The sequence below is a fragment of the Phalacrocorax carbo genome, chromosome 14 (genome assembly GCF_963921805.1).
Source record: "Phalacrocorax carbo chromosome 14, bPhaCar2.1, whole genome shotgun sequence".
Lineage (NCBI taxonomy): Eukaryota > Metazoa > Chordata > Aves > Suliformes > Phalacrocoracidae > Phalacrocorax > Phalacrocorax carbo.
Genome location: NC_087526.1, coordinates 8,448,903 through 8,581,696, shown reverse-complemented (window position 1 = coordinate 8,581,696; position 132,794 = coordinate 8,448,903). Strand labels below are relative to the sequence as shown.

The 132,794-nt window shown below is 46.2% G+C and overlaps 6 protein-coding genes and 1 long non-coding RNA gene across 22 annotated transcripts; 4 read left to right on the top strand and 3 right to left on the bottom strand.

The window, feature by feature from the left end:
* Positions 1-3,516: 3,516 nt before the first annotated feature.
* LOC135315712 (uncharacterized) lies at positions 3,517-7,598 on the bottom strand. Its single transcript, XR_010375211.1, has 2 exons — positions 7,469-7,598; positions 3,517-3,967 (listed from the first exon to the last, which is right to left on the bottom strand). It is a non-coding gene; the product is annotated as an uncharacterized LOC135315712 (long non-coding RNA).
* Positions 7,503-15,211, top strand: TNFRSF6B (TNF receptor superfamily member 6b). Of its 3 annotated transcripts, none has more exons than XM_064465467.1 (6): positions 7,503-7,521; positions 8,421-8,497; positions 9,056-9,434; positions 11,701-11,898; positions 14,294-14,544; positions 15,048-15,211. In XM_064465467.1, the coding sequence occupies exons 2-6, from the start codon at positions 8,456-8,458 to the stop codon at positions 15,123-15,125; spliced, it is 948 nt and encodes a 315-aa protein (XP_064321537.1). In that variant the 5' UTR covers positions 7,503-7,521; positions 8,421-8,455; the 3' UTR covers positions 15,126-15,211. The 3 variants fall into 3 exon arrangements, with proteins under 3 accessions (XP_064321537.1, XP_064321536.1, XP_009501315.2); XM_064465466.1 differs by lacking the exon at positions 7,503-7,521 and adding an exon at positions 7,768-7,786; XM_009503020.2 differs by lacking the exon at positions 7,503-7,521 and having other exon boundaries at positions 8,227-8,497; positions 14,294-15,211.
* A 12,748-nt stretch (positions 15,212-27,959) lies between these two features.
* Positions 27,960-40,656, bottom strand: ARFRP1 (ADP ribosylation factor related protein 1). 5 transcript variants are annotated; one of them, XM_064465468.1, is made up of 8 exons: positions 40,524-40,655; positions 39,165-39,264; positions 38,687-38,774; positions 38,139-38,221; positions 37,564-37,645; positions 37,014-37,084; positions 30,413-30,513; positions 27,960-28,861 (listed from the first exon to the last, which is right to left on the bottom strand). In XM_064465468.1, the coding sequence occupies exons 2-8, from the start codon at positions 39,255-39,257 to the stop codon at positions 28,774-28,776; spliced, it is 606 nt and encodes a 201-aa protein (XP_064321538.1). In that variant the 5' UTR covers positions 39,258-39,264; positions 40,524-40,655; the 3' UTR covers positions 27,960-28,773. The 5 variants fall into 5 exon arrangements, with proteins under 5 accessions (XP_064321538.1, XP_064321539.1, XP_064321540.1 ...); XM_064465469.1 differs by having other exon boundaries at positions 40,517-40,618; XM_064465470.1 differs by lacking the exon at positions 40,524-40,655 and adding an exon at positions 40,332-40,353.
* Positions 40,657-41,627: 971 nt separating this feature from the next.
* On the top strand, positions 41,628-48,768 carry ZGPAT (zinc finger CCCH-type and G-patch domain containing). Its single transcript, XM_009506020.2, has 6 exons — positions 41,628-42,663; positions 43,439-43,572; positions 44,346-44,504; positions 45,552-45,683; positions 46,480-46,897; positions 47,361-48,768. Exons 1-6 carry the CDS (start codon positions 42,023-42,025, stop codon positions 47,497-47,499), a joined length of 1,623 nt encoding a protein of 540 aa, XP_009504315.2. The 5' UTR covers positions 41,628-42,022; the 3' UTR covers positions 47,500-48,768.
* Positions 48,769-54,593: 5,825 nt separating this feature from the next.
* Positions 54,594-57,555, top strand: LIME1 (Lck interacting transmembrane adaptor 1). Its single transcript, XM_064465136.1, has 5 exons — positions 54,594-54,733; positions 55,300-55,351; positions 55,449-55,536; positions 55,679-56,100; positions 56,466-57,555. The coding sequence occupies exons 1-5, from the start codon at positions 54,618-54,620 to the stop codon at positions 56,868-56,870; spliced, it is 1,083 nt and encodes a 360-aa protein (XP_064321206.1). The 5' UTR covers positions 54,594-54,617; the 3' UTR covers positions 56,871-57,555.
* A 2,657-nt stretch (positions 57,556-60,212) lies between these two features.
* On the top strand, positions 60,213-67,866 carry SLC2A4RG (SLC2A4 regulator). Of its 3 annotated transcripts, none has more exons than XM_064465456.1 (8): positions 60,213-60,311; positions 64,064-64,245; positions 65,186-65,295; positions 65,378-65,622; positions 65,829-65,929; positions 66,044-66,308; positions 66,400-66,479; positions 66,567-67,866. In XM_064465456.1, the coding sequence occupies exons 2-8, from the start codon at positions 64,169-64,171 to the stop codon at positions 66,676-66,678; spliced, it is 990 nt and encodes a 329-aa protein (XP_064321526.1). In that variant the 5' UTR covers positions 60,213-60,311; positions 64,064-64,168; the 3' UTR covers positions 66,679-67,866. The 3 variants fall into 3 exon arrangements, with proteins under 3 accessions (XP_064321526.1, XP_064321524.1, XP_064321525.1); XM_064465454.1 differs by lacking the exon at positions 60,213-60,311 and adding an exon at positions 61,969-62,165; XM_064465455.1 differs by lacking the exon at positions 60,213-60,311 and adding an exon at positions 62,245-62,380.
* A 508-nt stretch (positions 67,867-68,374) lies between these two features.
* On the bottom strand, positions 68,375-129,111 carry ZBTB46 (zinc finger and BTB domain containing 46). Of its 8 annotated transcripts, none has more exons than XM_064465447.1 (11): positions 129,007-129,111; positions 128,352-128,532; positions 121,895-122,022; positions 119,953-120,092; positions 111,479-112,448; positions 93,846-94,127; positions 87,786-87,958; positions 86,537-86,588; positions 86,134-86,445; positions 79,529-79,704; positions 68,375-73,623 (listed from the first exon to the last, which is right to left on the bottom strand). In XM_064465447.1, the coding sequence occupies exons 4-11, from the start codon at positions 120,004-120,006 to the stop codon at positions 73,237-73,239; spliced, it is 2,406 nt and encodes an 801-aa protein (XP_064321517.1). In that variant the 5' UTR covers positions 120,007-120,092; positions 121,895-122,022; positions 128,352-128,532; positions 129,007-129,111; the 3' UTR covers positions 68,375-73,236. The 8 variants fall into 8 exon arrangements, with proteins under 8 accessions (XP_064321517.1, XP_064321516.1, XP_064321515.1 ...); XM_064465446.1 differs by lacking the exon at positions 129,007-129,111 and adding an exon at positions 128,666-128,998 and having other exon boundaries at positions 128,352-128,561; XM_064465445.1 differs by lacking the exon at positions 129,007-129,111 and adding an exon at positions 128,666-128,998.
* Between the last annotated feature and the right edge of the window lie 3,683 nt (positions 129,112-132,794).

The window sequence follows — 132,794 nt, the reverse complement described above, 5'->3', positions numbered from 1 at the left end:
CTCACTTGCTAACTAGTTCTGGGGTTCCTGTGATGACAGAGACACTTCATATAGCATATGTTTTCAGAATTTTCTGGGAGAATATATTCTTAAATAATTTTAGGGGTGTGTTTTTCACTCAGCCTGTAGGTGAATTTCATCCCAATATAATTTTGGAAAGTTTTGTGTTAATAGTTGATAACTCAAAATTGAAAGGTGAGCTGCATTTCAACAAAAAGTTAAAAGGTTCTTATTTCCCCTGGTTATAGAATACAAAACCGGTGTCACTTCAAATCTCATAGTTGCTGGGATATTGGTCCTCATTGAGAAATGTCTCTTTCAGGTGGGAATCCACTTTATAAAGAAACGACCTGGTAGCCTGTGTGATACTGTGCTTCTCGTGTATTAAAATGTCGAATAACATGCTTGTATTCAAGTCGGGGTTCACTGCGGTCAGACTATCTGAAGAACAAGAAATTGCTCTTCTTAAATGGCAGTGAAACAGGAGCTTTCTGTACTTTATTAACCAATAATTAGAAATAATGAGGATTTACATAGGAATTAAGGTAATTTGGAGCTTGCATACATTCTGACATGTTTAAATCTGTGAATGAGTTTTGCCTTCTATCTGTTCATCTATTCAGTGGTTTAGATTCTGAAAACAAGAATAAATAATGCAGAGAAAGCCCTACATATTTGAAATGTAAGTGGGAAAAATTACAGGAAAATGTAAGTATGTATGTATATATGATGTAAAAATGAACAGAAGAAGATTTGGAGTGATGGTGTCTAGGAGGCAGTAGCATTAAACTCTTGTCCTTCAAAAGGACTCTGAGTTTTGTAGCATGGTGACTGCATTGTATTTAGTGATGGAAAAGTGACATTTTGCTGGATGGAAATCATACCAGAACCATGGAAGACAGCTTTGTTTCCTAAAAACAAAGCAACTCCGTACCTGAAATATACTGGATTTTATTTGTTGGGCAAGGATTTTTTGTTGAGGTTGCACCTTCTCAAGTTGTACCATGAGTGTTCTCTATCATTTGTTCTCTTTTGCTTTTCTTAGCAAGTATAGCAATAACTATTGCATTATGGATGTTTAAAAAAGAAAAACAAAAAAGATTATGCTCTCAGAGGAAAGCAGATCAAGCCAATGCTGATGTTTTGCAGTCAGCCTCTTTGGGGCAATCTGAATCTCCATGTGGGGCAAGGCTTGCAGCTGCTTCCAAGCAGGTCCCTGCAACTTGTTTTGGATGCTTTGAGTTCTTGGTGCGTTCTCTCAGCCTGGGCAAACAGTGGAAAGGGAAGGCTAAGAGCTGAGTGAAGGCTGGGAGCTGTGAACAGTAAAATGCTATTCAGCGATAAGACAGTTCAGTGCCTTGTCTACCCTGTGAAGGCCTCTCTGGGGCAAACTGCAGCTTACTCCTTATGCCACTGGAGGGAAACCACAGCACAGCACAGGAGCTTTGAACATCTTCAGAGGGCAAGTGAAATGATGGCTTTGTTCAGGTTTGCCTGATGGAAATAATCTGCTATAGACTGCAAAAATGCTCTAAGATCCAGCAGGGCTGAATGAAACAAACGGTATGTGTGATTTGCTGGGGCAAACGTTATTACACTTCCCCCCCTCCCCCAACTAGAACAGTTTTCTAGCCGTGCTTTTTCCTTGCAGTTCAAGTTGTTTTACTTCTGGAGACTGTTCCTACTTGGGAATGCTCCGTTGTTACTGAGGCAGGGCAGGGGGACTAAAATTATCTAAAATCTTGGTATCTTGGTGCCTTCAAGAGATTCACATGTTCCTTCTGTTACTCTTCAGCAGTTAGATCATCTTGCTGAAGAGATTTACTGTTACGTGCCTTCACTAGCTGAACCCACCCTGACAAGCTCTGAAACACTTCAATGTCCTGCTCAGTGAATCTGCTGTTTGCAGATGGCATCAATTTGGAATCGGTCTGGTTTGTTGCTGCTTTCTGGTGTAGTGGGGATTGGTTCCCCGCCATCAGCATCTCTCGGGCAGGACAGATGGATGCTAATGTGTACTGGTAATGGGAGAGCACCCAGCCTGCAGGAGGTTGTCCTGTCTGCGGCTTATCTGCTCATCACTTAGTTTTAGTTTTAATTACAAACAGAAGTTAACGATTCTGTCATTCCTGACCTATCTTGGAGAGGTTTGCTGAAAGTTATGCCCATCGATTAGAAAAAACAAAAGCAAAAGAAGAAAACCCAAGCTGCTGCACACCTGACCGGTGATGAGCAATCAGACTTTTATGTGGTGTTGTCCTTCACCAGGTTTTACTGTAAACGCAAAGGAACTCTTCCTGTGGGAGAACACAATTCTGAACTTGACGGTAGGTCTCAGGGCCTCTACCCTTGCAGATCACTTGGCGTCACTAAACAGCAGCCCCGTTACCTGTTAGGAGAGTGTTTATGCTGGGGCTTCCAAGGAACCTTTCCCTGGCTTATGGCAGATGCCCAGCAGCAATGTCATCTGGTCTGCGATCAGACCTCTGGCCCTTCCCATTCCCAGCTCTCCAACATCTGCCCAGTAGCTCAGCGCTGTGTGGACCACACAGTTCCCTGTGGCAGGTTGCTCAAGAATCACTTCTCACAAAGGACTGTGCGCATGCATTTCCATGCCCCATCTTCCAAAGTTCAGAGGCCTGCGTGTCACTGAGCCTTTTGTGACGTCAGTGTGGTCCTCCTAAATGTGTTTAGAGTGCTGCTTCCTCCCTCCCCTGCCCCAGGAACAAAACTGCTTCCAATGAAACCTTGAAGAAGAGGTTCTCCAGGAACCAGCTGTCAGGATGTGCTGCAGATAGTGATCTCTTGTCATCTTGAAACTAGTTGAATTTACAAGAAGGAGAGACAGATATAATACATGTTTTATGAAGACCAGAAAGTGAAAACAAGAATTGTTTCAGAAAAATCTATGTTGTTGTAAGAGGTTAAAGGAACTGATCTAAACTACTGAGTGTTCAGGAGAAGGAAATCAATCATGGACACTCCTTGCTGATTTTGGGAAGCAAATGACACATGAGTTGCAGACCGTGAAGGAAGTTGATATCAATCTCTCTTTATTGCCCCTGCCTTGCAGTGCTATGTCTATACCTGGAACACTGTCTCAGTTTTTAGTGGTGTGTCATTGAAAAACTTTTCCCACTGTTTTTCCCAAATAAAGCTGAAAGGACTTGGGAAAGAGACCAGAAATAACAAAGCAACTGTTTCATCAGGAAAGAAATGAATTGTGGCTTTGCTTAGAGAAGTAGCTGCTGACAGAGAGTGAGGAATTTCTTTGCTTTTCATATTTTTCTCTGAATATTAGTGAGAAACCTGATTTTGCAAGAGTAGTTTCGAAAAGCATTGCTGGTGGACACCCTGGAGCTCTCAGAAGTGTGACATGATGCCCTGTGTGGGGAAGTGAAATCAGAACCATGAGAATATGATGCTGAATTCTTTTTCTAAGCTACCTCCACAGACCAGAAAGTCAGTCGTGAGTTGAGATGTTGCTTTCCAGCAATCAGGCAGTCACCCCATAAACCCATTCTGGGAGGTTTATTGGGCAAGTAAAAGAACAGACAGAAAAGGGTTAATCGAAGGTTGTTGTTCTACCAGCCTCTTATCTCCCTAAAAGGTAGAGGTTGCCTGGGGAAGCCCTTTCTGTCCCATTGACGTGGTATTTCACTCTCTAAATATTAATCCGACAAAGTTTTGTTATAATTCAGAACAAAATTGATGATACCACATTGCGCGGCATGGCGAGGACCTGCGTACTTGGAGTTCCTTGGTGGATCGCATCCGTCCCAGCAGTTATCGTGAGTCGGAAACAGGGACTGTCATGAGGTGCCATCCAGGACGTGCCACCTACGTTGGCTTCGTACATCTTGTGGGTTCCCCCATCCGTTAACAGTGTACGCAGGTGTCCTTAGCAGCCAGCATGGGAGCAGGTGTTAATGTGGTTTCGTGGTTTTCTTTCAACTGAAGCAGAATGCTGAGGGAGACAGGGAAGAAGTGAAGCCGTTCAGATTACTTTGAGTAATCCTTTTACAAATGTCACAGTATGACTGTTCATCACTTCAACCGACGCACAAGTTTGCAAAAGGCTAGATGACCTGATTTCTGTTGCAGCTTCTTGGAAAAGTCTGGATGTGTCAGCAAGAGACCTCATAACAGGCTAAAGAAACATGTGAAATCCATGGATCAGCTTTCTGCCTACCAGCAAATGAAATGTGCTGGTGTCACACTCGGGCTGCTCTGAAATGCCAGGCTGTCCTCGGATGGCGTGAGCCTCGGGCAAAAGGGGTCTTGCTTAAACTCTCCAGCCAGGTAAGCTGTGGTGCAGGGCTTTGTGCATGATTCAAATGAGTGGCAAGTTTTGCCCAAAATAAATATCTGCAAAAGGATGTGCCAAAGTCCCAGGGGAGTGTTGGAGAGTAACTGATACGTTTAATCACTGAGATGATGCATACTGACAAAGCAAAGCCCCGGTAGTTGGCTAAGGGATTACGTCAAAAGGTGTTACAAATCATCAGGATTACTTTGAGGAGCTACAAGTGATTGAGATAAACCAGCAGTAGAATTACAATCCATTTTAGAGTGGCCTGTGAAAATCAGCCCATCACCTGTTCTGTGCAGACCACAAATAAACGCAGCCCAGGCTGTGCCCTGCACTTATTCAGCAGCGCTCTCGGACCAAAACGTGGAGCCCCTTTGATTCCAGCTAGAGTCAGAGTTTTTTCTTTTACTATGATGGGTAGAAACTGATCCTACTGGAAGGGGCTTTGGATTCCTTTTGATCATCAGGGATGACTTCTCCTTCTGGGTAGCAGAATATTGGGTTTGATTTTCTTTGTTTGTAAATTGTGTATTTATCTCTTTGTAGGTCTGATCTTTAACAGCATTAAGAATAAGGCCCAAGAGATTCCCCTTCTTGAGATCCAGCGGCTGAAAGCTGGAGGGGAGAGGCTCGTTCTGGTGTTGCAGAAGGCAAATGCTCAAATGTTAATTCTCTGTAATGATATGCAAAATTATTTGGCTGCTGGCTCCAGAGGGAAAAAACCTCCACATCATCTCACCTCCTCACTACGGCTCCTTTCTATTTCCAGAGACTTTGCATTTGCTTTTTGAGTGCATGATCTGGTTTTGACTATTCACGAATGCCTGTTCATAGAGTCTCTTTGAGAATGAGGTGCTGCCACCCCCTTGGGGGTTGCTGGAGGATGAGGGGAGGCTGTTAGGGACAAGCTCTCCGTTCTCCCTTCCCCAACCACAAGTGCCCATGCTCTAGCTATAGCACACATTACTTTTCAAGATACCTCGTAGATAGTGTCTGGGTATAAACAAGGTGTTCGTGCCTGGGCTGTGTAGGTGGAATAATACCAACACAATAGATGTGACTATGCATGTGTGAACAAGTGTGAAAAGAATATTTGGGAACGCTGAGCATTGAGAGACGAGGACTTAAGGAGCCCAGTTCTTGCAAAGGAGAAAGGTACTACTATATAGGATTGCAGTTCAGACCCGCAGCTCAGCCATATGTGTAACAACTCTAAAAAACATAAAGAACACCACTCGTTGGGCCGTTGGGCCACCTAAGGCAAATCAGAGTACAAAATTTTCTAAACTGAATTCTTCTGCGATTCTATATTTGGTGTTTGACACTCAGTGGCCAGAGCTACCCGATAGAGCAGAGGACATACATGGGAATGGGAGATGCTTAACTGAAATACAAATTGTGACAGCTGCCAGAAAAGCCTCTTTAGAGGATGTCGGGCTGGCTTATAAAAACAGCCCGTATTGTCTTCGTCATAAGTCTTCAGAGCAGACAGAAAAGCCTGACCTGAGAGCAGCGAGGCTGTAAACATCAATTCCACAGAAAATGACTTGTGGGAGGATATTCTAGGCCCTTCAGTGTCTCTACATGGCAATGCTTGAGAATTTGTACATACCAAGCAAGTCTGTTTACGGACTGGCTACTGTTTCAGACTGGTGTCTTACCCATGTCTGTTATGAGCAAGCAAGGCTTTGCCGGCTGGTGGCTGCTATTCCCGTTTTACCTTGAGAGATGGGGCGGGTGGCGTTGCTCTACCAAAAAACAACTGTTTTCCTTCCTAGTTGCAAGCCTGCTGTTCAACATGCCAAGCCAGGGATGGCAGAGCCCTGCCTGAGGCAAGGTGGGGGCTGGGGTCCCGGGAGCCATGGGCTCTGCTGGTAGGAGAGGCTCTGAGGAGTTTGTGACCAGGAACCAGTAGGGTTTGTGTGACAGACAGCGGCAGCAGCCCAGCGTGCAGATCACAGGGCTCCCTTGCCCTTTTCACAGATTAGCAGGGGTGACATTAACAGGTGTAGTACAAAACCCATCAGATTTCTCAGCAGAGTGCTCTGTGCATTAGGATGTGACTTGTGTGTAGGTGTGTTTTCTTCTCTTCCATTGACAAGAAAGTTTAAAAACAGGAAAAAAAGCTAAACTTTTTGCTCAGCTAGCTATTTGGAATGAGTTGCACCTTCCCCCTTCTCTGTCTTGTGGCACCATTCCTGATAGGACAGCCGGTGTCTGGGAGGAAATGAAAAGGCAGGTTTTCAGGTACAAAGTATACGGTGCTCTTCACAGGCTTGGTAAGAGCTCTCCTGCTTTTACACCAAAAAGTAGGTAAATTCTGTGCTTTTCCTCCTCCCACCTACGCTTGGGGTACAGCAGCACCAGAGCAGGTGCAGCTGGAGTGTGGGGATGGAGAACTCTCCAGCATGTGCCTTCCTAGCACACAAAGCGCTTGGCAGGCATGCCCTGGGGTTTTCTTGCCTTCAGCGGGAATCTGAGATGGGGTGGGAGGCCAAAGTACGAGTCTGATGTATTTAAGCAGGGGCAGCACAGAGCGAGCAGGCACCGGCAAAAGCACTCCTGCGTGGCTCTGCCAAGCGCTGCACCCGTAAGGGTCAGCGCAGTTTCCACTGAGATCCTTGGTATCCAACACTTATGGCGAAGTGTCACCTAGTTTAGATGCCAACCTCCTCAGCTGCTGGATGTTGTTATCCCACAAAAACGTACTCGAAGTGTTTTAGTGTTACAGTTGGAGTCAGAGTGTCAACCTCAGCGCTCCCGAAGGGAGAAAGTTGAAGCTCTGAGCCAGCCTCCAGAATACATTGCCTAACCACCGAAACGCTGCTAGAACAGCGCAGGGTTAGTGCCCTCCTGGTGCGCGAGAGGTGGGACGGGGTCTCCCGCTGGGGTCCCTGGGCAGAGCGGGGGGCTGCTCGCATTCTCAGCTGGAACAGCCCCACGGGGCTGGTGGGGCTGCTTACAGCCACCGCGTGCGACAGCACATCTGGGCTGTCTTTGCGGGTTAAACTGTGCCCCCAACAGCCAGAGACAAATGCTGTTACTGGAAAGTTATTTAGCATTTACATCCAGGAACAGCGTGTCCTCAGGGGAATTTCCCTGCCTTTCCCCAGCGAAAAATAATAACTAAAAAAAACACTAAAATCCTCAACATACCTCTGTAATACCTGCGGCTGTGTGAGTCCCGCCTGCCTCCTTGATCCGCGCAGGTAAATACACTCTATAGCCCTGAGAGCTCCACTTCTCGTACGCAAAAGCGAAACGGGAGCGAAAGCGGCGTTCAGGCAACAGGGAGCGCCGGGCTGCGGGGACGGACCGGGAAGCGGAGCCGGTGCCCGCCGCGGCAGGAGCCCGGGAGGGGCGAGGGGCCGGGCGGGCCGGGATGCCGCCGGCCGCTTGCGCAAGAGGGGTCTTTCCCATGGGCTGGGGCTATAAAGGTGCTGCCCGCCGAGGGGAGCGGCGCGGCGCGGCGCGGTAAGGGCCGGGGAATGCGGGGCGGGAGCGCAGCCGAGCCGCTCCGGGGCACGGCACGACATGGGAGGGCACGGCACGACATGGGAGGGCACGGCACGACATGGGAGGGCACGGCACGACATGGGAGGGCACGGCATGGGATGGCATGGCATGGGATGGGAGGGCAGCCGGTCCCAGGGGATGGGGAGGGGAGCAGAGCGGAGGGAAGCCTCGGCTGCTCCTCTGCCACCTCACCTCCTTCTGCTCCCTCCTTGGCCACAGCCGCTGCCGTGGCTCCCACCTGCTCCTGGGCTGGAGGTGACTTTCCTCCTCTGAGTGCTTATGCATGTCAGGGTGATGAGCATGTCAGGAGCACAGCCGCAGCCTTCCACCAGTGAGCGGGTTCCCTGCTGCATCATAAGACTCTGCTTCTCGTCCTGGGCTGGGGAGAGCTGGCATCTTCCTTGGAGGAAGGGCTGTTAGAAAAGCAGACAAGAAAACTCAGCCTTTCACAACAGTCCTTACTGACCTCTCTCGTTTTCTGCTTTAAAGCTGGATGTCTAGATTGGCGCTGCTGCTACAGAGAGGAGCTCCAACACAGCTGCTGTCCTCAGAGTCAGCCCCAGCCTCTAAGGAACCCTCTATGTCTCCCCAGGTTTCTGATCACAGCACTCGGAGGCCCTTGGTGCTATGCTATCCTGCCACATGCCGAATTTAAGGTGTCCATCCAAGGTAACGTACCATCTGCTCTTAAGGTTGGGCATGCATGCTTTGAGAAGGAGAGGGGAGATAAACAAGACTCTGAGATTCTCCAGTCCTGTACTGGGTATCTGGGTTTCCAAAAAAGTTTCGAGTCCCTGTGGAGCACGCTTGTATTTGCTAGTTTAGAAAACTTCCCTTCTGCTTCTTGATCTGCAAAGGTCTTACCCCAAATGCTGGGGAACCGATGGGGTAAAAAGGGAAGGAGAATGTGCTGGAGCTGCTTTTTGTTCTGAAAGAGGGAAACGGGATTGTGAAGGCACCACAAAATGGGTTTCAGCAACATTGTTTGGGAAGGATGCTTTGTCACCTGGGATGGCAAGCACAGGGTGGTAGGACAGCACATGGCAGGCAGTGGCTGGTCCCCTGTACCATCCTTGCTTTGCTGCTGGGGCTGGGGAGAGCAGGAGGTGGGAGAATAATTTCTTGCATATACAACAGCAACGAATTCTGTAAGGCAGCAGCCACGTTTGCTGCTTCTGCCTCTGTGAGAGGATGAGTGAAGGGCTCTTTGCACTCTCTTTGCTGTAGTGGCTCTTTGCCCCCCTCCTCCTTTTCGTGGCTGAGCTCGGCTGCAGTGCCCCACCCACTTACCAATGGAAAGATGCTGTGACGAACAAGAAGCTTACCTGCCAGCAGTGCCCGCCAGGGACCTTCGTGGCACAGCACTGCACCAGCGACAGACAGACAGTGTGCGCACCCTGCCCAGATTTGCACTACACACAGTACTGGAACTACCTGGAGAAGTGCCGCTACTGTAATGTCATCTGCGAGGAGAAGCAGGTGGAGGTGCAGCAGTGCAATTCCACCCACAACCGCGTCTGCCAGTGCCAGGAGGGCTACTACTCGGAGATGGAGTTCTGCATCAAGCACTCCGAGTGTCCGCCAGGCTCTGGTGTAGAGAAACTAGGTAAGTTCCCTAGCCAGGCAGCTGTGGCAGTGGTGTGCGTGTTTGCATGGCTCTTGTCATCCTGAAATATCTGCTGGAGCTAAAAATCAAGGAGAAATACAGCGACTGATGCTTGCCTGTAGCCTGACCTCCTCCCTTTTTGCTCACCAGTGCAGTGCTGTCCTTGCTGGTGTATGAAAATGCTCTTTGCCCCTTTTCCAAGGAGTTGTTTGTTTGGTTTTTTTCCCCCACTTTCACTTTGAAAACCTTTGAAATCCCCCAGCACCACGCTTAGATGGGACGTGGCAATCGTGGTTGCCTGCTTCGCCTGCTGCGACAGGCAGAGCCGGGCTGTGATTCCCCTGTCCCTGGAGCAGCAGCTCGTCCTGACAGGGCTCTTGGCAGGTGCAAAGGTACAAGTGGCTCCTGCTCCTCTGTCAGCTCCCTCCTCCTTGCAGGCAGGTAGCCAGGGAATGGGGGGAATGCTAATTATCTGGACTGCAAAGGACTGCTAATGATGCAAGGGCTGGGCTGGTGATGGATTGTAGCTCTGGGGCTGGGTTTTGCGGTTTGTATTGAGTAATTTGGAGAGGGTGTATTCAAAACATGAAATGGATACATGGACAGGATCCAAAATAATAAAATCAGCCTTGTTCTGATTCACATCTGGGGGAGATTCACAAGTCTGAGACTCTGTCCCCTGGCGAGATGCAAGTCACAAGAGATTTTAGAGGGTTTATTTTTCCATTGTTTCCCCAGCAAAAATTGCCTGGTCCCTTAGTTGCCCCCATTTGTATGTGTGCTTACTTTCTAAAAATACAAGTTTCCTATGAATGGATTTCCCTCTCACTCTCCCCTGAATCACCAAGGACAGGGCCCTGTCTGGAAACCACAGCTGGGTATAATAAAGCATTGTGGGCAGCATCAGCAAAACCAGCGTTATCTTGCTTCATGCTTTGAAGTGTGGAGGCTTTTGAAGTCCTCCCATGTGCAGCACAGAAGAGCACCAGGCTCCCAGGCCAGAGGAGAAAGAGCTGTTTTCTTCAGCTGATGCTTATGGTTCAGGCTTGGGGTTTAATTTTTCTATAGGACATGACTGTTAGAAAATGCAGTAATGCAACAAAAGGCAAACTATGTCTCCAAGCAATGCAGGGAAGGCTTTTGAAATTAAACAACAAATTTGGCTGGAGCGTTGGTGGTAGGTCTGAGGAGCCATGGGAGCAAGCATTTGAGGAGAAGCTAACTTTTTGTTATTATTATCTACTTTTTACAAATGGCTTGTTGTGTGGAGAATGATAGCACCCCAGCCCAGACACCTGAACGTCACAGCAAGGACTGAGCACCCAGCGTGGGTGGGCAGAGCCTTGGGGCTGTGAGTGCTTGTGTCTGGACGGGGATGATGCGGACCCTGTGACTGTGGAGCGGTGGCTGCGGGGCTGTGAGCAGACCTCGCTGGCTTTCGGGTTGGATGGGCACTGGGATCTGTGTGCGGTTCCTCTGGCGACACTGGGTGTTTTTGGATTTCCCATTTGCAAATACTGGCTCAGGTGTTGGGGTCATCAGCTGGGCCTGCTAGGATTTATTCTGGTAAAGCCAAAGTGATGGACTCAAATGGGTTGCAACAAGGTAGAAACCTTGTTCTTAAGCAGATGTATGAAGAGGAGATAAAAGGGGGGGTGAAATTTTCTCCTGTCAGGTCCATTCCCTCCTCTCCCAAGGAACGTGCGAGGCACCCTGGTGCAATCGCACCTGTGTGGCGCCATCCCCGTGAAACAGAGGTGGGTCTGGCCCAGAGCCCGGGTGGGAAACTGCAGCACTGCAGAAGCGAGCAGAGCTTTTACCTTGTCAGCAACTTTTACTTTCGCTTGGCCAGGAGCCTCCTGACTCTGCTGTGAATCAAAGGGCTGGTTTGGCATTCAGCTTAGCCATCATCCCAGCTGGTGTCACCTACCCAGGATGTAGCCCTTTTCAGTAGCAGATGGGACCTCCTGTTGTGTCTGGAGGCTGGTGACAACTTATCAGAATGTTCAAAATGTTTTTGACTGGGAGATGACTGGGCAAAGCGTTGCTGTTTGCCCTACAAGTGGATGCATGCTTCCCAGGGGAGCTGCAGGCAGTGATCATTTCCAAAATGTCACCCTTGTGCACAAACAGTGTCTGGCACTCTTTGCTCTGCCAGCATTGGCCTCAGCTCCTGCCCCTGCTCCCTTGCCGGCTCGTCACTGCAAGGAGCGTGGCTGGGGAGGAGAAGGCTGATGGTGCCCTTGCCTCCCCTCCCTGTGCGCAGGTACCCCCTTCGAGAACACCCAGTGCCGCCCCTGCCCCCCCGGCTTCTTCTCTTCCTCCAACTCCAGCACCAAGCGGTGCCAGCCGCACCAGGACTGCAAGCAGCAGGGGAAGGTGACCAACGTGAAGGGCAACCAGTACCACGACACCCTCTGCACCTCCTGCACACCTGGGAGAAGCAACAGCACGCAGGGACCAGGTAAGCCACCGCTCTGTGGGCGGAGAGGGGGATGCCGGGACCACAATGCTGCCAGGGCAAGAGCAAACTTTCTGGTGACTTTTTTTCCTACTTAGATGCAAAATTAGGTGAAACAGCTTGTACAAGTGTGGAGTGATCCATAACTAATAATAATTATGGATAAAATATAGACTGTGTGCCTTCTTCCCCTTCAAAGTTCAGTCATGTAGGGCAGGGACAGGGTACAGAGCTAAAGCTCTTACCAGGGACTGGGATAACAGGGGATGCCAGGACAGAGGACAATTTCAGCAGCCATTTGGCTGTAACTAAAACTTGCAGTGACAACCAATGGTTGGCGGTCATGTAAACAGACGCGGTGTGAAGTGCTGTGCCACCCTGGCATGCCTCCTGCTCTCATTTCTCCTGGCCTTTCAGCTTGTTTTCCAGGAAGCTTTTATTGCAGCCACAACTTGGTCTCATGCAGGTTGAATGGAGCAGAGTCCAAGGTACATTAGAGCCGAGCATAGGGTGGATTTTGACCTGTTAGGTCAAAATAGAGACATGGTGTGAACTGTGTACCATGATAGTGCAAACATACTGCTGAGCCTCAGTGGAGGCTGAAGGTTGGGCAGGAGCTGAGAGTGAGCACAGATCATAGAATCATAGAATGCCAGGTTGGAAAGGACCTCCAGGACCATCTGGCCCACCTTTCCTGGCAAAAGCACAGGGCAAAGGAGCAGGGGAGAGTGATGGGCTGGCTCCAGGGGTGCTTTGTAACATGCACCCCAACAAGTTATGGGATGAGAATGGGCCTGAAAACCATCTCAAGAGCCTGATGTCAGTTTTGGTGAGGCAGGCAGCTGTTTCTAACCACCCTCTCTACCCTGAGCATCCAGCCAAGATACACGGGGACAAATTCAGTGTAATTGATCTGGGTGCTAGTGAACCTGCACCCTTGGACTTCACATCCTGAAAACTTCCAGTGCTGGGGACTCAGCTGCATCCCTGGGGAGGTTGTCCCAGTGATTGACTCTTCTCACTGTCAAAAAAAATTAATTTCTTCCATCAAGATGAAGTTTGAGCTTCAATACGAGCTTCTCCTCCATGGTGATGCAGCAAGGAGGCTGTTCCCCCCAGCAGCATGTGAGAGGAGCTCTTGCCTTTCCAGCCTCTCCTGGCACAGCCAACAAAGGGCACTTCTCCTTATGAAGCCTGACTCACACCATGAGCTCCTTGCCAGCAGTGTGATTCCACCAGAGAGAGGAGATAGAAAGCTCTGTCATCAGCAGAATGCTGTCCCGGGGAGGGGGGGGCAGTCAGGTGAGAGCAGCATCACCAGCACGTGTGTTGCCACTCGTTAGTCAACGGCACCCACAGCCAGACCAGCCATTCAGCTATTTTTAGAGCGAGAGGAGGCCTGTCAGCAATGGGAGCCGAGGGATATTTTTAACTCTGGTTCATGGTGATTTCACTCGGGAGGCGCACAGGCACCTGCCTTCCTCCCTGCTGCAGTAGCAATTCCAGGAACAAGTCAGTATAAACCCCAAATTTGCAGGCGAGGCAGAATCTGGGCAAGGGAGCCTGACCCACCCCGCTATAACCAGTGAAACCATTCCCAGCTTACAAACAAGCACAAAACTGGGCTTGATTGAGTAATTGTTTGGCCTTGATCTCTTGAAAAGTCTTTGTGATTTAATTCCTTGTGCTGGATGCGCTCCTGCAGTGCTTTAACCAGCTGGAGCAGGGTCTGTCCAAAAGCTCTGATCTGGGCTGTGCTTGGGGCTTGTCCTCTCCTGAGATGTAGAATCTGCATGATAAAACAGAAACTCACAGAAAAAATAGTGTGTGAAAACAGTTACTGCGATTACTTCTGTTTTTCTGTAGTTTCCCTCTTCCCCTACTTCCCAGCAGGGAGGAGCATGGAAAAGGTACATTTACTTTTTTTTAAATTACAGGAACTTTTAGGTGTTGTTTTCTAACTGCCCTGTTAAGGACGGGCTGCTGCTGAGAAATCCAGGCTGCAGTAATGGCTGGACCCAGCCCTCCAGGGCAGTTAGCTGGCCGAGATCAGCCTTGGCCAGTTAATGATGCTGTATTTGGTGCTTTCCTCCATGTTCTTCCTTCCAATCTCACTTTTCCCACTTGAAAAATGCTTACTCTGACCTGCTGGTTCCACTGCACACCTGCCGGCAGCACGAGCCGGCTGCCCTCCCTCTTCCCGCTTGATTTAGGCGAAGGATGAGCCCACTGCAAGCTCAGAGCCCCATCCAGCCTGACCTTGAACATTTCCAGGGGTGGGGCATCTGCCACCTCTCTGGGCAGATGTCCCATGGAGAGGCTCAGTGGGGCTGTGACTTGCCCTCCTGGTGTCCCATGTTACCCTCCCTTTAACCTCCGGGCGGTCTTGTCTCACCAGCTCCAGGAGACGATGACTGTGAGCAAGCCGTGATAGACTTTGTGGCATACCAGAACATCCCTATCAAAAAGGTGAAGCGCCTGCAGCAAATCCTGGAGCGCTCGCCTAGGAAGCCAGCGCTGGCCACCAAGGCACTCATCCAGGAGAAGTTCAGGGCTTTCCTCACCCACCTGAAAGAGGTGCGCTCCGAGGTCACCAAGGACCTGCTGAACGCGCTGCAAGATGCGAAGCTGCACTCTGTCAAGGAGAAGGTCCGCAAGCGTTTCCTCCTGTACTGAGAACACGAACTGAACTTTTTGGGTGGTTTTGGGGGGTTTTTGTGGTTTGTTTTTTTTTTTTCTTCTGTGGCTTCATTAATTTATTAAGCATTCCAAACCTAACTTGAAGTACAGTGTATTGACGAATGATGGGTCAGGGTTGAAGCATGCAGTGGCAGCTGCCATGGGTCTTCCTCTGCATGTGGCTGCATTGTTGCCTCCGGGATGGGATGCTGTGAGCAACAGCATCCCTGTGCCAGCAGCTGGTGCAGCTCCTGGCTGATTTTCCAGCCCTCAGCAAGGGACAATATTTTATCAGAAGAGAAACATGCAGCCAGGGTAATTTTTTCTGGGGAAGAACCCCGCTCCCCCTTTTAGGCAACTGTCTGGCTTTGTTTTAAACTGTGTGATTCTGTTTCAGTTGGTTTTATTTTGTTGTTGTTATTTAACAGTATTTCCCACAGAGGATTCACTTGCATTTATTTGTCATGCTTTAGTTCGGAGAAAGGCGTTTACTGCTGAGACAGACACTGGGTGAGGGATGTCCCTGGAGTCACTGGTACAGCCACCTTTAAATTAATTTCTAAACTACCTGTTTTTATACCATATGTGAGAAATGTTTTCTAAAGAAAGAAATCAAAGAAGTTATTTTGTTATATGATTCTCTGTCACCAGAGTCCTTTCCTAGTCTCATTTGGAGGAGGGAGGTGGTGTTGCGAGTCCCAGACCATCAGCTTCTGACTCCGCTTACCCTTGCCCACTTGTTACACGTGCTTCACCCCGTAATCACACGACATCAGCCATCCGCGCGACACGACAGCCCACCGAAACCAGCCCCCATGAGTCACGGCAAGGCTGAATGGGAGCAGGATGTAGCTTCTCTGCATTGGGATTTGTTGTGGGTGTGCAGCCAGGGTGAGGGTCACCTCTCTTGGGTCAACCCAACCGTGTCCCCCTGAGCTCCAGGTCTGTCCCCAGACCTGACCAGATGGTACAGCAAATGAAGAGGCACTTAGCCAAGAGCCATGCCTTGGGGCACTTGTGCTGACTGAAGGCGGGGGTTTTTCAAGCCTTGCAGATGTCACTTAGGGAAGTCAAGAAGGGTGACCCTCTCAGGCATTTTCCAGCCTGTGGCAATGATGACAGAGCCTACATTTTTTTCTGCCTTGAATGAGTTTGGCCTTTTAATAGCTCTTTTTTAGCTGAGTCGTTGCCAGGAATAGTTTGTGGTTCAAAAGAGGAATATTTTCCCTCAGCTGTTTAAAGCACTCTGAAACATGTGCTATGTGGAAGTGCCCCCACACTTCCCCCGTGCGAGGAAGGCTGACATAACTGAGAACAAGAGGGGATTTTAACCTCCCCTTGCTGCCCACATACACGTCCCAGGCTCTTCCTGCTGCAGTGACAAGTTGTTCATCCATGCCAGGCTGGATGAATGGGGCTGATCCTGGGGGCAGCACTTGCCTTTTCGCTGCTCCAGAGCTCCAGAGTCCCTGGACGTCTGCTTGCCTGGCTGTGCAGACTGGCAGCTGGGGATCCCAGGCTTGCAATTATCTCACGCTGTTTTTGGGCTCTGGGGATGAAGCAGTTCAGTGAACCTGACATTGCCTTGGGTCAGTTCAGCCAGGGACAAAGAGAAGCAGATGGCGGAAAAGCAGCAGAGGGGACCCCTCACTCACACCTCTGCACTGAGCCAGGGCTGATCCTGGCAATCCCCTCACAGCTTTGTCAAGCCTGGCCTTGAAATCTTACAATAATAAACAGATAACCACAGACTGGGCAGTGATCCCCTGCTTCTCCCAGCACACGTCCTCTCAGCTGGGCTTGCCCTGGCCTGGAGAAGAGCCCAGGAAACATCTCTTCTGCTGAATGTCAGTGCAGATGAGGGGTCGTTTGGTTTTTTTGTGTTGTTTTGCTGTTTTTATTTGACATCACCTGTGCTCTGTCCTGGACGTCAGTCTGCACAGATCCTTTGTCCATTCAGATAAAGCAAATGCAGTAGCTGCTTTTATAGGCTTGCTCCCACCAGGGGTTTGCAGGAGTTTATGTCCCATGCCCATGTGTAGGTGCGAGGGTGAGGAGAGCCACCTGGCTTCTTCCCATCCCCCTGTGAAGTGACGCCTTGCTGAGCCCCTGTGGCCCTCCAAGCATGGGCTGACCATGTCTGACCCGTCCTTGGAGGGGAGACGATGGCTGTCTGCCACCCGTGTGCCATGCCAGACTGCAGTGGGGGCCACAGACCTCAGCTCGCTGGAACAGGAGAGGATGGTTAAATACCTGGGGATCGCCCAGCCTGTGTCGGATGAGCTCTGCACTGCCAGGCTCCCCCAGCTGTCGGCCAGCACAACCAGGACAGAGGGTCAGGGGAAGGCAGGTGATGCCCTCTGTCATCTGGCAGCTTCCCAGCTCGGTGCCACCAGTGTGACTTGATCTTCCAGGATGTCTCGTGAGCACCCACGTGTTGTTATCTTGCTCTGCCGAGGTGGTTTTCACCTGACGGTGGCTTGGTGTGTGTTTAGGTGCTGGTGTCTTACAATCCAGCGCAGGCAGGTTGGAGCATCCCTTCGGGAGCTTTCCAGGCAGGTGAGGTTTTGGGCACCTGTGCCTTTTGCAGGCTGTTTATAGGCAGTGCTAGACCCCCAGGTTTCCTTGCTGCTGTAGTCTGCAGCCTCCCCCCGACCAGGGTCCCCTCATGCTCAGTTAGTTGGAATTTGTGCAGAGCAAAGTTACTCCTTACATGGGCTCACAGATAATGTGACAGCAGGGGATCTTTCTGGTAAATATTGACCTTTAGAACAGCATCCAAACACCCCAGCACATGAGTCCTGCTTGGTTTCCAGGAAATGCACTTTGCTGGAAAAGCCTGCATGAGCACTGTGCGGTGCTGGCCCCAGCTCTCCCCGGCAGCCTCCCTGGCTCCACTCCCACTCCCTCGCAGCCAGACCATGGCAGGCAGTCACAGACCAACCTCAGACTTATCATAAATTTAACTGGTTGAAAAGGTGAAATAACATGAGAGAATTAAAAACCCCTTCTGGTTTCCACTGAAGTTTCCAAAGCCCAGAGAGAGAAGAGGAACAGTTGGCAGTGTGAGCTTCTTCCCAATAATTTATGTGACTGCTTGCCTTATAAGCCCTGGCTAAGGACAAGTACATGGTAACATTTACATGTGGATGCCCCTCTCTCCTGGGAATGACTCAGGTATTTTGTACACAGAAGGAATTTTCCCAAATGCTATGGCCCAAAGGCCAAGGCCAGGCTATTCTCTGAGTCGGGCTTCCCTATCACCCTATGCTGTTAAACAGTTAAAGGAGGAAACCCCCGCCACAAAACCACTAGTTTATTTAAACTGCTGAGGTACGGCCGTGTGTTAGATCTGTGCCATGGGCAGACTCCGACAGCTCTCACTGCAGCCAGGTGTGGCAATGACTCAGGGCAGCAGCAGCTCCTCAAACCCATGAAACTGCCGTTGGCAGGAGCCGACTTCCTCAGCGCGAGAGCGGTTCGGACATGTTACACTTCAACGTAACGAGAATACCGTGTGTGCTGGCTCAGTGCCGGAGGGTGTGAAACAAGTTAGGTAACCCTAGGTAAGGTTTACCCCTAGGTAAGGAGTCAGTGGGAGTTTTTCTCGTGAGGTCATGTGTAGCTGGTTCATGCCTCAATGTCACAAACAAGAAGAGCCGGGATTGCTAGAGGAAACCAAGGGGGGGATTTTTCAAGGTGTGCAGAGGGACGCAGCGGGGACACGGCAGCACAGACTCATAATCCTGCTTATCAAAAGAGACTCCAGCCACCCCTGCCCCTGGGTTTACAACCTAGTCACAAGACAGGTGAATGCACCATTCTGCCTGCAGGTTTCCCCACATTTTTGTTTTGCCAGAGGTGCTTCTTTGCCCCCGCCCCTGCCCTCTCATGGCAGCCGGCAGTAAGGGGTGGGCTGAGCCCTCCAGGCACTGGTGGGAGAGGACCTGGGGAGTGCTAACACACAACAAACTTGTTTGAATTCACCCATCACTATTCCAAAGAGGTGCCCATTTTGTCTTCTTTTGAAGCATGCATCTTTTTTTCTCCTGATTGTAGGTTTTTTTCTTCTGATTGTAATCCCCTGTGTTGCATGCCCAGGCTTTCCCTGCTGAGACTCATCCCTTGCTGCTGCATGTTATTTCTGCAGCGACCCAGTGATGAGACCAAGCTCCTTCGGTGCCAGTGCTGCCAGTGGAGCGTGCTGGCCGTGCCAGGGAAGCAGAAGCGAGACTGAGGAAGTCGGTCGTGTCCAAGAGCAGGAGGAGAGAGAGAGCTGAAGCGCGCAGAGCAAACCAACCGTGCGCAGTTCAGGGTTGCCTGAACTGGGGTGCCAAAGGATGTGACCTGAGAGAGGACCCTTGACACAGGCGGGGAAACGGGTGACGGAAATGCTCAGGACAAAGCCTTTGCCATGAAGCCCACCTGGTATCGCAGCACTGGTTTTCATTTACACCTCTATTATTTTCCAGTCCTCCTTTGCTGCAGGTCTTTGTATGTGTTTCTGTGGAGACTCTATCTAAGCTGCCCATGGCTTTCAGGAGGTGAAGTCTCAAAACAAGCAGGAGAAGGAGAAGCTGCATTCCTGTTTCTTACAGAAAATGGTTGCTGAGGTGCAACTGACCTGCTCCACATCACCGGCGAGTGTGCTGGCTGCACCAGGGCATCGAGCTCGGCCTACTCTGCCTGTGGCATGTCTCCTCTCGCAGCGCCCGGAGGCCCATGCCTGGGCTCAGGTGCCACCAGCCTCAGACACACACACTTGTGGGACAAGGGAGGTGCTTTTCCCCCATGGGGTCTCACCCCTCATTCCCCTACCCCCATTTCCTCCCCTCCTCAGTTTGTAATTTCTGTTTCCCTTCTGTGATCAAGGAGCTTCCTGAGAGTGGGATGTTTCAAAGAGAAAACAAGAGGATGCACAGCTGACATGACCCGTTCCCAACCTGGGCTGGTCGGACACAGGGGAACCGAAAGGTCAGGACCGTGGCGGGCTGCCGTCGGCTCGGCACACCAGGTGAGGAGATGGACCAAGTGCTCTTGGGCTAAGCGTGGCTCATAGCCATTGATCTCCACCTGGCCAGAGCTGGATGAAACTCTGCCTCCTAATCACTCTTCCTCATATTTCTTTTAATGAAATGAGAATTTTTTCCTTGTGTCAACAAAAACCAGAATTTGACTGATAAATCCTTTCAATGAAAATGTAAAGACCTTAATGAAAGACATTAGTGAAAAGAAAACAGTTTGGTTTGCTGGTATCACACCTATTAGAGAAGCTCAAACACTTTGGCAGCCTGATGACCCTACAAGTGTTGCTGAAGGGTCCCCACTTCAGAGCCATGTCTGCCCTTGGGGCGCAGTGAGGGATGGGGACTCGCTCCCCCCGCCCCTTCCCCCGCTGCCCAGCTACCCACGTTGGTCCCCAAAGGCCTTTTAAAGGCTTCTTGTAAAATGCAATGAGCTCTCTAGGTTCCACATTTCTAAGGTCTTCAGAGGTCTTTGCATTAAGCATGTTCCAAAAAAAAAAGCATGTTCCAAAAAAAGGCAAATTACTGCTGCCTGCCACTGAGTAAGGCGAGAAGAGGTGACAGGAGCTTTCATCCATGATCTCCCTAAGTAGATGCAGTTATTCAGGAGAATTTAGTACCCAGCAGACTTGTTCAGACAGTGCTGTAGCACTGACTCAATAGTTAAAGCAGGAGAAAAAGAAACACTAGGATAAAATCGTCGCTTTTAACAAAACCTTGGATCTGGTTTCTTGTGGTGGTTACAGAGTGCAGCACTGTAGTTTTCACTTATTTCCAGAGTTTGCTTCCAAGCAAGTGTTGGGAGGACAGTTGTCCTTTACAGAAAAGCTTGCTTTTGCCCTGAGAGGCTTAAAAGTTCACTAACAGGAATTTGTCCAGCAAACAGAGTCACATCTGAAGCACATTTCTTCCACTTGTTCAGCCATTGTTTGGCTACCCTGAATTTGCTCCCAAAGTACTTAGGTTATAATGCTCAGGTCTGGGCACTGCCTGCTCATAGCTTGAATAAAAATAGATTACTAAAACTTCTGATGCCCTTTAGCTTACATTAGTTTTCTGGGAAACATGGTCAGGAGACTTGGAATGACTACAGCTATAATATCCTTACACAACACCCTCACTGTTTAGAACTGCAAGTACTTCATGTATTATTATCTAGGTCGACATAAAATAGGAGTCTTCCTAAAAAAACTGTTTGCTTACCCTTGAAAAACAATGGCATCTTCCATCTTACACAATGTTTAGGGAGAGGACTAGAACATCCTGCTGTGCCTCAGTGACTAAGCAGTATTGGAAATCAGAGCCCTCCTAGTATCATACGTACGTGGGGGAGAATCAAGGCCCTGGTTGTTGCGTGGGATGTCCCTTATCACTGCTCACCCAGCAGGAGCACCAGGCATCCAACGCACCAGGTGCCAGCAGTGTCCCGTGCTCAGTCTCGGGCTTTCCCAGCTGCTCTCAACTCCAGCTGTGCTGCCACTTAGTTCTAACACAGGGGAGTGGAGCCAGGAGACTTGATCATTTTCCAATGGAAGTGCAGGGAATGATGATTTCCCAGCTACTGCTATGAGGACATGAGCCCAGCGAGGTTGTGCATTGGTGGTCTGGGTGCTGCTGCCAAGTCTCAGGCACATGGACTTAAGGGTGTTTTCGACTACGAAGTGTAAGGGACTAGATAAAGGTTTGGAGATGTCAGATCAGCTTCAGGGACACGCTCCAGTGTGCTTGTTCAGCCTCAGTCTGATCATACAGATTCCCCCATGCTGGTTTCTGTCTCTGTACTTCCTTCTGTGATACTGGAGCTTGGTAGGTGATTTATTTGAATTCTCTTGGTCTTCCCAGAAGTTAAGTCAAGGACTCTTTAGTTGGGAAACTTGGAAGGTAAGAACAGGAGTGTACATTCCCCATTTCATGACTCTGAACCTGAAAGAACAAATCAGCTCTGACAAGATAAAAACCAAGTTCTTCTTTCACCCAGTTTCGTGTTGTGCACTGACATGATGTCACGCAGGAACAACCTAGCTGGTGATTCAGCACCTCTTGTTTACAGAGATCCCCTGCCCTTTGCTACAACAGCTGTACTCATGGGGCATTTACTAGGTCTTTCAGAGTCTGTGGCATAGACTATCCTGTGATCCTGCCTCTTCTCATGGCACGGAGATGAGCTGTCAAAATTTCCACCACACTGAGGATGTGGGTGCAGGCTTGGAAGAGCTTAATCCTTGCAGAGGACGGAGCTGTGTGGGAACAGTTGCTTTCAATTTAGTAGCTGTCCTTCCCTCTTCCACAGGTGGCCAGCTGCCTTTGCTCCCACAGCTTTCATCTCCAGGGCAATGACCTTCTGTTGAAAGCATGGTGGTCAATATATGCGGGTATTATGCATAATCTCAAATGTCAAAATAAGCCTTGTTTGTGTCAGAGGAGCAAAATTTTTCAACGTGGCAGGATAACCCTTGGTATCTCACGGGTCATCTTGTTCCCCTGATAGATAAGCACAGCTGAATAAGCAGTGGGCTTCGGTGACAAAACAGGGACACCCAGCAAAATCTCAGTGAAATACAGGGGCTGTCTGTGTATTCATTCAACTGTTACTGTTTAAAGGAGTAGGCAGTGACGAGGTGCTATTTGCAATACCAGTTTCTGGGAACAATGAATCCCTTATTCCTCTTTATGATTGTCTTATAGAACCACCCCTCCCACCCCCCCCTTTTTTTTTTTTGTTTTGGTTGGTTGGGTTTTTGGTTTTGGTTTTTTTGTTTGGTTTTCTTTTTTTTGTGGGAGTGTGACTCAAAAAAAATTGCTAAAGAACATCTACAGATGAGATGGTATCAGGATATTTGACTTCTGGCAGAGGAGTTCCTGGCTAAGAACTGAACTGGAACACCAGTAGGAAAACAACAAACTACTCTGTAGGATTCCGTTTCAGGAAAGCACTTAATTTTACAGAGAATATCGTGTATCCTCAGAGCAGTGCTTATGGTACATACTGAATACAGATGTCTTAAGGCTGCACTGGATCAGAGGTTTGAATTATTTCCTCCTAACATTTAGCATAAACATCACTCAGCTGAAAAATATATGCTTCAAATGATGAAGCATTTACTAAGTAATGCTGTGCTTGTTGTATGCTGGCAGCTGCCTCCCCCAGTTGCTGGGCAATTTCCCAGTAGAGCAGCAGTGAGTGAAACAGCTGTGCTGCACATGCTTCATGTCCCAGACACAGCTGGCAGCAGATGTTTCTGTCTGTGAGAAACATGGGTGGAAGCAGGTGGGTTTAAGCACTGGAGCCCTCCATGGTGTGTGCTTCCTCCCGTCATGGCCACAATGGCAGGGAGCAGCTGTTAAGAGATGACTGGATGGAAGAACTCCAAGTAGTGCATTTGTGGATGGTAGAAAGACAGTACCATCTATGGACATGCACCAGAAGAAGTTATTACTCATGAGTTAGTAGTGTTAGTAAAGATTACCAGCAATTATTCGTCCAGCAAGGATTTTGTTTCAACAGAAGGATGCTTCATCCTGTGAGTTCCTACATAAATATATCTACTGCCTCATCTTCACAACTACCCTTGATAGCATGTGACAACATGATTGTGGGAAAGGTGAGACTGCTGCAGACATCCTCAAAAAAGGATGTGGGGAATGTGGTATTCAAGAGAGGACGCTTCTAATAAAACTGAAAGTTGGAAACCCATTTGGGATCAGCAGCTTTAAGGAAAGACAGTGCAACCGATCAGGAATTAGGAGATTCCTGCCTCCAGAAAGTGATTTTATGTATTTAAAAATAAACGTCAGACTGAATTCCACAACTGAGTAATTCACTGCAAATGTTCCTCCTTTTCATGTTTCCACTTGACAAGCACCCAGTTTATGGAAGAAATTTAGGTCATTTTTTCCCCAGTGATGTTGCATACTGTGCTGTCCAAGTGTTCTGCTTCAGCCCTCAGTCATTTTCCTACACGAGGTTCCAGCTGCTTTTAGTAACAACTTGATTCTTTCTTTAGAAAATTTAATCAGCACTCCCTTCCGAGGTAAGGAGTGTCACGGGTGAAGGCTTATGATCAGATTTAAGTTGTGCAGATGAAGTTGTATGAGAACATGCACTACTGATAAGCTGGGACTATATCCTTGTGAAGTGGTTTTGGATATTAAAAAGCCTAAGCGGGCATAGAGAAACTAACGGAAAGCCCCCAGTAGTTGTCATGGAAGCTGGTTTTACCAGAGGAGCAGAAAAACAAATCTTTAAGGGATTTCAGAAGCACAAGAAACAAAACCAAAGGGCAACGCTGCAGGAAATGCCCGAGGTCCAGCAAACCAAACAATACGTGCTACACACCAGGAATGTTTCATTGGGATTTCCAACTTTTATACAACTCCAGTGTGAAAAAGCACCTGCTCTAGTTCCTCTGGCGTTCTCTGTCCTGATGAGAGCTTGCCAGAGGGCAAGGACTCTTCCCACCTCTCCCTGGATATAGATTCGAGCCAAATTTTAATAGAAGACTGTGCCAAAAGGGATTTTTGAGAGGACATCCAGTCTATAACCTAGCAGGGTCAATTCAGCCTGTTTTTTCTTAATTGTCCAAATTGCTTTTGGGAAACCTATAGACAAACACTTGGGACTAATTTCTTTCAGTCTCTGACAATGGTCCCAAGGCAGAAGGCAAACTCAATCTCTAGTACTTCTTTTCATAAAAGCTGAGGAGCATAAGCAGAGCTGCAAGCAGAGGCAGAACCTGCTTTCCTTTATGTGTGGACTTCGCTGCCTGTGGCTGCCAGTCAGTCATCATCTACATTAATCAGATTTTCTTTTTTTTTAATTTAAAGGGATAATGTTCAATACCAGTGACAGTACCACTCTTTGCATTTCTTAGCAGATCCCTCTAGAAGTTCTCTCCCTAAACTAATACCACTTGCCAGCAGAGAAGTCCCAGGATACTGGGGCATTTAAAAAAATAATGAAATGCCTAAATCAATTCAGAGGCCTTCAAGTACTTTAATCCAGATTTTTAGCTGATGACTGCTGTAACCTTACCTTTTCCAAACCCGCAATGGTACCTCACAGTTATTCATGAGCACACACTTCTGGAAATCATGACTAACCCAACAGTCTCATGTCCACCTAAAATATCATCACTGAGGAGAAGCAGATTTCCAGACTTGCAGTGAAGTGCCCTTTTGCTTGAGATTGCTATCTTAATGTGTAAAGGCAGATCCTTACCTTATATGAACTGCTGGATGTGCTGGGCATGTTGGTGTACAAATGATGTTATTGGATGTATCAGCAGTACAGAAGTAGGATCATAAGGTAGAAGAGACTAAAAAATAGGTCGATTAGGAATAAAACTTGACAGCGCTGGGAAGGATATTAAGTCCACTTCTCTATTACAGGCTGATTTCACTTTAGCAGAGAGTAGGAAGGATGGCGGGGGGCATATGCCCCATCCATGCTTTCTGCTTGCTTCTTCACCTTGCTCTGAAACAGCTGGTACTGGTCAGAGCCTTAAATAAGATGTTGGACTCAGCACGAAGCTGTGTCTGACTTGTCCTGGTATTTCCCCTGGTTCCATGGGACGGGATGTCATGGCGAGTGGGATAGGATCTGACATCAGCGTCACTGAGCAGCAGACCATCAGGCCCTTGCAGCAAGGCTAACACATCACTGTTGCCTTGCACTACAATGGGATGGGATTAGGTAGTACTGGCAAAAAGTGCTGTGAGTCAGTTATTCTGTCTTTCCATAGTTCCAAATGAAGATGAAATTGCCACCACCTGGCTAGCACTGTGATTCATGGAGTACTCAGAAGCATCAGAAGTGGGTTTTGTGTTTCTTTAAGGAATGCTTTTGCCTCCTGCTGCTAATGGCTAATAAACGTTTGCAAAGCAGGGAAATTCCAGGCAGGTGAGAGAAAGTTAATCTTCTGCCAATGTTCAAATAAGGCAAGTAAAATAAATACCATGATTTTTAGACACTTAGCTTTACCTCAGCGTAAAGCATGCTAAAGGAAAAAGTGATTACTAAGTATGGATGATGAATCTGTTTCACCTTGGGAAGATAAAGCACCTCTTCAGAGAAATAAATGGCTATAAACAAGACAAAATAGTTCATCTCAAATGTATCAAAAATCTCAAAAACTGATTACATTTGAACTACTCAGAAATGTCCTTGCTTTGGTTGGAGGTCTTGCAGGGGGGCGACTTGCAATGCAAAAGCATTTTAAATAGAAATCTGTGGTTCCTATAAGGACTTAAATAAAGCACAAGTCTAAACTATGATAAATTATTCATGAAATTACTGATGAAAATATGAAATAGTTATCAGCTACCTGCATATCATCTTAGGCTATCCCAGTGGGATTTTTTTCGGTCGATCTTACGCATTGACCACCACCCCTTTTCAGAACGCTTTTCCGTGTCAGTTTGGTCCTATTCAGCTGTCTGTACTGAGGCATCATTAGCAGAACAGACCTGCTTACAGAGACTGAAGCTGCAATAAAACCCACTGAAGGAGGAAGTCATCAGTGTCCTTGTGTAACCATTTATGACCATATAGAGCAGATGCAACCAAAAACGCCAGCTGACTTAGCAGCACTCCATTGTCATTGTGCTTCATGTAAAGTAACTGCACATGGTACATGCTCAGCAAGATCCAAGTCCAGATTGTGCTTGCATACCAAGATCTTCATCTTGCACCTGGCAGCTGAATGAGCTGAACTCCCTCATTGCAGTCATGCTGCAGCATGGAGGACACACTGAAGCAGTTCAACAATTGGCTTGACTGTTTACCTGCTGGGCTTCCCAGCACTCAGGAAATCTTTCGACAGTATCAGGTAGGTGCACTCCATCTGTAATGGTGGAAAAACCTGACTGCGAAACTCTCTTTCTAAAACAGACTTTGGGAGCCAAGCAGCTGCATCCCATGTGTAACAGCTGTTACTGTTCTAGAAGCTAACTCTGAATGATATCGAACGTTTCGCTGCGGTTTCAGAGAAATCCTCCCTGATGTTTTGTGGACATCAGAGCGTGCTCATACTTATGTATCAGAGCTGATGTGTCTTTCTAGGTGAAACACCCTCCCACTCATGAGAACTCAGAATTCTGAAGTCAAAATGTTGCCTTTAATTTAAGACCTCCTGCTGATATGTGCCACAAAGCAGTCTTTGTGTCTAGAGACTTGTGAGAACAGCTATAGCCTCGAGCTCAAAACTGTTTTTCCTCCCTGGTCTCCCAGGGAATAGGGAGAGGAAGAGATCTGAGAAGAGTATGTGGAAAGCTTGGAAAACCCCTGGTATCCCATTAAACAGACACTTCAAGTTAGTTGACTAAAATGTTTTGTCTCTTAACAATGCAGTTTTGTCCACCAGTCACTGTTTTACATCTTCGTTTTTACTGTTAGCATCAACCTTGCCAACCAAAACAAGAGCCAGGACCACAGCGATACCCTGAAAATACTCACGCTTTTAAAGATGGCCAAGTGAGAGAGATTTCCCTTATAATGAACAGCCACTGGGTATCCGATACTTTTGTACACTTGAAACTCTCAGCCCTACATCACGTGCAGCACCTAGAGGAAGTGCCACTTCTTACAGTAGGTGAGTGATCTTCAAGGGGATCCTCTACATTCACAGAGCGCAAAAGAAACCTGGGATGGGTCACTAGGTCTGAAGGAACCTAATGAAACCTCTGGTGTCTGTTAAACCTTCTGGGATATGGCACTGACATTGGCACCATCCAAATTCAAACTCGGGTACTGTGTTATACAACCTGTTCTAGCAGCAAGTAATTGAATCTTACCTGACAGTTTGCCTGGCCTTCTCCTATCCTAGAGTTATTGAGAAGTAAGATTCTGCTCTCCAGTATGCAATTATTTCCACTGACTTCATGTGCTTAATGACACGTTCCAGTTGCCCTCATGCTTTGACCCAAATGTGAGGGAATGAATTATGTTCTCTCATAAAAAAAAAAAAATCTGCAATGAGTTGCATGCAGAAAATTCAGCAGAAAGTTCTTTGACATGCCAAATAACATGTCTATAAACAAATACTACTATCTAACTTGCTGAAATAGAGCTTGGATAATGTTCCATTAGTTATGTGAGCAAACAGGACAGAATGGTCACCCATGCCAGGAGTAACTAAAACATGCGAAGAGCAACACCCATTGCCAAACCACTGTAAAATACATGTAAGAAGAAAGTCAGAGAAATGTTAGTGATATGTCAGCAGAACTACTAGCTGGGTAGGCTATACGAGAAGTGAGCACTACTTGACTTTGAGAGCTGCCTATCTGTTCTTTCTTGCATTTCAAAAAACTAGAGGGCTAAGTACCAGTATTTCCAAACATCAGTTGCTCCAGCAAGAGAAGTTCAGAGTAGTAGGAAGCTTTATTGCATACTGATTTCTCCCTGCCTGGAGGTTCAGCTTTCAGCCTGGAAAGATCACAGAGAGGGCCTCAATTCATTCCAGTTACAGAAGATACCAATTATTCTTATAATTAAAGAGAATGCACAATGGAGAGATTGGCAATCAAAACATGGCAGTGCTTCTGGAGTTCATGTCCTGTTAGGATACCCATTTTAAACAGTGTACCACTGTGCAGTTGCTGGCTTCCGTATCTGCATTTTCCACAGGTAAAAGTTATCAATCAACATGCTGACTGAAAACTGAGTTATAATCAACACTGTCTCTCCCCATTATACAAACAGCAGCATAACAGGGCCAGTAACACCACCTACAGTAACCATGGGGCTGGAGCAGCAAAGTATCCTCTCAGTTGGAAGGGACAACCATTCCCCAAGCTCTCCCTCCCTTTTCATATTCACCTACACAGTTCCTTCAGGAGTTCCTTCACATCACTGGCCTCTAGCCTGTAAGACTAACAAATCAAGAATCACAAAGTAATACAGTAGAAAACTAAGTCCTTTGCATCTGCAACAACGTGTAGATTGCCACTTGGCCTATGCTCTAAGGCCAAGGAGTTAATACTTAATGTAAGAGATTCCCACCCCCCACCCAGTTGGATTCTTTTGCTCAAGTTTTTTAGACAGAGAAAGAGAATGTTTGTCTCCAAACTTAGGAAAGAATCAGGTGTAATAGGAATCCAGTGGACCACCTTCCTTAAAGAGAACACAAAACTGTGTGGAAAAAGACTGTCCATTCCTTGGCTGACTTGGAATTTCTTACGTGATGTCCTTCTTTCTTGGGGGCCGGTGAATATTCCTCACCACGCACTTCACCATCCATTCAATTCCCTCGTTCACTCCTTTGCTAAGGAAATAAGAGAAGTAGACAAGATTTTAAAAGAAAAAAAAAACCACCTCACACAATAACCAAGAATGAAAACATGGCTCATGTGGTCCCTAACTGACCCCTTACAAGAGCAAGTGAAGGGTTCTGCCTTGCGGTTGTTTACTGGTGCTACTATGTTAGTTTCTCATACACGCAAACAGTGGGGATCTGATTTCTTTTAACTCAGTATGTAAGCTCCATCCTTTATTTTTCTGGTGTCTGTACAAGCCTACATCCAATTTAATTACTCATCAACTCTGTGGAAACCTTGGGATGAACAAGCATCAAACCACTTGACAGTCAGCTGGTTTGAGGTTATTTTGCTACAAGCCTCAGGCTAGTTGTATCAGATCTTCCAGCCCTGGCTCCAACTTTCTGTAATCCTCTGTGCTGGCACGGCTAAGCAAGTCACCAACTCACTGGTCTGCACAGCTTCCCAGCCAGCACTTCCACAATTTTTTTTTTTTTTGTGCCAACTCAAACTGAAATTTTGAAAGGAAACTCCACACAGATCAAAACTGGAAGTGTTTGTACAAAACCCACAACAACTGGAAAAGTTGCATTTCATAAGATTATTATCTAATACTTCTCTTCCAGTCAGTGCTTAACTATTGTTCTTGTGGTCATTCATCTGTTTATTAGCATTTGATTCTTAGCAATGCAGATAACAGAAATTTTTCTCATGATTTAAGAAGCTTTTCTTATCCTTTGCAGTAGCTTGCATAACAATACAGCTAGATTAAAAAAAGAAGAAATCTCAAAGCTCTGGATTCAGTAGAGGCAGTAATTCAGGCAGGAGTATTTCTACCCATCTGGAACAGTACTTTTGACCTATGCTGAATAGCCCTTTTCACCCAAAGAACTGAAAGCGTAACCAAAGTATTGCAAGACTCAATGTGCAATAGTGACACCAAGATCAAGAATCTAGTGGGTTGTGTGGCATGCAGCTATGTGGCATGCAGCTGTGTAAGCCTGAAGAAGAATCAGACTCCCAAACTTTGGTCTTTTCTAGTCATTGTATCTTAAACTACAGGCATCCCCCACGTGAGAACACTCTTGCAGATTGTTATATTATCTACATAACAAAGCTCATCTGCATGACAAAAAATATGAAAGCAAGAGCATAATTCCACCACCAACAATGGAACGCCACTCATTTCTCTGGCCGCATCACAAACAGCTACATTTTCAACTGACTTACATTAAGCCAGGAGCTGCAGCACGCCAGTGACTGCAAACATTACTGTGTATGGAGATGGGATGACGGGGGACAAGAATCAACATCTCCATGTGCCTCCAAGTCCTGTTACTCTCAGCCAGTAGTACATTTTCATCGTGTTTCATAGACGGGATTAACAGATGGATTTACTGACTTGGAAGATGTCCAAGGCTCACAAACAAGTATCTGTCACTGCTGGGAAGGAAGTGCAGCTCCCTGTCAGGGGTTATTAAATCCTATAGTACTCCTCTGCTTGCGTGACACCCTGCAGCTGTTCAGTTAACCAAAATACCATCCATTCTCATACTTACCCAGTAAGAGCAGAGCAGGCTTGCGTCAGGCAGTCTCTCTTCCCAATTTTGTTAATGCAGTCACTGAATGCTGTCTTGATGTCAGGTATTGACAGACAAGTCTGCAAGGGAAACCAAAAGTAGAGCTTGCTTTCTAAGCTACAAGACATGGTGGCCTTCTTCCAAAATGAATCCTACCACATCCACAGTTCTGCCTCAGACAGGGTGGCACAACACTGTTATGTTAAACCCCATCACCCACTAACACAGCAAATTCACTTCTCTACATTCAAAAAAAAAAAACCAAAAAAACCCCCCAAAACCAAACAATCATATTCTTTCTTCACCAAAGAGAATGCTATTTTCAGACAGTATACACAGACTGCCACACCTCCCTGATCCTCAAGACGCACACTTCTAAGCAAATAGAGTCACAAAAACTAGCACAACCCACACACACTCCTTCCAACCGGCCCCAATCATCACACACAAGTTCTGTCTATCAGAACACTATGGGAGCACATCTATTTACAAAGCCTTTTGAAAAAGTGCCAGAATCCCAGACAAGTCTGTTCCTGTGGCTGACTCTTTGCCAATGGCCTGGATCACATATCCCTACATGTGCACTCTCAGAAAACAGCTTAGATGTGATTTTTCCTAAGTTCTCAGCAAATTCCTTGATATTAAAGGCATAACTACTCTGGGCTTGTTTGCATTTTGCATGCAGGAGAAAATGCTGACAGTACTAAATGCAGCACATTTTCTGATGCCTGGTGTCACTTTGCTTTTGATCACCATCAGGATGATGTGTACATGTGTGATACAGCACTTCTGTAAGGCTGCTACGACATTGCCAGGAAGTGGTTTCAAAATACACAAACGCATAAACCCCCCCAATAAATCAGTGGATTACTTTCCTGACAAAAATCAGTGTTACCACAAAAATTTTATTCTTTGAGTTACAAACAACAAAAGCAAACCTGCCTTACTGATGTCTAAACTTGCATTCTCCTCCCTGAACATGGGGAAGCAGGTAAAAGAAAAATCACCTGCCTTTAAATCATTTTCTGATCTTGGTGCTCACTTTTTCCTCAGAAGTCTTGGACAAGCCATTTAAGCACTTAAGCTGGCCATGAGACCAGCTTTCTTCCTCTCTCTGCAAAGACATTCTGGACCTTCAGTGAGGCTCAAATACATGGTTTGGGCAAGTGTTTCCTGAAATGCCAAATCAGACCCTTGTGAGTCTTGAGGATTAGTCCAAGTGGATGTATGCTTTGAAGGAACAGACTACCTGCAAACAGGAATTCAGCCTTCAAGTTGGGGGCTTAACTTAGCAGAATGATGGAAATTAATAATACCAGCTATCCATTTTGCAAAATACTGGTTCTGGAGAAATTAAATACAGGAAACTACTGTGGAGATGAGCATGTGACAAATAGGCAGGTTTCAGTGCTAATAAGTAAGAAGGGTTCTTAAGAAATGGCTTGAGAGGAGTTTAATGACACCCAATTCACCCAGTGTCCTTGAATCCAGACTTGTGATTTTTCACTGTGAAAGGCCTAGAATCCATTAGTTGTGCAACTTTTGAAATGCAACTTAGGTCATAAGAAAGTACAGTCATCAAACTTGCAGTTTCAATTAATGAGCTGGAAACTGTATCCAGAAATGTAACTTACTTCATTGACCAAAGCCCTAACAACTTACAAACCTGCAATTCATAAAGATGCGCTGTCATCCAAAGGATAGTCAAATAAATAAATCAAATACTAACTTTAGAGGGAGTCAGACTGGACCTGGGAGCTGGAATTCATTCCAGTAGGTCTGGAAGATGGGCAAGAGATTACTACCAAACAACCATTTCTCTGCAAGTTTGTAAAAGACGCTACTTTAGTTTTGGTTTGACATTCACTGCCAAATAAGAAAGGCAGGTCCAACAGCCTCTTGACTTAAGCCAAAGCTTCAGACAAGTCAATCACCCAGCAACTGGGAAGGAAGAAGAGGTGCACGTCAGTAATTTGAGCTATTTTTCATGTCTTTACTTCCCCCCCCCCCCCCCAGTAAATGAGACTTGGTGGCAGGAAAGTTAAATCCTAAGGCAGCTGAAACTGAGCAAATGTTTCTTGAAATATGCTTTAAGCTTATCACAGTTTAATATCATATATATTAAAATTTCTCCTTTTCTGAATGATTGTGTACTTTTTAACCTTTTTAAAATAAATCTGAGAGAAAGTGCTTAAGGTAGGAAATTACAGTGCAGAGCATAGTCATGCTGTCCTTTATTTCTACTTGCCTTTGCAAAGCAGTCAGGCAACTGGCTTGCCAAAAAACACCAGCAGACCAGTACACCTGCACATATCCAGCGGCACATAGAATCCACCTTCTTCACCACGTCCATCTCGGAGGCCTTTGAGAAGTCTACTTTTCCCAGTGCAGCTTACAACTGTTGTAGCCATTTTTTCTCCCGCCTTAATCCATTATAATAATTTCCCTTTCTTACCCCCTGGTATAATCATGGCCTGCCCTAACTTCCAAAAGCTGTCTAGCCATTGCTCTCCATAGAGATCTGCATCAGAAAGAGTTTTGCTTCTGAGGAGACTTTGCACGATTTGTGCTGTTCATAGTAGGACATCACTGTATCATAATGCTACACCTGTTTTGAGGAAGGTATTTTTCCCCTTGGGATGAAGTACAGTAACATAGCAGAGGGCACAGCACCACTGAACTATCAATTCAGAGAAGCCTTGTTTTAGTGTTCAAGGGGAAGCCATGAACTGGAAATCTTGTCTCACAGCAGAGGATGAGGTAGATTACCCATCACTTCAACTAGGAGCATTTGAGCTTCTCATGCTTGGCAGAAAATGTCAGCTGTGTCTTCTGAGTTCCCCTCTTTTCCACCTCCTTGTATACATTACAAAATATTTGTTTACGCATGTGTCCTGGTTTCAGCCACAGGACAAAAAAAAACATGACAAGATGTGTTTTGTTTCTCAACTGAAACCACATAAACCAAGAGCAAACTAGGGAAGCTGGATTTGTGATCACATAAACAGTGTACCATTACAATAATAAAATCCACAAGTGACCTTTCTGGAGTGATGTTCTCTGCCATACATTTCAGAGGAAACACACAATTTGACAAGTCATATTTCTATCTCGACTTCCCCAAAAGAACGCACTGCAAACCATCTTTTCATGAAGGCTCTTCAAGGCATAGTCTAGCCATGACCTGCCTGCACAAGCAAATTGCTTTTACAAAGGGTTCAGAATGACATCACCCAAATTAAGGCTCAGGGATGGTACACCTCGAAATATATCAAGCAGCAAGGTTCCGTTTCTGCAGTCACCTGCAGAAAAGCATGAGTGGCTGTTTTAGGCAAAAAGGTTGCACTGTAGAGTCTTTATCTATCTGCCAAACCCACTGCAGGGAAGACAGTGCTGCTGCTTGGCCTCAGGTCAGGACAAAACCTGAAGTATAGACTCTTCAGCCATCTCAAGAGCAATCACTCGACAGAATATAACTAAAACAGAAACAACAGAAAGGTGGATAGCCTAAGTAAAACTATTTAATAAAGTTTAAACCACCTTACCTCTGTTCTGTGCTATCTTTTTTACGAGCTTACTTTAAACTAAAACTTAAGCATGTTTAAATTAAAACAAGCTTATCTAAATTAAAACTAATTTTACAGGGAAGCTGTGATATTTCTTATGTTGGAAATTAGAATGGCTGTCATGCAGAAGGCCTATATTCTAACAACTGTGTGGAAAATAGGTAACACTATGAGCCTTCAAAAATATGCTGCTACTCACCATGACTCCTCTCATTTTCCAAAGACATGAGGAGGCTTTCTAACATTCTGGAGATTTCCAAAAATTTATCTTAATCTTAAGAAGGCAGAACTTCAGACACCACGTAACACCCGATTATTTTCATGTGCTACTTTTTCAGCTCAGTTTTTCTAGTACTTTTAAGTGTGCGGCAAAATGAGCCTTTCTATCCTTAAGCTTTAACAGTTCATTGTACAGCTCAGAAATATATAGCTTTTATAAACCTTGAAACAGCTGCATTCACTTCAAAATGGCAAATATAAATTCTTATTTTGCAGCTTTTTCTGCAGTAAGCAGTAGGTAAGCAAAACTGCCTAAAATTTTCAAAAGCGGCATTCTGACTTGAAAGAGAGTCCACTTGAATTATTATATATCAGACATCTAATTCCCCTGCAAAGCAATAGTTCCTTTAAAAGACAAACTCCAAAACAAACTCCCTCCCACAACACACATTTGACCCAGTCTTTTAATTAATTACAAAATGATCCAGTTTTGAAGCCCCTGCTAAATAGAGAGCATTCTCCTGGTACAAAAAAAAATTCATATACAATATTGTCATGATATTAGAATTGGTTATTTTGTGGTCTATGACTTTATTTCATCGCCTGATACGACCAAACACCACTCATGCTTGGCAGCACTGACTGGGTAGTGGTGGCTATTAACTGTGAAATTCTTTTTTACAAGGAATTTAGCATCAGGGCCAAAAAAATCTTACACTTCGTGCAATTTCAGGAATTTCAGGCATTGAGTCAGAACTTCTGTGAGCTTATTGTGAGGAATAGAAACCTAAAAATAAAAACAATAATCTAGGTCAGATGTACTACTTCTGACACATTTCACCAGAAGTCTTCTGCTGGCCTTTAGAGAGAATATCATCTTTCATCCGCATATACCAGCAAGGTTAAGACACCACTTATCCTCCCATACCACGATGCAGGTAACAACAGAGGGATGCTGGTGAGAATTCCCCACTACAAATTATATGTCTGGGGATCCAGAGCAGAAAAATCTCTACCAATGATAATCCTGTAACATTCTATTTTCTTCCAGATGTCTTCAATTCTGCTAGATCAGTGGAAGAGAAACAGGCCTTCCAGTTTTCTAAATCTTGCTTATGGGAGCCTGAATAATTACTGAATAATAAGATATAGTCTCTTTAATGTTCTCTTAACAGCACTGATGTGTCTCTGCTCTGTGTCCATATCCAAGATCAGACGCAAGCAACAGACATCTAAATACACAATTTAAGTATTTCTTAAAAATAGACCTACCTCTAGTCAGTACAGTTTTGCTAATCTCGTTACAGTTCTATGACTGCATAAAGGCACTGAATCTGTGGGCTGGTCTTGGACCCTCCAGAAGGGGCAAGGAGTCATTCACAGCTTTTATCTTGAGAGCCTGTTCCAAATACCTCTTTCTAGTCATATAAAGAAGCCTACTTGTCTAATCATTCCTCTTTGGTCTCGCTAGGGTGCCAGAAGAGCTGGCTTTTGCAGTATGCCCATAACAAAATATGCATATACATCCATAAAGAAAATTGGAACAGCTTTTTCACTGCATATAGTTTAATGATCAACAGCTAAAGGCAAGAGTGCAAACCGCTCCCTGCTGTAAAGCTGTAGTGTTGCATGGAAATATGAGAGTTAATATTCTGGTCTCCACACAGAGAAGACAGTCAGTTTCCCCACATCCCCATTTCCCAGAAATCACTGCAAAGTCAGGACCATATATCAGAAGTCATGTCTCAATCTCACACTGACTTTTAAGTGGAACTACATTTCTTTTGTTTCTACGACTAGATAATCTTATGATCATCAAAAAAAAAAATCGATTGTGTTGTACACAGGAAGTGTAACCAAATCCTCCTTTAAAGCCAAAGTGATTTGTATGTAAGTCTCAAGTATCTCCCACAAGTACACTCACTGAGATAGGTGTGAAGTCCAGGGGAAGAAGCTGAGAAGTATTAGCATACTTTGAAACAGATACTGACCACAGCTGCCAGGCATGGTACTCCAAATTCTACCGAAAGTCTCTGGCTCCATCTAGAGATTAATCACTCTAACTGCAGTACAGGAATTCCAGGTACAAGCCATGGAAAGGAGGAAGAAAACATCGAAAATACCTCGACCACTTTAGGCACTCTTTTCCCTTTTTTCCATGCCAGGGGAGATGAGGACCATCCTGGATGCATCACCTAAACAGTCACACTGTAGTGCCTGCTAACTTGTCAAATACAAAACAAAAGTTCTGCAGTTCTGGATATGCTAGAAAGAATTCAAATTATACTATCAAGAAAAAGCACTCCTTGCCATTCATTGCTGTCATTGATTGAATGCCCAATGACAAACAGAATGCTTCATTGAACAGATCTTATCTGGTTATGGGAGAAGGATGATGCTGCTTCACATACATTTGTGTGCTGTTCCCAGGTAACAGCAGAGCAGCATAAACAAAATGCACTAAACATTTTTTTGCTGAATAAACAGGAAAAACAGTATAAAGATACCAAGTCATGGTACAGGAAAAACCCACCACAGCTACATAGTCTCTTCTGTTTACATAAAAAGTTCAAATCAGCTGAAATGGATGTGCCTGTAGTAAGCTTACTTATGCCATTGGAAAAAGGTTGGAGAAGAAAGGAAAAAATTACAACTAAATTAAAACAATTATTTGCAGCAGCAGGAAAGCACTGTAGGATCTGTCCAGAAATATGAAACAAATTTAATATGAATGCAGAGTTCATCTTTCCAAGGCTTATTTGCTTGCTTAAGTAGTAGATCTACAAAAATCTTACCTCTACATCCTGCTTGTTTGCTAATACCAGAATGGGAACCCCTTCCAGAGCTTCGCTGGTAATCATCTTCTCTGTAAAGCACAGAAACAAAACCAGAGGTTTAGCCGGTTCTGGAACAGAGTTGTGCACATGCCTGACACAGACTATCTGGACACAGGAATGAAGCCAGAGGCTCCTTCTTGTATTACAGTTTCATTTGATACAACCTTCCAGGTCTATTTTCTTCACAGAATTTTTTCCATATCAAAGTCCAAACTTAATTTTTATCAGCAAGCATGTTACAGAGAATTAATGAGGTGATAAATATACAATAAGGAATAAAAATTCCAAAATCATTAGCACAAGTACAAGAAGAGATACAAGGCCATTATAAAAAACAAAAGCGAGTCCTGTGTAACAGACAAGACAGACTTCAAAAAGTACAAAAGTTGTGCCATCAACAAGCCACACAGCTCACTTCAAGAACACAGGAACAGACAGGATAGTAATGAGAGAACTGTACCACAATACGTCATGAAATCACAGTACAGGTAAAACATAACGTACTCACCAAAAGCTCTTTTAGATTCTGAGAGCCTCTCCTCATCAGTGGAGTCAATAACATAGATCACTCCGTGAGATTCGGCATAATACTGCGAGGATAACAGAGTGTATCTGCTAGTACCATTTGTTTTGGGGGAGGGGGATTGGGTTTTTTTTTGTTTTGTTGGGGTTTTTTTGTTTGTTTGTTTTTTATTTGGTAATTTTGAGACACATGGAAGAGATCAACCAGTTAGAGCCAGCTGTTTCCGTGGTGTATGTCTGGAGAGAAGAATAGTGGCACACAGAATGCATTGCCTGTTCTGTTTGCAGGCCTACTGGATATAACAGGTGAAAAAGTTTATCTGTCCCCCCAAAAGCTTATCTCTATTGGCTCAACCCTCAGATATGGGTTGGCAATTGCTGTCTGTAAACAATAATGCAAATATTAAGCATTATCTTTGCTAATCTTGCACAGATATGGTTGAATCGCTGGAAAAAACTGGGCTTACTACTAAGTCTGTATGATTACTAAATGATCATACTGATTCAATTGTAAGAGAGACAAAAAGCATTTCTAAAAAGTAAAAAAAATACATCTCCAACCTTGTCCCAAAGAGACTGTAGCTCCTCCTGTCCACCAAGATCCCAGAACATTAGCCGAGTTTTGCCAACATCAATAGTACCAACTAGAAGGAAAGAAAAACAAAATTCAATGAAAACTAAAGGTGTTCTCTAAAGCACAAACGCCTGTACAGCCCCTAAGAAGTCTGGGATAAAACAGTCTTCTAGAGGAACAAAATCACATACAGTGACCACTTTCAGCAACAGAATACCACTAATACCAGATAGAGTCGTATCAGTGCAAATAGTATCAGAATTAGGCCAATGAATGAACTCCAGTGAAATTTAGCTCAACCTCTGAGCATAGCACTGAAATGGGCTACTTGGTCTGTTAAGACTTCAGGTTTTTTTCCTCATAAGCCAAGCAAGTCTATTTTATTCTTATACAAAAAGACATGGGGATCTGGCAGGTACGATCTCTACTTCCACGAACTATTTTGCCCTTCTTGATTCTTAAATATTTCAAACAAGAACTAGCTGTTGTCTAATTGTGCAGGAAAGCTGAAAAAATTCCAGACAGATTTACTTACTGTTTAAGCCTACAGTGGTTGTGATTTTGGACAAACTCATCCCTTTGTAGTTCTTGTTAAATCGAGTTTTAGTTTGTTCAAGGAAGGTCTGAAAAGAAACAAGAAAAAGTATTTACTCTAAAATATTTTACTGGCTGGGGTAATCCTAACCCAAACCTGCTTTTTCATTGCTGCAGAATCCTGCTCTAACAGACACTGCCCTACCTAACCTTGGAACAAACCTCTCTTCTTGTTCCCCATTTTAGCAAGGAAAGAAGGGATGACAGGTGATTACAGGATTACTGAAGCCTCAGTTATATCCCTCAAAGCTTATGCTAAATTTAAGCAAGATGGAAAAGTAAATTCCTTGGTGTGATATCGCTAAAATAACTCATAATACAGCTGAAGAAAGACTGACCTGCCATTTGGAAGTTTTCTCTTTGGAGGATGTTTAGAATTGCATGTGCCCTACACAGAATTGGTAATAAACAGCACTTACAGTTTTACCAGCATTGTCCAAACCAAGGATCAAGATGCAGTACTCATCCCTCTGGAACATGTATTTATAGAGTCCAGACAGCAGAGTATACATCCTGCTCCTGCAACAAGTACCAGGAAATCATTAACAAACAGATCATTTCCAAAAGTCTCGCATTCCACAATGCAAGTTTTTCTCAACACCAGATAAAAAGATGACGTTACTCTTTTATCAGTAACTCTCATATTTAGGCAACCCAAGGACAAATCACAGATCTAAGAGAGATAATGCAAATAGTTCAAGATCCAATTTTCAAACGCACACAAGTGAGGGATTACCTTCCAAAGAGCTTAACCTCTGTTTCTGCATGCAGTGCCCAGCATCCACTGCAAACTCAACCCTCATTTGAAAACTATACTATCTGCTTTGGGGCTTAAAGGAGAGCTAAAGAAGAGCTTGAACATCTTTTGCGGTACATGTAAGACCCACAGAAAATGAAGCCAACTTCATGCAAGTACACAGAATGGGTATCTTGAGCAAGAATGTACAGGTCAGCCTTGTTCTCAATCCATATAACAGTACCATGGGATCTTTAATGGTCGAACTGAGCACAGCATACTCTAAAGGTGCATAAACCCCTCTACTTATCTTAAATTAAGCCTTATCCAGCAACAGCATTCTGTTATGGTATCCACCATATAAGTATTTGGTCATCTTGCAACGCCATGAACACAAGATGGGTAAGTTAGCAAGCCAAACGCATAAGACTAAGAATCAGATAAAGTGACACCAACACCTGCAGAAGCCCTCACGTTTTTTATTGTTGGATTTGCACAAACAAGGCAGAGATTTGCTAAGGTGGAGGAAGGGTTGGTACCAAGCGCTACAGCTGACTCACAGAACATTGCAACAACTCCTCCGTTTAAATACAAAGTGAACCTCAAGGCAAAGACTTTGAGAACCAACTATCTCAGAGCAAGCGTGCAGATAAATAACCACTTCAGAGTCAAACAACACTGCTGGAAGGGGGGGGGGGGGGGGAGGGAAAGGGGACCCGCTAGGCGAGCGGGGACCCCTCAGCTCCCCCGAGGCTGCACTGGGGCCGCAGGCTGGCTACAAGCCGACCGGCCAGCCCCCCTTTTGGGCCAGCAAGTGATCCTAGGGGTGCCCCTAGATCCGGAGACCCACCTCCCCCTGCTCCTTCCGTGCCACAGCCTGACAGGGAAAGCGGGGAAGTCCACCCGCACCGCCCTTTCCCCCTCACGGCCCGGGGCCGGGCCCGCCCAAGCCCAGTCGTGCCCCGCCGGCCCCCGCCGCGGCCCCAGCCGCCCCCCGAGGGCGGCAGGCGGAGGGCAGCGCCCGCAGCCCCTCACCGCGTACCGGAGGGGCCTCCGCCGCCTCCCCGCTCCCCCCGGCACCGGCCGCCGGCGCCGCTCCGCGCGCGGCGCTCTGGGAAGCGTAGTTCTGGGGCGGGGCGGGGCGGGGGGGGCGTGGGAGGGGTGTCGGTCTGCGGAGGGAGGGAAGGGCCTGCAGAGGGGTCTGGGCGGGCGGGGCATGGGCTGGGGTCAGTCGTGTGAGGTGTAACAAGGCCAAGGGCCGGGTCCTGCCCTTGGGTCACACCAACCCCAGGCAACGCTCCAGGCCTGGGACAGAGCGGCTGGGAAGTGCCCGGCGGAGAAGGCCCTGGGGGTGCTGGCTGACAGCCGGCTGGGCATGAGCCAGCAGTGCCCGGGTGGCCAAGGAGGCCACCAGCCCCCGGGCTTGTGTCAGCCCTGGTGTGGCCAGCAGGGGCCGGGCAGGGATGGGGCCCCTGTGCTCGGCACTGGTGAGGCCCCACCTCGAGTGCTGGGCTCAGGTTTGGGCCCCTCAGGACAAGAAGGACATTGAGGGGCTGGAGCGTGTCCAGAGAAGGGCAGCGGGGCTGGGGCAGGGTCTGGAGCACAAGTGTGCTGGGGGGCGGCTGAGGGGGCTGGGGGGGTTTAGCCTGGAGGAGGCTGAGGGGAGCCCTTCTCGCTCTCTGCAGCTGCCTGAAAGGAGGGTGTAGTGAGGTGGGTGTTGGTCTCTTCTCCCAAGTCACTAGTGATCGAACGAGGGAAACCACCTCAAGCTGTGTCAGGGGAGGTTTATATTGGGTATTAGGACAAATTTCTTTAACGAAAGAGTGGTCAGGCATTGGAACAGGTTGCCCAGGGAGGTGGTGGAACCAACATCCCTGTGGGTGTTCAAAAAACGTCGCACTTCCGGGCATGGTTTAGGAGGCCAGGGTGGTGTTGGGTTGACGGTTGGACTTGACCTTAGAGGTCTTTTCCAGTCTTAACTTTGACTACAATTCCCAGGATGCTCAACGCCACAGTCCTCCGGGGATGCCGAGTGCGCAGGCGCAGTATGGTGGGGGAGTCTCGCCGCTGAGTGGCGTAACGCATTGGCTAGAGAAGCCGGAAGTGGACGTGCTTGGGCCGGAAGTTGGCGGGGTGTCATGGCGGCGGCAGAGTAGGGGAAGGGGGAGCTGAGGGGTGAGCGGGGCGGCCGAGGCGGGGTCGGGTTAGGTGTTCGTTGCCGGCCCCGTGGCGGCGGGTCGCGCTGCAAGAGCCCAGGCTGTAGCGGGGGAGCGGTGCCGTGCGTGGGCCCTAGTGGGTGCCGTGGCTGGGGAGGGCAGGGCCCGGCCTCCCCTCGGACTCTCTCATCGCCTTTTGGCGCTCGTTCGCTGCGGGAGCATCGATCGGTTTCTTCCGAGGGAAGAAGAGGGACGGGGGGGTAGATGGTAGCTTCTGCGGGCAAAAGCTCCTTATCCAAAAAGCTGCTCATCTTAAGCAAACTGTCTGAATATGTTCTGAGTTCCCGGCAAGGACACAGTTAAACACGCCTTTATTTTGCTGATAATGGATGAAGAGAGCCTGGAAACAGCAATTCAGACCTACAATGCCCAGCTGCAGCAAGTGGAACTGGCTATAGGGGCAGGCCTGGACCCATCGCAGCAGTCGGACTTGATTCAGTTGCAGGAAGATTTAAAGCAGCTGATAGAACTGACTGAATCTAGTCTAGTGTCTGTTAAAAAGAGCAAACTTCTGGCTACTTTAGATACAAATGCTTCCTCCTCCTCCTCCCCAGCAGGTCTTGGGGAGCAGGATGCCAACCCAGACACTTCTGCCCAAGATGAGGAGTATGCTGCTTTTAAGGAAGCCATTGCTGAGCTTGGAACTGATGAGAAGCCTTCGGCTAATAACAATGAGATGTCATCAAAGAGAGATGAAGAAACTAATGACAAAAATGAATCAAAGTTCAGTGAAGAGGAGGAGGAGTCTGACAGAGAGGAGGAGGAGTTGAGCGGGATGAAGGTTAAAGCCCCCTACTACAGTTCTTGGGGGACCCTGGAGTATCATAATGCCATGATTGTGGGGACAGAGGACTTAGAAGATGGCAGTGCGGGTGTCAGAGTGCTGTACCTCTATCCAACTCACAAGTCTCTGAAGCCGTGTCCGTTCTTCTTGGATGACAAATGCAGATTTAAAGAGAACTGTCGGTAAAAGAGAAAAAGGGGTGGGAGGGGGCGTGTGTCCTTCCTGTAGCCAAAGGTCTTGTCATTCAAAAGGATAAACCTCCTCTGAAAGTACCGTGTTTGGCTTTTATACCCAATGAAATGTTGCCTTTTTGTTTATGTTTTTAAAATGTGTCATGGCAAACAGTGGCATCAGTTGGGCTGTTTTCTTTAGCTAACACAGAGATGAAATGGAAAGTTGCCCATGGGGGAGGTTGCAGAGGTTTTACATAATCAAGTGGCTAAATTAATAACTGATTAAGTATTTTAAAATAAAACATGAAAGCTTCTCTGTCAATAGTGCATATATAGTGCGTACATTCCAGTTGCATGTAGGGGTTGTAGGGTCTCCATCTCTGGAGGTCTTCCGAACTTACCTAGATAAGGCCTTAAGCACCCTCCCTGATCAGTCTTTGAGGTTGGTTGTGCTTCGAGCAGGAGGTTGGTCTAGCAATGCACGTGTCTGTGATCCTGTTTATCTCAAAGGATCTGTGAACTTTTTTTACTGGATATGTCACTAGAAAGGAAAGCTTAATTCTCTCGCATAGGATCTGTTCTTTATTACATGGCCTAAGTAACACATTTAAGATGAAAAATGAATAACTTGTTTAACTGAAATAATGCATGATGAAACCTATGTAATTACTGGTGAAGATTCATCACAGCTGACAACTCATTTGCCTTCAAGGAGAGAAGGAATTTTCATTTAAAGCCTCTTCAAATGAGGAAGAGATAATTCCTCTTCTGCCTTCCCTGGCAGGTTTTCGCATGGTCAGGTGGTCTCTGTGGAAGAGCTTCAGCCCTTTCAGGAGCCCAATCTGAGTGGGCTGGAGGTGGGCTCAGCTTGCCTGGCAAAATACAGCGATGGAATATGGTACACTGCAAAAATAACCGGTGAGTCTTGTGTGAGTGTGCTTTGCCAGGGTTCTGTGTGGAAGGTGAAGGCTGATGCTTGCTTAAGTGAATATAAAACTTGATAGAATGATAGAAAAACATTAACTATGTAGCTGCATCCCTAAGCTGAAAAGCTTGACATGGCTGAGAAAATGTTCTGAATTTTGTCAGGCCTGGGAAGGGAATAGGCTAGGAAACAAAAGTGTGTTAGACAAAAAGGAGACATTAGAGCAGGAACGTGGAAAAGAAATCACTGTGTGGTCGTTAACTGTACCGAAAAGGAAGAAGGTATATTGCAGGAATTTGTGTGCATATTAGGTTAGAATTCCAATAATCTGCTCTCATTTAAAAAAAGCCAGGGGAGCTGGCCCTGCCCATCAGCTGCTGGTCCTGGCTTCTCTGTGTCCTGGGAAGGGTGAGGGTTTTTCTTTTTTCCATCTTTCTTTGACTATTATTAGGTCAGAGGGGAGCAAGTGTAACTTCTCTTTAATTCCATCTCTCAGCAGACCATCTTTCTTCGTTTTTAGAAAAAAACCTTGAAGTATCAACACAGGCCTTGTGGAAATAGCTTTTCATTGCAGTGGGTGGTTCTTCCTTCCAGACAGAAATCCAAAGCACAAAGAAAAAACAGGTTTTCTTAAAACACACGTTCCATGGACCTTACCCCTCTCCCATGTTGTTCTGCTGGAGCTAGCTCTTGTTTTAGAAAGCCCTCTGCCAGTTGCATGTTGTCAACTGACTTGAACTCTTGTTCCTTGCTTTTCCTTCTGTAGATATCGACAGTGGTTACTATACTGTGAAGTTTGATTCCCTGCTGCTCAAGGAAGCCGTTGTGGAAGCAGATAGTGTCATCCCCCCACTGCGAAGTGAAGATGGTGCCTCATCTGCTGAGTCTGATGAGGACAGCGTTGATGATTCTGGTTACGCTAAAGGTAAGAGAGTGGGGAGGGTCTGAGCAAAAGTGACATGTGATTTAGGTGACCTGCTGAGTTACTCTCCTGGAGCTTTCATTGTAAGTGTCTCACCTCTGATGAAAGAGTAGCTAATCCCTCTATATGTTGCTGAAAGACAGAGAATGGTAATTAGCTATTATGTTACAATTACAAACGAAAATCTTTGGTTTATGCAAATTACTGGGCTAATGAAGGTTGGAGGTTTCCATGGGAACTCCCAACATGGGAAAGTAGAGGGTGTGGTATTTCAGAGCCAAGTTCCAAGCTCTGAGTCTCTCTTATGTGGCTGGCTGAGTTGAGCTAATAAGTGAATCAGGAGACTTCCTCATCTCTGGGAGCCACATGTAGCCTCATGATACCAGAGTCTGAGACCCCAGGAACTGTGGGCGTTTGGTCCTTCCAGTGCCTCGATGAGGTTGCAGGATCAGCCATGTCCTTCCTCATTTCAGGAAAGCTGACACAGAGAGAGCTCAAGTGACTTCTCTGAGATTACACCGACAGCACTGTCCCTGTGCTAGTGCCACAGTTACGCCACGGGGACAAAGCTGTGTCCTAGAGCTCTTTAATTTAGCCTAATAGAGATTATTGGATCCTAATAACACAAAATAAGTATAGTGGCCTAGAGGAGCCTCACACGAGAGACATGAGCTGGAGGCAGCTGATAAATACTACGTGCCACAGTGCCAAATTTTACTCTGATGGTGTATGTTGGTCTGTATGACCAGGAAAGGAAGCATAAAAACTTCTGGATGGTTCTGGATATGATTCTGCCTGGAACTATGAGATGGTGTGTACATGAAATCAAGTGAGAGCTTTCATTTAAGTAACTTGCTATGCAGTGATTGTGAGAGGTGATAGCTCAATAGAGAACAAGTAAGGCTGAAGAAGCTGCTGAATGATTCTAGGGTGAGGGAAGTATATTTTACTGTGTTGTGGGGGGGGTTCATGCTGTGTGGGTACTTCAGATGGAGGCTTTGTGTGGCAGCTTTGTTCCTGTGTTTCACTGATTCATCTCTTCCGTTCCAGTGATAGATTCGGGACTTCCAGAGAATGGGGAATGGACTCCTGCGTGCAGTTCCTCTTTTGGCGGCTGGGAAGCCCATACTCGGGGTATTGGCTCCAAACTGCTTGTTCAGATGGGGTACGAGTTTGGAAAAGGTAAGGGGAGAAGGCAGTCCTGGTGCTGAGAGAGCCTGACTGCCTCATCATCTCAGTCTCCTGATGGATCCTAAAGATAATTTAGAAAAACAAGATTTTTTGGATGAAGCTAAAACTTTTCTATGCTGAAGGGCCTGTTAAATAAGGCTCAAGCTATGTGGTGAATCACATCTGTGTGGAAGCGTTAGAAGGAAAGAAGGAATAGCGATGTGATCGAAGTGCTCCGGCCTCTGTATGGTAATGGCAAAAATTGGAGGCCTTTGGAACCATGGTCAAGTTCATGATTAAAGCCGTGAGAACTCTTGTACGAGATGTTCAAAGGCTTTAGGTAGAAGGGAACTGATCTGTGAAGCTTCTGATGATGGCTCTAGACGCAGACTTCAAAGCCTGCTGAACTAGCTTCTCACTACACAAATTGTAATGAGCCTTGGGGGCTTTAGGAGGGCAGTCTGCTACTTGCATTTATCTGTAGTTCTCCCAGAGGAACCAAACCAGTTTTAAGAAGAACCTGGCTTGAGAAACTGAGAATGTGAGGCTGAACCTAGTTTCACAGAACTGGCCTGACAGATGGCCTCAGGCTTTTTACCACATATCTTCTGCTGTAGAAGGCTCCTGTCATAGCATCTGCATCTACCATGCTGTGGCCTTTGCTGCTCCCCTTGACTTGTCATCGCTTTTTGTACCTCGAAAGCCTGTTTGCTTGTCCTAAGCTAGTTACTGTCAGCATGAACTTGTGGTGGGAGGTGACTCAAGGGGATGCCCTCGCTTGCAGTAATCGCGTGGTGTCTCTCCTCAGGATTAGGGAAGAATTCTGAGGGCCGAGTGGAGCCGGTGCAGGCTGTGGTGCTTCCTCGAGGGAAGTCCCTCGATCAGTGTGCTGAGGTGCTTCAGAAGAAGAAACAGGGGAAGCTGGACCCAGGCAAATCAAGGAAATGCCGAGCAAAGGGAAACAGCGCTGGGCAATCCCCGGCGGGCAGCCGTAAGCCTTCCCGCAATGTGTTTGACTTTTTGAATGAGAAACTGCGAGGGAAGAGCACTGGGGAGAAGGCTGGAGGGATGGCACTGCCAGAGAGGAACAGCAAAGAGATCTACCATGCTAGCAAGAGCACCAAGAAAGCCCTGAGTGTCCGCCTTTTCCAGACAATGGAGAAGATTGAACAAACGCAGAAAGATATCAAGGGAATCCAGCAGGCCCTGGCACGCAACATTGGAAGGTAGGAAAACATTGGTTTTGGGACCGCAGGATGAGCCAAGAATTCTTGGTGCTTCTGGGAAGGGGTGGGCTTGAAATGAGGTATAGGAAGGACAAGTGAAACGTCTGGATGAGACCTAAGGGGAAGTGAAGGGGAGAGACTTTAGAGTGTGCTTCAGGCCAGCTTGGATACTGGCAGATGTGTCTGGGGTCCTTTGGCTGGAATTCAGGCTGTGGTAAAGAGAGGAGCTCTCTGAGGAAAGGTACTGGAGTCCTTTCCTTCTCATGCCCACCTCTGCAGCATTGCTGTGAGCATCACAGGAGGACATTTTCTAGCCCAGATTGTGCTAAGCGTCAGGTTCTTCCTGGCTTTCAGCAGGTCACTTGCGGTAATTCTGCAGGAAAGGGCAAACCCTCCTGGGATGATGACAAGCCTTTGATCTTACCGTGCAGGATGACATTGCGGTACTGCTTTTTGCTTTCAGGCACAGCATTGCTACAGCTCAGCTGGAGGAGAAGCTGGCTAATGCGCACAAACAGCTGGGGCAGCTGCAGGCCCAGGAAGCCAGCCTGCAGCGGGAGCAGAAGAAAGCAGACACACATAAGAAGATGACTGAGTTCTAGTCTCTGAGGAAGGCATTTGACTGCAGTGATTGTCCTAGCCAGCCCCGGTGCTTGTGGCCTCAGAGCCTGGGCAAGCCATCCTGCTCCTCTGGGTAGTTTTCAGGGTGCCCAGCCTGAAAACTGGGCTGAAAAGCAGCAATTTCTAAAACTAGATGCTTCTGAGCTCTGCTGGGAGAGGGAGGAGCACCCATCTGTCTAGCCCTGAAAGCATTCAGTAAGCCTGAGCCTTGTATAAGGACTAGCTACAAGAAATACAATTCTCTGCTCTCTTGCACACTTCTTTCCTCTGTTATCACTGCAGTAGCACCTCCATCCAGAGTCTGTAGCTACTCGGGTGATAACAGTGCTGGCTACGAACCAGCTGAGGAGGGGCTTTGAAAGCCCCACATCCTGCCATCAACTGTGGCTTGGGTTCGCAGCCAACTGACAAACGCAAGTCAAGGCAGGGTTCCGAGCACATTCCGGCAAAGCAGAAGAGGCTTGTGCTAGGTGAAAACAACAAAGGCAAATGCTGCAGCTGCTCTCTGCCTTCTGGTTTTTTGCTATGGGATTTATCTGAGAACTCAGTTTTTTTGGGAGCAGTTCCTTATAGCCCTAGTGTAATGAATAGAGAGAGAACTGGCAGCTTGGGTACTAGTGGCCTCAAGCATCAGATTTCATCAGTTTGACTGTAAGAGTATCCCTAGGACATGCTATCGCCTAACTCATTGACTTGGCATGGAAAGCTGCTTGGCTCCACACGTAGAGTGCCAAAGCTGGGGGAATAAGACAGCAGAGTAACGGATTCTCAAACCAGCTAGGAACAACTCCACAGGGAGCTTTGTGATTTTTGCCATCATTGCTCAAGTTTTTCTGTCCTAGGTGGCTCTCTGAACACAGGTTCCTTTTATTAAACAACCTCAGGACCCAGACACAGGTCAGGCTGGGGCCCCATGAGCACAAAGACTGGGAGGTCTGTATGTGCCCAGCATGCAGCTCTGCCTGTGGGAGAGCTCTGGGCCATGCTGGAAGTGGGCCCAGCAAGCGAAGTGCCCTTCCCTATGGCATGAAAAGTCTTTGGGCAGGAAGGATGTTTTCTCCCCCAGGTTATATTCTGCGTTGGTGGCAGCCAGCCCTTGCCCCAGAGGAGATGGTGGTTTCATCGGACCCTGTTTCTGGTGGGACTTGTGCATTGTAATTGCTTTTAAAAACAAAAATTTGTTCGCAATTTCATGCCAGTATCTTACGGACACTTTTTTTTTCTTAATTAAAGAAATTTATTTCCTTTTATTCTGAGTCATTTTTCTAATGAAACGTTTTGCTCCTTTAGTACCACCTTTTTTATCCGTTCCTAAGAAACTTATAGAGCTGTCAGCCTGGGCAGGGTTGCACCTACTTGTAGGGTCAGGCTGCCGAACTAACCAGAAAATCGAAGGCTGAAGGAGATACGATCAGAGCTGTTCATGTCATGTGGGATTTAGCATTGCTGCAGACACACCTCAGAAAACACAGAGCAACAGCAAAAGTAAACAAGATGAAAATCTTCAGGAAACCTGTTAGAGTGACTCTCCTCTTGGAAAGCGCTTGGATCCTGCTACGAGGAGCACCATGTAGATGCAGAAGGCAGCGTGGGCTGCCTTGAGCACTTCAGCATCTATCTTTTTCTAACTAAATTGGCTGTACTATCTTCATTGTTCGGAATTTGTTCTCCATGCACTGGGCTTAACTCAAGGGTTTAACAATGGCTGCTCAGTGCCCTTCCCTCACAAATGACTGTTTGTTTCCCACACTCAAGTGTTGAGTGGTGACAAGGATTAATGTGCCCCGCTTAGCATGGGCGCTTGCTGAAGCGTCCCGTGAGTTGTGAGCTGAGCGAGTCAGAGAAATTTCTTGGGTTTTGTGCTCTGACACTATTGGACATCATCTTCTCTTTAAGAATTGGGTGTATTAGCCCTATGTCTGGGCTAAGTCATATTTTGACTCTTCCTTGGGATTTCCACAGCCTTACTTGTTAATAAGTACTGATTTACTTAAGTACTTACTCCTATTTGAATGGCTGCTGCCCCCCACCCCCACCCCAGACAGTTCATGTTCCTGGTGAATAAAGTTGGCTTTTATTTTTCCCCCCCTCTGTCCTTGTAAGGTGTTCATTTGCATGGTAATGATACGTGTGGCAACCCATTCTTTCCTTATATTCACCTGCAGGTAGAGAGCTGGCACTAAAACCAGCTCGGTGGGAAGCAGAGCGTGGCAGAGGGTGCTCTTGGGTGCCTGCAGAGCCCGTCTGCAGCGGTGCTCGCAGCCAAGGCGGGGAGAAACCCAGCCTACCATTGGGTGAAGCAACCACCTCTGCAGGCCAGGAAGCGAGCTGTGGTATGTGCTGCATGGTATCTGCTCAGAGCTGCTCTAGAAGGAGCTGAAGAGTGGTAGAGCTCAGATCAAGATGTCTGAAATGTTCGGGAACCCCTAATTAGGAATAACTCTCTGGGATAAAAGAAACAAGTCTCCAGGTTGGCTGGCAAGGAAGAGAGCATGACTGGATTCCTGCTCTTCCCGCTCACTGGCTTTTGAGTTTCTGCGAAGTAAGTGGTGTTTGCTTTCTTGCCTGGCAAACTTGGGTATCTGCAACTAAACCAGAGTTTGAAAAATACTTAAAAAAAAAAAACAACTTGATCCATGTAGAAATTGCAGCATTGTCGGAGATGCTGTTGCAGCTAGCGAGACTGGACAGGCAGGATTCCTACACTGCACTGGGGAAGCATTGGCTGGGTTAAACTTCGAGGTGGCTGCGAGGAGGGCTGCAAGCTTTGTGCCACTTAATGCTTTGTGCTCTGGAAGCATCTGGGCTTACAAGAAATAAAAGGTGTTTGAACTTGGCTATGCTGCTGGGCTCCCACAGCTGGAATCTAGGGGTTGAGTGGGAACCCATTGGTTTTGTGGTGAATGAATTGTTGAGTTCACAGGTGTGGGGCATTGCTTTTTTCAACAGAAAAATTTGCAGTTATCTTGTGGGGAGGGGGACTAGATTTTTTGCTTGCATGTGAAACAGCTCTTCGGGAACTGCTGAGCTCCTGGCTGCAGGTGAGGAGGCTTGAGGGAGCATGGTCATTGAAATGCTGAAATGATGTAAAACTATTGAATTTGTGGGAAGAAAATCACTGTGGTAGGCACATGATTCTTGAGAAAACATGCATCTCCTTAATACACCCATCCTGTATTTTGGATTCTGTCTTCCCATAACTGCAGCACCGAGGTCTTCCCAGAGCTGCTGTCCTGCTGTGGCTCAGCTCCACAGAAAATCTGTCTAGCTGGTTCTCGGCTTCTGCTTAGAAGTGCACTTCTCTGCCCAAGTGTGTGTTTCCAGCAGTCACAGAAGGGCAGGAAGAAAGAAAGATGCTGAAATGATGTCAGCCTCGACCAAAGCCACATGGTGTGAACAAGCAGGTCACTTACCTTAAGGCTTTAAAATTACATTGTCACAAAAGCCACTCCAGCACATGAGTAGCGATCAGGACTGTAATTAGCAGCGTGCATCCAAGTTTTGTGACATTTGGGTCTGGCGTGTAGAAATACAGTTGGCCCTTTCTAGATGAAACACCTCCGGAGGAGTTTTACGATGAGATCTCTCCCTCCCGCTGTGGGAATGCGACTGGAGTGGGTGAAATCCCGTGCCTGCTCCGTGTTTGAAACAATAGTCTTAAAATTTTCTAATTGCATCCCATGGTCTAGGGCAGATTCAGTGTTGTTGACTAACTGTTACGGGGCTTTCCTTTTAATAATTGAAGAGAAAAAAAGATCTACTTCTGCTTCCTGAGACTTTTTTCAGTACAACTCCCCAAGGTACCTGAGCTGTGTCTGCTGCAGCCGTGTTCACAGCCACTGATGGAAATCAGCTTGTAATGTTTGTCCTGGTTTCTTGCAAATATGCTTTTAGTATTTTCATGGGCTTTCTTCTCGTCACCCTGCACTGAACACTGTGTGTGGTTTTATCTGGGTAGGTGAATCAGAGGCCAGGCAAAATCAGCAGCAGCAGCAGCACTTAATTTTACACTAAATACAATCTTGGTTTTTTGAAGCCCAGCTGAGAAACTTGCGTCTTTTGTGGGAATCTCAAAAAACTCCCATGTCCTGGGGTAACAAACCAACTGCATTTATTGTGCCTGCGCTCAGGTACCACGAAAGGGAGTTATTCCCCTTCAGTGGGCTGTGGGTGTGTGTTGCACGTACGCAATGGCTGTGACTGCTCTCATCTTCAAAGCCATCTTGGCTTGTGGAGACAGTGCGTTACGAAATGCTGTCTGCTGAGTCTCCTGCCCCGGAAAATAGCCCCGGGACTGGGAGATCAATAACTTTATTGGCAGGAAATTCAGGTGTACATTTCGGGTCTGTTTGAGACTTTGCCTTGCAAACCTACTCGCTCCTACCTGAGTGACTTCAGTCAGGCGCTGGGTTTTCCTCTCAAATTGGTAATTGTGGGAGAACCAACGTGTCATCCCAAGAAGCGTGGCTTCTCCCAGTGACTGCTGAGCCTGAAAGAGCATGCGTTGGGCATTTCTGTCGGTCAGAAATCCAGGAGCAGCCACCGACCTCCTGCACAACAGAAAGTAGGTCAGAAGAATTTCTCTGCATTGATTTCAACTTAGGAAGCCTCTCCCTTCTTTCTTCAATCTTAAAAAATCAGGGATGGAAAATCCACCTGCTGTGGGATAAGCTGCCCCTGTGTGCCTGCCTCAGCGTGCTACAAGCTCGCACTTTGATTCCAGCATAGCAGCAGCTCCCAGCCATCGTACCTCTTTATAATTTTGTCTGCTAAACCTCAGAGTCTGCTGAGTTCTGCCCTGAAAGCGGTCGCTTCTGCAGCCTGCGATCCTGTCGCTCTAATGAGCTAAACAAGTTCAGCGAGGACTGTCTAAAGTGACTGCCCATGTTGCAGGTAATCCATGTAACTAATGTATGCTCAGACAGAAAAGCAGTGTTGTCTAATTAAAATGTCATTGGAGAGGGAACAGCCTTCCCTTCCCAGCTCTGATCTAAGCCAGTCTGTCCAGCCCGGTTAGTCCCTAAAACCTCACTGTCTCAGTTTCCCCGTTGAAATAATTGCTCTCCAGGGGTTAAGGCTTCAGTCAGAGAAGCTTCCAAAGGCGTGGGAAGTTCTCAGATAAAAGGGTGCTGCTTAAGTGGGCAGAGACTTGCTGGTTACTGGGGTACAGATGCGGCAAAGGCACTGCCATGTGGCACGGGGTGCAGGGGAGAGGGGAGTGACACTGGTCCCTCGACGGGCTCACACCTCCCTGCTCGCCCTTGGGCTGGGGCTGCCGTAGCATCCAAGATTGACATGAGGCAGGGTGGCTTCTCACCAGAGCTCGTCTGATCTTTGTCATCTGGATTAAGATATGTAAGAGGGTAAGTAAGAGGTGTGCAGGTGCCCATGGCCATGGGCTTTCTGTATCCCCAATTGTGCTAGTGGAAGCCGTCCTGCTCGGCTATGCCAGCCGCGTCCCACCTAGGGGCTCTGCTGCCGGCCCCATCTGGATCAGTTACTGTGGCTTCTTCGAGCCATGCTTTACTCCAGTGCTGGGAAACTGCCTCTATCTCTCTTTGGATGCCGGCATGCAGATCTCTAGTAGTCGGCCAGCCTTTCTGGGGAGCGGAGTGTGCATGGAGCGGGGTGTGCACAGAGCTGGGCTTGCACCGAGCTGGGAGCAGCAGCCGCTGTCTTGACACTGGGGCAGGTGAAGTGGTGTCAGCTTTTGCTTTGGGCTTTGCAGCACACTGATGGCTGAGTGGGGACAGGAACGATGGGATGGGGTGTCACCAAGACCCCCCCTGGAAAAGGTGCAGGATCCTGACGGGCTAGGGAGCATCTGCTCTTTGTGTCGGGCTCCTTGGCACCTTCATGTCTCTGTGCAGCTTGCTCTGGCCTTGCTGATGATGTGGTTTGCAGGGGAGGACCATTTTCCTTGACTAAGGCACAGGGAAGAAGGCGCGCTTTGGGCAAGGCATGGCATTTTCTTTAGGCAGAGGAAAGTGGTTGAAAGGTTGGGCATTTTTTGCTCTCGTGTCACAGCACAGAGAAGCTGCAGAACCAGGGTTATGGTGCCAAAGGTGGCGCGGGGTCTGTGTACGCCGCGTTGTGGGTGGCAAAGAGCTGGCCTGGCTGGGCTGGTGCTTGGCTGAGATCCCACACCTCCTGGCCCAAGTGTGGATCATGCTGGGATGCTGCAGGGAGCGACCCAGGTTTCTGTGACAGCAGAAATATCACAGTGGGGTTTGCAGGGCTGGGCTGGGCTGAGCCCCTGGGAGCTCGCCATGCACTGTGCTGCAGACAGGGTGACACTGGTGATGCTGGCAGCATGGTCACTCCCACCTGGGATTTTCTTCCTGGTGACTCCGCAGGTCCCATGGCATGGATGGACAGGGCCAAAACCTGTGGGGTTCAGAGGGGGAGAGGGTGAGACCTGCTGCAGAATGAGGGTGTCCCGGTGCGGCCGCCAAGCCTGGTGTGTGAGGAGGGAGAGGTGGCTGCAAGGCTGAAGCTTGCCCTGTTTCCGGGAAGCTGAGTCATCTGTTTGCCCATCCCGTCTCTGCCACCCCAGGGCCTGTGCTGGGGAGCAGCGCTGCTCCCGTCCCACAGCCCAGGGCGGTGTCCCAGTGTCCCCAGAAAGCACACTGGCACTTTCCAGGATGTCTCCAGAGGGTTTTCAGGGCCCCGGGCATCTTCTTTTCAATGTCTTGGTGGCATCTTGGGAGCTTGGATCCTGTTGGGTTTTGGGGTTTTTTGTTTGTTTGTTTGTTTGTTTTTCTTAAAAAGGAACAAAAATCTGAAATTTTTCCAGGGGGTGGCAGAGCACCTGCTGCAGGGTGTCTGCACCAGGGTGGGCAGAGCAGTGGAGGCATCACAGTGACCCTGGAGAGGGCAGTGGCTGGTCAGAAAACAGGGCTCCCAGTGCACATCCCCCTCCAGAGCATCTGGAGAGACCTCCTGCCCAAGGGCGGTGCTGCAGGGGCCCTGGCAAGCCCTGTAGGCCGTGGAGCACCACCTCATGCTGTGGTGAGCCCAGCAACACTCAGATGCACCCTGACTTGTGTTTTCTCTCCCCAGAGCTCAGCTCCGCAGTGGTGTTGGAAGCAGCTCCCCCATGGCTGCAGCCAGTGGCGAGGGGCTGGCACAGACCCCACTCCTGCCAGCCAGCACTGCCCTGGCCCTTCTCGGCATCCTGGTCTACCTGGGCACCCTGTGTGCTGCCTGCAGACGGTACGCACTGCCCACAGCCCCTCTGCTTTCCCTCCTGGTGCTGGGGCTGGGGGCCCCTTGGTGGCACACAGTGGCTGCATGTGGAAACCCCGCATGTGCCTGTCCTGAGCTGGGACTGCTGGCATCTGCTGCTCTGTTCACCTCAAACTCCCAGCTGCAGCCCCAGTACAATTCTGCCTGGCCTGATCCTGCTCCCCTCTGCCTCACTGCCCTCTGCCACACCCTTGTGCCCAAAGGAGCTGGTACCAGCTGGGGATGGGGGACATGGCCTTGCAGGAGCTGCCTGGAGAGATCTGTGAGCAGGATGGGCAGGATGGGTGATGCTGGGTGATGCTGGGGATGTCTGGCATTGCTTAGCAGGGCGCGGGATGTACTTGAGCCCCCAACCAGCACAGACCCTGCTGCGGGGCTGGAGAAGGAGCAGGGTTGTGGGTTTGGGGGGTGCTGCTGCCCTGGTGAGGGGCACACAGCGATGCCCATCGCGGCCAAGTTGGGGTGCTGGGGCACCCACTCCTTGCCCCCAGCTTGGCCACCCACCTCAGATTCAGCCCCGCTTCTCCCTGCAGCAAGGGCAGGAAGAAGAAGGTCCCTCCGGATGGGGTGAAGCTGGTTGACGAGGTAGGCATATGCTGAGCAGGGGCAGGATCAGCCCCGGGGGAGCTCTGGGCACCGTAGCTCCCAGCCACGAGCCTGACATGCATTTCCCCCATTGCAGTCCCTGCTCAGACAGACACAGCTGCGGTCGCTCAGCAAGTCTGACACGAAGCTGCATGAGCTATACCGGGTGAAGGCCAGGGATGACAGTGAGTGGCGGGTGCCCACAGTCCCCACACCGCCCAGCGAGCGCATCGCGGCATGCACACACATGCCATGGTGCCCCCGTGGTGCTGGCACAGGGGTTGCTGTATCCCCGGCGTCGTCCCATCTCCTCTCCTCTCCCTGCAGCTCAGCGGCCAGCCAGCCTGGATTTCCCCTGCACCGTGTTCCCCCCCACCGATGCCAACTCCCTGCACAGCTCCAGCATCAGCGTCCTCCTGCACCGTGAGCTGCCCCAGATCCCTGTCCCTGAGCCCCGAGCTGTCTCCCCGGCCCCCGATCAGACCTACTCCAACCTGCTCTTCACCCCGCTGCGGAAGCCAGTGCCAGACACTGTCTATGAGTGCCTGGCGATGGGGGGGGAGGATGCACCGGTGTCCCCTGCACCCACCAGCACCCAGCTGTCCCCACCCCGCGCTGGGCATGGGTCAGCCGATTATGCCTGTGTCCGCAAGGTGAAGAAGATGGTGCCCACGGAGGTGCAGGAGGGGGCCGTGGCAGGGCCTCACGCAGCCCCACGGTGCTGGGACAGTGATGCCTCCCAGGTGAAGGTATGGCTCTGGGCGGGTGGCAGGGATGGGGCGTGGGGCTGGTGCTGGGCTTGCTGGATGGAGCCACGTAACACCCTGCCTCCCTGTGTTCGGAGCAGGGTGTAAATGAGGCTACTGCTTTCCCAGTGGAGCTTTTAGTGGGGGGCAGGATGAAGCTGAGACCCCGAGGGCCGGTGATGCCCACAGTGCTGGTCTCAGTGTCCTGCAAAAGGCTCCTGAGTCATGGCAGAATAAGTGGGATCCCCATCGGGTAATCCACTGCTGGAATCCAGCTGGGGACTGTGGGAAGCCTGGGGGGGCCGTGGGTGTGGGGATGCCCTGCAGTGGGCAGGGATTGCCCCTGAACCCCCACCTTCCCTTTGCAGCTGGAAGAGATGTACTCGACGGTGTGCAAAACCACCAAGAAGAAAACCCAGGTCCCTGCATCATCCCCAAGGGCAGCGAGGGAGGCGGGTGCTGGGCGGTCGCTCCCCTGCCAGGAGGAGGGTGCCTCAGCCGGGTGCTGGTCCCCAGCAGGCCAAGGTCCCCCTGACCCCTGCTACGAGTCCATCAGCGACAGAGCCTGGACTGCTCAGGGCCACGGCCCCGACCCAGACTATGAGGCCGTGAACGTTAACTGGAAGAAGGCGGCGAAACGGGACAAACTGGGGAAGCCTTGTGCCCCTGAGAACCTGTACGAAAGTGTCAGTGACATTTGGGCGGGGGAGCCCCGTCGAGCCTCTGCTAGGACGGCAGCGAATGGGCTGGAGGTGTACATCACCAACCTATAGCATCCCCCCGGGAGCGGGGTCCTTGCTGCAGGGTGGTCCCATCCTGAACAGATGCCGTCAGGGTGGGGATTCCTCTGGGAGTGGCTTTCCATGGGTTGAGCCTCCCGGGGACAGGCGCACACGAGCCCAGTGCCCGCCGGTGTGGCTACATCCCTGCAAGTGCTTTCTTTATATATTTTATGTTACTTTTCTGTAAGTCCTGTCCTGGGGGCTCATCCTGACTTTGGGATGATCAGGGAGTCTGCAGGGTGATGTCTGGCCTGAGCCGGGTGCTGGGTGCCATGTGGGAGCCCAGTGGGCCAGGGCTGGTGCTGCCACCAAGATGGGAACTGGGTTGGGACCGGTCATGTTTTGGACTGGGTGGTGGCAGGGCTGTGGGCGAGCCCTGTAGGCCTGGGCTGCAGGATCAGGTCCCTTCTCAGTGGGGTTATGTCTTGAGTGAGGGTCTCTGTCCTCTTCCCTCTGCCTAGGGGAGAGCAGGCACCTGTCCAGCCCCCAGAAAGCCCAGAAGAGCTTTGTTCCCATCACTGAACATCCCCAAGGCTGGTTATGGGGACTGGAACAGCAGCTCTGGCCGTGGCTGGGGTCAGCCACATGCCTCAGTACAAGGCAGGATGGAGCATGGGCCATGGGCTCTGGTCTGGGATAGCTGCCTGTCCCCCAACACCTGCTCCCACCTTTCAGACGTGTGCAAGGACACCTTCATGAACAGCCATCTTGCAAATACCATTAAAAGGCTGAGAGGGGTTTACCCTGTTCAGGAGAACACACTTTTAAACTGGATCTAAAGCCCTGGTTCTGGTGGCTGGTGCTGCTGCTGCAGCTGCAGCAGTGTGGTGGTGCCTGCTCTGGGAGAGCAGCTTTGGGTGTACCGTAACTGTGAGTGGGTGCCCCCGCCCATGTGCGTGGTTTTGCACCTCTGAGGTGGGGGTGGGCAGCCATGGAAAGCTGCTGAAATGAGTTGTACATCCCAGAGCAGGGACTTGCTCTGGGGCTTTGCCAAGGGTCAGGGTCAGAGTCGTGGAAGCATTTGCACAATGCTTTCTTCCCGCTCACCGCCACGTTGCTCCCGCAGCTGCTGCAGCCTCAATAGGTGCCAAAATGCTCAGGAGACCTGGATGTGCACCATGAGCCCTCGGACCCCGGGGCTCAAGCTTTCCTCTTCTCCTCCCCATGGGGAGTTTGGCTTCCCTGTCTCAAGGGACACCTGGTGTCCCCCAGGCCGTATGCCTGGGTGGTGAGCTGTGAAAGCACTGGGATGTGGGTGTTGCGCTGATGGTGGCCCCAGTCCCACTGCCACCACCCTGGGTGTAGAGCAGCCGCGTTACAGCCAGCCTTCCAGGGGCCACCTGGCCTCGCGGCGCACTGGCCTGATACTCGCTGGGGCTGGCCGGGCCCTGCAGCAGCAGAGCCACCGTGCCGTGCGACAGGCAGGCAGGAAGCCACGTGCCTTCCTTTGGCAGCTTTGTCCCTCCATCGAAGCAGGCGAAGAGATTAAAAAACGAAAACAAGGCACTCAGCAAAACCCACTGCAGGCTGAAGACGTTAAAGCTGGAAGGCAGCTCAGGCGCTCGTGCCGCTTTGTCAGCCCTGCGCTTGATGCCAAACCACAGCCGCTCGAGATAGAGGAGTCAGCCCCAGCAGCTGCTCCCATCCCCCTGCGAGATAAGGGCCCCGATAGAAAACGGCACGGGGTGGCTGGTGCCGATGCTGCTGTGCTCTTCCTGCTGCCAGCCGCGCTGCACCAGCGTGTGGGCTCCACCCGCACTGCCCCCGGCCACATCCTTCCCCTGCTCCCTTTCTCCATCATCCCACCCCACAGTTCTCTAGGGCTGGGTCCCTCCTGCACCACCCGAATCCCCTGGGCGCTGCCTTTGCGCTGCACCAGCCCTGCGCAGGAGCATCACCTTGCAGGACCAGAGCTGCTTCGCTCGCCGGGGCAAGGTGGGCCCTGCGCTGTCCGCAGGGTCAGGACGTGGGTACCACTGAGCTGCTTCCCCAGGGAAAGCAGACTTGGCCCAGCGCAGCGCTGCACCTGCGCCAGGGAAAGTTTCTGCTCTCGCTGAGCTGGGGTGGCCAAAGCGTCTCCCAAACCTGCCCCAACAGCAGCAGGAAAAGCCCCATGTGCGGGGCTGCGTGCTTGGCCAGCATTCCCGTGCAGAGCCAGACTCGCATCTAAATATGAGAACAACTGCCCAGTCCTTGGGGTGACAGAAAATGTGCCCAGAGCCCCATCTGGAGGCTCAAAAACTGTGTGGTGAACGAAGGATCCATCCCAAAACCTCTCTTGAGGTTTGTGGTCTGGCCAGGAAGATTGGGGTCAGAATGAGGGGAGTGGGTAGGGCTGGGAGCACCCCTCCTTGTCCCAGGGGACAGCAGGCTGCCTGCTCCTCCCCACTGACCCGAGCCCACTCAGGGCCAGGCTCCCCATCACGCTGCGGGGAGATGGTGCTGAGAAGGGCCGGCGCTGCGAGGGGACGGCGCTGCACGGTGCCATTCCCACAAGGGGGAGTGAGCAGGAGCCCAGCACACACTGTAGGGTGCTGCACACTGTGCTGCACGCCATACAGTGCTGCACTCTGTAGGGTGTTGTACAGTGCTGCACGATGTATTGCATGCTGCATGCCTTTGCATGGTGCTACACACTATGCTGCGTGGTGCTGCACACTATGAGGATCCGCACGCTGTGTGGCTCTGCACCCCATGTGCACCCCAGATCCACATCCCAGGTGGCTCTGCACGCTGTATGGCTGCACGCAGCATACGGCTGTGCACCCAAACCAGCTCCGCACCCAAACCAGCTCCAGACCCATACAGCTCTGCACGCCATATGGCTCCGGACCCCGTACAGTCCCATGCAGCTTCATACCCACTATGGCCCTGTACCCCCTATGGCCCTGCACCCCTTGCAGCTCTGTACCCCACGAGTAGGCTGCCAGGCAACTCAGGAGAGAGAGGCAGCGCAGGCAAGGCCCTGCCTCCCTCTGCAATACTATGGGGTAGGCGGGCACCACAGCCCAGCCCAGAGTCGGCCCCGGCCCCGCCAAGGGCAACCAGGTACCACGGGAGCATCTCCCAGGGATGTGGTGTCGCGATGCCACCCTGCCTGGGAAGGGGGGTCAGGCTGGTGGCAGCGGGAGCCCTTGTGCAACGGGCAGGCGATGCTCGCAGGAGTTGCACAACACTGAAGCTGCTGGAGCCGCCAGCTCAGCGCTTTGGCCAGCGTTAACGATTAAACCAGAGCGGGGGGCGGCCGGTGGAGCCACCACCCGGGACATGCTGCAGCAGAGCCCAGGCTGGTTATCATAACTCCGGGGGGAGGAGAGGCATCCTGCCTGCTGCCAGTGCTGCCGGGCTTGGTCACCAACTCCTCCGGGGAGACAGAGCTGAGGCCGGGAATGATCCTGGTCCCCGATCCCCGGCAGCCCTGGCTCAGCCTGGGTAGGTTTGGGGCCCTGCAGGTGCCTCAGTTCCTGGGGGGATGATACCCTTCGTCTGGCCGCTCCCACCCTTTCTGTGGCGTGCAAGGGGACCCGTGGGTGACTGTGGCGGGGTGACACCTGGTCTCTTGGCTGGGCACACAGGGGCTTTCCTGGTTTGCTGGGTATTTTTCACGCTTGTGAAAGCACCTGCCCCCAGGCATGGCACAGGGCAGAGGTGACACCTCCAGCCACCCCTGAAGGCAGGGGACAAGGGGTGGCCGAGCACCCCAGGGCTCCTGCCTGTCTGCCACGCTGGGGACATCACTGCCCCACCTCTCCCTCCCCAGGCAGGGGCTCCCCGGGATGCTGGCCCCAGCACCTCCATGGCCCTGAGCCACGGGAAACACACGAGTCAGCCAGCCCAGGGCTGCTGGTGGGGACGGCAGGGGGGGAGCAGCCGGGGGCCACCAGCCAGGACAGCCACACGGACTCTGTCCTGGCCTTCAGGCTGCACATTGGCAAATCAAACAGCAGCAGGGCCTGGGCGGCCCCACACCAGGACACGGTGCTTGTGGCCCCACGGGTTTTGGGGCAGGCGATGAGCAGAGCGTGGGTGGGCGCGAGCTAGCCAGGGCACCCTGAGCACCCCCTGCACCCCAGGTACCCCATGCTCCCATGGCACCCTATGCACCCCAAGAACCCCCTGCACCCCAGGCACCACGTGTACCCCATTTACCCCATGTACCCTATGCACCCCGGTAACCCCTGCACCCCGGGCACCCCACAGCCAGCCCTGCTGTTCTGGGTGGCTTTTGACAGCGTTTCCTCATGGAGGGCAGGACTGACCCAACCTGTGTGGGGCTGGGGACCCCTCTCCTGCTGGGAACTGCCCTCCCACCCCAAAAATCCAGACACTCCCCCCCCCAGCAGAAGGACACTGTAACTTTTAGGGGAGCCCTATAACTGATGGGAGAGCCCTATAACTTTAGGGGAGCCCTGTAACTTCCAGTGGGTCTAAAACTTTGGGGGGGAACTTTCAGCGGGACCCCTCTCACTTTTGGGATGTATAACTTTGTGAGGAGCCTTGCAACCTCTGGAGAGCCCCAAAAGCCCTATAATTTGGGGGGAGGGCATAACTTTTGGGGGAACCCCACAAGTTTTAACACTCTGAGTTTCAACCCTGTAACTTTGAAGGAGCCATAGAAGTTTTGCGGGATCCTCCAAGTTGGCGGAGGCGCCGGAGTTTCGGGGGAAACCCTTAATTCCGCCCTATTATAATAAAATCAGAACTTTTGGGGGACACCCTGCAACTTTCGGGGAGCCCCGGCTTTGGCGGGAGGGCGGGGGGCCGGCGACTTTGCGGGGCGGCCTGCCAGTCTCCCAGTCCCGCAGCTAACGGGGGTGCACCGCAAGGGCCGGCTGAAGGGGCGGTGGGGGGGGTGGTTTTTGGGGGGCCCCGCGGGCAGCGCGCGGGGCGCCGGAGGGCGGGGCGCGTGAAGATGGCCGCTGCCGGCGGGGGCGTGTCGCGGCGGGGGCGTGTCGCGACGGGGGGGCGTGTCGCGGCGCGCAAAGTGGCAGCTCGCCGAAACCAATAGAAACCGTCGAAAGCGGCGGCCGCGTTCCAACCCGGGCGGTTTGACCAATGGCGGTGGGCGTGGGGGGCGTGGCCTGGCCGGCGCCGACACCGGGCCGCGCGCGGCGGAGCGCGCTCCCCCGCCGGGCCCGGCCGCGGCCGCCGCCGCCGCCGCTTCCCCGCATGGAGCCCCCGCGGCCGCCCACGGCGCTGCTGCCCGCCGCCCGCCGCCGCCGCCGCGATCCTCCGCCGCCTCCTCCTTCCCAACCCGGCGGCGGCGGCGGCGGCGCCGCCCCGAAGGTACCGGGGGCGGTGGCGGCGGCGACCGGGGGGGAGCCGGGGGAGGGGAGGGAGGGGGGGCGGTGACAGCTGACAGCGGCCCGCCCGAAACTTTCCCCGCCGCTAAAATGGCGCCGCTCGGGGACAAACTTCGGGGGAGGGGGGCCGCCCCCCCCCGCCCCGCCCGGTGGGATCTGCCGGGGGCCGGCGCTTCTCCCCCCGGGAATCGGCGCCCGGTAAATCCCAGCGGAGGGGGGGATCCGGGGGGGATCGCAGCCAGCCTGGGATCTGCTAGGAGAGGGATCCATCCCGGCGTTGCTGGTGGGTCAGAGCTAGGGAGATCCCAGCTGGATTCCCGTTGCAAATCGGGCTTGGTTTTCGGCCGAGCTGAGGGGGGCGGGGCGCGGGGGGGGATCCTGCAGGATCGCGGGGTGGGGATCCACTCTGTGGGCTCCCCTGCCGTGGTCCCAGCTCGGCAAAGGCCTGGGGGATCTGTCTGCAGCGGGGGATCCGCTCCGCGCTGGCGCCCCTGGATGCTCCTCCCTTGGAGCAGCCCGCTCGGCTCCCTGAAGCGCTCGGGTGATCCCTGTTGGATCCCAGCCCTTGGGGAATCCCCTCAGGGTCCGCCCGGAGAGGGATCTACTCAGCCAACCCGCGGGCGCTGCTGGCTCGGGGCAGCCCAGCCTGCTCCTGCTCCGCGGAGCTGCAGGGGGATCCCTGCTGGATCCCAGCTCTGTCCCAGAGGATCTGCCTGGGATCTGCTGGGAAGGGATCCACTGAGCACCAGCATGCAGGCAGGCAGCACTGCCGTCCTGGAGCAGCCTGGTCTGGTTCTGCAGAGCTTAGGGGGATCCCTGCAGCATCCCAGCCCCACTCTGGAGGATTTGCTTGTGATCTGCCTGGAGAGGGATCTGCTCAGTGCTCCCATGCAGCCAGAGGACAGCGATCTCTTGGAGCAGACCCTGTCTGCTCCCTGCTCTGCAGAGCTCCAGGGGCATCTGTGCTGCATCCCAGCCATTTGGGATCTTCCAGGAGTCTCCCCAGGGAGAAATCCACTTGGTGCTGACAGTCGGCCAACGGACACGGCTGTCCTGAAGCAGCCCTGAGGAGCTCACCAAGTTGGCTCCTTCCTTTGTGAGGCTCGGGGCAGATCTGAGCCTTGGGTGATCTGCCCAGGTACATCTTGCAGAGGGATCCAGCTGGTCACCACACTTGACCAGCAAGTGCTGCTGACCTGGGTCAGCCGGCGGAAAGGGCTGCTCCCTGCTTCTCGGGGGTTCCCCATGGGGCCCCAGCCCAGCTCCAGGGAGATTACCTGGGATCCACCAGGAGTGGGATCCAGTTGGTGCCAGTGCTCAGTCAGTGGGTGCTGCTGTCTCCCAATTGGCACGACAGGGCCAAGCCTGCTCCCTGCTCTGCAGAGGTCTGTGGGATCTCCGCTCGATCCTGCGTGATCTGCTCAGAGTGGGATCTGCTCGGTGCTGTCATGTGGCATGTGGATGCGGTCACCTTGGAGGCACCCTGCAGGAGGGTGCCAGGTCTTCTGGCTCTGCAGAGATCCGTGGTGGATCCCCACTCTGGCCCTGGGGATCTTCCTGGGGAGGGATCCACTGGCTGCTGACGCTCAGCTGGCAGGTGACAGCGCTGGGACCAGCCTCACAGGAGGATGCTCTCTGCTCTCGCCTCTGCAGAGCGCCAGGGAAATCCCAGCTGGATCCCAGCTGCGACCTGGTGGGATCCACCTGGGATCTACCCCAGAGGGACCCACCGAGTGGCCATTAGGGTGCCACTGCAGCCCTGCCTGCAGGCGCCAGTCCAGCTCCCCTGTGCCGCCTCCCCTCTCTGCCGAGGTCAGGGGAATCCCCAGGGGATCTGTTGCCCAGGGGATCCCCTGGTGACAACCACCCTCTCTCCCACAGGCTCCTCTCCCCTGCGGCGGCCGGGGGCTGCCGGCGGGAGCTGAGGGCTGGCTGCCACACCTGGGGGAGCTGCTGCCACGCCGGGAACCGGCCAGCCGGGAAGCGATGCTGCGGGTGCTGGACGCCGGGCTGGAGCGATACCTGGCGCTGCATTCGGCGTACATCCCCGTGCCCCGGCACAGGTAGGACCACGATGGCGGTGGGATGGGCAACGGTGACTGCAACCGCCCTGGCGAAACCTCCCGCCGACGCCGGCTTCACCGCAGCAAGCCAGGATTTTTTTCCGCCGGCTGCAAGAGGAGGACTTTGGCCGCTCGTCCGCAGCGCCGGGGTCTCCGACTGTGACCGGCTGTCCCGCATACGACGGCACCGAGGGCCCTGCCCGGCCATGGCCCCGCTGGGTGATGAAGCAAGGCACCATATACGAGCCCACGAGTGGTCGCGGTGCTCGGCGCTGGCGAGGCTTTGCCCACTTGAGGGCTTGGAGAGCATCGCCGTTCTCCAGTGCCCTATTTATCCATCCCCATGGCATGAGGAGTTTGCAAAATGGCTTCTGTTGCTCCTGACCTCTCGCTTTTTTTCTAAATTTAATTTTTTAATAGTTTTGGGGTTTTTTTTTCCGCTTCAGGAAGTTGTTTGGCCCCAGCTGAGCAAACCCTGCTTTTCTCGGCGCTCGTGGCAGGATGCAGGTGCCGGTACCCTCCAGCACGGCGCTGCCCACGAATGCGTAGGGTTGTAGGGTTCCCCCCCGGAGTGGTAAACAGCGGCGTTTTGGCTGGCCGCCTCTACTGCTGCCTCACTGCTGCCTGCACTGCTGCCCAGTGGCGTTTCCAGTCTGGCTGCTGGGACGATGCCTGGGTCAGCCTGGCATCTAAGGGTGCTGCAGGGGATGGGGCACCCATGGGTGCTTTTGCACGTGGTGATGTCCCCAGCACAGTGTGGCCACCGTGACTCTGTGCCACCCCTGTCCCCCAAACACAAGCCACTCCTGGGTTGGGTGCAGACCCAGACAGCATGAGTAGGGCGTCCCAGCACCTTGGTGGATGATGGAGAGGGATGAAGGGTCCGAGGGGGCCATGTCCATCCTCACTGCAGCCCCCCCCGCTTTGCTCTCGCTGGCAGGAAGCTCTCGGGCAAGGCAGGCATTGACGAAGTGATGGCGGCCACGGTGCTCACCAGCCTCTCCACCAGCCCACTGGTGCTTGGTCACCCGCCAGCCACCCCTGCCCCAGGTAAGTGTGTGCCCCTGTCCCCCCCTCACCGTCCCTGGACACGTGTCCCATGACAGGACCTGACCTTCCTCCTCCTCACCAGAGCCCGGCAGTGAGGTCTGGAAGGAGGCACCCACCATGTCCTCCAGCTGCAGCAGCAGCAGCAACACCAGCGGGGACTGGAGCTGGGACCCTCCCAGCGACCGCTCCACCCCCTCCACCCCATCGCCCCCGCTCTCCAGCCACGTCCCCAGCACCTTCCTGCCTGCCCCGCTGCCGGACGAGGGCCCCGACGAGCCTGACAGCACCCACTTCGTCTTCGGAGAGCCCATCCCACGGAAGAGGAAGGTGGGATGAAGCTGTGGATGATGATGGGGATGAGGTTGGGATGGGGATCGTGAGGATGGGGATGAAGGGGAGGATGATGTTAGGGATGGGGATGACGGCAGGCCAGGGATGACTTTGGGATGTGGACGGTGACGGGGATGAGCCTGGGGATGACAGTGGGGTTGGGGATGGGGATGGGCTGCCAGCCTGACACCTCTCTGCTGCAGAACTCCACCAAGGTGATGTTCAAGTGCTTGTGGAAGAGCTGTGGCAAAGTCCTCAGCAGCTCCTCAGGGATGCAGAAGCACATCCGAACCATGCACCTTGGGTAAGCGTGTGGGGTCTACCCGGACACCCCCAGGCCCCCTGGTGCCCCCTGCAGGGTCCTGCCATGGTGGGGAGAGAGCCCCCCCCCCCCAGCCGGACCCTGCTCTCCCCGCAGCCGGAAAGCCGACCTCGAGCAGAGCGACGGCGAGGAGGACTTCTACTACACGGAGCTGGACGTGGATGTGGACTCGCTGACAGACGGGCTCTCCAGCCTGACACCCGTCTCGCCCACCTCCTCGGTGCCGCCCACCTTCCCTGGCCCTGAGGTGCAGGGTCCGGTGCCACCGGCGCTGCCGACCCCTGACCCGGCACTGGCCTCCCCTCGCAGCCCCCTGGCCCCCGCTGGCCTCTGCCACATCCACACCGACCACGCGTACCAGGTGAGATGGGGGATGGGGATGGAGGGGCCGCTGCTCGCCGCATCACTGTCACCCTCCGGCTCTGACGTGTGGCCGTGTCCTCTCTCGGCAGGGCTGCCCGGCCCCTCTGCGGCCACCGGTGCCCCCCACCACGCCCACCCCGCCACCGCCCAAGCCACCCGCTGTCCCCAGGTAAGCCACCACCATCCGCGCCCCCCACCCCATCCCCTCGTGTCCGTGTGTCCTCCCCACACCATGACGTGTCCCCTCTGCCCGCAGGAGGCCGCGGGGGGAGGCCAAGAAGTGCCGCAAGGTGTATGGCATGGAGAACCGGGAGATGTGGTGCACGGCGTGCCGCTGGAAGAAGGCCTGCCAGCGCTTCCTCGACTGACGCTGGTGCCGCCAGCGCTGCCGGTGCTGCCATGGCGGCGCTCCCTCCTTCTTGCACATTTTGCACTTGAGGTGCCTTTGTGCCCCCCCCCGCCACCCCGGGGCCCCCCCGGACTCAGGGAACGGCCCCCCCCAAAAGCTTTATGCACACAGCCTCCTGCCCCCGCCACGGAGCTCTTCCCCCTCCTATTTTTCCTTTGAAAATAAGCTAAATCTGCATCCCCCCCTTGCTGGCACCATGGCAGGGGCTGGTGGGGGGCGGCCGGCTGCTCCCAGCCCCCCTCCCTGTGCCAGGTTAGGGTCCCCCCCCAGGGCTGGGGGCTGCCCATCGCTCAAATAAGCTGTGCCTGCAGCCAGCGGGGGCTCAGAAAAGGGGGTGTCCGTTCCTGTCCCCCCCCCCCATCAGCTCCCAAGGGGGCCCCCAGTGCCCAGGGCAGAGGTGGGCGCCTGCCCTTCCCCCCCTTGCCCCCCCCAAAGGGGTTTTTTACTCTTTGTATCATCGTTTCTCTCTATTTTTCCTATCGGGGAGCCGCTGCTCCTGCCGGGGCAATGCTCTGGGAAGTGCCTGCAGGAATGCGCCCATTTGCACTAAGCCAAACTGCACAAAGAGACTTCTTTTTTTTCTTTTCTTTTTTTTTTTCTTCGTGTGTTTTTATTTTTTAAATAAAATATATGAAAATTCATATTTTTAAATACTCCCTCCCTGGGCATGAGAGTGCACTGCAGCAGTGTAATGCCTCCAGCCCTTGGGGGGTTTAAGGGGCTTTATTCTCTTCAAACCCCTTCCCCCCCCAACCCCCTTTTTTCACCCCAAACCCTTTCTCCCCTCTCATCCCGTCACCCACCTGCCCGGGCAGTGGCTCAGGATGGGGTTTGGCCAGGCCACGCCTCCCTGTGGGTGGATGGGGACAGTGGGGTGGCCTTGCCCCCCTGCCCAGCCTCGCACCCGGGGCCACGCCGGGGCAGGTACCCCCGCTTGCAGGAGGGGTCCCTTCGCATCAGGGACGCCCGCCCTGTGCAGGGTCCCCCCCCCCTTGCAGGGGGGTCAGACCGCTTCGGCCCCATGGGTTGGGACGGTTCTGCGCCAGGCTGGGCCCCCGCTTGTCCCCAACGCGGCGCCAACGGGGAGTAGATGTGAGATCCAGAAGAAAAAAAAAATAAATATTTGGATTCTTTTTTTTTTTTTAAATTCTTACTGGTCTTTGCTTACTTTTAAGATAGGCTCTGTGCTGGGGGGGGGGGGGGGCAGCCCCAGAGCTGGTGCTGTCACCCTCCTCCTGCATCCCGCATCTTTTGGGGATGGTGTCACCCTGTGCATCCTCCCTGGATGGAGCTGGGCAAAAAGGAGTATTTTATTTTCAAATAAAGCCCTAAAAATCAGGAAACTGCCACCAACGCTTACCCATTGGGGCGGGGAGAAGAGCATGGGAAAGGCAAAGGCGGCGTCACCCGCAGCCTGGGGGTGAGCCAGGCTCCCCGTGGGGGCGAGGGGGGATTTGGGGGAGCAGGGACCCCACAGTGGCCCCATCGCAGTGCCCAGGAGCAGGGGGGTGCACGGCCCTGCAGCATCGCAGGGCTGCAGCTGGGTGGTGCCCGCGGCCCCTGGACGGCTCCGTCATCAGCCCGCCCGTACATGCACGACGAGGAGAAAAATACAATATTTAAAAAAAAAAACAAACCAAAACCCCAAGACAAAATTGTAGCAGCAATTTCCCAATTTATTGAAACTGATTGATTTTTTGCATGTATGTCTAAGCTAAATCCCATCACAAAGTAATTATACTCAAGAGGCACGCCTCCGGCATGCCCAGGCAGACGAAAAACCGGGAGATCAACTAGAAAATAAGGTCATATTTACCTGAACTACATTTACAGAAAATCAGTACAACACAGCCATGTTCTCCCACTGACTTCTGGTTACTAAAATCTCCTCAACCTCCCCAAAATATTAAACACATCTTCAATACAAACACAGGTTTATAATAATTAATATAAAGTCAGTATAATATAGAATATTCCCAGCAAAAAAAATAATCAACAATCTTCAAACACTGTCCTTTTTCATTTGTTTCTTTAGCTTTATTTTTGTAGACAGGTTTAAAGCACGTTGAAAAATAAATATATATGAAAGCATACACACAGCACTCTTACTATGCAGAACTAAAAAAAAAGGCAGAAATTCAAAACACAATATAGAATCTAAAAAATAAAAAGAACCATTAAGTATGGCTTTCTTAGGAGTTGCACATGTCACAGAATGAGCTAAAATAAGATTATCTTTCATAATATTGCAAAAAATTCCAGTTTTTGCATTATTTTCATGGAGTTTCTTTCCTAAAGGGCGACGTGCAAACTGGGACGCGTGGAGGCGGGGATGGGGGTGCCCGGGGGGGCTCAGCCTCGGCCCTGCAGGGAACGGGGACTCCCTCGGGGCCACAAACCGAGCCCCCAACCAGGTCATCGATCCCAAAACACACACACACACACACACACACCCCAAACGCCAAAGCAATGCGGCTTTCGCTTTGGAGAAGCGGAATATTTAAAGGCATGAATTGAGAGAAGAAATAAAACGGGAACTAATGCTAGAGCGGGTTTCCTTTTGTACGAAAAATATTCCTTTTGTAGTCCAAACCACTGATTTTTTGATTAAATAATAATAATAATAAAAAAGACAGCCAGTTTGCCAACCTTCATTAGACACATCCCCCTCTCACCTCGGCACAAAAATCGCTCTGTAGCTGCGAGGCTCTCGGGTGACCATAAAATATACAAAACTGGGTAATTTATGACTTTTAAATAACATTTTTGGAAAAACCAAACTGACGGAAGGCCTCGCAAGAACCTCTTTCGTCTTCATTAAGGTATTCTCCAAAAGCAATTCCAGACAAGGCCCACCTCGTGCGTTCCTCGAGGACTTCTGGAGGGCGAGGGCAGGACGAGGCTGTTCGCACCCTGTTTTGCGCGAGACGGTCGCAAAGCACGGCTCGAAATGCTTTTTGTACTCCTGGCACACTTCCGTACTTAAAAAAAATGAGGATAATAGATGCAGGGAGGAACATTTACAAGTACATATGAATACTTAAAAAAGAGGTGCGAGTTACTGAGACCAAGCGTATCAGTTTTTTACCAATAAGGGAGTTAGTTTTTTGAAATGAAATCTGTATATATACACACACACACACACACATATATATACTTAGAAAAAATTAAAAAAAGGGAACCTCAGTGAAGTATACAAAGCCCTGAAGGGAAATACAAAGACGAGATGCTAGAGGTTACTTGAGCTAGTGTTGGATAGAACAGGCAGAGTTATCGGTTTTTTGTTTAAATCTCAAAGAGCAGAAGTTTGCATAGGCAGCAGATCCGAGAGGCGCCCGGAGAGGATCCCGAGAGGTCCGGTCGCACGGAGCAACTGATGAAGTTTTATAAAGTTTCAGCATCAAAATAGCGCCCAAATTCCTTTTTTGAACCCAAACCTCATAAAGCACCAGCCGGAGCACAGAAGTTTAAAGACTAATCCCTGCATTTCCAAATCTGCATGCCTCCATCAAAACAAAGCACTTAAAATATACGTCAGGTGTTAGAAGGATTTTATTTGGTATATATAGTCTATGTTAGTAATATAGAAGCATGTGCTAGATTATAATGGCAACATTGTAAATGTTAGCTTTTACGTGGATTTTCTGTTTTTCTCTCCTTTTTTCAATTTACTTTTTGCATCCTCGGCTCAAAGAGCTTCAAAGTGGCACTACTGGGAAACACTCTGAAAGCCACCCGCCTTGCTGCCCACCCTTTAAAAAAAAGGAAAGAAAAGAAAATATGAAATGTTTCCAAAGGAATTGCAAGGTAAAGCTAAGCACCCCATAACTCTGATTACAAAGATCGAGTCACCCAAGGGCGAGGGCAAGGAGGAGTGAGGAAGAGGAGGGCTCGGACCAACACCTCCTGCTCCTCCTCGGAAGATCGAACAGCAGATGCACACACCGGCATCGCAGTAGATGGGCAAGATGGAATGTCACAGAAACCGAGGGGTTTTGAACAGTTTGGGTTTTAAAGTTTTTTTAAATAGATTTTTACATACAAAAAGCAAAGCTACAGATATCTTTTAAAGTACTGTATGTATTTGTCTACATGTAACAGGTGAGGCTGCAAGTTCAGGACCTCAGACACCCCCTACCCCCCCTCCATATTTACAGGATAAATGACAATAAATACAGAGCCTGCGCTCCAAGAGGCAAAAGTCAGGGTAATGAAACAGCGACCTCGCCCTGGGACCCCCCAGCTGCTACAACTGCTGGGGAAAAAAAAAGTGTACAAAGGTCCAATCGTAAAATACTGGGTTTGTTTATATCTTTTTAAATACAGTAGGAAGGCTTTACAAGAAGCTAAAAAGCAAAATTAGATTTTTAAAGTTTAATAAAAATGTTTCTGTGTGACCCTGCAGCTCTATTCTTTAAGTATTTAAAAGAAGAGAGTTATCCACTCTCACTGGCTAAAAGCACCCTTAACCCCTTCAGTCCTAACGAGCAGCAGCAGCAGCGATGGTGCTCGTGTGGCCTCACCGAGCCAAACAGAGGATTTTAGGAAAGACCCAGGTTTCCAAATCACTGACGTGCACTAAAACCAATAGACCAGGAGCCTGGGAGCTGCTGGAGGCTCCCAGGCGGCAATTGTTAGCATCAACCAGGATGATGGACACAGAAAGGCGGCAGCAAACGTTTGCAAGGAACCAAGGAGCAGAAAAAGGCATCAAACACTAAAACCCAGGATGCAACTTAAATCGAGGAATGAATAAAGATCCGGCTACTGCAGGTGCCAGGACCAAGGCTCCCACCATCCTCCACCAGATCCCGGCACCGAGGGGCTTAAATCCTTCAAGATTATTTACTTTACTGGGGTTTACTGTACAATATACTTTTTATTTCTTTTGCTGGGTGGAACCACGCTTTTTGTTAAGGACCACCTGACCTGCAAGAACGCTCGCCACCCCGCTCGCCTGCCCCACCATGGGAGGAAAATAGCACCGTTAAGTCATTTGGCTTTCTGGTAACAGGTTGTCTTTCGTGGCAGGTTTCCAGATACCACCGTCACAGACACTGTATACAGTTGTTCCACAGCAAGGAAGGAGTGAGGTCTTCACCTTTTTTTTTTTTATTTGTTTAAGAAAGCACCAGAAGCAAAGAGGTGAAGGGTAAAATAAGCTGCTTCACAGGAAGAAGACACTTCCAACACGCTTTGTTGCTGCTGTTGTTTAGGTGTAGCTGGAAGAAGGCAACAGTGGCCGCTGTGAACAAGGAGAATCCAACTACCTGGAGCAGCCCCAGAGACTCTGTTAGGAGATGCTGGGGAAAAAAAACCAAACCTGGTGGTTCTTTAAAAAAAGAAAAAAAAAGTTTATTTGGAAATTTACATGTAACCAGTGCAGCTAAAACTGAAGGTTTTTGTCATGAATTAAGTAGGCGTTATGCCTACCAATGATCAATGACATTTTTTAGCTTGGCAAGGAAGAACAATGCACCCAGGTAAATTCCTGGCCCCAGCAAAGTCTACGGGACAGGAGCAGCAAGATTTCCACCCAGCTGGGATCTCCTCACCTTGGCTTCTTGCACTTCCCAGTTCATCCTGCACTTTGCCAAATGCCTCGTTTTTGCTATGGTTTGCATATATTTACGAAAAAGGCAGCTGAGCAAAGGGAGAAGGTGAAGATACTTGCAGGGAAGAATGACAGGTAGATAATTACCTGTGTCTTTTATAGCAAAGGGTGCTTCTGGAAGCACCAATACGCATTTCAGCGACTGCGAATAACCAAGGCTGGAAGATGGGATGTGGGTAAGATGCCAGTAGGTCCAAGAAATACCATATCCTTTCTTTTTTGATGGTGATGCTTTTGGAAGCTAAGAATCTAAGACAGTAATTCATAAGGCTGTAATCTGACTTGCCTTTTGATCGATTTAGCTCCATAAAAAGTAATAAAAACTCTCTTTAAATAACTTTGCAAAGGCCTGTATCATCAAGGAAGCCCTCCAACACGTACATCAATTTGCTTTCACAACGTTAGCTTGTAATTCCACTGCTGCTGGGATTTCAGCACACAGACAAGGTGTTAAAAAAAACAAACCAACCAACCAACCCAATATAACCAACCACCACCAAAAATACCCCTGCTTTGGACACTAGAATCAACCCAGTGTTCAGTTCAGGGTGGGAAGGGTACAAGGACTCATGCTTCACCCAGCCTCCCCATCGCACAGCGCTCACACCTGCAGAAACTCCACCTCACTTGCATGCAACCTGGCTGGCTCGGCCGGAGGGGCGGCCGCGGTCAGGATTGTTCATGAAAGGAGAAGGGGGAAGGCGAAGTCAGTTACGTCGCTGGAAGCGACATTGCTAAGACAGTATCTGAGTGGAACAGAGAAGGACTTGTTTAGAAAACACAAGTTATTTTGCACACATGGACGACAACAAGGCTACTTAGTTTTTCCAACATACTCCTTCCTCCCCACCCTCCCTCCCCCTACAAACAACAGAGCAAAACAAAAAACAACAAAAAAAATCCCTAAGAAATCCAGGCAAAATCCTTGTCGTTCTCTCCAGAGTTGTCCTGGTCCTGCGGAGAGTCGACATCTTTGTCATCATCTAAAATCACATCATCTTGTGACATTCCCACATCATCCTTCCACTTGATGTCATCATCATCTCCCATCTCCTCGTCTCCTTCCACTTTGATGTCATCTGGGTCTTCCATGTACTGGCCTTCCCCGGGGTAGCACTCGTCTGGAGAGCCATCTCCTCCGTTGTGGTCCAGGTGACCAGCTATGCCTCGACCAGAGCAATCGGCACAAACCCCGTGGCGGCGAGAGCCGTGCTTAATCCCCACGCTGGCTGCAGACATGAACACTCGGTTGCACACTTTGCAGACGTACTTTTTGTCTTTGCTGTGGACCTGGAAAAGGACAACGATCAGAAACATTAATGCCAATGGAGACGGATGGAGAGCTGCAGGGAAGGGCACGTTCCCCTGTCCCTCTGCAAAGGCAAAACCACTGTAGCCCAAGGTAGTCACGGGCTTTCATCACTGAGCTTGAACACACCATGCTTAATTCAACCCTGTAATGGCGTCATACAATGGAAAGTACCTTTGAGACGGTCTTTTGATCATCAAACTCATAGTTTTGAGAACTTTTATAACTTAATTTTTTTCTCCCCTTTTTGTTTTTCTGGGGTGCAATACTCACATTACATGATCACCATGCGGAAAATCTTAAAAAGAAAAGCCCTACCAGCCCCAAGCACCAGCTCTCTGCAGAACAGCCCACAAAGAAACCGGTGTTAACATCATGCTAATATTGCTGTCTCGCTCCTCAGCCCACTGCTGCCGAGAACCAAAGACTAGGAGCACTGTTAACACATCTGTATCTCTAAAAACATGCAGCCGAATGCTCTTCTAACCTTATCTCTGACTACTTTGGTGGCTGAAAAATGGTTTGTCACAAGTGTTTCTATTCCATAAACCATGCTGCATTTTATGTCTGAGAATAACCGGCATACAGAGCTATCACACTTACAGAATAAGATGTAAGTGGGAAAGCGCTCTGTGGGATACCAGAAATCACTTCAGGATTCAAACTTCACTACACAAAGAGCAAAATGACATACTTTGAGAAGCTCAAAAACAGCTAATCAAAGCTGAAATCTGTTGCTGGCTACCTTTGTCATGTGTAGAAGGCAAGGAGCTTGCTCAAAATATTCACCTGCTCCTCTCCCAAAGAAAACGGCTGACCAGTGCAGCAAGAACTCCTGAATTCCACCATGAGGAGCCTCATCAGGCACTTTTTTCATATTTTTTAAATATATATATATACACACACGCTTGTGTATATATATGTTAAATAAATATATATACTATATTAAAAATACATATATATATAGATTTCATTTATATATAGAATAGTTCAGTTGGAAGGGACCTACAACCACCATTTAGTCCAAGTGCCTGACTACTTCAGGGCTGACCAATATATATTATACATATATATACACACACACAAAAAAAAGAATGTATTATTTATTTTTAAATATATTAACGCCACACTGGGACAGCCCAGGAGCTCGCCTTGGCCCGCACCCTGCTGCTGCCACTGATCACCAGGAGACACTGTGGGCAGCAGTGTAGAAGTAGAGAAGGATCCACCTTGTACTACACTGTCCGCGACCAGTGATTTGCGGTTGACCTGAGCAAGGAATTTCGTGCAGACCATCAGCCACCAGAGCCTCTGGGCAGGTACTGCCACTGCCTAATCCTGTTTTAACTCATTTATTCTTTTCATGCTCACAACGGCCTGTAGGAAAGGTCTTGCTCGTTAGATGCACCTTGCGTGGAGAAGTCCATCCTTTTATTTTAAGCCAGCTGCCTGGCGAGGGCAGCTCCCCGCTCCTGCCCAGCACGGGACTGCCTGCTCTCACAACCGGATTCTCCATAACCCTGCACTCACTGCTCATCTGGAATACCCAGCCGAGCTAAAGGTATTTGGGAAGACCCAAATTGACCCATCTTACCCCCTCAGCCCTCACTACCACAGGACACTCGCTCAAGCTTTGTATTGCACTGGTCCCAACCGCGTTCAAAGCCTGCGAGCTCTTCTGATGTGCTCCGGCTTCAGGTTCTCCTTGCTCTGAGCTAGTCCCTGCGATGTATTCTTCAACTGCATCACACAAAGTCATTGTATTTTTTTTTTTTAAAACTACATGTAAGCTTTTTTTAAAAGCAGTTGGACAGGGCTGGTCAAAGCCATCTAACAGGCTTAATAGGTGTTGCTCATTTTTAACTGTTAGGAGAATGATTTTCAGGCATCAAAAGCTGATTAAGATTACAGCAGGTGGTCAAGGGTGCAGAATAAGGGCTAAAAGAGCCATACAAAAAAGAAATTATGGAACAGGTACTAAAACAATGGACAACTGAAATATCTGTTAAAAAACTAATCACCTCTCTCCCTCTTTTCCAACACCAACAAGTTTTAGACAGGATATTCGCAGCCAACCATATTACTGGACGCAGCTAAGCAGAAATTTAATCCTATTTCCCTTATCGCCAAATTAGTAAGTACTAAACACAGAAATGGCATTTGGCCCTCTGTAGCTGAAAAGAAAGACCATATTCCAACTGACTAAATATCAATATTCCAAGAGAGAGAGGGTCAAACATTATGCTGACAACATCCTAAATTTCTGGGCGGAAAAAACATTAAAGAAAAAAAAGGAAAGGTCTCAGAAATACAATGATGGAGGCAACCAGGTGGCACAACAAGGTGTTCCCTCCTGCAAAACTAGTAACAGAGCTTGAAATCTGTTCCCTTGCAGCAGGACTAAGCTCTCTGCTTGGATCTGCCTCCCGAACACCAGAACCCCAACAACCCAAGGAAATCACAAAGGGGCATCTCGGGGAGCAGGCAAGTCCCCCGAGCAGATGGCTGGGCACTCATCCGAATGGACACACACGCATGGAAGGAAGCGGTAGTAGATGGTGGGATTTTGAACACCATAGCAACTCGTCATGTAAGCCCCCTGATCATCCCGGTGCAGGGGGTTGGGGCTAACCGCCTGCCTGGTGCAGGCAGCACCGCTTGCCAAACCATGCCATGCACCACTGTCTGCTGCAAGAGGACGACTGGCTTCCAGCGGGCCGGGCAGCAGCCCTTCCCAGGAAAAGGCACGTGCTTTTGCAACAGCAGCAGGGATGGAGCAAGCTGCATATGTGGTGCAATGCCTGCAATAATAGTCAACTTCACTATGGATTTTCAAAAATAAAACAAACAAGAAAAAGAATTAAAAATGCTACTGTGAGGAAACAAAAACTCAGTGTGCAAACAGAACCACTCTTCCCAACTAAATTTATCCTGCCAGTTTTAAGCAGTTTGCAGTCACTTGCGATGCTGCAACAGATGAGGTAAGAAAGTTCAGTATATCTAGAATCACACTTCAAACAAGAACTAAGAAAACTTTGGTTAAGTTTTTTTCAAGCTGAAAACCTTGAGGTTATTACAGGGGTAGCGCTTCCTTCTGGACACAGCCGTTCACTGCAACAGGGCGAGAAACCGCGGTTTATGCTCTTGCCATCCCATGGAAGTATCACTTGAGGTGTAGAGATTGTAGAAAGAAAATCTGATTTTTACTTTAATATTCCGATTCAAAGAAAACCAGGGTTTCTATTAAATTTAAATTTTCTACAAAGACTATAAAATATGCTTTTTAATTTGAGCTAAACAAACTAAAATAGTCCCTTTTGTCTTTGGTTATCAGTTGAGGAACTGAGAGAAACATGGGGTTTGGTGTGTTAAACCTACTTCCTTTTCCTAGACGTTATTTTTATACCATGTCTTTTTATTTGATGCACATCAGCGCTCATCTTTACAGATTTACCTGAGAGCTGACAATTAAGCCCCAAAATGTCATACACACAGGAAGTAAGATAATAAGACAAGCAAAGTGTACGGATCACACAGAATCCCACAGAATCCCACAGAATCCCACAGAATCCCACAGAATCCCACAGAATCCCACAGAATCCCACAGAATCCCAGGTTGGAAGGGACCTCAAGGACCATCTAGTCCAACCTTCCTAGGAAGGGCACAGTCTAGACAAGATGGCCCAGCACCCTGTCCAGATGACTCTTGAAGGTGTCCAATGTGGCCAAGTCAACCCCTTCCCTGGGGAGATTATTCCAGTGGTGACTGTCCTCACTGTGAACAATTTCCCTCTGGTGTCCAATTGGAATTTCCTCAAGAGCAACTTGTGTCCATCCCCCTTGTCCTCTCCACGTGACTCCTTGTAAAAAGGGAGTCTCCATCATCTTTGTAGCTACCCCTTAAGTACTGGTACATGGGGATGAGATCCCCTCTGAGCCTCCTTTTCTCAAGGCTAAACAAACCCAGCTCTCCCAGCCTATCCTTATATGGCAGGCTTCAAGGTCCTTTGATCATCTTGGTGGCCCTTCTCTGGACCCCTTCCAGCCTGGGCACACCCTTTTTGTATAGCAGGGACCAGAACTATACACAGTGCTCCAGGATCCATCAATTAATCTTGCCACAAGCACTTCAGACAGCCTGCATGACTGCTTTTGTAAATGAAGATCACGGTGTCATTTGCATATAAGAAAACACCCCTTTTTGTAGCTTCATTTTAAAAGAAAGTTCAGATAAATAATGAAACTGGAATTTTTCTGAGGCCTTCCTTACAACAGTACCCCCAAAAACCCCAAATCCCTCTCCTTTTTTCTTTAGTGCATCTATGCCAAGATACCTCAGAGTAATTTATGGCTTTTTGGAAATGAAAACAAATCGGTATTGCCAGTGCTACACTTTTTTTCAGGATTTGGCACTAGAAGTTTGTAATCTAGCTCGTATTATCTTAACTAACTTAATTCCTGACATAAAAGAAGTCATACAGAGATTCAGACAGACATATCCTCTCCTGTCCCTGTTCACAAATAGCTGATTTCATCTCCCTGTGTGTTACAGAGAACTTGTACCTCAGACTCAACAGAACCAAGTCAGAATGATTCCAGCAGCAAAAAACCGAGAACTAACAATCTGCAGATCACCTCAGAAGGTACAATGTATTTTCCTGCCTTCCCCATGGCATGTAAAGATACGCTGATTCTCATTAGTATAGAAATTTATAGAGCAAGAAGAGGAACTGCAAATTTTGTTACACTTGAACCAAATTTGCATTACTGCTATTAAACTGCCTTTGAAGGAGGTATGCAAGGGGATGCACGCGCTGGCAGAACGGGGATGAGGACATTAAAGTTCTTTGTGGCTTTTTGAGAATTACAAGCAGGAAAACATTAACTAGTCTAAGCACACCATCTCCAGTAAGATAGTCTTTACATTCAAAATTTAATAGATAATATAAATATGATATATAGAGATGATACAAATATGGAAAAGTTATTTAAATGACCTCAACAAATAAATTCTTAGTCACTGAAACTGTCAACTCATGATTTATTTTTTTTCCCCCAATATCTCACTGTATTGGAACCTCACAGCCACCATACCCCCAGTACTGAAAAAAAATTCCAGTTTTCTCTACAAGATTAAAGGGGCAACAGAGCTTGCTGGCATGTGTTACTGAAATAGTTACATAGAAACTATTTGCTCTTCCACAATATCACCCCTACACCAAGCTTTGAGAAACCGCTTTAGGACGGCAAATTAATTCTCCCCCGAAAAAATGCAAAACAGCTTAAACTTTTGTTTCTGAAGTTGTGAAAAGCCAGACACTGGCACCAGCCAGCCTCCTCATCAGTTTTGAGCAGTCATCTTTAATGTGACGTAACGTTATTTTTGATAACTATGCACTGCCAGACCAGAGTAGCTTTGTCTCCAACTCTCCTTGCCGAGCAACTTATTTTAAAGCTCTCTGCATCGAGTCATTCAATCTATTAGAAAAAAGAAAATCCTCTTTCCATCCTGAAGACAGCATTAGCTGTTCTACCTCCCATCCCTAATGCCCAGGCTCTCCCCAGCAGTCAGACTTGCTTCGGAAGGAGAAGGCCGTGCTGGAGAGCAAGGCTGGGTTTGCAAGGCCGGCTCAGCCCGGGCAGCGCCGATGGCTCAGCTGTGCAGCTCAGGAACCTCTGGCTGAGCTAGGAGGGCAGGTGGAGGTTAGCTCTGGATGAGCAGGCAGCAAGACACGGGCCCTTTGAAAGGTGGGGAAAAAAGATACTGCAGAAGCCTTCAGAGGAGTCCCAAAGGGGAAAGCAAAATACAGACCTAAACCAGATGAAAATCCTGTTACCTCTAACCTGAACAAATCAGCCGTTTCCACCCAATGCCTGCCCTCTTACCAAGGTGTGCCGCTTCATGTGCTCCCGGCGGGTGAACTTCTTCCCACAGATCTCGCAGGGATAGGGTCTTTCTCCCGTGTGGGATCGCATGTGTCTCTTCAGGATGCACTGATGCATGGCCGAAAAACTGCAGTACGGGCACTTGAATTTCTTCCTGATGACTGTGAACTCGTTGACTGTAAGAGAGCAAGCATAACACGCAGATTACTTTCAGAACATCTCAGTCTTCTCACTTACCATTTCACTATTAAATTAGTTCACTGTGAAATCACCCTTTTACCTCTTAACCATCTAAATTTTTTTTAAATCCTGATACTGTGTTATTGCACTTATATTATTAAAGCTAAGAACTTCAAGTACCTTCATCAGAGAAGCTTTTGAAAAAGCCAATACACAAACATTTAGCAACAGTGTGTAACACACATTGCCTCATGCTTGCTAAACGCAAATAAAGAGGGCTGACAATCTGCTGTAATTCTTTATTATAATGAATTATCCTAAATATCAAGATCTAAAATTCTAACACTGTTATTTGTAGAAGTAGCAGCTAGCCGTGAACAGAAGAACACAAACCTAACACCCCAACAGTGCCGCACGCTTTCGTTTTCTTTATGGGGTAATGTAAGAACACCATCACGCACTGCAGGAGAAAGTCTACCCAGAAGGAAGAGGACAGTTACGACAAACACACACTACATTATCCAACTCGACTAGTATTACCATTGCAGCATGGATACAGAAATATAAAGGGATGCACAATGTTGAATTACAGCACGACCCTTGCAAGCCTCCTTACGAGACAACTGCATATAGCCCTTGATGGACTTTTTTTCTGTCCCCCCAATTTGTATTTTGCTGAACTAGAAAAGGGATGAATTCTTTGAAGTCATTCTGACATTGTTGATTCTTTTCTTCTTGTCATCTCCTTAGCAGCACACTGAAAGCGGACGCAGGGGACGCGTACAGTATCGACAGCCCAAGGGTCTAATTTGCCAGAAGAATTCACATGGCAGCTGCCTTGGTATTTCCTCCTCCAAACAAAGTGAAAGCACAATATGCAAACTACAGCAGGTGAACACAGTATATTTGCTATTCCCTGAAGACACCCACCCACTGTAAGTCTGGAAGTGACTGTCCACATACATGTGATTTTAAATCTCCACCTTCTAATAATTCTACTCTTTTCCATTAGTATGATAATTTTCACCCACTATTCTCCTAATTACTGTAATTTCTCAAAGCAATATATTGTTTACATAACAACGAGGGGGGGGAGAAAGAATGCAAGTTCTACTTAATCACCTCAAGTACGCTATCGTGTATGTAAATGGCTTTTGGTAAATGAAAACAGTCTATGTAGGAGCGCTAAGGGAATAGGGGAAATACCAGACCTACTATATGGCTTCTAACATATTGAGTACTTTGCAATATTTTTAGGTGCTTATTGAAATGTTATTTGCTACGAATGCCTTACCAGCTGAATGCGCACTGCATGCCCTCAGTACACCACAGATAATGCCCTGGGAGTTACACCGTACCCTGAAAACAGCTACTTAAAAATTGGCTTTTTAAAGAAAGTCATTAGGCCCATGTACACAGTGTTGTTTGCTTTAATGTCCGATTTGTGGGCTTCTTTTTCCTTTCGTTTTTAAAATTTACTTTGTCTCGTATTTGCAATACAGATAAAACAATACGAAAAGTAACTACATTTGTCACTCATGTAAAAGTGCAAACTACATGACGCTATGAAGAGACATCGTTAAACAGAGTAACATAATCAGAACAAACATTTCAACACAAGCTCATCTTAGGGAAGTACTCTAAGAAGTTTTTTATTGTTCTAATGCAGACTAAAAGTATGCTTCAAGATCTTAAAAGTTGCCATGACATGAATTTTGTCTTCACATTTGTTTTGACTATTTGGCATTAAACACATCCTCCACGTGGGTAACTTTCTGGGAAAAACTACTCCCTCTGGCAGTTTGAATTGGATCTAGTAGTCTTACATTCTTTTCTCATGCTCCTAACTTGCTGCTCTGGGCTGCTCTGGGCTGCTCAGCAACTGTAGTGGTCCATCCTAAAGGTGCTTTTTTTTGGTGGTTTGGCGGGTTTTCTCCCAGCACATTTGTAAAGCCGTCAAGAGAATTTTCTAGCCCAAGGTAAAAAAAAAAGCCTACTCACCCTCACCTGGGCCGTGGCTGCAATACTGATGACAGGGAAAGTGAATGCTAAGAATATTTTATTCACCCATCAGTAGAGATTACTCACTGTGATGAGGCAGAATTTTGAAGGGCTGGTTTCAAGTGACTCTGCACAGACGGATTTGCACTGCGCTGGGAACCTCCCAGAGGAGACAGCTCAACATGGCCTGATGCCCAGAGCCTTGTGCAAGCTCCTGGTGATAGCCTAACAACCCGTCTGGGCTGCACAACCCTTCTCCTGCCCCAAGCCTAACTCCTGAATTACAGAACATTTTTTCCTTTTTTAAAAACAGAATATGAAAACTCTCCTTTATTTAACAGAAGTATTGTTTGCTTTACTTTCTCCTTTGGATTTGACACCCCCTTGTCTGTACAATCAGAGGCAAGGAGCCCACTTTCTTCTACAGGAAAGTCTTAAGCAAGTATCAATTTTATGATGCAAAGCTATTTATGATAAACATGCGTCCGGTTTGACCGTGTAATGGTTCAATTATTAGTGACAGGCTACACGAACACTTATGCTCCCCAGGATGACTATAAACCTATTACTATGGAGTCTAGACAAGGTAAGCAAGCTATAAGCTGATTAAGGGAAGTCAAGAGGGGACATGTAACCCTCCTTCCTCCAGTCCAAGGCCAAGTCCAGGCCTAATCAACATAAACATGCTGCACGTGCACACCACAACTAGCAGGACGAGCTGCTCAGCAAGTCAGGTTTAACCACCTCACTCTGGAAAAAGCTGACACGGAAATACTCACAGCAACCAGATACCAAGATTACAAAGCAAAAGTGCTTCTTCAGAGAAGAGAATACCACAAAAATCCCTTATTTCCTGCATCGGCAGATTGTACCTGATCCCGTCACTTCCTAAATGATCAGACGCCTCCTCTCATTTACTGTCCGTACGTGTCCCTTCACTTCAAGGCTGAGCTGAAAAGGCAACTCCAGACCTTGGGTGCACAACTTGCACGCTGGCACGCTCCTTTCACACACAAATAGCCATCTACACTTTTATGTCTCCAACACAAATATATTTCCAACAACATATTTGTAACACTTTCTGATTTCAAGATTCTTACGCTTACTTTTGCCTGTATTCATCTAAAATCACTTGAGATAACATTTTCAGCTTCTAGTATGCTTATATTTAAAAATAGTCACAAAACAGTTTTGGCAGCTCTAGTTTTATTGAAAACTATTTTTTTACTGAATAGCCATATATTTAGTCCTTGTATCTACAAAAGTAAACATCTGAAAAATAACAACATTGTTAGAAAAATAACTGTATTGCAGAGTTAACGTTTTCACAGTACTGTTAAATATATGCACCCACAAGTACATATATTTAATGAATAACATACCAGCTTGGGTATGAGCATAATCTGTTCTCTAAATGACAATATTTTATAAAGCTTATGTATAGCAGCATTAAGGTCCTAAGAAATAACCTTTAACAAGATCATCAAGACCATTAACAGTAGTGCCACAGATAACTAGCTGCTGGACACAACCATAGGAAGAATAGCACCAAGAAATGGAGAATGTAATACAAACAGTGCCATAGTAAAAACAAAAAACAAAACAAAAAAAAAAAAACCAACAAAAAAACTATGTACTTAACTTCACTAAAACATTTACAGAAGGTGTGCATTGTTAAAACCAACACAATAACACTCGGAAAAAAGCCTTTTACACTGTCATCTTGAGTAACTTTACTAATTTCACTGAGGCTGTTAAATAAGCTCCTGCATCCCTGATGTGAGCAAAGAAAAAGCAGTAGTGATAAATGCTGCCTGATAGAGATACTTTGTATTAACTCTGTAAACTGATGTGTAGTTAATCATCACTGAAATACTACACTCATTTGGTTATTATGAAGAATTCACAAACTTTAAGTGGACAAGAATTCTCTTAATCATCATTATATTTAAGGTCATAAATAGCAAGGTGCAATTTAACTGTCAAACTTACACTTCTCATCATATTCCCGTGCCATTTTCTAACACAAAAATCCTACTTCTAAAAAGTTTTCTACACAAATTCTGTAAGCCTCTGCTATGTTATACCTTATGGTTCTAACATTTTAAAAAACCTACTCCTGATCCTGTAGGGAAAAACTGGAAATTCTCAGTGCTGAATTCAGGAAGCACTCTGATGGACAGGCTGAGTAAAACACTACTTAAACCTCTATTAGGGAGACTGAGTTGACCTGACCATAGAAAAATAGTTCCATGTTGAATTAAATTCTCAAATATGAGAAAAATGAACAAATGTGAAATATCATTAATTATCATCATTCATCATGTGGACGAAACCTCTCAAAATTTGCTGAAATTACTTTTGCTGGCACCTTACTTTTCCAACTCAGACAAACCCTACCACGCTGCTCCCAAATTTCCAGAGAAGACTCATTTTGGTCACAAATTCCTCTTCTGGCTCAGCCTTCTGTTCTCACTTGCTTGTTATTTAAGAGCAAAATAAATTACGAGGCAATTAAACTGACATCTGTAACAAGGGAAGCTGACAGACTATAAACTACACACATTCACAGACAGCCGTGATCCACAATGCCAAAGATGTCAATGGGAACAAGAGCGAAAAAAGTGAACCTGACTTTGCAAATAAATTTACTTGCAAAGTAACTTTAAAAAAATTACTAAAGGATGGTGTACTACACTGGTTATATAGGAACATATTCTCAACTCTGACCGCACCCCACTCAAAGAGCAGGAACTAAGCCAAGCAGGGCAACTCTGGGTTCCCAGCCCTAATGCGGCACGGAGCTGTCTCCCTGAACCTCCGACTCACAGCAGGAATGGGCAGAGCAGCGCTGCGCCAGAATATACCTGTTCCCTCTCTGCGAGAGCAAGGGCAACAGGAACCGATGATCTCCCTCATCTAGCTTCCCACAGGAAACAGCTTTGCAAGAAACCCTCCACTGGAGGCCTCCAGGCTGCTCAAGTCCACTTTGTGCACGACCAAGTATTTCTCATTTTTGTCTCCCTGAGGTGCAACAATGTTGTGAGAAAGAACTTTTCCAAAGAACTCTAAAGATCGTTTGTAGAAGTTGCTTTCATGTCCTCAGCTGTTTCTCTTGCACATTAAGGAAAGCAACCCTACAATGCTCAAGCTCAAGCTGCTGACAAGCTGTGTTGTACACAGCACAGCTGGAAAGCACTACACTTAATTATCCTACTTTCATTTCACAGTCGCTATAATGTGGTTTTGCATGTAAATATATAGCAAGAGACAAAGAAATATTTAATCTTAAAAAAAAAAAAGATTCCCATATAATAAAATGGGAATTCCAGTACGACTTCTACCCTCCAGTAACAACCATTACGGATTTTGTATGCGCACCCTAAGATGCAATTAGACCTTCTATGTAAAGCCTCGTCTCCTCAGTTTCAACAACATACATTCAGTCTGGCTAACTTAATTCCATTATATAAAGCAAATGAGTCAAAAATTTACAGAATTTCTGAAAACTGCAGCCATACTCCAGCATATTTTAAAAAAAGTCCTATATTACTCAAATATAGTATCAATAGACAAGCTTTGCAACAACTTTCAAGCCCAAATAATATACCCTGTTGCACATATGAACAAGCAGCATGTTTTTCTCCTTTAAATGACACAGAAAATCAGACTTACATAAAACAGCTCACATGACTGAGCAATCCAGTGCTTTCACAGCTCCTACAAGGTGAAAAACTTTGAAATACCCGAACTGTCTAACGGACGGAGCACTACACCAGAACTCAGAAGACTGAATTCCATTATTAAGTCTATTGCTAATATGCTCAAACTGAAGCGTGTTATTTTCCCAGGGAATATGAGGAAATCATCACCATTTCTTTTATAAAGCACTTTGAGATCTACTGATAAAAAAAGAAGTTTAAAGGTAGTATAAGCACACAGTATGATCACACCAAGATAGCCAAAAGGCCCATTATACAGACTGACAAAAGTCACCTTTGCACAAAAATTGCACCATGGCTCCATTACAGAGTATCTAGAACCAGCACATTATCAACCTGATCAGCTTTGGAGAGTTACTCTCTTGTGTTACACCTGTGGTACATTTATTTGCAGCATGAGAACAATGGAACAATTTGCTTTTCTTAGTTTAGAAGCAGCGCCTCATACATGCAACAGTAGCTACGCATCCACATGATCCTCGTTTTGTCCTACACTGTCCAAAAGCTCGAACTCGCCCAGCTGGGCGGAGCCCAGGTAACACACTTTCACATGGTTAGCGAGATTCTTCTGTGTACCGAAGCCCTTGCCACAGAAGAGACACACAAAGGTACGCTCGTTTGAGTGCACAGACATAAGGTGCCGGTTTAAGTCTGTCTTGTCTCGAAACAGCTTGGCACAGTTAGGACACTGCATCTTCTTACAGTTGAAGTGGATGGTCTTTTCATGCCGATCCATGTTTGATTTCAGAGTGAAGCTCGCGGGGCATTTGGAGCACTGGAAGCGGGCGAGCTGGACAGGAGGCACGCTGTCAGCGAAGCCAGGCTGGGAGCAGTCGACCAAGTCAAATGGAAGAAGCATGGAGAAAACATGCTCGTGGAAGTGCTCCTTCAGCTCTTCAGCACACTGGAAAACCCTCCTGCAGAAACCACAGGTCAGCCTCTTGGCTAGGGCTGAATCCAGGAACAGGCCACCAGTGGTTATGTCCATGTCTTCAGATCTCGAGAAACTCATATCTAAAATAGAAATACAGATACACACGTACAAATCAGTGTCTTCTGGTGTCAAACAATGACAGTTCAAAAAAATATTTTTCTCTCTACCTACCTGAATCAGAGTTATCAAACTGCCAAAGTGCTAAAAATCCATCATAAGTGGCCTGCAAATGAAAAGATTCCTTAAGTTAAGGCAAGCATTTACAAGAACACATCTTTGTAGTTAGTGCTTAGACTCCCGTCTTACCACTGCCTTCACCCGTCCTTTAAGGGAAGCTCACCATTTGACTCCGTGACCTTATTTGCCTTTACAAAGCTTTCACTGTCAAAGCAGCTAAGTTAACTGGGCCACAATTTGCAAGATTTGATGTTTAAAGACAGTAATCAACGTGTCTATTTAGGTGCTGGGTAACTACTCAGTTTTGAGTCTTGCAAAGCATCTGTAGCTCCCACTCAGGCCAATGGGAAAGAAACGCTGGATAGAAAACGCCTAGCAGATACAACAGACTGGAAAAATCTCCCTTAGCCCTGCATAGCTACTTTTGCTTTCCACATAGAAAAGCCCGTAGAAAACAAACACCTTCTGGGTAGCTCCCTTTATGCAATGCTCTCTGGCATCGCCGATCCACATTATAAATAAAAGCTGGTTTGTTTCCCCCCCCCCCCCCCCCCAAAGCATTTGCAATATGCCAGTGTGCGGCAGATGGCAACCCTCTATGAGGCAGAGGCATGACGCAGCCTGGCCAGGTCTGCTGGAGACTGGGCAAGCGGCTACCAGCCGTTCTTACCAGCTCACTTTCCTCTAAGGTGACTGCAAAGGAAGATCTGTGTTTCCACCCATTTTTTTTAAATGGAACTAGTCTCATTCAAAAATATTAAGAATAAGAAATGCCACAGAAAGCTATGGATTTTACCTCAAACTCCTGACTCCTGTAGCCAGCCTGCTTCTATAACCCAATTTAGACAGTTACAAGAAACCCAAATGCAAAACACCAGAAGTGGGCAATGGATAGCCAGGGTCTCAGCTATCTTTATGCATTATTATATTCTTGTCTGCAATGCTTTGCAAACAAAGGGATTTACAATATAAAGGGCATGTATACCTTAAAAAAAAATAGGGTTTTTTTGAACACAAGTTCTGTTGAAGTAAGGCAGAAAGGATAAAATTAGGACAGTACTAGTCCTGACCTCAACTGGCTTCTACTTTTAAAATAACCTATATTTTAAAAAAAAAAAAAAAAGAGCTACCAGATCAAAGTATAAGGTATTATGGTCTTTCAAAGTGCTCCTAACTGGGGAGAATTTGATTAAACAGATACCTTTGCATTTAAATGTCTCTGCATTTTCCCCCACAATCTTACCTGGGCTGAGGAAGGCACCTCTCCTTTTATCATGGTTTCTGGTGACATTTCACCAGAGGAGCAGATCTCAGGGGGGCTCTGAGTGGCAAGGTGTGATGAAGGCAGCAGGGGAGATGGTGCTTCCACTTTGCCATCACATTCGCCCCTTGAACGATTCAAGTTGGTGCCAGGCCCTGGGGAACACAGGAAACGAATCTCACCCACGTGAACTAGCACCAGCTGGTGGTTTTAAAAAAGGCCTTGCAAAGGCAGCGCACCAGCACTCACAGCTTATCTTCTGTCAGTGGGAGGGAATGCAGCAGGACAGTGATGCCAGGCTTTTGTTTGTTTGTTTTAAAACCAGCCTCCCCACCCAAAATGCCTCGGCTGTGCGTGATGTATGTAGTGGAGATATATCGCATGGCATGGTCACTAAAGAGTCCGTCGGGAGAGAGAAGCACAGTGCAGCGCAAATATCCAGAGCAATCGCATTTCTGAAAGACACCTCTTGGAGAAGCACCATTTCAAACACATACATTTCCATCTTTAAGGAACATACACACAAACTTTATTCTGCTGCTAACTTTCTTGCAAATGTATGTCAAAGCTTCAGATCTCAAGATTTGACCGTGGTGTTTATTTAATACAGTGCTGTCAGTCCTTGATCTCAAAGTGCTTTACAAAAGATGGGAAAAAAAATATTCCTTTCATTCTATAGCTAGTGAGCATGGAAGTTCAGGTATTTGTACGAAACCATTCAATTATACCTGACAGCCGTTATGTTTTCAAAATCTACTGTAGTTAAAAACATTTTTTGTCCAGCTGAAGCAGAAGCATACCCTCTTGCCTACGCTGTGGCAACAGCCAAATGGTAAACAATATTCCAGAAACTGCACTGATAATAAACAGCAAATCTACGTACAAATAAAGACTCTAATCAAGATTGGCGTACATGACGAGCCATTAAACAAACTTTAACAAACACCTTGACTGAGTATCAGAACAACATATCGAGCAGGTCATTATTTTTGAAAAGCAAGCAAGCAAAATCAGAAGCAAATATGGCATAAAAGTAAACAAATTCTTATTTAAAGCACTCTATGCCCTAAAGGCCTTTTTATTTCTAACACAAAAGAGTCTGATTGAAACTTTTACACATGTAAAAACCACTCTTTAATGCAGCTACAAATAACACGTCAAAGTTTATACTACGTCCGAATACAATACCCTGTGATCTGGGTCACAACAAAGCGTTTGAGTGAAACCGCACAAAGGTTTCTAAATGCGAACAATCCCAAACCTAACTTTTTATCAGCTATCAAAGGAAGCTCTGCTCTTGTGCCACAAGCTGGATGTTTGATATACCTTCCTCCGCTTTGATCACAGATTGAAATCTTTCACAACTTAGTTAACTCTATTCTAGTGTCATAACAATACTTCAAGTTTTCATTCTGGTGGTGCTTGTCTACTGCTGTTATACTTTAAAGGCAGGACAACAAAATGCTAAAATCCTCAAGACAGGAAAAAAATGGGGGAAAAAGTTAATTCATCAGTATTTCGTGTTAGAAACTGTTACCAGGAATCCAGCTCTCCAAGTCTATAGCAGCTCCTTTTTCTTCCCCTGAACATCCCAAACTGATTCAAGCTGCTCTGTTTACATTGAAGCTACACACTGTCACCATGGACAACTTGGAGGCATCTCTGGGTTGCACTTCCTTAACAAATGGTATTTTAGCATACAGTGAAGATAAGCCAGTGGGGCTGGCTTGATTAATTCGTTATTAGCACCTTTACAGACTTACTTAGGTTCCTAAGAAACCATGCACTTCTTAAAGCAGAAGTTAAGGCTAATGATCAAGCAATAAAACAGAATAAGGAAAAACAATACACTCAAATCGTCCAACAGGAGCCACAAAGATGTGCAACACAACAAAGTACAAAGATGATTTTTAAAACAATATCTAGTATTTATTTGGTTTCAACAACTGCAAGTAACACAAGAAGAGAAACCCATATAAGTGACCCATACTTTGTACACAAGAACGCAAACAGCACCTGAGTTTACATCTTGTCCCATTCTGACTGGTACTGTGAGAAATTTTTTTCCCCTCTTAAGTTTGTATTGAAATGAATATTAGTGAAAAATATTTTAATTTCTGAATCAGAAATCAAAAGTGCTTTCATTTGGTCAGCTTTGCATATGGAAGATGATGCACTCGTTTAGCAGTATTTATATGAATACAGTATTCTGTGACAGCTGGACAGTAAGCTATTGCAGGAAACAGAGAGGCAAAGGTTATTGTATCTCATTTAAAACTGCATCCATTCTCCCCTAAATCTTGGTTTACCATGTACAAAAATTCTGCACCAAACTGAATACCTTTAAGTCCCTCTTGGGAAAGTTGACCGCTGTGTAAAACGTATTCCTTTAACATCCAGTGCAAGTATAAATTATTGGTTCCAATGAACCACTAACTAAAAATAACATATTAGCTGGTTTGCCCAAAAGAAAAGGGCTCTGTGTACCATGTAATCACTTGGACAGCAAGCTTCACAGGAATTGCTTCTATAAACAGTTTCAGTTGCAACAGGGTAAACAGGAAAAGCCAAACTTAGACATATAAAAAAGCATGCAATGTACTATTCTGAAAATGTGGAAGAGTTGCCCTTTAAGGTAGTCAATCACCCCAAAATCTAAAGTTTTGTGACCTTTTTTTTTTTTTTTAAATGAGAACACAAGGACGTAAACTAGCCAACTCATCTTCTAATGAGTATTAAAATTCTCATTCGCTTGATTATACTTGGCAAAACCAACTAAAAATATTCAACTAAAGCCTTTGAGACTTTTGTAAATGTGGTGTAACCGTACAGAACAATGCTACCAAAGTTCAGCATCGTAAATGAAATAAGACACATGTTATTCAACCAAGGAGCTCAGGAGAACAGCACTGCTGAAGTTGGAATAGCCCGCTTTTACAGTCAAACCATGAAAACACATAAAGACGAGCGAAACCAAGCCTCTTATATCGTCTTATCTGAAAGACATCCCCAACAACAAACTGTGCAGGTTCAATACCTAATGGTACCCAAGACGACCTCAGTGTTACCCATAAATATCTGACATGTACTTCTTTCTGCAGAACCTGCATGTTCTTTAGGTTTCTGACAAGCATATGAACATCAACCTTGATTGTACACCATGAATGTTGTAAATTCTCAGAGCCCTTCAGCTGCAGGTTATGTGGCAACTGTGTTACTCAAATAGCAATATATTTAAATTTTCCCTTCTGATTTTAAATCAGTTTGGTTAACTCTAGAAAAGCTGCACTTACGTTTGGCTACATCATAGTGATACAACAACCCCACACACGTCCTGGGCTGCCTTTTCCATCAGCAGAATGTTAAGTAATTTCACACCTCACACGATCTTTACAATACACAATGAATTAGGAAAAAAGAACACAGGGTAAAACAAAAAACTTGGGGTGTCCTCTATTAACTTCTACAAGAGTATGAACTATGTGGAAGAAAAATTAAAACTTGTAATGTATGCAGTAACTTGGAGAGTAATATCCTCTTTAGAAATGGCTTATCAGAATTTTAAACACGTATAATATGCTCTTCGGATCTGCCCACTTCCATTAAGTCTTTTCCTCCAGAACAGAAAAAAAATAAACATGAACACTGCTCCTTGAGTCAGTTCCTTACCATATTACTTCATAACTAGGTTGTCTTCGTATTCTCTTATGGCAGTTAAGATTAAAAACATACTTCACTTTTTTTTAAACTCAAGAGAGATTGTTCACTTAAAAATCTTGAAAACAGTGCGTTTCCTTTTCAGATCAGACAGATGAAAACTGCCACACACTGTGCTGGTTTTGGTTTTTAAAAAATAGAATATTTTTCACTGTGCTCCTGCCGACTCCCCCACAATGCCCCCCCCCCCCCTTTTTTTTTTTTAATATAACCCAGGACTTAAAATGACTCAACATCCTCAAATTGTGTTTGAAGAGAAATGTGAAAAACACGTACAAAGCGAGCACCAATCTAGACTGTGCTTTTAGATCTCTAGAATCTTCTTGCCACTTGCTTTAATGTCATTTTATACACTGAAAATTCTCATTAAACTTGATGTTCTATTGTATTCAGTAATGACCATTTAAAAGCAAGCAAGTCGTGTATCAGAACATCTTCTTCAAAGTGATTAAAATAAATTGATACCTGTGAATCTGAATAAGATGAAAGAAAAATATGTGCCTTAATTCCCTGCCTCTGTAAAAATCCTCTTACCAGGTCACGGCCACATCCACCTACCAGTGCGAGAGCTACAAACCAAGCGAGCAGTTCTCGTTTTGTCTTAGGCAATTCACTTTGCTTCCACAAAGATGATATATTTGAAGCTTAGCTAAATAAAATTCAAGTAATAGCAAGAGAACTGGAAAACAGGAACCTCAAATACAGGCCGAAACGACCTCCAGAGCCCCTCAATGAGCGATCATTTACCCTCTTTTCTAGATCCATCAAGCTTTATTTTAAACCAGTTGGTCTTCTGCTTATACCATGCCTGTTCTCAAACTCTGCTTCTCAGCTGGTCAGGCAATCTGTAATTTCTAGGCAAAATTTATGACTGCCTTATACTCATTTGTCTTTACACCAAGTGGTCCTTCAGCTTTTAAGTAAAAACTGAAATCCTCCAAACAAGGGGAGGATGATGGATAGAGGGAAGCCCCTTCATTACTCCAGTTTATCATGACAGAAGATGAAACCACTGATTTCACCTGTCACAAGTCACAGGTCTGAACACATGGTGCATAAATCACCCTTGCAGCCGTGCATCCATTTATGCTCCCACCCATCCCGGTGCCAGCTGAGGGCACTCTTCTTGCTGCACGCAAGCTTGGCAATTAAACTGCTGCACAGGATCTTTGCTATTTCATTGCAACGAAGGGATTTTCAACCCAGGAGCCTAGTTTGAACCATCTAAATCTGATTTAATTGGAGATTGTTCAGTAAGCAAACTACTGTGGAAGAAACAAGAATGCTGCATGAGCAATTCTCCCCCAAACATTAAAACTGCAGAATAAGGTACAAAAAGAAGTTTTTCCCCTCTAAATTTGGAAAGATTTAAAAAAAAACATAATTCTACTGTTCAGACATGAGAAGCAAAAAGATATACTAAGACTGATATTATATTGTGCATTTTTTTCCCCTTTATCATACAACCCAAGTGACCATTAAAAGGTATCAGGGTTTTTTGCCATCAAGGAAACTAAAAGTAAGTATCTTTCTTGAACTTTTCATTCTATTTAATTGGTCAATTTTCTCAGCATAGATTAAAATAAACCTTTCCTCCTGGAAACTAACACTTAGTCAGAAAGCCACCGCTTGCTCTATTTTGTGTCACAAATGATACCCCATCCTCTGAGAGTATTATTAAAGTACTGCATTAATACTTTTTCTTTCTTTGCACATTGGAGAATCAAACTATTTTATGACTGCAATGAAGAATACAAAAGTATGCTGAAAAATGAGCTGTCCACACATAATGGCACATATCAGCCATCTTCAACAGATCACCAGTAGAAAAACATTCATTTCCATGAGCGAGTATAATGAAACAATCAATAGCTGCTCATTACTTAGAGAGAGCTCTAAAAGTAAACAACAGTAAGTGAAGATCACACAACCTACAAAAATCACAACTGTTTCTGCACACAGGAGCAACAGTCAAGCCTCCTTTCAACACGAGGCAATTTTGGATTCAAACCCTTTGCAGCTACTTCTTTTACCATAAGGACTCACGTACTTTTTATTTTGTTTGTAAGTACCATTTTGCAAACAAGTAAAACAGAAATTTGAGGACAAGTGCTACAAACACATGCACTGAATACTTTCCTCCATGGCTTCAGCAGTTAACATTAAAGTTGGATCAATACCAGACACAGGTTTCCAAGTTTTATGGAAAGTGGGATTAAGCAGGATTTCAAACTGGATATAAACACATCAGTAGTAATAAAGGAGACAGTGACCTGCAGTTTCTTCTCACTAAAGTAAACAAAAAATATAAAAACACAAACTTACGAGAGAGAGAATGCGTGCCTTTGGGTAAGTACTCAAACAGCAGAGAACTATCCTCTCCCAGCATGTCGGCTTTCAGAGACAGCAAACTGTTCTTACTCATGAGAGCCGCACGCAGGTTGGCAACGGTGGCAGCCTGGAGTGCATCCTCCTTCTCTGGAGTCAGGGGCTGAGAGATGTAGCTGGCTTCCCCACCGATTAGGGCTTCGTCAACATTCGCGTAGGGGTCTGATCGCTCCACCCTGCTGTCAGAGCTGCTGGGCTCTGTTACTGTCACGTCAGCACCTGTGAGGCGAAAGATGCCATCAGAGACACAAACTCCTGGGACGAGGCATACCAACCACGCACACCCGTCCAAGTAAAAGAACCAGGAACTTATCACCACCTCTTTTGGCCTTATTGTCACTTTTCAGGTGAGAGTATTGTTTCTTGACCCTACTTTTCCAAAAGTCTGAAGATGAACTTGGCCGTTCAGAGGCCCGAGAGAAAGCACAACCACCCCACAGCTGGGGGTTTCTGTTCTTCTAGCCTGTGCCCATCTGCACCCTTCACTTTGGCCCCATCAACAGGTCTTTACCTCAGCACCATGCACTAAGAGGGCAGGGTAGGGACAGCGACACATACAACCTCCCCCACAACCAGTAACGGGATAGAACTTTATTTATTTTAAACTAAGATCTCAGGATAGTCTGCTAGTACTGAAATTATGTTCAAATGTTTAAGTTCTGTTTTCTCCCTAATTTTACTCCAGTAGTCCAAATTTTCATTGTTTTGTTTCTTCCCCATGATGAAGGTTTTGAAAAAATCCAGTAATAAACAGACTATAATAGTGGGCTGTATAAATCCCTTGGGGTCACTTATCTGAAAAATACACAGTGATCAGTGATTCCCAGCATATATCACAGGGTTGGTTTTCACAGAATCACAGAATGGCAGGGGTTAGAAGGGACCTCTGGAGATCATCCCGTCCCACCCCTGCTTGAGCAGGTATACCCAGAGCAGGGGCACAGGATCCAGGTGGTGTATGAATGTCTCCAGGGAAGGGACCCCACAGCCTCCCTGGGCAGCCTGTGCCCCTGCTCTGGCACCTGCACAGGGAAGGGTTTTTTTCTCATATTTAAGTGGAACTTCCCGTGTTCCAACTTGTGCCCGTTGTCCCTTGTCCTGTTGTTGGGCACCACTGAAAAGAGTCCAGCCCCATCCTCCTAACAGCCACCCTTCAGAGACTTTAAAGTATTGAAATCCCCTCTCAAGTCTTCTCTTCTCCAGGCTAAACAAACCCAAGCCTCTCAGCCTTTCCTCATAAGGGAGATGCTCCAGTCCCCCAATCGTCTTGGTAGCTCTCCACTGGACTTCCGCAAGCAGTTCCACGTCCTTCTTAAACTGGGGGGCCCAAAACTGGACACAACGCTCCAGATGTGGTCTCACCAGGGCAGAGTAGAGGGGGAGGATAAACCTCCCTCGCCCTGCTGGCCACACTCCTTTTAATGCAGCCCAGGATACTCTTGGCCTTCTTAGTTTTATACAGAAGTGATACAGTTAAAACATGAAGACACAGATTAGCCACTTTACAACAGGTAGCTACAGAGAAGCTGTACAAAAATGGAACAGACTATTAAGAAAAACTTGAATTAGTGAACCCAAAGAAAAATTAAAAAGCTGTGATAAGGTTAATTCCTCCCTGCAAAAACACCATTTATTTTTTTATTTTTGGGGACGTCTAGTTAAAGATTCTCTCTTGTTTGAACTTTAACTCTCTTATAGTCTTAAATAATTTATGTATTTTAATATAAAGGAAAGTGACTCCTATACTCTTCTCAATTCTTCATACAAAACAATAAAAATATCTACAAGAAGGGCTGTTATCTCATTTATAAAGTGTGTAAAACAAATTTCAGTTACATACTCCAGTATCCACAGCAGCAGAACACAGCTGACACGCTCAGAACCCAGTCAAGTACCTGGCAAACAGGACTAAAGCTTCCCAACAAATGGATACCTTTGTACCATTTGTACTATCAGGATGCAGAGGGAAAAAAAAAATCCAAACCCAAAGAGAAGGCATTGATAGTGAGTGATCAGATGGAAAAAGAAGCTGTTTCACAGATCCTGAACATTTTATCGCTTCCTAATTCAAAATACATTTAAATCTACTTAATGCAAGAGTCAACTATTACAGTTCAAAATAGTGGTATGACATGCACAAAATTACCACTCAGCTGCTTTCTTCTTGCACTCCTCAGGGCAAGGAATTCAGGTGTTGTCCACATACACCACAGCACTAAACTTATTCCTGTACAGAAGGTTTCGCAGGAGCGAAGCTTCCAAGAAGGGAAGAGAGGAAGAGTGTGGCAGACTAGCACTCGGTTGTAGCGTTCAACAACTTCAAAACAGGGCAAAACATCAATCTGCATAGCCTTATTTAAAAATGTTAATGAGGACACTGGTACAGTGCCTACCTCCTGTAACCTGGAAAACGGCTGAAGGAAGATCATTACCTCCATTTTACAGGCAGTAACTGCCAAAGACACGGTGACTTGCTCAAGGGGTCCAGCCCACAGAGCCAGGATCAGGCAGTGAATTTCCCAGCCCAGGGCACATCAGGTTCCTTAACACGTTCAGATTTACTTTACTAAGCTCTACTGTACTGCCAAGTACCTCTTGCTGTTAACTTTTTCCACTTCCTTTAAAAAAACAAAAAGCCTCAAAGCAAACAATAAGGAAAAAACAATCATTAGCAGAGTACTCCTACACCCTGGAGATGTACAGGATACCCAAGGCTGGGGGCTACAAACACAGCAGCAGCAACTATGTGAACTACGAGAGATGCTCTCTCTTTAAATCAAACCATCTTCCCTCCTCCGTTTGTGTTTTGCTTCTACCATCTCATATTATCAGTTCTCGTAAATCTTAGCCAAGCAGAATTCAACTGCTTTGAATTTTTACATATTTTGTCACGCCTCTGTTACTGAGCAAGCAGTTAACAGGTATATACATTTTCCTAGACGATAATAAATTTGTTTGAAAACAAACACTTTCTGCAAAAAGGGATATTACAAGAGTTTAAAAAACAGCAGCTGTTACAAAAGGTGGCAAAGAAAGTAAATTCTGTCCCATTAAACTGGTAATATAACAGACAGCTTTATCAAATCAAACTTATGGTGATATTGCTATTCCTCTGCTCCTCACCACCTACACAGCAAATCACAGCAAATAACTTGGGCCAGAAAGGGTGTTTGTCAACAAAACGGTGTTGCCAAATAACTGGGCAGGCAGTAAATCACCTTGTATTTTCTCCCATCCTTTTCCATAGCCGATTACAGATGCTGATTGACAGTTGCCAGAATCTGTTGCTGCCTGCTGCATATAAACACTAATTGCTAAAACACACGCAGATTAATTATAACCACAACAAGATATTAAATGTTCCTCAAAAGCCAAGCTTAGAAACAGACAGTGAAATACAGGCTTTGGAGCTTCCAGTATTTATAGCTGATGTAACCTAATCAAATACACATTAAGGCAAAATAAATATCCACTTAGTCACATAAGTACTAAAATACTCAGTACACCAAAACCCAAAAATGCATGAAGTTCCTCTTCACAGCGCCTCCAAAACCACTTCTCTTTCCTCTAGAATACAGCTTCTTTTAAGAAGATTTAGCCAAAGAATTACATGAATCAAAAGTATCCGTCACTGCCCAGTAATCTAAACTGTTTACTACAGTGCTTCAGCAGTACGTAAACCAAGCTGTAGTAAATGAGCTTCTGTTTTGCAATTATTCAAGGCAATGGGTCACGTGGCAGCCCGAGAGCTCCATACAACTCCTCCACATCTCATTTTTCACAACGCCAAGACAGTCCCTGCAACTGCACGGATTGCAGGCACCACTCGCAGGAAATCCCAATCGGGGCAGCGAGCTAAACATGGGATTAATGCTGCTCTAAAAAACTGAGCTCATTAGTCTCTTCAGCAAATAATTATTTTGCAGTTACTCTATTACACCAGCCTACTTTCCAAAATGCAGAAGCTTTAGAAAAGCTTTAGTAGTTTGTTGACTTGGATTTTTTGTTATTATTTTCATTTTTCAAATAAAACACAGGGAGTATTTTTACAGTTTTGGCAACAGTATTTCCATGCATCCCTGAAACTCCAAAAGCAACATTTAACTGGTAAAGTTCTTCCTTACATGTGAAAGCCTAAAGTAAAAGGAATATGTGAAGCCCAATTACAAGCCCCTTCTCATAGACACCACACATCCCAGCTGAGGGTGGCATGACAAAATGCACTTTGTTCCCAACCACACCAACCCAATAGGCTTTAACAGATCAATCAACAGGAGTAACACTCACGCCAGTACAGCACGAGCAGTACAACATCCCAACAGCACACAGGGGTGGCTGCTGCAGAGTCATTTTCACTTGGGCAGGACAAAACTGAACTGTATGCTTGCTCTGCAAGGGAAGAACAGCCAGAGGAAACTCATTTCCTTTGCCACACTATGCGAAGCCCAAATCCAGATCAGAAATCCCATTTATCAGCAAGCATGCCACTACCAGAGAGAGGGAGAAAGGAAAGAAAAAAAAATTACCTGAAAGTCATATAGACTGAGCTCCTGTCACAAACCCAGGTATGAGAAAACCAAGTTTTAGTAGTCAAAAAAACCCCAAACAACAACAACAAAAAAAGAAAAAAATATATATTAAAAAAAAAATCAAGAAGTGCTACAGACATCTGCGACCTCCTTGTGAAGGTCTATGGCTATTCAACTTACTAAAAGTATCCACATGAAATGTTAATGTGATAAATTGTTTCCCAAGATCTAGGAGAAAACTGACAGCGGGAAGCATTAAACCTCTGAGGAACCTCATCTAGTTGAAGATGTCCCTGCTCACTTTAGGGGGGTTGGATTAGATGGCCTCTAAAGGTCCCTTCCAACCCAAAGCATTCTATGATTCTAGTCAAACAACTGGAAAAAATACAGATGCCATCTCAGAAAGGCCAAGTAAAAGCTTCTCCATTTTAGAGAATCCATTTGAGTACCTTAATTGATTACTTGAATACACAAATTTTTTCCATTTCTTCTCCCTGCTTCAGTCATTTTTCCTCATTACAGCTTAAACTCAGCTGTTCGCAAACTACCTCCTCAGTGCCTGCTTCTCTCACACCACTTCTTGTTTGTATTGTGTTTTTACCTTCTCAGTAAACCCCCAGTTGTGTTTTCTGTTGTTTCTTAGGCTCCCAATGCTATTATTCTCTTTCATAATTTGTGGTTTGGGGTTTTTTTTCATGTTTTTTTCCTCTTTCAACTTTAATTTCCTGCTCTCTCATGTATACAGTCGAGCATCTTCTAGAAATCTGTAGCTGGAGGACTAAACCCATGAGAAGAAAGACGTGAATAAAAGCCATACAAGTTTACAACTGCTGCTGAAAAATTCAAAGCAGAAACAAACTCTTGCCCAAGAACTAAAGACAACGTTTTGCCAGGTCGCTATTGCTCAATATTTCTCTTTTCATTACAGTCTCAAGGTAAGAGGAGATCCAAGAAGTCTGTCATCTTCTCTTCAAAGTCCCTTTCTGTTTGGCAGAAATACAAAGCAGTAATGTTTCTCCCTCAGCCTTCTGAGTTTGCAGGATGATGAGGTCGCATGACACACATCGTCAAGTGACTGCCTACCTAATCACAGTGACCCAACTGCCAGTGAGGTGGGGGAAGTCAGCCAGCAAACACGGCAGTCCTTGAAAGGAGTGCAACAACATTTAGCTTATCATCTACAGCCAAAGCTTTAAGCCAGTTCCTCTAAGTTCTCACTATCCCCCTGGCAAATTTCAGGAAGCTTTTAGGAGCCCTTCCAACCTCTCTTCACCACCCCCCACCCCCGAATTTAGAATTTTTTCATACAGCACCAAGCACACCCTTCGGAATGGGAGGTTATCACTGCTCTGCACCTGGAGTAAACTCTTTATAAGTCCCACAATCTCCAAAGACAACAGCAATTCAAGCCACCTCCTATCACAAAAAGTGTCCTTACCCCTTCTGCATAGCTGACCCGATCGCACAGCTTCAGGACCCGTGCTGGCAGAACTTAAGCCCATAGGTACTTCAGCAGAACAAACACCATCATCCTACGGGTTTCGCTAGCATCCTTTCAAGCCAGCATCAGTAACACAGTCAACTAAACCCAGCTAAAGTCTCTGGCTGCCTGCATTTTGTGGACACTTGCCAAAGCTAGGGGTGACAGCAAGATCCCACAACTATCTGGAGCTAATTAAATAAACACTGCATAATCTTATACCCTACTCTTATTTCTAAGGCACACTTGATGGTCATAAACAGTAGAACCCCCAGCTAAGTCCACCAAATACTTTCTTTCCCTCCTATAGGCAGCCATGAACCAGGGCCGGCAAGTCATACCACTCATTTTCTCATTAACACATGTAAGAACAAAGTACAAAGACCCACAGTAACATTTATAGGTGGAGAGAATATCCTGTCTTTATATAAATTAGGGTGGAAAGGCGAAGGGAAGACAAACTTTCAGGTACATGAGTCCTGCTGTCAGAAACAGAAAGGCAAGTATCAAGGAAAGTAGTTTGAAAGCAACAGCAACGGAAGTTACATCTTAAGTGGTGTCACCAAAAGACAGCGAGTGAGTAGCCATCCTGACATGTGACTGCGTTACTGCTGTATTCCCTGGATTTGTTTTTAAGAATCCTAGAATAGATTAGGTTGAAAGTTACTCCAGGGCTACTTTTAGAGTTAGATCCCATTGCTCAGGGACTTGCACAGCCAAGTTCTTGATATCTGCAAGGAGAGACAGACCACAACTTCTCCAGGTTCTTCCTCCATCTGCACACTCTGTGAAAAATTTCCTCCTTTTACCCCATGAGAATTTCCCTTCCTGTAACTTGTGTCCATTACCTCTCATCCTTTCTCCATACACAGCTGAGAAGGGTCTGGCTCTGGACAATCCATTCACCCCCCTTCTGTTCTCCAATGCTAAACCAAGCTGTCTCAGTCTCTCCTTGTACACAACACCTTGATGGCCTTGGCTGGCCTTGCTCAAGCTTGTCAAAGTCTTTCTTTTCCTGGAGATCCCCAAACTGGATCTTGTACCACAGACATTGCCCTTGACATGCTAGGTACGCTCTTCGTAAGGCAACCGAGCCTGCAGGCAGCCTCCCCTGCTGCAAGGTCACACAGAGCCCTCTTCAGCTCGATACTCACCAGAACACATTTTCTGCAAAGCTGCTTTCTCACTCCTTGGCCGCCAAGCCATAGCGATGCATGGGGTTATTCTGTCCCATACGCAGGACTCCATGTTTGACTTTGTTGAATTCACGCTGCGTCTGGCACCACTGTCTTCCAGCAAATCATTCCTCCCAGGCTGGCGTCATCCAACAACTTGCTGAGTGTTCACTCTACCCCACCGCCCAAGTTGTTAATGAACAAAGTAAACAGCATCAGCCCTGAAAGCTACCTGTGATGGATGCAGGCATCATGCTTTCTGTGGTCGTTGTTCAGGATCTTCTGCACATAGCTGGGTAACTTCTAGCGTGGTGGCAAATGTCATTTTTTTTGTTTACAACATGACAGGCAGAAAGGGCAGAGGGGGGCGAGAGAAGAGGTCCCAGCATTAGCAACTACTTCTCCCACTTCAAATGCCCATTCCTGCATCATCCCCTTCTACTCCCTCAACTGTACCAAGACTACTTGTATAGTTGCAAGGTGAACTTGAGACAGGAACTAATATGTTAAAAATAAACTGGTTTATTTAAAAAAAGTTATTTTTAAACTCAGATCAGTTCCCCAATCCGGTTCACTACATGGTTGTACAGACATTTTCACCGGAACAACTGCAAGAGAGCGTGGGGGTGCAATTAAGTACCAAGAGAAAGTGGGAGCCACTTAAACTCAGCTTTTCTTTCAAGGACATTGCCAAATTATGACCTGAGCCGAAGTCTTCTGGAAAAAACTTAGATGAAATCAAAGACTTAATTTTCTGAGGTGGTTCTACCTATTTGTGTCAAGTACCTACGCAGATCTGCCTAATAGCAGATTTCTTACAAAATTTCAGGGGTGATGTTTCTTGTATGAGTTTAGGAAGATTTGGCTTGATCTCCTTCTGTGCAAGAGACAATTTTTAAACTAAACTAAAAAAAAAAAAGCAGCTTTATTTTTCTAGTGTTTTTCTTGATATTTAAAAAAAAAAAGCACCCGGGCTGGTAGAAAAATGACAGTCTCACCAGCTGCTAAAAATATCCTTGATGCTTGTATTTCAGATACCCTCTCTTTCTAACAGAAACCCTTCAAAAGTGTTTTACAACTTACATTTTGTTAAACAAAACCTAGCATTCTCACATACTGTAATATTTACATAAAGAAGCAATGCCATGAGCTATACTGGTTTTGATTAGCACTATTTTACAGACATAATAGTATACATGTGGATATAACACATGTGCACGGCATTCAAAGTAAGCTCCAATTTCATAACTCTGGAAATTATCAGGCAAACAGATACATAACCACAACATATATGATCATTAAAAACTGCCTTTATTTTAAGGGCTATAACATATCTTAAATGAATCCTTATGGAACCAAAACTATGGTCTCCTTCAGGCTGCGTGTTCCCACCCCTCTTCCACGTTTTGAGTCCTACTACAGCTTCTCAACCGTGGTTCAAAGGAGGGTGACCTGGGACACTGTCCTGCACTGCCAGGATTTGAGTTGCTGAGAAACACCATCCTGCATAAAACTGAAAACTTCCGATGCTGTTACTGTTTCTGGAGGACTCAGGGGGAGTCCATGCCAACCAAAAGGCAGCATTCATCGTATAGGCTTGAGTGTAACTTTCAAAGTCTACAGCCATAGGATGCTCACCATATACGTTTTACCAACAGAAACATTCTCCCCAATACCTCTAGAATAGTATTTCTAAAATAAAACTGGCTTGTTCTACACAAATATGACCTGGTTTTATACTGGCATTCTAAAAGCACATCTCCATCTTTGTTTTCCTCAAAACAGTAATCAGTGTACAAATGTCAACTGGAAAATTCCCTCCACTGCTCCAGGTATCTGGAAAAAAAAAATCAATTTTTATCTCTTTCCTGTGATAACTGTTTTTCTAACACTGAATCAAATTCTGCAGGTATTTTTCTGCGGGCTGTGTCAGCAAAAGAAGCTCCTGGCCCCAAACCCAGCAGCTTGTTGCCACCCTCCCACCTCCTGTTAGTGACCTCGACTCAACAGTTTGTAGGGCTAGAGTAAACCTGGACAACGAACTGATCTTCCCCAAAACAAGATACAACAAAACACCCAAATCCAAAGAAGAGGGAAATGGTTAAACTGGATGACTTCATTATTTTTTAGAACTATTGTAAAATGGAATAATAAAGTGGTCCTTGCAGAAGCAGGAATGACTGAGCAGTGCAGAAATACCTTAAGCTACACTCTTGTTTCCCTAAAATATGCAGACAATCACTTTCAAAATATTAAGGTTGACTGTAAGCTTAACCTCTTTTTCTGTCCCGTAACTCACACGGTAAAAGGATGATATTATTCTCTGCTGCTCCTCAGTAGAGAGACAGTCTCTTGATGCACATCTGCACATGAATAGACACAAACTTGAAGGGACAGAAATATAACATTCAAGTATCACATTAAATGAGAGCACTAGTACTCATGATATGACAAGATGCTGACTTATAACCTTTGAAAATACTCGAGAACAAGTATTTACCTTTTGAAAAAACTGCCTGTAGGGAATGTTAAAAAAATATCTCTGAGACCAATACAGCAAAGTTAGTTTTTAGGTTTGATTCCTAGACACTGCATCTGAAGAATTAATTCCTACTATGTTTTAATGCAAAAGCAACACTGCAAATAGCAAAATAAAAGTGCCAAACAGTGATGACTGCAAAGTAGGATTAGAATTTTTTTATGTTACAATTCTAAAACCTTCTTGATTTCCTCACTTGTGATTTCAGTAAACAACAAAAAAAAAGGGGTAAAAACCATTTTTTTGAAAAGTTGAGATCTCTGTAAAGTTAAGCCTAGCGTAACCTTGGCACAAGAAACAAATAAAATAGTGAGAAGGGCACTCAAGAGAGGGGAATTGCCTCTGATCTCTGGAGTTAATGCAGATTAACAGAATCAGGGCTGTTACCATAGGGAGGAGGAAGAGGAGGAGGAGGGCGGCTTTGGAGCCTGGGGAAAATGGAATGCAGGGTGGGGAAAGGAAATAAGACACTGAGCTTTGAGCTAAAGCTGGTTTAGGGTGGAACCATTTTAAAGCCAGGGTGTAACCAGGGAGTAAGTGTCTAGGTTTAAAGCAATGATTTTTATTTCCAGACTTGAAAATAACCTGATCTAACCCTTTAATAACAGAAACATAAAAGAGTGATTCCTGCAAATACTGCATCCTAATAATTTCGTTAGCCTGTAACTGCGGTGATACGGAGAACCTGAATTATTCAGAGCGCTCTGCAATGTTTCTGCCAGATTCAGCATACGGACACACAGGTCAGGGTGTTGTGTTTTGGTTTTTTTGTTTGCTTGGTTTTGCATTTTGCTGCAACTAGCAGCTACCTCCATGCAGTAAACTTGATGCACATGAAGAGAGTACCAAAGACAGGCTAGAAACCTGGGCAGCTCAGTAAGCCAGAGGAATGCAGAGCACAGGCTAAGCTGATTTCGGCACTAAGAAAGAATTCTGGGGGTGGCATTAGAGCACAAATCTGTAACCCCTCCAGGTCTGGCTGCAAAAAAAGGCCTAACATCACTGACTACCACTGCCTAAGGCGTCAAAATATCTCCTCAATAAAAACGTCATTAAAAACCCCTCAATCATAACAAAGAAAATTTTAATACCTTACACCATAACTACAACTTCATGAAAAGCAGTTGGAAAAATTTAGTCATTAACTTGTCAGTTACTATTACCTACCCTCAAAAATACTCCAGCATCTTTCCAATAAGATGAGTATTTTGATCCAAAGCATCTATCCTCCTTAAAAAGTGATCTTTCCAAAACTGACCATAAAAGAATGATCTAAATCATCTAACAGTAGGAAACTATTAAAATTTGAGCCTATGTTGTTTTAAGACATCCGATATTAATCTGACAACTGAAATTTTAACCAGCCTAGTTTTCATTCATGGCTGTAACAAATACTTAAACACCTGCCATAAGTTTTTACGCTGCAACCAGAACTCAGACCATGGCAGATGGAACGGAGACTCAATCTCTTCAAAGCAATATCCATTTAAAGGTAAATTACTGCATTCTGTACCAGTGACTTTTTCAGCTGACATGCTACAGAGATCATTTCAACACTGCATGCTTTCAACCTACATACTAAGACGTCTCTGAGAATCTCCTTCAATATATTTGTTTTCATCCCATAAAAATCTGCAGTTTTTCTAAAATAAAGATATACTGGTAAGACAAATAGTGAATATCAAGTATAATAAGTAACGTCTTACAAAAAATATGCTTTTCATACACTTTTTGAAGAGCGGGGAAAGAAGTGTTGTAAGGGTCAGAGCAGACAGCTCAGTCTGCACTAGCAGGAGACAGGCAGGGCAGCACAGCACATGGGAGTGCCAGCATTTACCATGCAGCTGCCTTTCAAGCTGGAGCAAGAGGTTTTTAATACTGGGCTGCAGAAGTTAAAAAGAAGAGTAAAGAATATACAAGAGTTAGTCTCAGTAAGGTTTATCCACCTCTAATGGGAATAGCTGGGTAGAAAAGCCTAAAAATCAATTCATTCATTGTGCTCTAACATTCAACAGGTATTCTCGGTACAGCCACATTCTGGTTCAGCCTTGTTCCCCTCATCTTTTCAGTTTGTCTCAGATACAAAGAGCCTGAATTTGGTGTTCTAAGAGCTCGTTCTCAGGTCTCTTTTTCTATTATACCTCTTCCCATTCCTTATACTCCTCTCTCCTATATCATGATACCACTCCTTTGCTTTCCCTGCCTCTATTCCACATTGGCATAATCCTCCTTCACACCAAACAGCCTCTGTTGCCAACTGGAAAGCCCTGTTCTTTCTGAACTTGTTCACACTGCCTTTTCTTTATTTCTTCATTAATATTAACATTCAGTGCTAGCCTGCAGATCTTTTTTTCTTCTCTTTGAAACACCAGCTCTTCAGGACACAAACTGATAAAGCATCATGTAAAGCCAGATTTGCAGAACAAAAATCTTAAAGAGTTGCTTAAACACCTGAATCCCAAACACAACACCATGCTCAATGTTTTCCTCTTCTCATTATGCAAGACACCTGTTCTGCTACTTGTACTAATATGCTCGCCAAATATCACACCTGAAACAATGGAATTGTCAGGGTTTTTAAATTTTTTTTTTCCAAAAATCAAGGAAAGATTCTAAGATTTGCATTGAAGAGGTGAAAGAGTTACAGGAAGTCTGGTAGCTTGCTGAGAAAAAGACTTATTTTTGCAAGTATAAAATAATCTTGTAGTAAGACAATCTGCACATTCACCTACCTTCACTCAGGCGAGTCCAGAGACCTCACCTGCACAAAATTAGCTGAGAATCCATCTAGACAGAGCTCTTCCTTGCCTCCCTCTGAAGCCTTCTGAAATGTAAACTCACTATATGATCCAACTGTTAAGCATCCATGCTTGCCAACAACTCCTGTAATCATAATTTGCTCTCTGGAAACCAAGACAGAAAAAGGGATAGAAAAGGCTTAGGACAGCAGCTGTCTCCAGCCTTCATGGAGAGCCAGTAGCACAACTCCCTGCAGCAGGCACTGAAATCAGATTGTGTCATTGGAAAATTATGAACTTGAATGTCTCCTCACCACGAGGGAGGAAACTTGTGCAAAATTAGAGATTTTGATGGGAAAATATTAAAGGAACTTGGAGCTCTGCAGAGTCAGAAGGATACAGTGAAGTCCTGTCCATCTTTCCCATGAAGGTCACTACTCTGGTCTTAAGTCCTGAGGCTCTTCTCACAGAATACAACAATTTCCCTACGTGTAACTGAAGTAAAGCAAAAAGTTCCCAAACTGTTGTGTCTTTAAAACTGACTGTTCTGTTTTGAAAATAATTAGCTTCATTTTACAGTCAATTGGCACACAAAAATTCACTCAGAGCTTTAGGGTGTAAACACTCAGAAGATGTGTGGGAGTATTTCCTCAGAAATAAATTCCTGAATCATAAGTACTATGTTTCAACTAACACATTAATAAAACCATCAATAAATTCTTCAAAGACACCACCCAAGTGACAGAGTTCTCCATTATACAAAGAGGCAAAACCAGCAACATTTTGCTAGCTTCACAGATCTTCTAGTGAAGATAATTGTCCTCTTTGGCAAGAACATTTTAAACACCACCCAATCCTGTAGTCCAGGCAGTCAGGACGCGTAATCCTGTAAAAAGTTTATTCAGCAACGTTAAAGGAACAACCACCTAAGGAAAGTGAAGATGCACAAGACAACACTACTACTGAATTTTGTAAGCATCTCTGATATCAAAACTAACAAATAGCACTATGTTTCTTTAGAAAACCTACGTACTTCAAGAAAGAAGATTAAAATAAAAGGCAGACATGTTATATGGCAACTCTGTGGAGGAAATTCTTCCTGGCTCAGTTATGAAGAAAGTTATTATTTATAAGAGCCCATCCTTCAGTTTATTTTGGAGAATTGCTGTTCCAAGTTAATACAGCTTGGTGAGGAAAACATATATATGAATGTTTCACAGAAGGAATGACAGACTCTCATCCTGATCAGCCCAAACAGGATGAGAAAAAAAAACCCAAACCTAATATGTTTTATGCTAATCAGAGAATCCAAATTAATAAATTCAAATTAGCATGAAAAGACGGTCCTCATCAAGCTTTGTGCTTGACTGATACCACCCTGCAGAAACTGTGAGCTTAATCACATTCTCAAGCTAGCATCTCAACTTAGTTTGGATTCTTCTGCAGATCTTATTTGATCATTCTTTCTCAGAGGAAGATATACTCTTCATGGCAGACATTAAGAATCTCAGCTCTTTCCACGATGTTAGATTACCACTTATAAGATTACTTCAGACACTCCTTTTTAATCCGTAGCGTGATCGAATTCAAAGACTCTCAGCAGCGCCCCATGAGAATCTGGAAACTAATCAACTGATTCAGAGAGAACTTTCTTATCCTTTCAATTGAAAAAAATATTTTTGAGGCCCCACTGCATCATACTTAAGTACAGTCTACTGTGTTTGGGACCCTTTAGTACACTCTGCATGTATTGATGAGAACATGTTTCTCACTGAAAGAAGTACCACTACAAAGTGTAAATGAACTGTTAGTTGTTTCAAAAGCAAAGTTTCAGTGACTGCAATGAGTTTCTTTGCAACATTACATAAATGAAGTAAACCTGTATAACACAGGAGCAGGGGAGTATTTTTAATCTGTGAAGTATACTGCCTCAAAAAGTCACTGAATTAAAAGGGTGATGCAATGGTTACTTGTAAGATCCACCTTCCAAAATGCTGCTCGCGTGTTGCTGAAATGCAATACTGCTTCGTGCAAGGCCAAATGAACATCTTGCACAGTTTCAGGAGGAAGACACTAATGCTGAACTTTTAAGATGGACTCTCCTAAATCAGCTTTTGCATTGCCAGAAGGTCTGTGTTAGTCCTCCAGTATAGAGGCATTTGCAAATAGTACCCAAATTATCCCACGAGAGCTTTCAGACTTAACAAGCAGCATCTTACAATAACTGAATAGATCAGAAAAGTGCATGAGCCTCAAAGAACAGAGTTCTAGGTAACTTTTTTTCTTCTTAGCTACTTATGAAGGAACATTCAACACCAATTTCCTCAGCAAAGCAGCACCTTTTCATCTTAGCTATGAACAACACAGATAGGCACACTTCGAAATAAATGAGGTAAAGAAGGAGCCCTAGACTATGAAGCCTTTTTTAAAGACTGAAGCCTGACACTACTAAATCAAAGACAACTTCAAGCTGAAATTTAAACACATCCCAAATACTCATTACACAGTGCAGACACCTGCCATTATCCGTTTTCACACAAGAAAATCAATTTTTTTTTCACACACAGGAGCTAAGTTTGCAACACCTCTAACCTAATTCTGAATTCTAGCAGGGAAGTGAAGGACCTGGGGTACCAATAACCAACCTAAGCAGAACCTTGTAACTTGGCAACTTGGGAGATGGAGCAGTTCGCAAGAGGGTTGCTTCCACCTGCTGGAGATGGGAAATATGAATGTGAGACCAAAAGACCCTACTGACCATAGGGACCAAGACAGTGATGGTTGGGAGTAGTGGGGATGCTTTCACTTCACACTGAAAGAGAAGCAATCTCACCCAAGCGACCAACTCGGATTTCACCCAAACCACACATCCACACACGCAAGCGCACAATAGACTTGCTGCTGACAAGATGTCCAAGTGTTAACTGAAACTGAACATGCACCTGTCTCAAATCCTGTGAAATCATAGCAAAAAAATCCCCCAAAGAAAATTCAGCCTAAAATGCATGCAGGGCTCCTCCTGTGTGCTTCCCCACAGCACGCAGACACACACCCATCCCATGAGCTCAGGCCCCACAGTGCACAGAAACATCCCTTTGCAGCAGGGCAGAAAGGAGTATTTCATCCCTGCTCACCTCTCCAGATGGCCAACATGGGGAAACCATGAGCAGCTCAGACTCAAAACATCCTCCATGCTCAGCATGGTTACTTTGACTCTGCACACACTGCTCTTGGAGCAGCAGCCAGACTGGCTGGCCACTGCCAACATACGCAGCCCCTGTGCCTGTTCAGTTTGGGCTTTCCTCTCATTTCAGAGAGTGAGAAGTGTTGCTATTCAGTTTTTCCTTTAGTTTTACAAGCACTAGTGGAATATTGAAACTACTTGCCCAACCACCACCACTACCCCGCTTCCCCTTTCCCATCATTAGAACACCTCTTTTATCGGAAACCGCATTCAAGACAAGATTTGGAACAAATAATTTGATTGTGCCTGCTGATGTGCTGTCTCAGCACTGCGCTGAGTCAACACCCGAAGTCATCTTCCTCTCATCTGCAAAGAGTTGTTAAGAAAAAGGCCACTTTCATTTAATTCCTTAATTCCTAATTCTTAAGTAATCTAGACATCATTCAGCCTCCAGTAATACAATCTCTTGTATTTTGCGCTGGTTTTAGTAATTTAAAGGCACTTAATCACTAGCTGGATTGCCTAGACGATCAGAGTTTTAGTTCTGTTTCTGCAGTCACTCCAACACATGTGGTTTGCTTCACACACCTGTCCAAACCCCGGACACCTCACAGACAGTACAAGCAATTCAGTTGTTTTTATGGGATGCTGCAAAAGTGAAAAATACTTGTGTGTGGATAGCATACCAGGCAATCCACTGCATCTTCGTTCACAACAATCCTAAAGTACATGCCTTATAAAACCAGGATTCGTCATAAATCACTGTTATAAATTATCTCGCATTTTTCTCCTAACAGACTTTGTTTAGATTTTATCATCAGCCAATTAGAATAATTACATGCAAGCTTGCTGCAGCAGATAACTGTAAAATATAATAAATCTAAAGACATTTGTAGAGAGTTACCCATTCCATGAAAACCATATTTAAATTTCAGTATATAAGCAACTTAAACATCCTTTTTCAGCCCATAAAGACTCTTCAGACTTTCAGTACTATTTATATTGCTTTTTTCATCTGAATTGGCAACATAAGGGTATATAATCTCACACACCCTTCTCCTGGCCGACTTGGGTTCTGGTATGCAATGAAACACAGGCTAACTCACAGCACAGACTTTCTTCAAGTCAGCCTGAGGGAGTTTAATACCACACTCCCTTAAAGTCCTTAGGAAAAAAACATCCAAGCCCCTACCTCAGTAGCATTCCTGAATCTATTAGTTGCCAGTGTTTAATGAATCAAATAGGACAGTTATCTTGAGACAGAAAAATAACTACTGAAGATTCAAAAGAAATCAAGAAAACATTTTTCTCCCTGGCGTACTCTTTAAAAGCAGCCACTCGTCTCAGACTACAAGTAGTCACACATCAAATTACATTTTAAGCCTTAGTAGTACCTCAAAAAAACACATTATTCTTAAGAGTTACCAAACACTTATCTTGCCATTACCAGCAGCAAGCCACGGCGGTTTTTGTACACATGAGAAAGTGACACCTGAATATCAGGAAGTACTGAAGATAGTATCGTTAAGACTAAATTACACCTCTGTGTGGTGTAATTACATCATCAATATACCGTGCAAGGAAAATTCTTCCACCTTGACATCAGTTTGCACACCTGCTAAAATATATTCCAACCTTTTCTCTCATTAATTCTAACAATTATAATGGTGTTTTGGGGGTGATTTAAGCCGCTTTATGTTCAAGGACAAAACAAAACTACCAACTTCTTTCACAGGAGAACCACCCCACAATTGCTGTGACACTGAGGACCAGTGCTCGGTTCTTCTGAATTGTTGGCAACACAAGTTTCTACGTTTTTAAGTTTCTGGCAAGCTAATATATTTCAGAGACTGGTAAGATCATACTGTAAACAGATCTAATTAACATTTTTAATTTCAACCACAAAAATCGGAAGAATGACTTACTTGAGTCTCGACTGCTGTAGGGCCATCCTGAGGCAGGTAAAAAAGATGGCATCGGAGAACTTGCCCTGCTGTCATCCTCCACTTGCTGCGTGATATGCCGCACAGTTTCTTTGTTTTTTCGGTTCTTCCTGCGCCCAGTGGGCTGCCAGCCATCCCCTACTCCTTGATCTGAGAACGCATTCTGTATTGCACTATCCTTGGCAGAATGTAGTTCACTCCCTCCATAATGTGATGGCGAAACCTGTTCCTCTTTGATACGTAAAGACCCATAGCCCATGTCACTAGACCAAAGAGACTGGGATGAAATGTCTTCGTGGCTGTCTGTTTTTGGTTCTTGATCCTCTTTTCCATAACTACTCCCTCCTTCGTGGCAGCTGGCAATAGCTGAATCTCCAGAAGAGTTTGCTGGACTTGTTCGCCGAGCTAACCAGGGAGATATACTCCTGCCAGCCACGACTGCTGAAATCAAAGCATCAGTACTACTGCTGGAAGGGGCTCCAAGTTCATAATCAACAAGGTCATCTGAGGCATCAGACTTTATGCTTATGTCAAGAGCTGCTTTTATGAAGTTGTGACAGGCCTGTACGATATCTGTCATTTGCAGATAGCTAGCAGCTGACATCACCTCAATGACGTTTCTGCTAGTCAGTGCTAGGTGTGCAGAATACATGAAGTCAATGATTGCTTTGAAGCCTTGTGCAGTTACAATGTCTAAATGGGTGACTGTGGCCTGGTCAGAGGTTTTCTGTACCTGGCAGTACAGCGTTTTGAAGTAGCGACTACTCCCAAGCAGAACATTTTTGTGAGCCTTAAATATCTTCCCCTCTACTATAATGCAAACGTCACAGAGGATGCCGTGTTGTCTCTGCTCATTAAGCTCACGCAGCAGATGACGGTAGTGGGAAGCAATCTCCATATCTTCTTTTCGGTTATTCATTTGGAAATCTTTGTGCTTCCTCTTCCACAAGTCCTGCATGGGGAAGGAAATGACAGTATTACAAAATCCAGTACAAGCATACTGATGTGTTTTTCAAAGACTGAGGCAAACCCCAAGTTGTACCAAATTAAGTAACAGGTTCATCTTGAAAAAAATGCCACAAAATACAACTACTACCTAGAAAGACGGAGCATTCATTACACAATGCAGCTTATTTTTACCAGGCTTCAAATAATTTACATTAAAAGGGAGTAGATTTGAAGCTCAATCCTCCAGTGGCTCATAACATCCCAGAGAAACATTTCTTTAAATTACTACAGACTTGTAAGAAAACCTGTCTTAAGTTACTCGGGAAAAACAGCTGTCAGCTTTTACTGTTTGGGTTCAGTAAAGCTTGGTTTTGAAAGAGGTACTACACTTGAAACCATGCTGATGGAGACAAACTATTGAAGAGTACTCTGTAACATAATTTCCTCAAGGGAACGAGCATTATGCGTAGCACACTGAATAACAGAAATCCTCAAACAGCAAAAGTCAATTGAAACCAGCTATTTCCCTTGCTATATTGCTGTTGAGGGGCTATAAATACTGTTTTCAAGTCAGAAAAGCAATAGGCAAATCCAAGACCACAGATCACAAAATTTTAAGGCCCCACCCAAACTAAACTGGCAATAGATCAAAATACGAAATTAATGTTATTTGGAGCTTAACTGCTTACAAGCACAAGATTCTTAACTTTACAATAAGATGTTTTATTTCCTTGGCTTTACATGTCCAAGTTTACCCCACAACCACCCTAAGATATTGGGCAGAGGAATTCTAATAATCACCTAAGCATTCACATTCAGAAAGGGTGCTTATGACCAAAACAAAGCGTCCATCAGGCTGATAAAAATTCACAGGACTTTTGATCATCTTTCATAAAACACCAATATGAGAGAAGTAATACACCAACACGGATGAGTGCATACACACACTTCTCAGCCCTACCATGCAGTTTCGTCTGTTGTCCACTAAGCATCATCAGAAACTCCCTGACATTCATCTCCCAAGGTAACACTCCACTGGTATCAAGCATGTCAACATATTGTGTCTCTTGGGTGAGATGACTTCAAGCTGACAACACTCAAGGTGTTAAGGATGGAAGCTGGCAGCACCAGAACAGATCGATGAAGTACTCTCCGCAACACCGTACCTCACCAGTTGCTACCTTTACAACTCCATACTCGCCTTAGCTGCAACACCTTTACAAATTCCTTGGCATTAATTTCTGCTATTTTATCTAGCTTATACTGCTTATTTGGAAGTTACTATCAATATTTGTGTATCTCATAAGAGTGGCTTAATGGTCCAGCTAATTAAGAGCACCAGCTGCCACACAATGTGAAGGATATCTACTCCTTTCTCTCAAAAACTTGAATTTGTTCTGATATAAGAAGTTCCAACTGTATAATTGATACATGGGTCCACACATCAACATACAACTATAAAATTGGTATCTGCTGACAAGATCAAACTCCAAATGTAATTATGGGCAGGCACACCCATCAGAAGCCTGGATTTAGGCTACTGGTGGTTGCTGATAAAACCAAAATCACTGTACTTCTGAGGTCTTATGGTCTTGAAGGATACATAGTTAAATATAAGCACTGTCAGTAAGGAGGCTGATGTGAACTTGAAGCAACTTTCTAACATACATAGAGTTCAAACACAAGTTCAGTCCCATCTGTTTAAATCAGCTCACAGTAGTGGCTGTCCTACGGCAGCCATGATTAAGAAAGTTTCCTGACACATGGAAGTAGGTTTCCTGTACTGTGGAATACAGACCCATAAGACCTCTGCCCGCTTCCCCTAGTCTGTGCTATTACTAGCATCTGTGTGTGCAAAATAGCTACAGTTTAGCCAACACCACTGGCTAGAAAAGAGCCTCTCAGCCCACAGAACATAACATGACACAGGACCTTTCTTCTAAAGAGGCACCTGATGATTCAAAAGTTCAAGTTATGCAGGATTGCCTGCACAAGCTTCTCCAGTTCTGCAAGAATGTAGCTGTCTCTTCAGCAGTGTCAGAAATGCTAATTTGCAAGACCATCTGGTCCTCGATCATTGAGAAGCATTTGCTTCCCTCAAGAAAGGAAGGGCCATCTTCCTGCAACAAAAACAGGCTGAACTGGTGTTCACCTACTTCAAATCCATACAGCTTTTCTGCACAATTAAGAACAGAACACATGAAGAACCAATCTTTTTTTTATTTGAGCTGGAAGAGGTCAATAATAGCATAGCTCTAAACTATCTGAACAACACTACCTATTTATCTTCGAAATCTGTCCAGAGACTTCAAATCAAATTCTCACAGAGAAGCAATCTCCATCTCAAATAAATAAATAAAAATCAAACCAGGAATCAGAGTCAGGAAGTAAGGCAGGGTGGGGTGGGCAAAAGAAGAATTTATTTTTCAGGTGTTTGGCCTGAAAAGGTTGTAATGGAACCAGCCAGCACAGCAGCTCTCTAACCCAGGCTGTGAAGGTGGCTGCCACCGCTTCCAATGTCTTCATGTTTGAGAGAACCACCTCTTAAGGCAGAATGACAGTTCAGTTTTGTCTTTATTCCAGAAACCACTACTGCATCTACTTTTAGGAGCTGAAGAGTCAGCTCAGTCCCCTCAGGAAATATGAATTGCCACATAGGATAAAGTGAGTTGTCCATCACCAATCCTGTCTTCAACAGCTGCCATATCCACATGATTCAAAGGAAGACGCAAGAAAATCTCACAGCATGCAATTACGAAGCAATCGGAAGGTTTTAGATACGGCATTTCCTTTTGCTGTTCCTCCAGAGGTATCAAAATCCATATTCCAATGCAGCATCTCCTTGGAATTGGGGAGAGGAAGAAAAAAAGTCTCCTGCAAGGATAACTTTAATTTCCTCAATTTATCACAGATTAGCTTCAGGAATATTTGTCAATGTTGTCACCTGCTTTTCTGAATTTATGCAACAACAGCTTTTCTTCAATGTTTTTCACCTGGAAATTACACCAATTCCTTGAGATTTTATTTTACTATTTCATATGTTTATTCAGCTTAGTTCAGTGGGCTGGGCTCCCCTCGCTGTTAGTAAGTCTATTTTAGATACACCTTGTTCTTTGTTTAAGGTGCCCACGGCAGAAACCCAGATTAAAACATTTGTCTCTTGCTACTTTTGGTGTATACTGGACCCATTTGAGGTTCAGAGATTGACTAATCTGATGCTGTTTAGGATGAAGCACTTGCTAGCCTCTTTAGGAAACAGCTTCCCTCTGACTTTATTTCCTATCAAGGGATTTTCAACTAAACACACACACACAAAAGAAAAAAAAAAAAATCTACACAAGATTCCTTACTGGCCTCCCTCCCACCCACCAAGCTCTTGACAGAACACACCCTCCAGGCAAGCCATGGATGAACAAAAGCGTGTCATTACAGTAAGATCATACAGTCCTTGTATCTTACTTGCCCGTATTTCCAAGGACACTGGGGACAAGAGCAGAGGGTGGGTAGGGACATTTTGGACAAGAAATCAAAAATACCTGATGTTCTAAAATATGATGAGTACAGGAAAACAAGTAAAAATAATGACAATATACATTCCTCTATGGAAACAGAAGACAACTTGTCCTGTTCCGAAGTACTTTAAGCATAAAGAAATAGAGATGAATGGGGAAGACGCACATCAAAGAGCAGCATCCTTTCCACAGACAGGTGGGCACATTATAGCTCTTTCAAGTATGCAAGCAATGATGTGGATACTCCAGTGTTCAGTCAGATCAGTAAAATTTAACATCTTCCAAACCAGCAATTATTATTGTAGATGTCTTGATCTTCCTCTGTCTAAAGGTCTGCTACCTCATACACATCGTTCCACATTCAACATTTGTCACAGCATTGTACCTTTTAAATGAGAGGTCTTCAGGGGAGAAAATTAAATATGCCTCAAATTCAGAGGAATTAATTAGTTTTCTGTCTACCCATGTCAAACCAGAACATCCGTTTAATGTCAAGGATCACTAGGGAATTAATCCAAGTTAAATTTAAGGCAATTTGCTAGTAGTTAAAAATTCAGGAAGCTTCAAAACTCTGTGCTCTTGTGTTCCAATTTTAAATGCTGTTCTGTGGCTTGTTGTTTGGGGCTTTTTTCCCTTTTCCTGCTAATTTATCTCCACTTAAAAGATGTTGTGGAGAGATTTCTTCAGCAAAGCAGTACCCTTCAAACTTCCAGTAGAAGTATGGTAAAGATGGAATAAACTGTAGAGATTCTTTTAGAAACAGACCTTGAAGATCAGTGATATATTTTCTGTTTTATCTCCGGTCTTTTTAGTACACTGAAGGATTTCAAAGTTGAGCACCTACTAAAATCCTTTAGGCTTAGGGCCTGCGATGACAGCACATGGCCACAACACAGCTTTCCAAGAAGCCAAAGAACCATGAAAGCTCATCTGTAGATTTTCCACAAAATAAATTGCAGCAGGTCAGGCTTCCTTCCTAAGTCAATTTGCAGACAGTACAGTAATTCAAAAGTCTATTTCCAAAAATAACTAAAAAAAATTGTCACTAAACAAACAACACTTGCACTTTTTGTAACAGCAAAAAGAGCAAAAAAGAACAAAATATGAACAGATTTAATAATCACTTTCATGCAAACTTCTGTCATGATACAGGCCAGCTTTTTATTTTTCATCTTGTAAAAAACCTGGTCTTAAAAGTAAGCATTAATAATTTATATAATCTTTAACCCTAGCTAGAATGAACCTAGTTCTACAAATATAGCATCTATGAAAACTGTTTATTTTACATTCTCACTACAGTTATTTGAACATTAAAGTATCACCCAATGACATAATAAAGAGTCTAATTAAACACCATCCTTACCTAGTGTTGGCAAGGATTTAAAAGGAGTAACCAGTAATACTTCCAAAGCCAACCTCTCAGCAGACATACCCATAACAGGTCTCCTGACCAAAATCTTAACACCAGTAAAATTAAGGGGTACGAATTTGTTGCACCCAAAACTCAGGGCATTATTTGAATTTTGACAAAAAGCCACAGACAAGAAATGGGGTATACAGATGAAAGCCTCTACAGTACAGTCCCTTGGGGAATAGTGGGGACAAAAATAAACGCCCTTCGCTCAGAAGGAAAATGGGGAGGGGGGCGCGGGGGGACGGACAACAAAACCAAAAAAACCCACCACAACACAGGACTACAGGGGCATTTCAGGTTTTTGTTGTTAGTAGTGGTTTTTTGTTTGTTTGTTTACTTTTTGCTCTCTCAGAATGTAAGAGAACCAAAAATTTACACAACATTTAGTCTGTTATAATTTTCTAAACATGTTTCCACACTTAACACTCAGGACACAAGTTATGAGTACCAAAATAGGCACTAGTGCACTCCTTCACCAGTCACTCTACGCTCCCTAGAGAAAACAGGCCAACTGGAATTTAACCAAAAATGTGTTGTTTCCTCCCCCCTCTCCCTTCAGAGAAAAGTAAAAACAAATTAAGGAAGAACTCAAATTCACTCCAATGGTTTGTTATATAAAAACCCAACAAACACACCCCACTTCTCTGCTTCCCCTGTGTCCTCTCCATGTCTCCACTCCCAAGACATTCCAACATTTTTTAAATTCCTCTGCAAAGGAGCTCTGTAAGGTGAGATCGGGCTTGTAACGCCTCCTTGCACAACAAGACACAGTGTGTATACAAGTTTCACTTTTATCCAATTAAAGACAACAGAAATGCTTAGGATTCCTCTTACCCATGTGCCCTACACCGAAAAGAATGGAGAACAAAACACCCCAAGGTAACCTTAGCAACTGAAAAGGACAGTACCTGTACTTATTCTGCTTGCTTGCACATTCAGGAGACGACTCAGAATATTAACTCCCTGCAAAGACACTGCTCACAAGCTTTACAAGTACATATCTCCAGAAGTGTGTTTGAAGAAGAGCACACAATTCCAGAAGTTTTAATTTCTTGATACTAGATACCCCCAAATTATATTTGTATGTTCAGCTTTGATCATAGTAGATGCAAGTAACAGCTTACAGAAATGAGCAGTTGCCAAAAGAGAAACTTCTGCCCTATTCCAATTCACAAAACTGATCAGTCATTAAGTTGGTCATTCCAACCACAACTCCAAATTCTAAGAGAAGCAGGTAGATGTTTGTAAACAGACCAAACCAGACCCTTGGGCCAAAGAGGTTACTCACAATTCACAGTTTCATGAAAACAGTGTACCACTTTTTCCTTACAACTGGGGATGAAGATGTTTAATGACAGCTCAATAGTGCACGTTCATCCTTACAGGTTAGGGGTCACAGGAGGAAAATAGAAGTTTCATCATTCAGTTTGAGAAATACTACAGAATTACAGAAAAGGCAAGAATGTGGGAGGCAAATGATTTTCAGGGAACATAAAAAAACCCCAAACTAGTTATATTTTTATTATCAGATTTAAGAGGCCTACTCAGTTCTCAATGACTGTAGGGGGAAAAACCAAACCAAAACAAAAAACCACAAGCCCCTACCAGTATTTAATTAAAATCTGCCTGACGAGGATTCAATAAAAGTTCTCCAACGTCAAAGCCAATGCTACCCCATCAGCAGCAGCATTAAAAAAAAATCTCCATTTAGCATCTCTGTAGTAGCTACAATCCAGAAAGTAAAGTTCAAACAGTAGCAGGGCAAGCATTACACCGTCAGCAGCCGTAACACACCAGCAAAGAAATGGCTCGCTTGAACAGCTAGGTCTCAGGGCAGGCAAAGAGACTTCGACACCCCATCAGTCCAGGTTAGATTTAGTCAGGAAATACAACACATTTAAAGACATCATCAGTTTAAAATTTCTTCTACCATGAAAATACATAGGTCTGAATGCAATTAGGAAGTAAAAGGCAGCCAGTTTCAGCAGAAAGAATAAGGTTATGCAAAACACTACACGCTTCTAGTCATTCATATTATCAAAGTTTTGTTTCTGCAATCCAAACACAAACCACAAGCAAAATCTAACTCCAATTAGCAGAACATAAAATAACAGGGAGCCTTTATTAAACATTTCACTCTCTACTCCAGGACTTCAAACGAGAGACTTGGCTTTGACCTGTCAAACCATCTACCTGATATTACAGGGCCAGCTATAGCGTGTGGAAGCTGGACACTACAGAGTGTAACCAAAAGACAGAATTTCTGAGAAATCTTAGAAAAATCCATTTATTAACCTTCATTAGCTCTGGCAATGCATGAAGAATTTCAAGAGAAAACCAGGTCTGAAAATGAAAGCTAAGGGAAAATGTTAGCCTCCACATTTTGGAAGGAGGGCAATTAGAAATTAGAATTAGAAATTTACTAACTGTAAAGTTTAAGGGGGGAGGGGAGAGGAAAGACCAGAGATGCATGTTTTGCTACAGTGTTCTTAGACTAACAAGCAGTGAAAAGATTTTGTTAGAGAAAGCATGCAAACTTTAACATTAAACAAAAAATAAAATCCAAGACAATTACTTCTTACCAGTAACAAACTGGGTTCCAGGTCTAGTGTTTCTCCTACAACAGCTGAGGACATCAACAGCCCTAGGGCAGCACAGGTAGTGCACTTTTCTGCAACCTTCCAATAGCACTGGTATGAACTCTTATAGGAGAAAGACAGAACTACGATTTAAAAAAAAAACAAAACCAAAAAGTTATTAGCATTGAACTACAAGATTACTGGACAACAGTGATGCATTTTTAAGTGCTTTCCCTCCAAACTCAGTTATAACACCTCTTTTGAACCCCAAATGAACCCCACAAAACATTAACTCAGAGCGTATCAATACACTGCTGGTAATTAAATCCTGGTTACCTTTTTGCAATAATATAAGCCAGAGTTAGTTCTTAAAGTATGGGAAAAAAAAGTCTAATTTTAGATACTAAAACTTCAAACAGACCCTTGAAACAACAGTGTTTCCTGTTTGGTAGCTTTTCAAAACATTCTCACTTTAATGACTTTTTAAAGAGACATTTGTGGCCTGAAGGACACTAATTCACCTTATCTGACCTGTAAAACACTGAGGTTAAAAAGCTGCCGATACAACTCCTGGAAAAAAAAAAATGCAGTGGAATATTCATGAGCATTTCCTCTTGAAATGTTTAATGGCCAGTTCCTACTGCCTGACACCACTCTAGCTTAAGAGGCTAAACAATCCCAAGATCTTGAAAACTCTGTGTAAAAATAGAGATATTTGGGTACAGTAAGGCACCTTCACAGATAGACTTCTCAGATAAAATACTAACATTTATTATTACAAGGTATAAAGAATAGGAAGAATTCATCTAAACAAAGCTATTTGTCTGTGAGTACGTATCCATTATAACTACTGTCTTGTACACCTGCTTTTCTTACACAAAACAATCTTTATTTTCTTCAGAATAGCATATTCACTACACTTGCAACATTTAACTTCAACTAAAACTTCTGACTGCACTTTATGCAAAACTGTATACTGTTTATATACCATTAATCGTTACAGCAAAGTATTTGCCACATATTTCTGATCTCTATTTCAGACGTCTTCAATACACGGAATAGCTCTCAGTGAAAATAAGCTATACATCAATACTGTGGATTTCAAGACTGACCTTCTGTAGCAACAGATTGTGAAAGAAAACATCAGAAAATAAAAATTAAGAAAGCTTTCCCAATACAAACTGAAGTCATTATAAATGGTAAAATGGCATATCTAATAAACAAATGGAGAAATAAGGAAATCCAAGCATTCTTATGCCAACAAGCAGAACTGTGAAAATCTTGAAAACAAATATGACCCAACCGAAGCAAATACCATTGACTTTGTTCTCTATTTCTATTTCAAACTGCCAAGTCTTGCCTTTCTTTAATTCTGATGGCTTCTCCATAGCAATTGTTTTGGCTAGCTCTTTTTAGTCCGGTTATTAAGACAGTTAAAGAACAAAGTGGGGGAGTGAGGGAGCCAGACCAACACAGACACTTGGGAAATTACTTTGCTAACAAAGTATAAAAGTAATACGTATTTACACTTAGTCTTAGGACTGTTACTGTTAAGACTCTCATTTACACCTAGGCCCCAGAGTCACAAAATGAGCCAGAATAGTCTGTTAAGAATGGTAAAGCTGAGACCTATACTATTTTGCACTGCTCTGCATTTTTTTCTTCTTGTTTTGAGCTCTGCACCTGTTTTCCTCTTCTAATCGAACAGAAGAGAACCAAGTGACCATGATTAATGGCGGCCGCCCTACCACAACATAGGAGCAGAATAGCCAGAGGTATTTCTTCAACTTTTGCAGTTGGGTAATATTTCTAAACAAGCCTTTGTTATCAATGGTAAGACAAATTTCATGAAGAACTGTAAGTCCTCATGACAATGTTCTCTCCAGCTACTCCTTCTCCTTCCCTTACTACATTACAAAAACATCCTTAAATGCTGAGAACTTACCAATATTTTAATTTTTTTTCTGCTAACAAAAACAAACGTCACAATGTTTCACTGCTGGATAGCACATGATTTAATGAATAGAGAAGAATGGTCTCTGGTAACAAGCTCCAAAAGGTTCATCAGATATCCTGTATAAAGAATAGGAGGCAAAAATTAAAATCTAAATTTTAACTTAATGCAAAAACCTTCAGTGTCACATAATTACAGGCAACACTTAAAATAACTGCACATTTACAACACTGATTGCCATTTTGAGCAAGAAATATTCTGATATATAGGAAATATATTCTGACATATAGGAAAAATTATTTAGCTCATGTTAAGTTCAACATACAAATTTTAAGACTATTAACAACTTCTGACTATGCTTCAGCAACAGTGCTTTGAAAAAGTCACTGTAAAAACCAGTACTTTATATGAGGATTTCAAACTAGTGTAACAATTGTTTCCTCCAGTTACCGTCATAAAGTTTCAGTTAATGTTCCTGTGACACCTGCCATCCACACACTTTAAATGGGGTTAGTATTAATCTAACGTCACAGTTACAGTGATTTCCCTCCAAACCAAAGTATTTGCCTAAGGCTACAGAAAAATTATGTGCCCACATTATAGAGAAGTCAGATATTTGAGTTCTATTCCCACCCAACTCAGCTGAATCAGCGCCTTCAAAAGCCAGCGTCACCCTCAAGTTAAAGAATGGTGTGCTTGAAAGCGCTAAGTAGAGCAGTTTGTTCCTCTTACAAAATTTAAAAGTTTTGAGAAAAGAAACCCCCCAAAGATACAGAAATCAATGCAAATACCTAACAGAAGGTAGAAGTTTTCTTTTCCATGCCTGTAAAAGCTATGCAGCCCAAAACATGATATTCCAACAGGCAACAATTTGCTCATACAACAGGATGCACCTGTCTTTACAGAACACTAGGTGTTTGCTCTAGTTCAAAACGCTTACTTGCAGTAATATCTCTTTGTATTTCCTCTGCATTTCACTTACTCATTTCCCTATAACTTCCAACTCTGCCCATGTGCCTGTCTCTCCATCCTCTCTCTCCATTATCGAGAGCTCCATCATGGTACAGAAACAGTTGCTTGTATCATTCCCCTATTTTTGTTCTCTCTCTCATCTGGTGGCACCAAGAGAAGAACAGATCCAGCACTACCCACACCATGGCCTTGCACAATGCAGTAAGAACATGGAAGAGCTAGCCAGCACTTAAAAAGCAAGTATCTTACAGGGTACCAAGCTTGAGAAGTCTGGTGATCTCACAAAAAATATAAGAATTTGGCTACAGATATACCTGCTACTCCAGCAGTGAAGATTAAAAAAAAACCTGAAAAAATCCAAATGGCTGTGGCGAGTATGACACTTACCTGTCCAAGTGCCCTTAACTCCTACAAGACCTTAATCTTCCACTTAAAAGAAAAAAAAGACACACAAAAGAAGCCTAAGCAAGAGACTTTGTCCTTTTGCATCTATTAGCCAAAAAAAAAAAAACCCATAAAGAGCATCTTAAAAAAAAAAAGAGAGAGGATTAAAGAACTGCAAGCATCTCACACTGGGAATTGCCCTTGAAGAATAGTTCCCCCAAAACTTTCTCACTGGTTTTTGGCTTTTTAAACTAGGGATTCTTTGCTAAATTTCCTGAACTCAGTACGTAAAAAGGGAGGGAGCAAAGAAGGAGGAAGAATCATGAGGTAACTTTTAAAAAGAAGTATAGCAGCGGGAAGAACCAAGGGAAGAGCACCTAAGAGACATGTAGGGAGTCAAGGATAATCCAAGAGTAAAAAAGAAAAAAATCATCCAGTGCAAAACTAAAGATAACATATGAGGTGCTCTGCGAACAATTTAATTTCGTTTGTGTAATTCGCAGTACAAGCACTTAGTCCCTTTTTACTCATAGTCCAGATTTGATCAACTATTACCAAAAAAAAAAAAGGAAGTGGATTGAAGCCAAGGATACAGTGGTAACAAGAAGGAAGTCAATAAGATAGTTTTCTATTTAGCCACCACCTCATCCTCCAATACTATAGGGGCAGGACTTTTAGGAGTACTGCATCGTAACTACTTTGCTTATCAGTACTTAAATTAGTTGGTGTCAGGTTTAGGGATCTGAAGCACCTAATGGCTGATATAGGCCATCAATTCTTCTCTTCCAGAGCACTAGGCAGAAAGGTATTTCCTCCAAATGGTGTATTCATGCAAAAGGTGCAAATTTTGTTTAAGCCTTTCCTCAAAGAGGGTGAACTAACTGCCTGAAATATCAACTCTTTCTGCAGAGTTCTTAATCACATGGTGAGAAATACCAGGAAGCAAACTCACTTGGATGGAATAAGCAGTTTGTTCAACACATGAGGAGGAAATAATTAGGAAAGATAACTAGGTATTTAAGTATATGCAGGTATAAATATATTCTTTAATACATGAAACCCTACTCAGTTTTCTAAGTAGGGTTCTTAAGCAGCTAAGTTCCTGGCACACACTCTGGCATTCTTGGTACTAAGTTTATTTTAATCCATACACAAGCTAGTAGCTGTGTTTGGAGAATATTTCTGTTGCCTCACTGCCTCCCTCCATTACAGGAGACCCCAACTCAGTTTTACTACAAAGCAAATGCTAGGCAACTGCCAACATCTGCAGATGTCGTCTTCCCGTGTACACAACCCAAGTGAATAACAGGACAGAAGGGATCCCCACTGTATGGGCTGGAATAAAAGCAAGCCACATCTCCAAAAAACAAGGCAAAAGGTGAGCTTCAACTCTAACTTGGCATCTACCTGCTTCGTTTCACCAAAGCTGCTGCCCCTCTTGGCAGCCACATTGTTCCAATGCACACACGCAACAGAACACCGCAAAGCGGAACACATTTCCATCTAATTAGAATTACCATCAAGGATCTCATCCTTCCTGTGAAGCACTCTGAAGCTATTAAAAACCAACACTTCACCAGCAGTCAAAACACAAACTGATGTTTCTTAAATATATGTGTACAAAAGAAAGTTAAAGCAGCTGTTAAGAAAATGACTGCACCACAGCTAACTTGGTAAGGGACAGAAAACCCCACCCACGAGCCTCTGAGCTCCACTGTACCTTGTAGGAAATTCAGTGAGGACTTCACACTAGTTGCATTTATGAAGAATAAGTGTTTTTAGTGCAACTATGGTTTTTCATCAGTACATTAGAAAATGTTTTGGAAGAGCTGAGTAAACCCCAGCACCCCTGTTTTACAAAACGGGAGACTGATAAAAAGCAGTTGTGGCACCAGCACATTCAACCAACATCTATGGGATGGGAACTGAATCCCAAGCAGCTATCCCTGCAAACTGGACATCCTTGCGCATCCAAATACACCAAGGCAGCACGAACCAGAAAGCTATTGAACTTTTAGGGACACTGAGATTCATTCCTCTCGCATCTCAAGTGAAAGAAATCCTGCAACAAGTGATACATGCTTTTATTTCTCATCCTGCCTAAAGGACTAAAGATCTAGAGGAAATTGAGAAAACCAACTACTGAACGTTGTATTTAAGGGGGCTGTAACACAAACGTATCACCAAGCAAAACAGAAAGTCCCCAAGAGATTAACACCAAGTTTTGAAGCAACAAATTTTAACACTAGAGTCCCGACTGTAATTGTACTTGACCAAAATATCGTAAAAATGCTCAGGGAGATCCTTAGGCGAAGAGTAAAATCGCAGTACTTCATGCAGCCCAAATACCTCCCTCTATCTCACAGCCGTGGTAGGTCCTTGTACTCTCGCCTAACGTGACCCCTGCTATCGACAGACAACCCCGCGGCATGCTTGCTTTCACTATTAATACATTTTAAGTTTCAAATATCACACACGTAAAACACAGGTAAGCTATGCACTTAAAAAATATTCAAGCCAGCTGTAAGGCAGAAGCAAAATATAAACTCAGTATTAATCTTTTTGTGCAAAGTGTCAGAATTTTCTAGGGTAATGCTCGCAGCCAGGAATGGACGTGAACCGCTGGCTCCTGGGAATTATAACGGACATGTGGGATAACCGTTACAACTGCAGGTAGCTCTTCAAAGACTTAAACTAAGCTCCCTCTTTGCCCTTTTGTTTGCCCCTTAAACTAAGCACACAGGAGCAAGGAACACCCGTGTGAATGCTTTTTACCAATTTAGGGGGAGTCTAGAGAGCGTTACAGAGTGCTCTGGGGCAGCCAGCAAAACCGGCAAGAACACGAAGGGAAAAATGTCCTGGGAAAGGTTGAGCTGTTTATGAAATAATTCTGCTCTGAAAGCAAGCAACAGCAGTTTGGATTGGGTGTTAGCCTGCTGCTGCGCTGCTGGGAGGACAGGAAACTTTGCTTAGAAACTTCAAAAACACATATCTAAAAAAAAAAATCCACAGAAGTGGATAGCAAAGACTTCACAGCAATGCAACACGTTACGGGAGGAAAAGCAGACATATTAACAGCAAATAACAGATCTTTCTAATGTGAGGCATTTTCCCTTTTGACAGAGGACTGCTGGGGAGGTGGGGACTGCTAAACTGGTTTTCCTCTAAGCACTTCCAGTTATAAAAAAAAAAGAAAAAAATCCTTTTGCGAAGAACATACCCACTGTTGTACAACTGTCCCAGAAAACAAAGACCACGGGGAGAAAGTGGCCCATTTTCTTTGGTCTCCAAGAACCCTGTGTACAGGTCATGTTTTCAAAGGCTCAATCCTACACACTCTAGAATGAAGCAGCATTTAAAGTATATGAATAAACATCTAATGTTAGAATTATTGGAATACCCCATTTTTGGGGACCATATAAAAATTGACTCAATTATACCAAAGCTAATGCAGATTCTATGAAAACAACTGCAAGAGAAGTTTAGCTGTGAGTGTTTCCCCCTCCTGGACAGGCTGCATCAAAAACAAAAACCTAGTTTTCTTTTTCACTTACAGTTATCCCACTAGCGTACCCAACCACATACCTAAATCCCATTTTGTAGCTCTCCCTCCAGCCCACGGGGCAGGCTCCTCTACCCACTTCTAGTCAGTTCCCAAAAAGCACCTTAAAGCGATAATTCCTCACCACATGTTGAAAATATTGTGACTAATAATACACTCCACCCTTTTTTTCCATCACTAAGATTTTCAAAATATAAAACTTGACAAACAGTGAGAGAAGCTAGAGGGAATTTAGAAGGGCAAAATCAAATTTTATTTCCAATTAAAAGATGCTATAAAAACATAAAATGTTCAAGGTGTTGATAATAGTGGAAGAGCTACCCAGACACAGCAAGCTTCTTCCTCAAAATTACGTTTTTCTCAACTCTTCTTGGAGCTTTTCCTTTTAATCCCCACAGAAAAACAAAAAGAAAAAAAAATACTCCCTCTCCTTTTGAGAAAATACATTTAATACCATTAGAAGCAGAGCTGCTCTATGTACACAGAGAACCCACACTTGTAATAAACACTTGATCGAGTTCAAGAACTGAGACCTAGATCTATACTACAGTAACTAAATGCTAAAAATTATACCAGTGATGCAATTAAAATGCATGCAAGAACTTTGGTACAGGTGTCTACAATACCACTGTTTGCAAAACACATCTCCTAATTAGCATGGCTTTAAACAATGCTGATAATAATCCGGTCCTGTAAAGCTTGCCAAATGAATCATTGAGATTGCAAAATAAAAAGCATGAGGAATTCATTAAAGAGCTGTTAAACTATCCTTTGTTTATCTTTCCCCTGTCAGGTGTAAAAATAAATAAATATTGGTTTATATCTCCGGATTTTATCCAAACGCTCAGCTTCACAATAACGTGCCGGTGAAGAACCTCCTCAGTAGGTACCAACATTTTTTTTTTTCCTCCTCTGTTTCAAAAGCTAAATCCTCCCACTATTACAGTCCTGAAAATCTGCTCCATTCTCTATTTGTCATCTGGGATTGAGTTATCAGACACTACTTGTATTACTTTGGGAACTGACATGTCTATTTACAGAGACACAAAGGCAATCCAGCAGCACAACCCCTTCTCTTACCAGCACCTTTCACAGCACCTCTCCTCCTCCCCTCGAGCAAATTTTACAAACACTTTCTTCTGGGGAGGGGGGAGGACACCTCACTAGTTTCCCAGCATGACAGTAAACATTTCCAGCCACTTTTGCACTTGTTACAGCCTTATGAAAAAATCACCTATATCCCCCCAAAAGGAACAGCATTATTTTTTCAAGGTTTTTTTTTTTGTTTGTTGGTGGGTTTGTTTTCATTAAAAAAAAAAAAAGAGGGTCACTTCCCCCATTTCAGCCTGCAATTAAAATGGAGGCAAGGCCAGGCGATCTATGTCTGGCTTTAGGGGGAGACAATAACCCAAAACAGGCCTGGCTTTAAAAAAAAAAAAAAAAAAAAAAAAGAGAGGAGAGGGAAAAAAGAGAGAGAGAGAGAGACAGGCAGAAAGAGAGAAATACAACATGCTTCACCAGTATTATTACCTCATCCCTTTTTCCAAGCAGTTTTGAACCACACTCCTGACAAACTCTTGGTCCAACTTGCACGGATGCTGGTTTTTAGGGGGCGGAAAGGGTTTTAATGCTGGAGCCGGGATTGAGGCTGGCTATTCGCAAGTGGAGCTGCTGTTAAAATGCCCCCTTGTCTCTTCTCCTCTCCCTTGAGCTGGGTGTTGACGCAGCAGAAATTACCAGCTGGAAAATTCCCCTTTTGGAGGTTACGGGGAGGGGGGGGGGGGCGGGCGGAGGAGCGAGGGGAGGGGAAGGCCGGGGGAGGGGGGTTAAACCCTGCCACTTACCAAGTTAAGCCATCCACCCACACCAAATAAGACATCGCGTCCCAAAGAAGAAGACACCGTGCCCCCCTCGGCGGGCAGGGAGCGATCGGCCCCCGCTCCCCCCGCGGCGGGCTCTGCCCGAGGGGGGCGGAGGGGTTCGGGGGGGAGTGAGAATAACGGTGATAATTAATGAGGGGGTGGGGGCTCCCCGCCGCCCCCGGGGCTGCTGCCCGCCTGGCCTCGCCTCAGGGCGGCCGCGGGGATGGGGGTGGCCCGCCGCTGCTGCCTAAGGGGGCGGGCGGCCATGACGACCCCCGGCTCGCCTCAGGAGGCGGAGGGGGGGGCGGGGGCGGCGCGCTTACCTGGGCCCCGTGGAGGAGAGCGGGGTCTCGGAGCGGCCGGAGCTCTGGCTCCGTCGGTCACTCCGTGCCTCTCCTCCCGGGTGGGGAGGGGAAGGGGAAGGGGGGGGGGGGAGGGCGGAGGAGGGGGGGAGAAGCCGGCGGACGGGGGGGGAGGCGGGGGGGGGGGGACCCGGGCGCGCTCCCGCCGCTCCCTCGGGCGCGCGGGGCGCGAGCCCGCGGCGGGGCGGGGGGGCGGTGCCGCGCGGCGCGTGCCGGTGCTTTCCCCGCCCCCTCTCTCCCCCCTCCACCCACCGCCCGCCGATGATTGGACGGCGGCGGAGAAACGTGTCTCCGTAAGCACCGCCCCCAGCTCGGCCCCGCCCCCTTTACCCCCGTGCGGCGGGGGGCGCCGGCGGCGGCGGCTCTGCCACTGCCGGACACCGGAAGTAAGGGAGGGCGGGGGCGCGCGCCCGGGCTCGCCCGCGCGGGGCACGACGGGACGGCGCGGTGACAGGGCTGAGGCGGAGAGCGGGCGGGCGGGCAGCTCTCCTCCGCTCACCATCCCGCTCCCGGTCCCTCCGGGTCCCCTTGGCCGTCTCCTGCCGTGGCGGCAGGTGCGCCTGGCCCGAGGAGGGGGGCGCGCCGCGGTGCTGCTGGCCGGTTGTCATCCTCTCCCTTGGGGCGCGTCCCTTCAGGCCCACCGCGGCCTCCACCGGGAGCCACGCCCGGGTCAGGGCGAGGAGCAGCCGGGATAGGGGGCGGGGGGGTTTGCTCATCACGGGAGCGGCGCTGGGCCGCTGCCCCAGCCGCGCTGCAGCCCCCTCGGCGCCTTGCGGGGCGGGGGGGAATCATCACTTTCCCGCTCTCTTAAGAAATAAGCTATATTTCGCACAACCCCCTTGAAAAAAAAGAAAAAAAAAACCAAAAAACGATGTGCAGCCATGCAGACTTCAGAGCCTCCCGGCTTCACCGGGCAGCAGGATGCTGGCCCCACTTAATGGCCGGAGAGCATGGCTGGAGAATGAGGTTGTGCCGCTGTGAAATGGAGATCATAGTTAGCTCGTCGGTGTGGGCTGCCGTCGGATCCGGGGATGAAAAACCTCTTATTGCAACAAAGGGTAGGATTTTGCCCTTTTGACAGTCACGCTGGAGGATCTGACAGAAACTGCCCTATATTTCAAAGGACAGAGCTTAACAGGACAGGATAGGTCTGGAGCGTGAAGGAAGTCAACGCCGATCATACGATAGCTGTGGCGAGCAAGGGAATCGCTCTTGAAATCTATGCGGTTGCGGGGTTGTGAAAGCAGGAGCTGGTCTAGCAGATAAAATGCTTGCAAACCGTTTATCAACATTTGCATACTGTGATTGTGCCCAAAATTGGGGATGTACACATACGAGTAAGTTGGGTTGGCCATTTGTCTGCAGAGTTAGCTAATTTAGGTGTGTAATCACAGTAATTGCCCGGATAATTGCGTGCCTAAGGTTTAAAAATTTCCTCCGTGGTTTCCTTTCCCTCATCCTATAGATTCTCTTCACCTCTGGCTTTCAAGTAGGCAGACCTGCTGTTGAAACCTCGGCAGTGACTTTTATGCCTGCTCTTTATTCAAATCCATTTCTACAAGGTGCTTTTTATCTCTAGGTCACCCCCTCACAAAAAGTCTATTTTCCACTTTTTAATCTGTAATTTAAATAAACAGATGTTCCGTCATGTGTTTTCCTCCCCCCCATTTCCTCCTACCTACCCTAAATACCTTTAATTTTGAAAAGACTATGAATAAACCCGATTAATGAAAATGAAATGTCTTTTAACTCTAGCACGTTTTTAATTACCTCTTTGCTTTATATTGCGACAGAGTCCAAGCAGCACCTTCCTAGAAAGAGCTCCATTAAAATGCAAATGAAGACTTTGCAGAAGTTGTTAATGCAACGAAAGACACAATTTCTTACACTTAAGCAACACAAAATCGTCGCCAGGCAGGGTTTCCCGCTGCCACCTGCTCTTTCTGCATGCATGATCCCGTGTGTTCGCCTCGTCATACGCATGTTGTCCAGCCTCTGTCACCTGTGAGTGAAGAGCACCAGAACTAAACAGCCAAAATCTCTTTTTTGCCCTAAATGCTCAAGCTGGTTTTCATGTGAAGCTATCCCCCCTGTGCCTGCAGGTGTTAAATCCTTCTATGGTTTCAGTCTGTTTTTTCAGGCTCCACACTGAAATGTGAAGGTTAAAGGGGCTGATTGAAGGTTAGTGGGGTTGATGGAAAATTGAACTATGTCTTTATGCAAATATACCTATTTTGCATAAAATAGATATTATACCTGGTTGCAGCTATAAGCTCTCCTGCCTTTCTTGGCTCCTCTATACTCAAGACCAAGCTCCCCCTGTTACCTCAGATCTCCTCAGGTTCAGCACGTAGGTTCCGTTTCTCTCCTCCTACCCAGGTTTTCTTCCTCAGGTCTTTGTTGGCAGAAAGCGTTTATTTATGTAGTATTTATTTGTGTGTCAGGCTAGGCTGACTCCCCCAGAGCGGCAGCAGCTGCAGCCTGGGCACTGCCCTGGGGAATGCTCTCCAAGAGGGGGAGGGCGGCAGCAGGCCGAGTTTCCCAGAGCTGTTCTGCACAAAGGATTTCAGGAGACTTGAAAAGGTTTAATATTCTTTTGCGAATCACGCTCCCCTCCCTCCTTTAATTAGAAGTTTGTATTGTATATTAGGTAAATACTGCATTTACTCAGCCTGTCCTTAGAAGAGAGGTGGTTTCTCCTCACAAAGAAGGAAAGAATATGCATGCAGAAAAGAAGAGAATAGGAAAAAAGATGAGCTGGAGGTAAAATCAGAGTAGTTTGTGCAGTTTCTGACGTGCAAAGCGCCATAAACAAGATGCGCAACAGAGAGGTTGAGCGTGTAGCGATGCACCCCTTCAGAGGAACGTCAGGGATTGCAGACTGCGTGTTCCCAGCCCGAATCGACGCCCTTTGCACACCATCATATCACAGATTTCATCAAGGCAGAGACCGCTGGAGGTGAGGACTTTAATCACATCATTGATAGTTTTTTAGCTGCCGGGGAAACAGATAAAAGTCATATTCCTCTAGCACAAGAGAGTTTGGAATAGCCCCAACATGTTCTTTGCGAAGAGCATGCGAGCGCTCCGATGTGCCCCCAGCCACCGGCACAGCCAAGCTGTGTGGTCGAGTGGCTGATGGTCATTACTGGCCGTGCAGACGAAGCACTTGCAAGCATGCTGTTGAATTCTGCTGCCTGCTCTGCGTCCCTGCACCTCTGTGATTGTGCACTAGACAATCTCAAAGACCCTACCTGTGCTAATAAGCCAGCCCCCCGCTGTTCCCTGTGCCAGAGTGAGGCAGGACCAGACCGGGAAGCCGCGGTAGAGGAAAGCTGCCTGGGCTGCTATGTTCATACCGCGTCCTATTTGCAAAACCATCAGTAATGCTGAAGCATTCTCATTCCAGCTCCACTCTTCAGCTCTTCTCTACCTTATACTCGTGACAGTTGTAGGAGATCCTACATTTGATAAATTAAAATGTTTTCTTGTGTGTCCTTGTCACGTGGTCACTTTGGAAGCACGTTGAGAAAACCCAAGTGGCCTAATCACTCTGCTCTTTTCCTCTACACAAGTTTTGTGCTCTGAAATAGAGGTGCAAAAAAATCCTGAGTGATCTCTGACCTGTAAGCCCTGCTCTCAACAATCCCCCTTTTGCTTCCACGTTCTGCACCCGGTAGACATGAATCTCCATCACGAAAGCCTGGTCTTCCCTCACTACAGCAGGAAGAAAGCTGTTTTGCAGGGCT

What these genes read in the sequence shown, in the direction of transcription:
- TNFRSF6B (XM_064465467.1), top strand. Translation starts at nt 8,456, where the DNA reads ATGCTATCCTGCCACATGCCGAATTTAAGGTGTCCATCCAAG. An exon ending in ATTTAAGGTGTCCATCCAAG is followed by an intron (nt 8,498 to 9,055) that starts GTAACGTACCAT and finishes TCTTTGCTGTAG; the next exon opens with TGGCTCTTTGCCCCCCTCCT. An exon ending in TGCACTCTGTCAAGGAGAAG is followed by an intron (nt 14,545 to 15,047) that starts GTCCGCAAGCGT and finishes GTCATGCTTTAG; the next exon opens with TTCGGAGAAAGGCGTTTACT.
- ARFRP1 (XM_064465468.1), bottom strand. Translation starts at nt 39,257, where the DNA reads ATGTATACTCTGCTGTCTGGACTCTATAAATACATGTTCCAGAGGGAT. An exon ending in TGGACAATGCTGGTAAAACT is followed by an intron (nt 38,775 to 39,164) that starts GTAAGTGCTGTT and finishes GTTTCTTTTCAG; the next exon opens with ACCTTCCTTGAACAAACTAA. An exon ending in AACCACTGTAGGCTTAAACA is followed by an intron (nt 38,222 to 38,686) that starts GTAAGTAAATCT and finishes CTTTCCTTCTAG; the next exon opens with TTGGTACTATTGATGTTGGC.
- ZGPAT (XM_009506020.2), top strand. Translation starts at nt 42,023, where the DNA reads ATGGATGAAGAGAGCCTGGAAACAGCAATTCAGACCTACAATGCCCAG. An exon ending in TGATTCTGGTTACGCTAAAG is followed by an intron (nt 44,505 to 45,551) that starts GTAAGAGAGTGG and finishes CTTCCGTTCCAG; the next exon opens with TGATAGATTCGGGACTTCCA. An exon ending in GGGGTACGAGTTTGGAAAAG is followed by an intron (nt 45,684 to 46,479) that starts GTAAGGGGAGAA and finishes GTCTCTCCTCAG; the next exon opens with GATTAGGGAAGAATTCTGAG.
- LIME1 (XM_064465136.1), top strand. Translation starts at nt 54,618, where the DNA reads ATGGCTGCAGCCAGTGGCGAGGGGCTGGCACAGACCCCACTCCTGCCA. An exon ending in GGGTGAAGCTGGTTGACGAG is followed by an intron (nt 55,352 to 55,448) that starts GTAGGCATATGC and finishes CCCCCATTGCAG; the next exon opens with TCCCTGCTCAGACAGACACA. An exon ending in GTGATGCCTCCCAGGTGAAG is followed by an intron (nt 56,101 to 56,465) that starts GTATGGCTCTGG and finishes TTCCCTTTGCAG; the next exon opens with CTGGAAGAGATGTACTCGAC.
- SLC2A4RG (XM_064465454.1), top strand. Translation starts at nt 62,049, where the DNA reads ATGGAGCCCCCGCGGCCGCCCACGGCGCTGCTGCCCGCCGCCCGCCGC. An exon ending in GCGGCGGCGCCGCCCCGAAG is followed by an intron (nt 62,166 to 64,063) that starts GTACCGGGGGCG and finishes TCTCTCCCACAG; the next exon opens with GCTCCTCTCCCCTGCGGCGG. An exon ending in ATCCCCGTGCCCCGGCACAG is followed by an intron (nt 64,246 to 65,185) that starts GTAGGACCACGA and finishes TCTCGCTGGCAG; the next exon opens with GAAGCTCTCGGGCAAGGCAG.
- ZBTB46 (XM_064465447.1), bottom strand. Translation starts at nt 120,006, where the DNA reads ATGTCCTCAGCTGTTGTAGGAGAAACACTAGACCTGGAACCCAGTTTG. An exon ending in AGGTGCCTTCCTCAGCCCAG is followed by an intron (nt 86,589 to 87,785) that starts GTAAGATTGTGG and finishes TTTCATTTGCAG; the next exon opens with GCCACTTATGATGGATTTTT. An exon ending in ACATGAAGCGGCACACCTTG is followed by an intron (nt 73,624 to 79,528) that starts GTAAGAGGGCAG and finishes GTCCTTTTCCAG; the next exon opens with GTCCACAGCAAAGACAAAAA.